Here is a 130310-nt window from a genome sequence, read left to right as displayed (position 1 = left end):
GGCCAATAAAAATGTCCTGAATGGTTCAAAATAGCCATCAGCTATGCTGATAAAGCCTGTAACTTCCCAAAGCAGGAGCTACAGGAGTCCCCAGATTTACCATGGGAATTATAATCAATGTTCATGCTTGGTAACAATATTAATTGATTAATATCATTGTTTCTTATTCATATGTTAATGTAGCAACTATGAGACCCAGCCACACACTGTGCTCCAGGGGAGCAGGCTGCTACCCCGAACCCTTACCCTTCCTGACTCTCTGTGGAGTTAATCCTTCTGTTTCAGCAGAAGTCTTCCAAGCTTCACTTACAGTGTGCGTTACTGTCCATAGTGTCCTGTAAAATGGAGAGGCTGTGGTACAAGGCAGACAAAGGTGCTGTTGGACTCTTAACCAGCCTCTCTGGGGACACTGGTGTGCTGTCCCTGTGCAGTCTCAGCATGACATCAGTGATGCTCTGTTGCACCTAAACACAGCGGAACTCACACTCATCGTTTTTCTTCTTTAAGCCCCAGCAGAAGCTCCTCTATACTCCCCACACTGTCCCATATTGTAGCATTCGGCTGCAGCTGTCCCACACTACACTGGCTGTGTAGGGCCAGCAAGAACTATTTATTCAAATCTTTATTATACAATAGTCAGGTGACTGTACTGAACCCCATAGTTACAGGAAAATAACATTTTTCAGTTCTAGCATACTGCATTATTGCTTATGCTGCAGCTTGCTGCATCACCTCCCATCTGACCAGGGGAACTGCCCAGACTCATCATTTGTCTTGGAAAAGGACCAAGGCAGTTGTGAGTGCAGAGCCAGGGGACATCCCAGGCTAAGGCACATGTGAGGAGAGCTGCTTGCTGGGCCCGGGTGCCACAGGCTGGTGACTGTGAGCCCCATTGGGTGCCTGTGCACTGTGACCACGGTCAGTCACTGACGCCTGAGCTCAGACCTGACCTGGTCCACTTCCCATGAGAATTGGTACCATGCAGGGGAGGCCTCAGCTCCATAAGACAGTGCCAGCAGAGGGCAATGGTCCTGCTACGAGTAGCAGACAGGAGCAGTGCACCATGCCTTCTGCGGGACCATTTGGGTTTGAACGTGCAGGCCTCTGCCTCCTGTGCCGCCCCAGGGCCTCTGGATGCTGCCAGCAGTCTGATTTCCCAGCATCACACAAATGCACTTCAAAAGTACTTGAATTTTCTTTTTGCTTTAAACATTTATAAGCAAATATCAGATAGAAGGTCCTGCATTAGAAACCCACAGCTTCTCGTTCCCCACCAGTCAGCTTTTTGCATTGCTGCTTTGAGAGTTTGTCGTACTGGACCGGGAACTGTGCTGCCTGCGCAACTGCAGGTTTGCTCTGAAAAGAGCTCCAGTGCCGCAGACCTCTGCCAGTGAATGACATGGCAGCTTTGCAACTAAAATGCTTGCTAAGAGGCACGCATAGCTGTATGTTAGACCAGTGGCTCCTAAGTGGTAAGTCAGTGAGACATTGGTCGGCACAGAGAAGTCCATAGCCACTCAACTGTCTGGATTTTTAGCCTGCGCTGCCATGCAGAAGGCGCTGCAAGGGCCAGTGCTGGGCCCGGGCTCAATTCGCTGCTCCTCAGCTGCAGCGGGCACTGCAGAACTGAGGCAGCAGCAGCGGTGGTGCCCCAGTGCTATATCCCTCTTGCATCATTTCCGTAGCAATGGTGCTGCCTCTCCATCGCGGGCCCAAGGAACGGGGCACCTTTCCCCCCAGCGGCTGTGCTGTGTCTCACCTCCCTCCAGTGCAGCGCTTCTCCTTGCAGCTGCCCTGTTCTGGGGGGACTGGCAGGTGTCATTATCTGTGCTCCTCGCCGTGCCACAGCTGGGCTCGATGCACATTGCCAGCTGGGATCTGCTGTCCTCCTCCATGAGAGATAAAGAGTGGGTCGCTGCTCATCCAGATAAGAGTTAGTTTCTCTACCTAATGGGCTCCTGTGTGCTAGCAGTAATTTCTGCAGTGAATGGAGGTATGGACTCTACCCTCCAGCTCACGCCTGAAACTGCTGATATGCCACATGCTGGCATCTGGAACTATGGTCACGTAGTGCAGATACATACATTCCACTATCAACTTTTGACTTCTTAGTTACATTTTAATTTGGACCCAATCACATTATGTTTTTAGAAACAATTTTTCAATGATGGCAGTCTATGAGGGAAAGCCTAAGTACACCCATACAGTGCTCAGTACTTTCAGTCTTACCCTTTTTGCCATTGGTTTCCACATAGCAAACATCACAGCAGATGAACTTAGAAGTGCCAGATTTACAAAGGCTTGGGAAATTTGTATTTATTGCACAAGTACAAAAAGAAATACAGAACTGGAAATTACCTCCTGGGCTACAGATTCCAGGCCGCAGATTCCAGTTTCCAGCTACCACATTATATAATCTAATAAATTTATCAAGGCCCCCCCTTAAAAACATCTCTGAGACAGCCTTGCTCCCTATTATACCTTTTGAAAGACTGTTGCAGAGCCACACTAAGCTAAAAGCGTGATTCCTGATTTCCAGGAAAGTTCTTTCCCCTGTTTGCAAGGAAAATAGGATGTCTCATATCCTCTCTCAACATTCTTCACCTGTTCTAAGATGAATTAACCTTTTAGAAATACAAGCAGCCACCTCTGCATGTAGTGCTCCAGACTTCTACAGTGGCATCTATACTTCCCTGTAGAAATGCATCACTGGACACAGAGCGGGGCACCTGCCACATCTACAGACGCATGGCACTGCGTATAGTCATTCTGTGAACAACTGCTATGGACAGTAGTTTCCCTTGATGCTCCCCACTGATAAACTCTTAGTGAATAGCAGGAGTTCTGGCTACTATTCAAGTACCAGCACTTTGTACTGATTGACTCCAGCCCTCAAAGGAATCCAATTTTCCTGTATGCTTTTCCAAACTTTCTCAGTACTGAGGAAGCCTCTCAACTTTGTGGCATGAAAAAAATCAATTAGAACAGTCTTACTTTTATACCAAAGTCATTACAATAGGAAGAATATTAGTGGTCCCTAGATTAATCAGAGGGAAACTCTTGCATCTCAGTTCTGCTGGCAGCACTAATCATTTTCTCTTTAGCTACATTTTGTCTTAAATAGGTACTAAACCTCTCCTTGCACAGCTGAAATACTAATTTCCTATGTGGTACTGCCTAAGTGATTGCTGAAGTCCATCAAAAGTAACTGTACGGTAGGGGTTTTGTTTGTTTTTGGTTTTATTCATTTATGACAAGGGATCTTACAAATAGCGTTACCATTTTAACCTGGTTAAGACCTCTCTTGGAAGTACGTGTTCAAAAATTAGGCCATGATTCAAATTTCAGGTCCTGATTTTCAGTTGCCTATGTGTTGCACAGCCATTTACACAAGTGCAGGTAAACACAAAGTAGGTGTTAAGAATTACTGCTGCTTGTACAGGTGACTACTCCGGCTGCAGTGCATTACTGTGTAAATCTTTTAGCGCAACTGTCTTTGTACTTTCTCACCCAAAGCAATGATCTCACTCTCTTTCAAGCCTCAGCCACCAGTTCCCGATTCCTCCCTCCTCCCGTTCTCCTCTCAGTAAAAACAAAGGGGATTCGGTATGTTCACTGAGGGGGGTGTGTTCACAAATGATTACAAGATTAGAAATATGTTGGTTCTTGTCTCATGTTCTTTACTTCTTATGTTCCAAATGTTTCCTGTTTTAAGACTGGCCAGACAGTCTGATCAAACCAAACATTTACCTCATTAGAATAATGGCCTTTGCTGTAAAAATAGATGCCTTTCTGTATCTTAAAATACAATGCCCCAGGCTACCTGACAAATCACGATCCTCAAGCTGAACGCACTGGGTGGGTGTGGGTGAGAATCTCTGTACTTAGACCTCATATTACAACCTTTTCATGAGAGAAACAATGACAAAACAAACTGCAAGGGGAACAGAGAAGTCTAATTATTATAAAATGTCAATACCACCCTCAGCCCTTTCCCAGACACAAGTGATCATAAGGAAAACCCATCCAAATGAGCAGCATATACAACTTTACAAAGACATATGAACGGTTCTCTGATCAGCCCTTATAAATAGCATTTTACATATTAAAATAAATATGTCCATATTGCCAAAGTAGCAAGAGGTTTCTTCGTTATTAAAAAAAATATGTTACAAAACAATATCATTTATTTTATATTTCTTGCTTAGTTTAAAAAAGTAATAAAAAGTCATTTTATAAAATAATACAAAAGTAAATTGAGTACAAGAGTGTCCACCCCTAGCACGTGTCCTTGGTTTGTACATTACGACACATCATGAGACACTGACCTCCAGAAAGTCATGTAATCATTCCTTCACTTCTAGTTGGTCAAAAGAAATCCAGTGCTTGCTTTTTTCACCACTTGTATCAAGTCTATGATGTAAAAAATTCATGGCAAGGGAAGAAGTCCTAGATCTGCGGAAGGTTCCACTGCTGCTATTTATGGCTTTGCTACTCCCTGCATCAGATTGCTCTGTGTAACACAGGAAAAGGGCGTGAACGGCCAAAACTGAGCCCTGGAGTTTGGAGGTAACGAGTTCCAGACAAATGGTGTAAGCAAGAAATTGCTCTTTTCTTGACACGTCCTAAGTGTGCAAGATTGTGGGAGCATGTGGGCGTGTACGGGTTTGAGCCTGCACGGGTGTGGGCGTGCACCTGCCTGTATGAGTATGAGGAAGAAGATTAGAGAGTCTGAGAGAAGGGCTTAGATTCTCCTCCGCCTGATCTAATCTCTCTGCCCCTCAGAAGATCCCTTCCTAGTTACCACTGCTGAGCATCCCCAGAAGTTTACTGGGCTCCAGGCCCTGTTGCTGTGCCATCTTCTGAACATCAAAACCCATGTGCATGAGGAACTGGATCACATTCATCTCCTGCCCTGTGAATTGGTCCCTGATGGTTGGGCATGAGGGGTTGCAGTGGGGCCATGGACAACTGTCAATCAGATGAATTGGGCAACCTTTTAGAGGAGCTTTCCCATTTTTGTTGCTCTCATGCAGGCTCCGATCCCAACAGTGCAGGGCACGGGGTAATGAAGTCCCCTTCACCTGGATGTCTGTCCAGTGACTGAAAAGACAAACCACACAGACTGTATCAGAGGGGTCAGGCTGTCAGAATGGCCAATTCCCCTGCCGTTCCCCTGTTGGCCTTTCATAGAATCTGCAAAAGCACTCACTTGCGTGTGATGATCTCATGAGACAAACAAGCAGGAGCAAAGCTAGCACTAAAGGAAAAAAAGAAACATGGATGAGGTCTTGGAAGGACAAAGTAACTCCTGTTAAATAAAACCTTCCTAATTAGCTAGAGCGTGGAAGTTTTGCTGCCCCTGGCAAGACGTTTAGAAACAGCAGTGGCTGTCACAGTGTAAAACGCAACTGGACTGGAAAGTACCTGAAGGAAAAAGGAGTTCCATCCTGCCTAACAGGGCACATGTGCAACAGGGACTTATGCATACCTGCTCTTGCATGAAGCAAGTAAGGCACATTAACAGTTCCTCCTCTGTTATCTCATCAACTATCTGGATGTTTTATGATCAATACCTTTCAAAACACCCCATCAGGTTCACAGCCATGCAATAAATGGCAAGGAGTCTCAGACCTCACCTCGGAGGCAGGAAATGAAAAAAACACGTTCTTATGGATAGTAACAGATTATTGACAATTGCAAACCTGGAACTTATTTTCCACTTATTCAGAAATGAAAAGGGCAAGATGCTTGATGCAGGCTAAATATGGTTACCAAATTTATGCCACTGGTTTCTGCAGAGCTCTGAGAAATGTTACTAGAATACTGGATAAAGGACTTCTCTTGGAAATAAAGACACCAGCTTTTCTCAGTGAGAGACTTACGTTACATCCTTCAAGGTGTTTCTCAGCTCCCTACCCAGGTTCTGGATGTAGAGCCACTGCCCCTCCTGAACAGGCTGGCCAGTTAGGTGTACATTGTCTACAGTAAGCTGGGCCTCATCAAAGAGCCATTGGACAATGAAGACGGGACCTAGAAAGACAAAAGAATTGGAAGAGGAATACCTGTAGTTAGTTGCAAATATAGAGAAAATCCTAGGATCCATTTTAAATCTCTTCTCTCATACTTACACCGAAGTGTGGGGTAAATCTTGTATCCAAAAAAGCAATTCCATTCCTCTCCTTCTTTAAACTGCAGTTTACAGCGCTCAGGAACAATACCATTCCAATACCTATAAGACAAAACAATAATAGGATGAAGGTCGTAATGCCATCTTAACAACTGTCCTTCCACATACTAGTTTATTTCTGATCTGGTTATAGTTCCAACTTATTAACAGTAGAATTTTTCCTTGGCTGCCAATGTCTTATCAATGCATTTTAGGGCATCTGCAATTATACACATGCTTTTGCAGGTCTATATTTTAAACAATTTTCTTTTCCAATAAATCATCCAAGAAGCCACTAACGTAGATGATGTGAACTCTTTTAAGTGCCAAAAGGGAGGAAGAAAGAGAGAGAGGGCATCTCCTCTTCACTCTAATGTCTTACAAAAGGGTAGTGTAGAGTAGCTGATTGTACCTTATTCCTCTCTTGATGGCTTCTGTTGGAGCACATGTTATGGTGTCTATACAGTCAGTTCTGCGATACTGTTTATTATCCAGGAACCAGCCAGAGTCTGCCAAGCCTCGAACCTGAATCCCATGATAACCCATCTCCTCCAGCTGCTCTGCCACTCGATCCACATTCAGGAGCACTCCTGTCCCTCCAGCGCTGCAACAGCAATGTTAATACTGCAGTTATGAAGCAGACACCGCTATTACGTGGCTGGCTAGTGCACAGGGCCTCTCACAGCAACAACACTCTAAGCAACTCCATCCATCCACAGGACAATACAGTCGGTAGTCGCCAAGTTATTTCCTTGCTTTGCAAAATACTGAGGAACAAGTCAATGCTGAGTAACAAGCTGATACCTCTGTAACCAAATCCTGTTCTTGCTCTTTCTTCTGGACAACATATCTGCAAGAATTTTGGGTGCTCAAAAATCAAAAGAATATGAAGTGAGACCAATTCACCCTCTCTAACCTCTGCATTACACCTTTATGCAACACACACTGAGTGCGCCACAGCTTTGTACAACACAACATGATTAAGAGCACCTGCATCAGGCAAGTCTGAGCTTTTAATACAAATACCCTGAATCTGCTCATAAGAGGCCCACGTTTCCCAGTGTAGAACCACAGGAGCCAATATTCTTAATGCAGGGCAGAATGAACTTCCCTCTCCAGCAAAGCTTTTACTCTATTGTTATTTTCTCTTAAATGTATTTGAACCGAAAGCTGAGGAACTGCTCTTATATCATCCCCTATTGTATCACCCATAGGAGGAAAATGAGAACAAATACAGGGTTTGCTGTTAGTGTCACTACACTCCTAGAAGAAAGTTTTCAGGATTGAATTAGACCTTCTCCCTAAGAACTGCTTTCTACTGTGGAAGCCTCCTGTGCTCATCACAGGAAATCTTGTAGATACCTACCTGCTTCCTGCTAGCAGCAACACTTTTGCAGTGCTAAGACCTTTTCCCACCAGCTCCTTTATAACCTCCTGAATGATCAGTGCTCCCATGAAGGCATATTCATCTGGAAGAGAAAGCTCAGCGTCAACAAGCTGTTTGCTGTGCAGGCTAAGTCTTTGCTCCTCTCCGCAAATGCTTAAGAACCTTTTGAATGGATCACAAGCTTAAAGGCAGGCCCATTTTCCGCACCCGTATCAAGCAGGTCTAATAAAACATGTTCCCCCTAATACAAAACTTGCTTCCTTGAAAGGGACTGTTCGTAGGGAAAAAAAACTACCCCCAATATACAGTAACACAAGCACACCTTCCTACAACAGTGCTTAGGAACTGATAAACTTAGAGAAGGAAAATAAGAGCATACCAGGAAGGTGCTGGAACCCTTTCTCTATATATGAGGAATATTCATGCCTATAAATTGGAACCTCAGTTCCAACTTACTACATCCCTCTTTGTTCCAGTCCATAAAGCCAATTCAATCATGCAATACTTCAAAACGTTACATTTATACGGACCACTACTTCCTTTGCACCACCAAAAAGTAACCATCTTTGCTGAAGCATAACTGCTTCATAGCAACAATCATAAGAAGTTATGAAATGGAAAGGCCCCTTACTGTGACAAAAAGTATATTTTTGGCATCCACAAGTGGTCAGTTTCTCAATTTAAGAGTTCAGTGGAAAGAGACATTGAGTAATAAAGTGGTTGGCTCTAAGGCCATAGTTCAAAGACCTACTCGGAGAAAAGCATTCGACCTTCTGACTTTTCAGTGCCACGTCACAAAGCACCTTAGGCCTACTTCTTTCATTCATGTCAGTGTACATCAGGAGTAATTCCATTCTGGTCAAAGAAAACTCATCATGAACAAATGAGGGGAGAACTAAGCCACTGGTGATTCTCTAGAACCTCTGCATCCAAATACCAGTCCTGCTTAACTTGGGAAACCCAATGAACTAAATGAGGTAGAACAATTCATTTGCACGAAATTTAGCTTAATTCAGGAGAGGACTCCTTTAAGCAGACTCCCAGAGATATGTTATTGTCAAAATGACAGCTGATGCAAAACAAACATGTATTATGATGAACTATTCTTTGTCTTCCAAGGCAATCTGCAGACAGCTTTAGCCCAACACATGACGGCTCTCTTCAAAGGCCAAATAGCTTCCTGATACAAGCTTGGAACTGAATTCACTTCACTCGCCTCCCAGATCAGCAAAGCCAAAGTCACATGCAACAAACCATGGCTCCTCAGCTACAACAATTATTTTGCTGCGTGCTGGATCCTGGAGAGTCATCTCAAAGGAATCTCGTATCTCTAATCCTTGCATACTGCATCACTGTAACATCTCTGCAAGCAGTGGCTCTGAACTATGTCAAAACAGGCTGGGCTAAAGAGATCAGGATGTTTTATCTGGAAGTTGCTTGATATTCTTTCCTGCCCTTCAGCAAGAAAAAGCCCATTCTTCATTCATGTAATTTCACAGAAGTCTGGCCACATCCTGTAATGTGTGATGTCTGTGGCAGCAACAGCCCATCAGCAACACTCACTTTTCTCAGACTTGGAAGAGGCACCACTCCAAACATCACTTGAGCAATACGGGATGAATCTGCAAAAGAGAAGTGTGTGAGAACTGATGTTCCTTTGACATCCAAGGAGGGGTGAGGACAGGGTCAAGTAACTGGAAGAAAATTAAGCCCTGGCTGGAGGGAAGAGTTTGTTCTCCAGTTAGACACTTACATACCTACCTGTGCAACAAGGTGACAATTATAACCGCCTTGGGTTTTCTTCTCAACACTAGTAGTCTTACTGAGTTAAATCAACAAATGTGCCTTTTCTTGATCTAACTGAAGTACCAAGCTCAGGGGATAGAAGAGAAGGTCCAGATTTTGCTCTTGGCTGTCCCACTGATATGGTAGGTGGCCTGTCACAAGGTAACTCTCTGCACTTCGGTTTTCCACATGTGAAATGAGGAAACTTTGTACATGCAGTGTAAACGATGAGTGCTACTACTGGAGGTCTATGTAGGAATACAGTTATCTTCCCATTTTTCTCTCCAGCTTGTGGGATGTAAATTAACATCCATGTCTGCTGCTATTCCCTGCTATACAGATACTTTCCCATTTCTCTTCTCTCAGCTGGAAGAGCTTCTCCATGTTCCTTTCAAATTGGCAAACGTATGACACACTATCAGCCCAGCACCCACAACAGTATTTGCCACTTCACTTATTTGAGAAGACTCTCTAAGCTGTCCCCAGTTTTTCATTAGATCACTCCATCACTCCAGGCAGACTAGACTTAGATTTCTCCAGACCGTGCCATTACAACTTGTTAGACAGCTAAACTAGAACAAAATGAGGAAATGCACGATCTCCCCTTGCAGGCGTTAGTCATATCTTTCTCTGAAGCACTTTTGTTGCCTAAAGGACAGAAATTGCTGCTTGAGTATAAAGCTATTCCCCTTAGTTGTCTGTCCTTACACCATGTTTGCGTTCCACCAATGGGGATTTTCTTCTGGCTGTGATGAGAGGATCCCAGTTCCTGCAGATGGACACAAAGAAACAAGAAATGCACACCTGCTGCTCTGTGGTTTTAAAGCAACCGTGTGAGCCTAATGCAGGATCTCTGACCATACAGAAAACAAATATCCGTGATGAAAACCATTGGTAAGCAAGAGGAAGAGCAAGGAACATTTCTAAATTTGCCCTTTGAGAGTTGTGACTTTCAGTTTTTAATTCATGCTAGAGATGAAGGCTGTCAAGAAGCCCTTCGTAGTATAGAAAAGAAGACGTGACACCTGCTGAGAAGTGCACACTTCCCCAAACACCAAATACTAGCAGGTGAACTCTAGAACATGCAATTACAGGATTTGTGTACACGACAGAGGTCAAGATTTACAGCAAGCCCTGAGCATAAGCAGCAAGAGAGAAAAGAGAGGCTCCACATTTCTGTGCTGACTCAGGAGCTCTACAGTCCAGAGTATCCAGGTTAATGCCACCTTATGCATTACATTAAAAGAAACTAAAAATATTTTTACATATATACCAAATACATGCTTTCACATAGGAAGTCTCTGCAGTTGCTTAAGCAACATTATGCAGTTGTGAATGGGGAGATCAGGGAACAACATAACTCCAGATAAAAGGCCCGGACAATTCATCTCATTTTTCCCCTATGTCCACAGGGCCAGTCCTGTTGTAGGCAAACAAAGAAATTCAGTGCATTCTGCAAGTAGGTCTATGTGTCCTCACAAACAGACAAAAGAGGTCCAAGAACACGTCTTCTTACAGGATTGAGAACTACAAACTTTCTTTAAAAAAACAAAAACCCAACTCTGTGAAGCTCCCAACAGGCTTTTCTGTATGTGCATACATCTAAAATAAATACAGTATACTGGCCATGGGTCAAAAAAGCAGTATCATCTTACCAACCATAACCATACGTCCAAGCACACATGTACATCTGTGCTTTTATGCCCTTCCAAGAGAGTGGAGAAGCATATCTATTTGTACCTATTCATGCAGGAATGACAGTCTGTCTGTGCCTAGACACAGCTAGTTTCTGAGCAGGAGCAGGTATATGGCCACAACCACATGCTTGCGAGGACACCAATGACAGATGCCTCTGGCAGGGCTCTGGTGTGCTTGTGCCCAGCAGCAGAGCAGGAACTCACCAACTCTGGTTACCGGCCACTCCTTGGAGCTCATGAGCCTCCGCATGGTGTCGAAGCGGGTGTCGCAGTTCTCCCGGTTGAAGCAGTACCACCCTCCTGGCAAGAAGAAGAGATGGATCAGCCACTGCACTGCGCCACCTTGCCTGGAGTGGGCAGCCAGGGACCACGGGCAGGGTCTGGTGGTGGGGATGGTACCTGGGGCAAGGTGGGAGGGGGATGGCACCGGGGCGAGGTGGGAAGGGGACGGCGCCCGGGGCGAGGCGGGGGACGGCACCGGGGCGAGGCGGGAAGGGGACGGCGCCCGGGGCGAGTCGGGAAGGGGACGGCACCGAGGCGAGGAGGGGGACGGCACCCGGGGCGAGGCGGGAAGGGGACGGCACCGAGGCGAGGCGGGAAGGGGACGGCGCCCGGGGCGAGGCGGGAAGGGGACGGCACCGGGGCGAGGCGGGGGACGGCACCGGGGCGAGGCGGGAAGGGGACGGCACCGGGGCGAGGCGGGGGACGGCGCCCGGGGCGAGGCGGGAAGGGGACGGCACCTGGGGCGAGGCAGGAGGGGGACGGCACCGAGGCGAGGCGGGAAGGGGACGGCACCTGGGGCGAGGAGGGGGACGGCACCGGGGCGAGGCGGGAAGGGGACGGCGCCCGGGGCGAGGCGGGAAGGGGACGGCACCCGGGGCGAGTCGGGAAGGGGACGGCGCCCGGGGCGAGGCGGGAAGGGGACGGCGCCCGGGGCGAGGCGGGAAGGGGACGGCGCCCGGGGCGAGGAGGGGGACGGCACCGGGGCGAGGCGGGAAGGGGACGGCACCTGGGGCGAGGCGGGAAGGGGACGGCACCGAGGCGAGGCAGGAGGGGGACGGCACCGGGGCGAGGCGGGAAGGGGACGGCGCCCGGGGCGAGGCGGGAAGGGGACGGCACCCGGGGCGAGGCGGGAAGGGGACGGCGCCCGGGGCGAGGCGGGAAGGGGACGGCGCCCGGGGCGAGGAGGGGGACGGCACCGGGGCGAGGCGGGAAGGGGACGGCACCGGGGCGAGGCGGGGGACGGCACCCGGGGCGAGGCGGGGGACGGCACCGGGGCGAGGCGGGAAGGGGACGGCACCGGGGCGAGGCGGGGGACGGCGCCCGGGGCGAGTCGGGAAGGGGACGGCACCTGGGGCGAGGCAGGAGGGGGACGGCACCGGGGCGAGGCGGGAAGGGGACGGCACCTGGGGCGAGGCGGGAAGGGGACGGCACCTGGGGCGAGGAGGGGGACGGCACCGGGGCGAGGCGGGAAGGGGACGGCGCCCGGGGCGAGGCGGGAAGGGGACGGCACCCGGGGCGAGGAGGGGGACGGCACCGGGGCGAGGCGGGAAGGGGACGGCACCGAGGCGAGGAGGGGGACGGCACCTGGGGCGAGGCGGGAAGGGGACGGCACCGAGGCGAGTCGGGAAGGGGACGGCACCGAGGCGAGTCGGGAAGGGGACGGCACCGAGGCGAGGCGGGGGACGGCACCTGGGGCGAGGCGGGAAGGGGACGGCGCCCGGGGCGAGGCGGGAAGGGGACGGCGCCCGGGGCGAGGAGGGGGACGGCGCCCGGGGCGAGGTGGGAAGGGGACGGCACCGGGGCGAGGCGGGAAGGGGACGGCGCCCGGGGCGAGGCGGGAAGGGGACGGCGCCCGGGGCGAGGCAGGGAAGGGGACGGCGCCCGGGGCGAGGAGGGGGACGGCGCCGGGGCGAGGCGGGAAGGGGACGGCGCCCGGGGCGAGGCGGGGAAGGGGACGGCACCGGGGCGAGGCGGGGATGGCACCTGGAGCGAGGCAGGGATGGGGACGGCGCCCGGGGCACGGCAAGATGGAGACAGTGCCCGGGGCAGGAGGGGACGAGGACGGCGCCCGGGGCGAGGCGGGACGAGGACGAGGACGGCGCCGGCGCCCGGCCGGAGGCCGCGGCAGGCCAGGAGCGCGGCTCGGTCCCCGGGCGCGAGGCGGGAGAGACGCCGCCGCCGCGGGCGGGCGGCCAGCGCAGGCGCCAGCGCCTCTGAGGGGAGCCGCGGGGGAACCGGCCCCCCGCCCGGCCCCCCGCCCACCCGCGGGATAAAAGGCTTGGCCGGCGCTGGAGCAGGGCGGCGGCCGGGGCTCACCTTCCAGGAAGAGCAGCCACCGCCGGCTGCCCTTGGACTCTTTGAGGTAGTAGCTGAGGACAAGCAAACAGGAGGCGGCGCGGCGTGAGCGGGAGCCGGGCCCGACCGCAGCGCTTTGATGCCGCCGCGCCGCGGGCTCCGCAGAACGTTCGCTCCAAGCGGCGGGGCCGGCGGGGCGAGGCGGGCGGGCGCCGACAGCAGCGCCTCAGGCCGCGCCGCCCGCCAGGCGCTCGCTGCACCTGTCGCGGCTGCGCCGCGGGCCGCCGCGCGGTGGCGCCGCCGCGCCGGGCCCGCGGGAGCGCACGGCGGGCCGGGCCGCGCCGCGCCGCGCCGGGCTGGGGCCGGTCTCGCCGGCGGCGGCGGCGCGCGGCCGGGGCGCGGCGAGGCGGCGGCGGGAGCGCGGCGCGGGGCGCGGACTCACCCGGCCGGGCTGCCGTCGTTGCAGGTGACCGAGGCGTTGTGCAGCAGCTGGAGGCGCAGGTCGTGGGGCAGCGCCTGGGCCGAGCAGGGGTAGAGCGACTGCGCCAGGCTCTTGACCTGCGCCATGAAGCTGTCCATGTTGCCCTCCACGGCGGTGAAGTCCAGCGGGAAGCTCTCGGCCGGCGGCGCCGCCGCCTCGCCGCGCTCGCGGGCCGCCGGGCCGCGCCGCCGCCAGCCCTTCCTGCCCTCGCCGCCCGGGCCGGCGTGCAGCAGCCCCAGCAGCAGCAGCAGCTGCGCGGCCGCCGCCGCGCCCATCGCCGCCCGCCGCCGCGCCCCGCCGCGCCGCCCGGGCCGGGGGTCGGCGGCGGGCAGCGACGGGGGCGCGGGCGGGGGCTCGGCGGGCGCGGGCGGGGGCTCGGCGGCGCGGCCCGGCGGCGCGGCGCGGCTCCCGGCGCAGCAGCCCGCCGCCCGCTCCCAGGCGGCGAGCATGACAGAGGGGCGCGGAGTGCGCGGGGAGCGCGCCGGGGGCGCCGCCAGCCCGGGCGCCGCGTGGGGCAGCAGCCGGCCAGCCCCCGCCCTGCCCTGCCCTCCGCCCCCTCGGCGCGAGGCGGAGGGAGCGGGGGGTCTGCGCCGCGCCGCGCCGCGCCCGGGCACCGCCGCGCTGCCGGGGCCGGGACGGGGCGAGCGGCGGCGGCGGCAGCGGCGCACGTGGCGGCCGTCCCGCTCCGCTCGGCGCCGCCCCGGCCCCGGCCCCGGCCCGGGCCCGCCTGCGGCCCCGACGGCGCCGCCCGGCCGCGAGGCCCCGCACGTGCCGGCCCCGACGGCGGCGCCCCTGGGCCCGCGGGCCCCGCGCCCCCCGGCTCCTCCCCGGCTCCTGCGGGCGGTGACCCCGGCGGTGCTCCCCCTCCCGCTGCTCCCCCCGGCCCCCTTCCGGGCGCGGCCCCCTCCCGGCTCCCCCGACGGCGCTCCTCCCCGGCACCGCCGCTGCCCCGCTCCCGCCCGGCCCCGGCTGCCAGCGGCCGCCAAGGGCCGGGAGCGGCGGCAGCGAGGCGGCAGGATGCTCCAGGCCGGGAGACGCATACTGCTACCCTGGGAACAAAACGGCCATGACTGAATTTAGAGTGGAAATTAGGAAAGGGCTTTCCACCGAGCAGTTGTGCAGGAGCCGGAGCGCTGCGGGAGGGACCCGGCGGGGTCGCTCCCCGCTAGATCCCCGCTAGATCCGTCTGAAGTTCACGTTTTCAGGGAGTTCTTATTGGTGCTGTTCTCAAACCATTAGGCTTATCCTCCAGTAGCTTCCCCGGTTATTCTCTAGTGTTATGACATCTTCCAGTAGTGAAAAACAGTAACAAAAAATCCTGGAAAAAAGCTACGTTAAGGATCTGTTACTAGAATGCCCATCATCTGCAAGCCCACGGGATGCTACCGACGTTGCAGTTATCTCAGAACTCAGCATTACAAACTCGGGAAATTCAGAGAAAATGTTACACTTAAAATAATTCCAACTGCGTTTAAATACCGAAACGGACAGCCAATGCACCTAAACAGCCCTTGAGAGGAACAGGGAAACAGTCTGTATATGTAACAGGCAATTTAAGCTATCTGGGATCAAAAAGGTGAAAATACTAGAACCTCAAAATAGTATGTGGTTTTTCTGTAGGGCAAAAGTTAAGGCTATTTGGCTGCTGTAACTACATTTTTTACCTTACCTTGTTTAGACTTTAAGAGTATCCTCAACTCTGAATTTCCTACTTACACAGCATATGGTTTTGCAATATGCTTGTCATGTGTTTTAATCTTGCAGTCACTCTACCGCACTCTCAGTCTTAGCTCTGTCCTCAGAGTTTTGCCTCCAAATGTTTTATTTTGCTTTTATTTAAATACTGATAGTACTGATAGTATCATTAAGGCAGGAAAAGCCTAACATACCACACACGTACAAAAGCCACCCACTGATATTTGGGGGGGGGGGGGGGCACATGATATCTTTTCCTACATCGCCTTTAACATCCCTTCCTCACTGCCCATGATAGGTATAAGCAATTGATCACTAGGACTAGTTACAGCAATTAAAGAGCTCACCTGATTGCCTGAGCAGAGGTGCAGCTGGAAGCTGGTTAGTTTGTACAAAGTCCAAACAGATGAACCTGTAAGTCCTCAAGAACACTTGAGGATCACTGGAGTAGCTGGCATTTGCAGCTCCAGGGGCTCATATACCACAAGATACCTCCAGAGAATTGGGCTGAAGGGACTGCTAAACTTCATCCTCATTCTTCTGAAGAAAGGCTGCCATTCCTAACACCGATAGGCTTGTGTTCTTCTTGGTTTTCATGCACCTTCTCTTTGGGGAGGTCTGGCATTACTGGAGTCTGTAACTGCCTTGTGCCACCCAGTGCATAAGGGGTAACTGAATGTGAAGAAGAACCACCTTAGTGTGAAGAGGAATGCATGCTAATGCTGCAGCTCTTTGGGCTTTTGTCGAAAGAGGTGAAGCAATTAAGCTTAAATTGTGCCTATCTTGGCTTTGCCGAGCTCCTTTCAGCTTTCACATTTCTCTTAATTCGGATATGTCAGAAAGGTTTATTTCAGAGCACTCTTACTTGTCCTCCTTCCAAAGCCCAGGAAAACATTTGTATTACCTCTGTCAGGAAGGAGTGAGGGGGCTATTAGAAAAGTTTAAGGCTATGTAAGGGTATGGCATGGGAGACTGCTTTCTTCTGGAGGTTTAAATTTGCTTCAGTTCAACTCTTTGATATACTGAATTCTGAGAGAACAGAGCGCACAGAAGTTTCAGAGCATTTTGAAATAGCGCCCTTCAGCATGAAAGTTTCACGAGGTTTTAATGTTTTCATAAGAGGCACCCTACACTGAACCAAATGGAGCCAGTACGGAAGGAAGCCCAGAGAAAGCTGTGAAAGAATTGGCCTCCTGGTCCAGATATTGAAGATTTGGCATTTTTATTTCAGTAGAAGTAAGGCATGTAGGAGGCCAGCTAGACATTTTTAATCTTTGGGAGTAGTGTGAAGGGAGATGCTGTTTCAGTTTAATACCTATCAAAATGAATTAAGCTATACATTATGTTCCAGTATGTCCTAATGTAATTCAGTATGATAAAGTATATTAGAATATGTTGTACAATAGCAAATGAGCCAGTTCTGAAATTGCCTTGTACTCTGCGAAGACCAAGGTAGCTCCAAGACTTGCCTTCTTGGTGTTTCCATGTCAGAAGCAGAGAGGATCCCACCTGGAGTCCTGTGCATGGACTCATGTCACAGGCACATTTCCCCTTGGCAGCCAGTTCTCACACCTGGTTTAGGCAGCTCTGCAGTCCTGGCTTTTAAGTTTCCTGGCACAGTTTTGCTGACTTTGTATTCATCAAAAGCTGGGATGTGTGTAAGTTACTCATAGAAGGCCACTCACCAATGGATAAAGTCTTGGTTTTGCATGGTCATACTACTTTCCCACCATCTCTTCCAATGTCATGCGGGGGGGGGGGGGGAAGGTCAAATAGATAGTATAAATGGGCCATGGTGCCCTCTTGTCATGAACGTGAAGTGCTGCATGATGCTATACTAGGAACCACCCTCCTGGATGGTCCCAGGACTCAGCATAATCAGTAGGACATACCATTGGTACAAGTACACAGGAAGAAATACTTTTCAGAATTGTCATTATTGTGATAAATAATTATTTTCCTGTGTGATATTTTGAAATTGGTTGCAGCACATTTAGAAACGTTCACAATCATTTTCCTATCCATTTGAAAAAAAGGTGGTCTTTTCCATGCTTTTTCAAGAAGCAAATGTATGCGTTATTCTGTGTGGATGTCTAACTGAATGCAAGCATGCATAATGCCAGGAATATTTATCTAATGCAAAGCGCCGCTAGCTGCTAAAAGGTGTTTTAAGGGAAAGGTCATTCTATAGTTTCATCACTGTAATCACAAAGAAAATGCAAAGGGTCCCTTGCGTTTCCAAAAACAGTTTTGATGGTATGATAGGCATTGTTTTGCTGAGACTCACCCAGTAGATTTGTAGGCATCCTCTTGATCCTGACAGTGACAAAAATCTGAATTGTTAAAGAAATTTTCAGCTATTCCCTAATGAGTTCCTCTTTGTCTGTAGTATTTTAACGAGCTCCAGGTTGTAGTTCCCTCCCCCTTCCTTCTTTCCTGATGCTTCTAATTTCAGATAAATATTTGAGATTAGAAGTGGCTCTGGATATGAAATGTGACCCTTAACCTCCATGCAACTTTTTGATTATGACATGCCATTAAAAACTAGATTCATCTCTCTACTCCCGCAACTTGGAAATGTTGAGCTCAAATTACATCGGTGTCTTTTTAACAGGAGCAACATTTCTTTGAAGGATATGTCACTTTCAAATGCAAAATAGGAAACAGCTGCATGCTTCAGACATCAAATAGGAGCCACCCCCCTATACAGAAACGAGACCAAGCTTTTGGGTTCCATCAAAACCAAAATGTACCTTTTAAAATTGAATGACTGCTCCACCTCAGCAGCTAAGTAATCACCAACATTAACATTTTAATCCTTTTGATTCTATTTCTTCTTTTGCTTCCTTCTATTAAGATATTAATTGGTGGAAAGATGGGAGATCTTCACTCTGTGTTAGATACCTGCCGAGTTTTGGGTCTCTCACCCTCTCTATTTTAAAGACTGAAGTGAATTTGCAAGCCATAGATATTTGTTGCACCTTTTGTGGGCACGTGGAAACTTTCAGAACAATCTTACCGTTAAGTCCTCATGCCGCTTCATATCATATGCTACAGCAGAAGGCAATTTAAAATGGTAGAGATTGATAGGAAATATGTCCATAGCCCTGTGAATGTTACAGAGATGGTAACAGAGAATGACTACTCATTGTAATTATTCTTATATTATGTGATTATGCATGGATTATTCTCAGTAAGAGCTAGGGGGATACTGAATGAATTATCCAAGATATTTGAGGAGGAAGTTCTAAAACAAACACATTTAAGTACATTTGTCTTAGAACATAACTAAACTGCGGTACCCATTGCCCAGCATCTTGTGTGTGCCAAAAGCTTAGATGGGTTCAAAACACAGTCGGGTAAATTCATGTAATAAAAATCCATCAGCTATTATTAGATGTAAAGATGCAACCTCCGACTCCAGAAGCCCGGAAGCTGACAACCAGAATTTATACTAGGGGAACTATAATCGCATATCCTCCTGTTCTGCTGCTGTTCCCAGTCACTGTCAGATGTAGCGTACTGACCAGATAGAACTGTTAGGAGCCATTCTTGTTAAGACACAGTTCTAAGATGTGGGCCTCTCTCCTGGAAAAGGGGATCCTTGAAAGGACCGCAGTTCATAACCGCCTTATGCAGTACTATACTTCAGAGTACAGACAAAGTTCTTTGGTGTATAAGCTGAGAAATTATAAAAGAAGGATGGTAGTAATACCTCCATACATAGCTATAGTCACTACACTCAGGAAGTTCCATAGTTGCTTAGTTAAAACAGTAAACAAAAAATGCACACAGAAAACTTGCAGAATATTGACATATTACTGAAAGTCATTCAGCTGATGTGGACTAGCCAGTTACTAATCAGCTTTTCTGTGATAGCTGGCCGTGTCCATCCCAGCTCTGAAGTGAAATATATCAGCTTAAACCTTTGTGATGTGTCTAGGAATCACAGACAGAGAGCCAGATTCCAGGATGCTGAACTCTGTTGCTGTATAAGCAATATGTTAGTGACTCTTCACAATAGAAAAGAACAAATCCAAAACAATGACCGTAAAGACATTTTTAAGCACCGTTTTAAAGCAACGTATTGTACACTAAGATGTCCTAGATTAGCATTAGTGCCTCTTACTGAGCAGTAATAACGTTGTGCGGACTTACAAGGCTGCATGCATAAGCAAGGGGATGTCTCTCCATCATCCAATTTCCCATTCTCTTTTTCTCCCTTCTCTCACACTGCTGATGTAGTGAAAAAGAAAAAGCGTTATCTATAACAAAAGTCTCTTTCCTTAAAAGGATTTTTTTTCCTTTATAAGCCAAGCAAAGCAGACATTTTTGTGGGAGCGGGTGGGTGGTGGTGGGGACTTAAGCTTAACATATATGATAAATATAGAAAAAGCAGAGGAAATATTTGGAATGCGGTAACAACTTAAGCTAAATAAATTCCAGTGGTTACCAGAACTAAAAGTTCTTTATGATAGGAGCAAACAAAACAGACTGTAGCTGAATCTCTTGAGAACGCCTTCAATGCCAAAAAGGTGGTGCTAAGAGTAAGGGGAAAGGCTCCAAAAGAAATAGCCCAGAGAATTTCTGGAGAAATTGTCTTCCGTAGACAGTGGCAAGCTCCCATGTGTCCTACCAGCAGTGTCCTGCTTGTGACACTGCTCAGAGACTCATCTGGCAATGGCAGCGTAGTCAGACGCTCTCCTTTTCTCTCTGAAACGTGGCTGCCACGATAGCTTTTGTGTTTTGCCAAGGAGCATCTTCGTTGCACATACAGGTATTTTCGGTCCTTAGTCACTCTGCCATCACCACTTACTAAAGGGTCAAGAGCTGAAATCTGCGAAGGAGATTTCTTGCCATTCGCTTAGCATGTGGCTGTGGCATCCCCAAGTGACCGTCCAGCTTGGGGCAAAGCACCGTGACCCTGGCGCTCCCGGGGGGCCGCTGCGCGGGGGCACCGGGGCCTTCCCGGGACCCACCTGCCCAAGCCCGCGTCCGCAGGCAGAGGTCACGCCGCACGGAGGGGTCCCTCCTAGTGCAGCGAAGCTCAGCTGACTGGTTATAACACCGGAAACAGAAAGGAAAGGCGGGCATGCTATCAACAGCTGCTGGAAACGTTAATTAAAGAAAAAGGATGACTGCTGCAGGTGTGGCTCTGGAGCCCGTCGGCGGAGTGGGGTGGCGAGCGCATCGCCGGCCGGGCCTGGGCGCCGACACGCTCGGGGCCAGCGAGAGCACAGCACGGCCCGGCCCGGCCCGGCCCGGCCCGCGGCTCCCCGCGCAGGGCAGGGCAGCGCGGCGCGGCACCCCGGCCCGCGGCGGCGGCGCCCTGACTCGGCCCGGCCCGGCCCGGCCGGTGGCGGAGGGCGGGGCGGCGGCAGGGGGCGGCCGCGGTCGCGCTCCGCCCCGCGCCGCGGCGGCAGGCGGTGAGGGCGGGCGCGCGGGAAGATGGCGGCGGCGGCGGGCGGGGGGGGCTCCGCGGTGTCGGTGCTGGCCCCCAGCGGGCGGCGGGTCACGGTGCGGGTGGGGCCCGGCACGGCGCTGCTGCAGGTGGGTGCGGGGCCGGGGCCGGGGCCGGGGCCGGGGCCGGGGCGGGCGGCAGGGCCGCGCTGCACCGCGGCGGCCGCTGACGGCTCGGTCCTCTCGGCAGGTCCTCGAGGAGGTCTGCAGGAAGCAGGGCGTCAGCCCCGACGAGTTCGGCCTCAAGTGAGTCGCGCTGCTGGGGTCGCTCTGGCGGGCGCCGGTGCCGCGCCGCACCACACCGCACCGCACCGCACCGCGGCGGGCGGGACCCGGCGCTGGGAGCCGCCGGCCGCCTGTCAGGGCCGCGCGCGCCCGGTGCCCGCGGCCTGGTCCCCTGCCCCGCTCCCGGGGGGGCCCTGGCGCCCTCCCCCCCCCCAGGGACCTTGGCGCCCTCCCGGGGGGGCCCTGGCGCCCTCCCGCTCCCGGGGGGTCTTGGCGCCCTCCCGGGGGGGCCCTGGCGCCCTCCCTCCCTCCCCCCCCAGGGACCTTGGCGCCCTCCCGGGGGGGCCCTGGCGCCCCCCCGCCCGGCGCCGTCCAGTCTCCCGGCTCCGCCGCGGGCCTCAGGCCCTTCCCGCCCCGCCGCCGCGGGAGCCGGTTCCGGCCTTTCCTCGCGGCCCCCCCTGCTCCTGGTGTGTCCCGGGGGGCCCCCTCGGGAAACCCCTCCGTGGCGGGAGTCGCCTGGCACCAGCCTGCTTTGACCTGGAGGAACCTAAACGGTCCTCGAGCTATTGGCTGAGGTTGGTCTTTGCTTTCACCTTTGCCGTAGCTGTGTGGGTGTTAGGTATATGTGAGGAAATTGTATGATTTTCACTAGGGAGAGAGAGCCCTATGGCATGGTTCAGACTAGTTTTGTTTAAATTACTCCATGCAGATTTTCCCCCTGAAAATTCCCTTCGCTTTTGGGATAGGTACTGAGATCCTGTGTAACTTCCGTGAAAGTGCCCCTCCACACACACATCTGCTAGTTCGCACTTTGATAAGACTCTTTTCCTCTCTTACCTGGTGTTTTGACTGTTACAGTACAGTAATCAAGAAGTTTCTCATTTGACTGACAGAAAATAATATCTTTTATTTTAGCATAGAACCCAAAGCATGAATATGTATTGAGTTGTTATTTATCTCTTAAAGTCTGTGGAGAGAGATATATATGACCATTTGTACAATCTGCAACCTCCACAAACTGCAGGTTTTTGGAACGCAGGATCATTTTTGTGATGACTGTTTCCTGAATTACCAGTTGTACATTGGAGACTCCTGCTCCGTGACGTCTAGTCACCCTGTGGGAGAATTCTCTAGCTCCAGACCTGGACTTCGCACCACTGCTCATCCCTCAAGTGTTCTGAAGGTGGCATGTGATGGTTCTTGGTGTCTTCATTGGGTTTGTTCTTCTTTCAGGTTTCAGAGGAGTATGTTGGATCTCTCTCTGCAGTGGAGATTTGCCAGACTGCCCAACAACGCCAAGCTGGAGATGGTGCCAGTCTCGTGTAACAGAGTGGGAACGGGAAATGTGGTATGTCCGTCTCACAACAAAACCTGATGTATTCACTCTTCAGTCATGCTAGATATGATCTTGTGAGATCTAATGATCAGAGCATGATTAGGCTTGGCCAGTGCTTGAATGGAAAACCACACAAAGAATAGTTGGAGGTGTAGTGGAAAATAGTTTGGAGTAATTAAGTAGCTGAAGTCCTTGCTTACAGTCCATACAATGGTGGAGTTGCAGCTTTGAGCTATAGGAGGCGAGGATCTTTTGGGGAGGTGAAAAACTAAGGTCTTACATATTTATCATTTATTAAAGATCACTGATGACTTTGCTCAGCAGCTGAGTTATTAATTTAGTTCTCTCTCCTAATTTTTATTTCAGTTGCAATAGTCTGCCTCTGTAAGGTTTAACTAAAATATCAAACTGTTACAGGCTTTTCTTTTGTTTCTTTCCCAGCATTGCTGTTCACAGTGTGTTCATATAGCTTTAGAGTTTTTTTTCCTGAGGTATGCTGTGTTTAGCAGTGGTTGAATATGCCTTTTCAAAGTGCATAATTTGCAAAGTGTTCTGTAAGAATTTTTGTCGCACTTATTCATGAGATTTTTAAATCTTCTTGTGCATGTCCAGCAGCTGGAGGCATAACTTTTAAAATAATGCGTAGTTGTTAATGAGCTTTAACACATCATTTTGTGTGATAAAAATGATATATGATCTTGTTTAAGCAATCTGGAAATGAAGATTTATCCATAACCAACAGCAATCCCTCTTCTTACTGACTTGCCTAATGAAAGTTTCTCAAGTTTTGTGAAAGTTTTCAGATCTGTTAACACTAATCCCTTATGCCCCCCTTCTGAATTGTTAGTCTTGTTTTGTTACAAGCAGTTGCCTTAGCACAAGCATTAACTTGCACACATTCTTAAATGTGAACTTCTTCACGCTGTAGGAAGGTTTTGGAACCTCTGCTCTTGTTCATTATAGGTGTGCTGTGTAGTTCTTAGGATCCTTGCTGTCCGCGTTTCTCTCTGTAAAACCTCCTTGTGCTTTGTTTTGTGCACTAATGTTTTCTTTTTGACTTTTGTGTCCGAAGGAAGTTTGTGCTCCAAATGATGTATTTAATTAAAAACAAGCAAACAAAAACAAAAAACACAGACTGGTAGCATCTGCTATGATTTTTAGCTACAAAGGGTTGGGATGGCATTGAGTTTCTGTTCCAGAGGGAAGCAGTTCTGTCCAAATGGTAAAGTGATGACTTTATCTGACGTTTACATACAGTTTGAGGGATGTCCTACCGCAGGAAAACAATGATTTTGTTTCAAGAAGATATACCCAGTGTATCAGAAAGTGTGAGAAGGACTGCATATATGAGAGAGGTGGTAATTTGGAATCACTACTTAGCTTGCAAAAGAGAAGAGCTCGTGGAAGTTTAAGCTGTTACTGTTTTGTTGTGTTTCAGCAGAAGAGTCTATAGGAACGAGGCCTCCCTTGAACTGTTTGTGGCTATTTTAAAGAGTTTTAAAAAAAAAAAAAAAAGAAAAAAGCAGATAGGCTTGTCAAGGGTGCTGTCTGAACGGAGTTGCTGCCCCATAAACTCAGAACAGAGATCTTTCTTGGAAGAATTTTAAGGCCAATGCAAGAAAATACTTTGTAGAAAATAGAGCTGACTGAAAGAATTCCTTGCCACAGGAATCGGTGTCAAATACTGCAGGAAGTTTAAAACAACTGGATAACTCCATGACTAGAATTGACACTAGTGTTATGCCCTAATGTAAGGGCAGTCAAGCTGTGAACTCAATTGTACAGGCTGGTTGCAGTAGTGTGGGGATGAACATGCTTCTGTGCCTTTTGTTATCGGCTCCTTTGTTGAGATAAGGTGCATGGAAATAGATATGCTTTCCTGTGGAGCATTTGGTAGTAGTTAGCCCTAGAGATAGAATACAGATTTTGATAAATTATTGATTTGTTCAGCAGATTTGATATTTTAAAATGTTTTTAGATTTGCCTCTGCTTGTAAAAATCCTTGATTCCTGTAAGAGATGTCTTTAGTGAAAAGTTGAACAAATTCCCCTTGCGATGGCAGGTGATCTAGGAGCACCATCAGTACAGTTCTAGTGATAAAGCTGTTAGCCTTTTGCTTATATGTTTGTAAACTTAGAAAATAATTGGCTCTGGTCTCTGTAATATTTTATATAGAGCCTGGGATTTTTAAAAAGACTTTTATTTTCTAATTGACTGAATATGATTTTCGTGACAAGTTTAGCTTTGAACTGTTGCCCAAAAACTGATGCAACTGGCAGTCTGAATTTCTGGGCTGGATTCTAATAGAATGGTGATGTCAGCTGTCATCACTCTGCTGTAGCTGAGAGTAATCTAAGGCTTGTCTTTAGCATAGAAGAAACAGGAGGTCATGTTAGTGATGGGATGAAACTACTTAGTTCTGTTGGCTAGTTGCTGATGATGCCGCTATTTCCTTCATGCAGAAAAATTGCTGGCTCCAGCAGATCAGTTTCTAGTACTGTGAGTGCAGGAGCTGAGGTAGATGACAAACACAGTCCACCAAAGGCAATCACTGTAGATTGCTGGAGTGTGTGGTGTCTATTTTTTCATATCTATCTCTTTAAAAAAAAAAAAAAAGAGAGAGAAAAAAAAAGTAGATTTTTGCACTGATGTTGTTGGCAGTGTCATATGAAAACTCCAATTGGAAGAAAACTCCTGTTGGTGTCCTAGGCTTATGTCCTTCCCAGTCTCCTGAATAAGGCTGATTTTGGGGACTTCAGAAAATGGTAGTTGACTAGAAACACTAGATACTGCCCAATAGGTACTCTTGTTTACTTTTTTTAGCCAGGTCAGCTAATTTGGCATACTTAAAGGGGTAGTTCTTTTGAGAAAGAAGGCTGAATGTTCTCTGAAAGGTAAGCATTACAGCTTGAAGGATTACAATTTGAAGTGCTTTGCCATTCTCCCTTGCATGGTCAGGTGCTAAATTTTTCCTTTAGAGTCATTAGGAGTTTAAAGTTCTTCAGGGCTGTCCTCAGTGTATTTGTTTTTGTTTTTTTTTATCTTCCCCCCCAATTCTCAGAAGATTATGTAGACGCTGCATGAGCATCTGCTCACAAATGTGAATCTTCACTCTCCAGATTGGGAAAAGCCTGTTAGAACAGGCAGCTGGTCCCTTGCTTTCTATTCTAATGCCATCTGCAGGTGTTTAAGAACTTGGTAATTGAAAGCTGGGAATTATTTTTGAGATTTTGATTTACTCTTAAATTGTGTGTTAAAATTTGGTAGTGAGGAAGCATTAGCGTTGCAAGTTGCATGTGTAGTCATTTTGGACTCAATAATAGTTGGTTAGATCTTCAAAATCTTAGCTCAAATTTATCCTTTTTATTTATGTTCGTTATTTCTCTGTGTAGATGTGCAAGTATGCTGTTTGTTCTGCCTTGGGGAAGTTCTTTACCAAATCAGTACTTAGTCTGCAGACCTCTGTTGGTATTTTAGTTTATGCAGCTGCATCAGTGAGTTCATGACCTCCTCTCTGGGTTATTGGAATTCATTTTATATAGCTGTGAAATCCCTTGCTGTAAAGTTTCAGCTAGTGTAAAACAGAACATCTCAATTGCTTGTGAGGACCCAAGGTATGAACCTGTTATTTGGGATTCTTGCATTAGTCTTTCTGTGAATATAGTTCAGTTCAGGATCTGTCTTTTTAATCAGCATCCTCTGAAACTGAGATATGTTAGGTGAGATTTTTATTCTCTTCCTCAGAGAGCTTGACTACCTTTGGCACATCCTCTTAGAACAGTGCATAAGCTGAACGGTGCTGAAAGAGTGAGTGAAGAATGTTCAGAAGAGAGATCTCGCGTTGTGGAACTGACTCCTAGAGCAAAGATAATGATTCTAGCGTTCATTTTATCCTGAACTGAATGCAAAACTACTGTGGTGATTAAGCTTTCTCCCTGCTTCTTTGTTTTGCCATGTTGACAAATGAGCAACTAGCAGAAAATTGGGGTAAAAAGCCCAGAGAAGTCTTAGAAAATCTACTTGTGTTGCCATTTGTCCCCTCCAGCTCTTTCTTAAGTTTACCAAATATGCTTTCTACAGTCATTATCTGTAGTCTTCAAATTTTGCCTTGGACTTTTTTGCAGGGCGAATCTGACGCTTGCACTGAAACTGTTCTCTTCAGAGTTCTCAATAACTTTTTTTTTTTTTATAGCTGAGACTCAGAACGAGTAGTGTAGCCTTATTCCCCGAGTAGTGTAGCCTTATTCCCCTTCAGTCTGTCGGCTGCTTTCAATACTTTTGACCACCTTTCTGTGAATGGGTCTCCTTTTGAATTAATGAGTGTGTCCTCTCTTGTTCTCATTTGATCTTCTCCAATTGCTTGTTCAAAAGGTCTTCTGTACTCCTGTTTACTTTCTTTAGAAGCTCCATAGGCTTTGGTCTGAGTCCTTTCTCTTCTTTCTCTACATCTTCTGACTCAATAATTGGCAGATATACTTGCTTCCAGTCTGTCTAGAGACTCGGAAATGTGCTCTTCCCTTCTAGTGTCTCTCCTTTCTTTTGAAGCTAGAACTTAGACTCTGCAGGCCTTTTGAGGCTATTTAGCCACACCTCCTCCTCAACATTTCTGTGAACTTGTGATTTCTCTTTGACTGTGAATTGATATGATTATGGAAATGAGGATCAATGTTATTGAGCTTGCAGAGATGCTTTTTGATCTCCACAAACATTATATTATTTGGAAAACATAGTGTGATTCTTCTTACCTCTCTTGATTCAGAAGACAGAAGTTTTTTTTTTTTTTTAATAAGAGCCCCTTTTTTCTTGTCACTTATGATTACTTGGAAGCCAGGAATATACTTTGTCTTAAAAAATTTTTGTAGTCAAATGGATATCCTCCAGAGTTCTTCGAGATAATTCACAGGGAAATGGAGTCTAGAGTGTGGAGAAGTCTTTGAAGAGCTATACTAGGCAGGCTGGTGGATGTCTGAGTTACAGTGAAACTTGTTTGGCCTGCTGTTTCTGTAGACAGAGTTAGTAACAACAATAAGCCATTCCAGTAATTTGTCTCAATTTCTGCACCTAATTTACTCAAAAAGTAAACTCTTAGAACAGATATGGTACATTTGTATGGTATGAGGCACAGCAGTGTTCAAAGTTAAATCTTGAGACATTAGTTTTACACAAAATACTGCTAAAGTTGCAGAGGAAATAGTTTTGAACTACAATATCGCTCAGGATTGGGTCAGATGTGACCATGATTAATCTATAGACTACTTTCCTAGTTTGACCTCTTAAATATTTCCCCAAATACATGCTCTGTTGTGAAAGTAGAATTAACAGTGCATTGGATTGTACATATATTTTTAGTTCACTGATAAGTATGGAGAAGAGTCTTTATTTTCAAGGTCTAAGAACTCAACTGTGGTTTTTCTGTTTTGTTTTGTTTTTTTTTTCCTTGTGGACTGATTTAATCTAGAGATTAGGCTCCGTATTTTGTGGTACAATCTGCATTGTACTTCAGTACAAATATGAGCAGGAGACTGGAGTTAGGAGAATTGAGTTCTAATCCTCATATTATATTTATTTAGCTCTGTAACTTTAGGCCTGGCCATATAAAAGTTTTAAAAATGTTGTCTGATATGCCCATAAATATTTCTAGCCAGTATCATTCAATGCATTCCTACTGCCTGAGAATATATTATAGGTTGTCCAGATGAGAGGAATATGCCTCATGTGAGATTGCTGAAGTGATAATTTTTTGCAGTGCTGAATGGGTTCTGTGGACTTGGACTCTGAAAGCAACTTCCTAAGCCTTACTAACTCAAGTCATACAGCTATATTACGTTTTCAGTGATGTGAGAGAAGACTGAAATACCAATGAACTTCCCAAATGAAGCTCTTTACTAGAGAGTTAAAAACTTTAACATTTATATTCATGTTACAATAGAATTATTCTAAATACCAATTTCTAAAACAATATATTGAATACCCTTCAGCATTTTTTAACTAATGTAATCATTTGCAGCAAGTGCTGAGAAGAAGTCGCATCTTGATGGATAACAGGTTCTAGAGATAGTTGAAATGCTTGAAGAAAAGGTTGTTATGAGAAACGAAGTTTCCTTCAATTTTCAGGTTAATTCAGTGTATTTTCCCTATAGGTTCGGATTGCATTACATTTAGATGATGGCTCCCGTTTACAGGACACCTTTCTTTGTCAACAGACTTTGTGGGAGCTTCTCAACCATTTTGCAAAGACCAGGTGAGCAATTCAAGGAAAAAGTACTTTTTTGTATGTATTCCTGCGTGACAGCAGCTGGTTGTCATTAGCGTGATCCAGTTAAAACCTACAGATTTGTAGAATTTGCCTTTATTTGACTATGTTTTTCCCTTTACAACGCACACTTATCTTTCCCTTGCTCTTTCAAATTTGACAATCCATAGTTTCATTATTTTTTTTTTTTAATCCTGGAGTAGCACTTTTGCTTCAGGGCATAAAGTGCTAAGGAACTGCTAAGGCTAGGAATAAACTATACCCAGATATGTTTTTTATATTTTACACAAACTTCTTTGAAGTGCTAGGTATTGCCAGAGATGAGAAACTAGTCTAGATCAACTTAGTCATCTGCCCAGCATTTCAGCTCTGCAGTTCCTTGTGATGGAGGGGGTTATTTTTTAATCAAGGTACTATGGCCTTGGGGGCGGGGATATGTCTAGGTTCTTCAAGGAAACCTGAAGTTCTCATCTGGTTAATGTGGCATCTTCAAATGGCTGATTAGATCCTATTTAAATGGAAGAACTCCTAGTCTATTCTTGGTCTCATGTTCTACCTGGGTTTACATTTATTTAATATCTATATGGGTTAGAAGTTGTCTTATTTGAGTGCAGTCTACGTTCAGTGCTTCCTTCTGTCTTTAGTTTTGACTTAAAATTGCTGTATTGTTTTGAAACGTCAAACTAATAAACTCTTCTCCAAAGACTTTATTTTTACGTGTGTGTGTGGCTTGAAAGATAGTCTTGAAGTTGTGACGGCCATTCCATTCTGAACAAAATTTCAACTTTTTCCTATTGTATTTGCATTTACCTACCTCGTGATAAAAATGTCTTTTCAATCCTGTCTTTCTAGCTTGTTCTTTCTCTTACATTCCTCACCTTCTGCCAGTTGCTCTAGGCTGTTTCTGACTTGACAAAGGAACTTTTTACTTCTTTTGCGTTTGAAGCTCTTGCTTCACTGCACAGATGCTGTGCAACAGTGTTGTGTAACTAGGAACTATTTTTGTTAATTTCTGAAACCGCTTAAATACTCATCTGAAGAGACAGTAGCCTTCTCTGTCAAAACTTCCAAAGTCTCCAAGACTGTGGTACTGAAAAAGCTATGAAATGAATGATCACAAGGAAGAGGTGATGGTACAATAGTGTTCGGATAAGCCCGACCTTTTAGGATACAGTTACAAGATGCAAAATGATGCATCGTCACCTGTCAGCTGAGTCATAGTAACTGACAGGTATGTTTTAGCCCATACTGCAGACTAACGTGCACTAGCATAATCGCTGAAGTTTAAAGTTGCTTATTCTACACTGCAATTGAATTAGCCCAAGAAGTACAGGTGGCCAGGTAATGGGGGCGAGGGGGTTGAATTGGCTAAAGGTAGCTCCTTAAATCAGGGTAACACAGTCGGGTGGAGTGCCTGGAGCTGTTCTGCAGCTGTTTCCAGGGCAGAGGAGCTACATCTTCCAACCTTCCAATGATGGGGTATTAGTTTTCTGCCAGCTTAGCCTATTGACTGGCTCATAATAAGATCCAAGGAGTGCCTAGTGCTGGCCGAAGGGAGGGATTTGGGATCCTGGGGTGGGGGGCAGGTCAGAAGCAACTTCAGGTGGCAGCAGTGGATTGAGCAGTTACTGCTTGCTTCCAGCCTTCCTTTCTAACTCTCCTCACCTCCCTTCTCTGTGCTGGTGACAGTATTTGTGTAGCTTTGTGAGGGAATTGACTCAAGTAGTTGATTCAACTGAAAAGTAGTATTTTTCCTCTATGTTATCTCTCAGGTAGATCAGTTTTCTCATCCAGTTCACAGTTGTCTCTCATAGACAGTTGTGAGAAGTGTAGCGTATCTGAAACAATACAAAAGAGGGAAGCAGCATGATGGGTAGAAATGGCTTATGTCAGTATTGCTACTCAATGTTTTTGTGTTATCGAACCATAGTCTGAGGAAATGCTTGAGGTAGTCTAGTGACCCTAGAACTATATAAATGTATCTCTTATTCTCCTCTTTTCTTCTTTTTCTTAATGGGTGGGGGACCAGGTCCATTCTGTAGAATTTACTTTAAAGTCAAAAAGGACAGCCTTCATGTAAACGCTAGAGAGTAAGGTGTGGGTTGGGTTTTTTTTTTTTTTTTTTTGAGGTGGGAAAGAGGAAGGGAGTAGGTAAGAGGGGAATGGAGAGGCGAAAGCCAAGTACAGTTTTTCTGGATGTTTTTAAGGCCCCTGTTGTACCTTGCAACATACTTTGCCCTATGGGAGAAGTGGTGCCTATTCCAGTTGGGGAACTGCTCGCCTGGTAGGGGTAAATTGCAGAGAATGATAAATAGCCCTTATGTGGCTTTCTTAGACATTAGTTTTTCCTTAGTTTAAGATTTGAGTTTTCTTATATAATTTTATTCCTTTGGAGTGTTTTTATTTGTTATAGGTTATTGTAACACTACTAGTTAAAGTACATACCGCTCTTTGAAGAATTTAACTGCCACAGGGTGCTAAGTATTATTAGCTTCAGTTCATAAGACACAGCTGTTCTTTTCTGCCCTCTGGAAGCTGGATTCAGATATTTGGATGATATTTGCAGACTTATTAAATTCAATGAGTGGCAAAGATGCTGGGGGCGACTTAATGACAGCGAGCTGGATCTGTATAGCCATCCATATAGATTTCATGAGCAGTGCCGCTTTTCAGCGTGTAGCGACTTAGTGGACTAACTAGTCAACTAGCTGTTGACTTTTGCTGAATCCTTCCTTGGACTTTCCAATTGGAGACATTTTCCTGGAATGCTCAGCTGCTGTAAGTGCGTGAGGGGAAGTATTCTAAATCCACTGGAATTTCCCCTGGGTCTCCAGCGTCCATCTAGGCTAATTGGGTCTGAAGAAGGTCTGGAAGCTATTCCAGGCTGCTCCTCCTCTCAGCGTGCGGCAGTCCTTGCACAAGATGTTTACAGGCCCTGTCAGATCACTACATGAAGGAATCTAATCTGCCTGCCGTTCCCCTTCTGAAGAACAGCACATCAAAGAAGTGACATTGTGTTTGATGTGTGTGCTTGCCTCAGTGAATGCATGTAATGGATTAGCAGCAGCTGGAGGAGGAGCCTGCTGACTTCCAAGAGTTATACAAAAATAAGTCTCTGGGGAATCTTTGCTTTGAGTGTGTTCTACAGAGACTGGTTGAGGGCCCAAGCAGCGTACACCCTTTTAGCATCAGGCATGGGAGCATTGTTGCTTTTCTGTCTCACACTCTTGCCTGTCGGGCAGCTTCAGCTGCTTTGTAGGCTGCTTCACATAGGCAGTGATTGCAGTCTGGACAGATGAGGACGATTTTGACAATGACTGTGACCTTTGCTTTTTTTCTGGTATTGTTCGCTATGTTCAGGTATTTTCCACACGTTTTTAGCAGGGTCTTCAATCTGTATTGTTCCTTGGATTGAAGTAGAAAGAAACTTTGGAAAGATGAATGAAGTGAGGTTATGTAAGTCAAATTAGTGTGCCCTCCTATGGGTCTGTTTGAGGATGCGTATTCCATTGTGCTTCAGCTTCTCTCCTCCGAAATGGTGATCATTCACCTTTCATGATAGGCAACTCGAGGTTCAAGCTTTTGTTCCTCTGGTTGTTTTTGCCCCTTTCTGTGATTCCAGGGAAGAACTGCAAGCTATAAACAGTCTACTGTTTCCTCCTTGTCTCAGCAGTCCTTTGTTTTGTGCACTTTTATCTAGTTTTGTTTTTAGGACGTATCAAATGTTCCTTTTCCAGACTCTGAAGGATTCCTGTAGGGATATAGCTAGTCCTGCTTTGAAGCATCAAGGCTAGCAATAAGGTAGGGATGACTAGCTGTCCTGGATTGTCTGAAGAAGTCCAAGCTTACACAGACTGCTATGGTATGCTAATGGTAGTCTTTTAGGTGCTGTTTTGTTCCAAGCTTCCAGTCGGGAGGCAAGATTTTTTTCCGCCTTTCCTCAAGCGTGAGCCTTTAGAACTTACTGAGTTACTGCTGCAAAATGACTGTGGGAGGTAGGAGCCTCGGACTGGAGTCACAAGATCCAGCACAAAGATCTCAGTGTGGGCTTGCATAATCCAGCACAGGAGTGTGTTCCGTGCTGCATGACGCTTTGTATAAAACAAAAATTTCAGATCATTTTTGTGTAAGGTTGGCTAGTTGTTGGTTCTGGGTTCCTAACCCAGAAACTCTAAAATAATGAGGATTCATTGCATAGTTTGGATTTCAAGGGGGTGTCTTCTGTGCTATTTGTCTCAGAGTCCTCCTTTGCTTTTTCTTCCAAGTACTTTGCAGTAACTTGTTCCCAGTAGGAAACTCCCTAACTTTGAGTGAACTTTTCCAGCTTACCACAACAAAATCCTGGAACCCTGTAAATAGAAAGCTTTCTCCTACCTGCAAGTGTCTTGATTTCCTTCCTTTATATTTTGTCATACTTGCCTAACAGTTGTCTGATTTCACTCCTATTCTACAGGGGTCTGTTTCTGGTTCAATCGTGTCCTTTTTGAAAGGGACTGCAAGTTTTGAATGCTTATTTTTAAAGGGCAAAGAACTGTAATGTATGCCGCAGATGGGATGGCTAGGAGGGATCATACTATGCATGGGACACTGTGTGAGAACACAGCATATTGAGAATCTTAACATGTAGATGGGCAAGGTAGAAGAATAAGCAGAGTAGAAGGGGCAGAAAATGTGTCATATTTGACTAAGGATGAATTAGGGGAGAAGGATTTTGGAGAATTTTGGAGGTGATGACAAGCTTCAACTTGAAGATAGTGAATGGAATTGAAAGTAAGTTCCGTGATTGAACCAAATAAGCACAATAAATGTAGTAATGAAACGCTAAATTGGGTGGACAAGGCAGAGGGGAGATAATGTTTTGAGGAGAGTGGAATGTATGTGGGAATCTAGAGGAGATACTAGAGTCAAGCTGCGATGAGGATGAATGCATGATATGCCTGTAGATATAGAGGGAAAAGCATGAATTTTGGAAAAAATGAAGAGTGGGTTGGAAATGTAAAGGGGAAGGGAGTGAGAAATAAAAAGCAAATCTTATGAAACATTTTTTTTTTTTTGGTGGTTAATCATTTGGAATGAATTAGAAACTTAATTATTTTTCGTAAATAATGAAGCTTTGAATGTAATAATGATAAAGGAGGAGAGGGTTTGGGTGAGGCTAGATATCATGAATTTACTCATACTCAGTTTCAGATGAAGAAGAGGCAGCCAAGAGGAGATGTCAGAGCAGCCAAAATACAAAAGTAGTTGGAAGGGGACAGTTTTAATGGATGAGAGAGAAAATACGCATGTTAGCATTGGACTGATTGCTACAACTTCTCCAGGAGGTACTGTCATTTAGAGATTTTAGTATAAAGTGAGGAGCCAAAGACTGATTGTGAGGGGGCACATTCAGCTCCTGCGAGTGGAAGAGAGGAAAAAGATAACTCTCTGAAAGTGGCGAAGTAAACAACAAGATTAGGAAAATTGGGAAAGGCCAGCGACTGAAAGCTCAGAGACAAAGATAACTGCTTAGAGGGAAGGGTTACCTGTGATGAGAATTGATTGAAGAATTCTGTTATGTATCTTTACTCTTGGACCCTTCCTTGGAGTAGAAAACATCTAGACCTTTGCTGGAGCGTAAGCAAAGCCCACTCATTATTGAACTTCTGCTTCTGTTTTGTTTGATCTCCTGATCACCTCGTCCTGAAAGCATATGAGAGTAGTACTGCAGTTGAGTCTTTTAGGAGTCTAAGACTTTTCTAATCCCATGAGGGGAAAAAAAAAAAAAACCAGGCTAAGTGACAGCTGTTAAGTGCTTCTTGAGACCCAAGTCACTCAGGTTTGTGTTAACCAGAGACTTGTCCTATACGCTGATATTTTGCTGGCATTGCATTGAATAGGCTAGCAGCTGTGGGATTTATAAACACAACTGCAAGTAGGGTCTTCCTGATATGTGGGAGAATAGCTGGGAAAATGGAACCAGCTTTCCCTCTGGTTTTGGCAGCATTTTCAGCTACTTCAGTGTCTTAACTGAGTAACAGCAGACAAGGGGTCGTATAAGAACAGCCACACTGGTATAGATAGCTGTTCATCTGCTCCAGTATCTTGCAGATGATACCTTTGGCAGATGTTGTCATACCAATGACAGTTTTTCATATCTGCCTGTCAGTCAGATCCTTTCACAGATCTCAGTTTTGATGGTAACTAACACAGCTCTCCCACTTCCATTCCTGTTTAGTTTGTATTCCTCACCTTCTCTCACTTATCTGTTGTTATTTATGCTGCTCTATCTTCTGCCACTAGATTTGCATTTCCAGTATTTTCTTTCCAACTCTCCCTTGTTTGCCCAGCAGTCTTTCATCAAACTCCATTCTATACTAGGAACTTGATCTCTGGATTCCTGCAGTGTTGTATACAGCTTTCTTTCTGTCCTTGACGGTGAATAACTGATTGCAGAGCCCCAAGTCACGGCAGACCTATTTTAGTTCTTTTTTTGGTTGTTGGTGTTGAGTTAGGAAGTTAATTGTTTTTCATAATCTGAAACTTGAATGTATGAATTAGGATGCTGTGGGTGTGTCTGTCACTTATGTTCTGTAGGAGGGAATTTGGTATGTTGGTTGGAAGAAGTGTGTTCCAAAAACTGGTACCTGCGTATAATCCAGTTGTGTGACCTGTTGTAGCTAGTCTGGAATTAGTTCTCGGCCCCTGACTTTGCTAAATCAGACCCATCCCTCAGGACTGGTTTTACATGTTGCTCTATTTGGATTTGCTATCTCTGTGGAAGTACAGCAACAGGAGCTTGTCGGTTTTGTTCCTACTCGCCTTGTCCCATATCACTGTGCTATTGCATGCTTTATTTAGAAAAGCTAAAGTTTTAACTTTTAGATCAGGAATAAAGATAGACTGTTGCAATTCAAACAAATAGGGATCTAAATTCTAGTCTGTGCTTACAAGGTTTGCTCTCCCACTTCCCTCCATCTGGAACTCTTTGTGTTCTTACTCTTAAGGATTACTCAAGGATTTGAGTATCATAGTTTTCCAGGTGTCTGCCCCAGTTCTGAATGACTTCTGGTTCCACCTACCACACGTTTCTTTGAAGTGAGTTTTGAGTCTAAATGTAAATGTCCTTGATGAATTTTCCTGGAACTTCATGGCTATTTCCTTTCTGTTTCTGTTCTGTAGGCTGGTTGACTCCTTCCCTGCTCAGTTGGTTTTGTCACTTTCTATTGAATTAAATAGACGCATGTTAAATGTTATGTAAGACACTGATTGTATATAAATGTGTGTGTGTGTGTGTATATATATATATATATACATATATATAGTGTTCTAAACTGCTAATCTGTGATATGATGCAAATCGCATTATAGGAAGACTATGTAAGATGATATTGACACATGTATACAATGTCAAGTAGCTTTGAACGTTATGATGATACGTAAGATTATTGGAGCTACTGCACTAAAAGTAGTACAGTGCACTCGGTTATGCAGACTTTTATCTACTACTGTGCAAGCAGATTGCCATAGTGCTGAGGATTATTTTCTTTCATTTCTACCTGGACAGAAGTGTTTATCCCTGTCTTAGATGGTCTTTCCATAATGGTTGTTACAATAATCGCCTGCGGGTTGGGTTCATTGCATGACTGTGGACTTACCTGCTATGAAATAGAAACCTTGCTAATAGGAGTAGTCAGTGTGGCCACAGCACAGCTATGCTATATGATGTGTATGGTCACTTCAGAATCAGACACTCACTTGACTGAATGGATTTTGGCTACTACATAAGGGATTCTCCCATAAACCCCAGACATAACTTTGTACCTGGGAATATTGTACCTGAGAACACTTATGTTTAAATTACATGATACTGAAAGGAGAGTGTTTTAAGTAATGGGACTCCATTCATTAAACTCCTTTCCAGGAAGAGTCAGAATGAACCCAGCCTTGATCACTATCATTAATTCATTTTCTTATAATCTTCCCATGTTCCCTCCACAGGTATGAGACGCACAAATTAAAAGGTAGAGAATGAGTCACTGAAAGTACAGTTTATAGGTACAAGGAATACATTAGATGTAAGATGTTGTGATACTTGGACACCAAGTTGAGAAATGTTTTACAAATGTATTTAGGGGAATGTGTGTCTATGACCTGCTTCTGCAGAATTAAGAACAAAGCAGAGGAAAAATATTTCTACTTCAACTGTTCTATAGCAAATTTTGTATGAAACTTTCTCATTTCCAGAGAAAAATACTGCAGTATTTTTTTTTTTTTCAAGCTGCCAGGGTCCTGAAGGTTTTGCTTTTTCCTATAAAGTTCCCTGCAAAGACTAGAATCAAATAACTGAAGAGACTGTCAAGTGTCAATGTTTACATAACCCTTTAAGTACGCCACTTGCAAAGCTCTACTTCAGTTTAGTAGCCGACACAGGAGTAGTAGAGCATAAAATGGCAAGTTGACTTCAGGGACTGGCTTCTGCCTCTCTTGTTGGAGGCCTCAGGAGCAGAGCAAGGATGTATCACTTTACTAGCTTGTCAGGTGGATTTCATTAGCTGATTTGCAGCGAGCAGTTTCTGTTATAGTAGCAGGTGATGGGTGATTGTTTCCTGCTGGGGCGAGGCATAGGGGAAAGCCAGTCTTTTCAGAGGCTGGACTACAGAGAGTACTAAGATCAAGGGATTTTACAATGAGGAAGAACTTCAGCTGTTTAGCTTTTGATGATAGAACAGCTGTTGCAGTGCAGATGGTATATGCTAGCTCATTACTAGGGGATGTTGTAGTGGTAACTGACATGACAGAGAGCTCTGCATAGAATGTGTTAGCAATAACTGCTGAGCACCACAGTGTTATGAAGTAGGATAAGTCTCATGAGTTCTGACTGTGTGAATGGGAAGTATCCTTGGGCGACTTTTTCACCTTTTGTTTTGTAGTTTCCCCTGCTGAGTTAGGCTGACAGTCTGAATCTAAAGGTTTTGAAAAAGGATTTTGAGAATTCAGCTAGTCATCTTTCCTAACCGCAACTATCCTGCGGATGGGCAGTGTTCTCCTGGTCACCTTTTGGCATTCATGTGCTTGAGGGGGGGAAGCAACCTATACTCTCCTTGATCTCCTCATGTTTCGCCACATTCTCAGCTGATTTTAATTTGAGTCTCACTCTGATCATTGAAAGGGAAACCAACATGAAAGAGATTCTTTCTTCTGTTGTTGAATCTACTTCTCTCACTGATTTCAGTGATTCAGTGTGAGGTACTACTTAATTCTTCAAGACTTTTTACCTTTCTACAAACATTTTGAGGTTTCCTATTACTAAAAGTGTTGCTTTTTTTTCCCCTCATTAAGAACATTATATTGCAGAGTTTTCCACATTTGCTCCTTTTTGAAATTACATTTGTCATATCCTTTTCATTCTCCATTAAGTTCTAACTATATTATATATCTGTCCTTAGAGCCTTACTCTGTTTGCACAGGCACATGGTGTGTGTCCAGAATATTTTGATTTGCGACATTTGGTGGGGATAAGTGTGTGCCCTTTTATCATACTTTTCTTTCTGATGGTACTCAGGACAGAATGATCCTGCTTGCTGCTCGGTTTTCTCTTGCTGTCTTTGTCAGCAGAGCGGAGTTTGGTCTCCATCCGTAGCAATCCACTGTTCACAGAAGCAGATAATAAAGAATTTACTTTTAACACTTGGTATTTTCTTATTTTATCCCATTTAATTTTAATTACTTCAGTTCACTGTAGTGCTTTTTTTGCCTTTCTGATTGCCAGTTGCACCAAATGTCCAGGTTTCAAGCTGTATGCAGGTTTTTGTGGTGGTGGTGTGTGTGTTTAGCCTTAGATGGAGGGATATAGTTGTTGCCTTCGTTTGTTTGATCCAGTACAGGATACTCATCCACTACTTGGTGTGCTGATTTTTCCCCCACAGAGCAATCCACTATCAACACTTGTTATTGTTTGTTTGCTCACTCTTGAAGGAGAGAATCAGATTCAGAAGAATGCTGATTCCAAAAGGAAACATTTTTGCTAATCCTATATGCCAACCAGTAAGTGGGCACAGCTTTTTGGTTGGTAATTAAAAAAAAAAAAAAAAAAAAAGAACTTGCGTATCTTTGATCTGTCGGTTCTGTAAATGTTCTCTGCGCAAATTGGATCCTCTTCACTAACGTTGGGAGATACCTCAAGGTAGGGCAGATTGGAGCATCATCTCAGAAGTGAATTGCAGCATCAAACTATCCTTCCCTGGGTGGAGAGAAAGATTCATAAACTAATCCTGGACTCCAAAACCTGATTGCTTGGCACAAAACAGAGTGGCAGACCATACCTCCTTAAGTGCATACTGAGGCCAAGCCAACTCCACTACTAAAGGTTAGCATCTGCAGTGATCCTTTCTTAACTTGAATACTGAGACTGTTGGAACTGGACTTTGTGCCAATTCCAGAGTTAGATACTAAGAGACTATTACTAGCTCTCTGACCAACGTTCTGGTCTGTAACTTATCAATGTTACCAGTACTGGCTTTTTTGGTAATGAGAGATGCAGAAAATGTGGGGCAGCTATCTGATTAGAATTTAGAAAGGCTTTTTAAATATACAGAATAACTGATTTCTGGGAGAGTTCTGAATTACTGAGGGAACTGAAAATAAGCCTGTACTGTTCTCCCATATATGCCCTCACAGTAGAGGGAGAATGCAAGAACACATATGGTTCTGCACAGAGTGGGCATTACCGAATGAGTGAATAATCTTGGATGGATGAGAACTGAACCTTGCAGTGACACAGTGATTGTTTTTTTCCTGTCCGTCTTCTGTTTGATCAAGTGAATATGTGATGAAGTTTCTTCAGTGCTTCAGAATTTATTATCTTGAGAAAAATAGGAAGAGTAGCATCTTTTAAAGCTTTTTCTTCTTAGTCTCAAGCCATTTTTCCCCTTCCCTATGCTATGAATCCTTCACTTTAAGTCTTCCTCTGCAGATGGTCTGTCATCAGCTTGCATCATTGCTGATATGTGTCCTACCTCACTGAAACCCGTGGTTGTGGGTTTATCTTCACTTGTCTACTGCAGCAGCCTTTTCTTTGCTGCTGTTTTGTCCCTGATCTCCAGAATCTAAAAGCATTTACTGTTTTCTTTTTTTTTTTAATCAGTTTGTTGGTAAGACAGGCAAATTCCTTGTCCTCATTATTTGCTTTAAAGCAGTACTTCATTCTATTAGATACTCTGTATACACAGAAAGAAACTGGCCCTTGCCCAAAGAAAATATAGTCTAAACTATAATAAACTAATTAACTTAGATAAGAGGTTAAAAAATCAAGTAGTACTATGTCATATTAGATATTGGGTACTGAGGCACAATGACAATGATATTCTCAGATTTATCTAAAGATCAGTTTATTTCAGAATTTGACTTGAGGAATTATTTCTCCTTTGTTTTTTAAACTTTTTAAGGGACTGTGTTTAAGAAACAGTAGAGGTGTTAGAGCAAATTCTTTACTGTAATGTCCAATATTGATTTTGTGAACTGTCTAAGGATCGTTGCTGGAGTAACAGGGTGGAGAGTGGTGCTGGCTAATTTTACTATTTCTTTACAGTGGTTTTGGGGGGGATGGATTGCTCTACAGATGCTGCAGATTATTTTGCTTTTTATTGCAGGGAGCTTATGGAACAACACAGTGAATTCTCTCCAGTCTGTATTTACATGCGAGATGAGGTAAGTCACCAAGCTCTTCTTAGCTGTCTCTTCTCCTTCTGTTCCCCTCCTCCTCCTCAAAAAAAAAAAAACCAAAAAAAAAAACCCACTTTGCTCCATTTTCCAACCTGGAAAATGTTTCCTCTGAGCTTTCTTGAGAGGGGAAATAGAAAAACTTTGGTCTTTTCAAAGCCTGACATGTCTGTATGGAAAAAAGCTCTCTTGGAACGTAACCCTGGGCCATTTAGACCTCTGAGCCCATAAAATGAGCTCAATGACCTGTTTGTGTTTTTCTTTCCAACTTCTTTAAAAGCTCAAGAGTCAAAACAGTGGTTTCATTTTAATAAATATTTGCTTTTCTCTGTGTTTTGATCTTTTGCTATTAATGTTTTTAATATTTTGTATGCGCATATTATGGAATTTGCTCTCCCTAGCTGTCCCCTTCACTTCCTACTGCCCACCTCTGTGGACAGGTCATCTTTATTCTGGAACAGGTCATGGCAAGCAAATGGGAGGTGTATGTAATAAAATCAGCTGTCTTTCGGCTTAGAAATATTGCCTGTGATTTAACTTCTGATATAGAAACAATCTTTTGCTGAGCTTGGATCAGACTTGGATGTATGTATGGAACGGAAATATATGTGGGTTGTCGTCTGTCAGAATCTTTTAATAAGCAGTGAATTTGGTAAAGCAGTACAGGTGAATACGAATGGATTCCAGTCTCATTTCCAAGTGCAGAAAGAGTGCCTTTGAGCTCTTTCTGATGTTGCGTGGTGCTTGTTTTGATGCAGGCCTCTTTCTAGAAAGAGCTCTTTAACTACTCCCTTAGATAGGCAGTTGTCATAAAAGTGTTTCCTCTGTTTTTTTGCAGATATCAGGAAAAGATGCCCTAGGGAAGACGACCCTGAAGTCACTTGGCCTGACTGGGGGCAGTGCCATCATCAGGTTGGGAGGAGCAAAGTTTGGGCACTTTGTTTTTCCTTTGCTTTTCACTCTGGAGGTGAATTTGTTTTGTTTGAAGTACCCAAAAATGCATTAAAGTTCAAAAAGACAAACATCGCGACATTCAGTAATTATTATATTTGCCTGTTTATCTGAAACTGCTGCCCAGATGTGCTTCCCACAGCTGCAGATGCTGGCACTGACCAGTCGTATGCAGATTAAAGGGGCTTGTTTAGTTTGTTTTCTTTCCTGCGAGTGAAACAGACAATTCAAAGTTAATCTCTCTGACTGAGAGTAAGACAGAATCTACTGCTTCATTCTTTTCGGCTTTGAATTTCAGGCATTGAATTCCCAATCCCTGCAGTGCCTCCTGCTGACTGATTGGGATGATGGGGTGGGGGACAATGACAGCCTTTCTGTGATCTTCTAGTGAGTCCTTTGCAATATATACAGGAGGTGAGGGTGATTAGAATGTGTGCTTTACACCTGACTGCTGTTTCTTTCTGGAAGGCAATTTGTCTCCTGTGGAGAGGATAGTTCCTATTTTGTTTTTTGGGGTCCCTTTTTCTCCCCTTCAGAAACTTCAGAGCAACTAGAACTTGTTCTTTGTGAATAACTGGAAGAAGCAGATTAAATTTAGGGATATATTTGAGTCCTTTGTTTCATGGTCATGTTGGGAAAGGGGAGGGCAGTGTTCTTAGGATGAATTATGTTGATTTTTATCTCTTCTTGTATCTCCTTTAAGGGTTGTCATGAAGAAGTGCAGTTCATCTGGTCAGGAGGCGGCTGTGGATGCCATGGCTCAATGTAATGAGCTGACAGTGAGAGCGAGCTCCACCGAGGAAGCAGGGGATGTGTCCCTAACTCAAGCACACGCATTCCCAGAGGACTCGGACCACAGTGACGTGGCCTTGTCTTTACACAGCTGCAGAGACGGGCAAGACTTGATTAGAGAATCCCATGCCAGCTTGGAGGAGCTGTGGCCTCCCTCAGAGCACGAGTCTACCCCATTTGTCCCTTTTTCTGGAGACGGACAGCGTCTGGGGGACTCTCCTGTGGCTGCAGCATCTCCTGGGTTAGGCATGCCATCTTCAAAGCTGTCAATATCTTCCTCCAGCCCTGGAGGCCCTTCTAAGCCAAAGAAGTCTAAGAACAGCCAAGAATCGCTAAAGGAGCAAGAGCAGGTAAAGGAAAATTAATTTGCAATGAGAGCTCTTTTCATCCTGCCTTGCCCTAGGCTGAGCACCTAAGAGGAGAAAGATGTTTTGGCATTTAAGATCTCCCCCCCCCCCCCCCCCCCCCCACACACACACACACTTAATTTAGAGTTAGATGCTTTGGTGGCATACAGTTCTGAAGAGTTGAGCAAGAAAGTATTGCATTTTGGGCTCTTTACTCTAGAAAAGATGTGGGATGGGAATTTAGGAATTCACGTGCTGTCCAGAGGCAAGCAAAGCTTTGAAACTTGAGGTATTTTTGAATGGTTCAGCTGGAGGCAACACAACTGCATTAAAAGTGCAATCCAGAAGAGCCTCAAATTCTGTGCCTCAAAGTCCATGAAGAGCTAAATTTCATTACCAAATGCCTCTTGTCACCTGGATACTTAGCCTTTTCTAATTGCTATTTACTGTGTAGTTTTGCTAAAGATGAGCAGAATTTGGCCAGACTTGTATTTTCTAATACTCTGAACGTGCTTACTGCTTGTTGTGACTTACCTTCTGCGTGATCTGGGAGATAAAAGCTTGGTAGAGTTTTATATGCAGAAAGGGAAAGCCTTTCTAGCTGGATGTACGATTATGTCATAGGAGCAAAAGTGGTCTTAACAGGTTTTGTTGCAACTTGATCCCATGCCTACCGCATACTTCTAAGACAATAGGATCTGAGCAGAAGATGGTCACAGTTTCTAACTCTGAGGTTGCAGGGTGTGCTCAGATTTCTTGTCTGAGCCTTTCTGTGGAACACAGAGCTCCATAGTTAAGCTATCCTAAAAGCGGTGTCCCATGCTGATGATTAGTTAACGTTTGTTTCCCCAGAGTTCCTTCTGACTGTCATCGCTTTGACTTCTAGTTTAATTCTTTTGGAGACAGTGTGGTAGAATATAAGGGGTACAGACATAGAAAAGGAATTTTTCAGCTACAGTTGCATCACTCTTGCCAAGTACCAGAGAGTTAAGTCTTTGAAAGAAGAGGTCTGAACCTTTTTTCCCTTTGGCCTAGTCCTGGCCTCTCTCTGAGCCTTATTTGTCTTAGTATTACAGATTATGCAGAAATCCTCTCTTTTCCCTCTCCATCTATTTCATCTTGCATCTAAGAGGGTTTTCTGTCCTACTCTAAATACCCTATTCCTTAAATAAAGTCTACCTCCCTTTAATCCTGCTCCCAGAAAGAGAAACTGTGTATTTACCAGCGTTGTTAGTGTCTCTGAATTCAAGATGTATTCATTCAAGTTAAAAATGGTTTAGCCTATGTAGAGATACCAGACCTGATAGCTCAAAAGTGCCGTGATGCCATCACGGGATGGTCTTTGAATGACGTCAAGCATGCTTTCTGCAAGGCAGCTATATGGAATTCGGTGACTTGAGCAAGGTTGGATATGTCAGTGCAAGTAACCTAAAATGAAGTACAAGAGACATTGAATTCGTGTTTTAATGTGGACACATTACTGTTTGCCAGAGGTTTTGTCCCAGGTTCTCCCGGATCAACTTTTCTCCTTTCCCCCTCGCTCACTGCGCACATCATCACTAGGGCTGGCTTTAATCTTGAGAGATCTCCTTCATCGTTTCTCACTCCTTAATACCTTCTGGAGTTGGGAGTTCTGTGCTTAACTTTGGTTCTGATTCAGCCAAGGGATTAAACAATGGAAAGCCATAAGTAGGAAGAGAGGATGTCTGGGCTTCAAAGGGAGCTTGATCCAGTAGGAATTTAACAAGGGTGTGCGTATGCTCTCACACAGATGCAGAGACTCTACCTTGGTTAACTGCTCCGTAGCCGCGGTCTGTTTTTGGTGGATTTCTGAATTGTTTAGGAACAGAAGCCAGACTTTGGAAGGACTCTGGAGTGGTTACAAATAGAGCAGAAAGAGGCCTTGCCAGCCCAGTGGTGAATATTTGAGTGTGTTTAAGACATATTGGGATCCATCTAATCAATGTTTTCTAACCTTTTAGAAAAGACTCTGAGTATAGAGAGAGCTAAACAGAAAGCTGGGCGATGTGTCCAGCCTAATGTTTTGTTCACTTCAGTCATGTTCTCACCTGTGAGGGATTTGGAAAGAAGGAGCTCAACTGTGTCTGAAAAGAAAGGAAAGGAGAGTGAGAGGGTTTGATGTTGCTCTTCATCAGTCCTGTTGTCCTCACTTCTGTTGAACTACTCTTATTGTTCTACTGGCTACAGCTTTATGTGAAGCTGTGCCGATGAGCACAGAGCTGAACAGTGGTGGCCTAGGGACTCTTAGGATCCAACGTCTTTCTCAGAATTGCAGTCCAGTTCAAACCACTTAGAGGCACTTCTGAAGCCAGCCTCCCTTCCAGTTTGAGAGCAGCTTTGGAAGCAGCTGCAGATTCTGTTGAGGGGGTTCTGCCCTTGTGTTAAACAGCATGTGATTTTTGACTGCTGCTTTCAAGCCCTTTGATCTCTGGTGCTTTTGCTGCTGATTGATTGCATTTTGTTTCCTCCTCTATTCCTGTCATCCTCTGCTCTCCTTGCTCTCAGCAGCAACATAAGAGCAGGGCTAGCCACATGGCATCTGCTTTTTGTCCCTCTTCAGTCCTGAGGAAAAAACCCAAAACAAAACAAATTATTTTTAAACATCAAAGGTTCATTTTTGTAAAAGAATCTTCCCATTAATGCTTTGCCTGTGTGTGGTTTTTGGAATTGAAGAGAGGCTGGATAAAATCTGTGCCGGCGTCCCTTCGTTTCTTGGGCTGAAGATGGTTTACAGACGGCTGCATGCTGACTTTGATGTCAGAACACTAATTATTAGAAGGTAACTTTACACCAGAATCCCCTGGAGATCAGAGCTCCCTGAGGTGGTGGGGAGGAGGTGGGTCTCCAGGGAGAGCTTACTGCTATGGAAAGCACAGTAGCCACTGCTTTGCTTAAAGATAAAGACAGGTTTTCCTCAACTTACCTGCTTACGTAGGGCCGCAGTGGTGACCTTAGAGTGAATTGCATTCTTCCTGACACCTAGCATTATTGTGGGAACTGGAGTTCTATAGACCACCTAGAAGACACTGCTGTGAATAGGTGGCTTCAGCCTGCTGGTGAGAAGTGCTTAACCTCTCAACTTTGGAAGAGGGTAGAGACTTTGAAGAATTGATGTTTTGGGAAGGTGACAAACCATAATGCAGTGTCTTTGGCTCCTGAAAGACGTTATTGCCAAGAGTACGTTACAACAAAGCGTATAGCTTTCTTCTCTCCTGAGTTATATAATGGAAGGTAGGAACTGCCTTATGGTGGCCACTTAGTATTAATAGAGATTTTTGTCACAATTGCAGAAAATACCAGATGTGCCATCTCTTTGCCAGTCCACATCTAGCGGATGTGGACTGTATTGACAGTGCTCAGATTGGGAGAAGCCCTATCATAATACCTAAGTGAGTAAATGGTAATGGATAAAGAAACAGCAAGAGAGTGATTGCTGGGCTTTGAGGAAATAGAGAATTGGTGGAGCAACAGAAATGGATACCTCTTTCTGTCTTAAGAGTGTTCCTTATGCCTGTAAGGAGGGGTAAGCAGCAGGCTTGATTCCACTGGGTGTGAGGTACGTGCCTGAAGAGGTAGTCTTTGTACTCTCTGAGGCAAAATTTACTACGTCTTTTCGGTAGCTAAGCAATGCCTGTGTAGGCACCTTCTGCTGCTCTTCTCAGATCAGAACCTTTGGTGCAATTCTGGAGTTGAGTTGCAGAAACTCTGAGAAACGAGCTTAAAACCCTTGAATTATGTTCCATAAACTCATCATTACGGCTCTCTCCAGAGTGCTAAATCTCTTATTGGGGGCTAGCTGAAAATTTAATGTTAGGGAATTCTTACTCTGTTTCTCTGTTTCTTTGGGGGTGTTTTTTGTGGTTCCATCAGACAAGCTCAGATCTGCTGCCCTTTCTTCTGTACAGAAAAGTATGGCTTTTCATTTTAAGTAGCAGCTAAGTAATGTGTTTTAGTTGACTTCTAAACATATATAACTAATATAAGATATTCAGCATTCAGTGCTGGCTGAGGAAAGAGAGAGATAAAAGTATAGACTTAGATGCCAGAGGGTAGCTGTGTGCCTGTGCAGGGCCAGTACAGGTATGTACTGGAGAATTAAGTGGAGACATCTTGGCTGGATAGAAGATAGATGTCAAGAACTGGGCATTTATGCCTGGGAAGTAGTAGGTTTTGTTTCACAGCACTTACATAGTTCTGTGGAGTCTCCTTCACTGGAGATATTCAAAACCTGCCTGGACACGACCCTGGGAAATGTGCTCTAGAGGACCCTGCTTGAGCAGGGGGGTTGGACTAGATGATTTCCGGAGGTCCCTTCCATCCTCAACCATTCTGTGATTCTGATAGGCTGGAGAATGGCTTTAGAGGGGGAAGTTCTTGATTGCCAGTTTGCAATATATTATTTGCAGTGAAGACCCATTTGTCTTCAATGGAGACATCTGGAAAGCAACACTTACATAACAGTTCTAACATACAATAGTGCAGACAGTCAACAGGCAGCGGGGAAGAGAGGTGAATGCTTAGGACTGGGGTATATGGCTGCCTTCCAGTATCCTGTGATTTCTGATGTCTCGGCTGAAGTCTTTAGCCACTACCCTGGTTTGGCCAGTGACTGACTGTTTTCCTGTGGAATCCTGCTACTGTTATGATTAGCTAAAGTGCTTGCTAGAGCCAGTAACTAAGTGATAAATTTAGGATTTGCTAATGCGGACGTTGGAATTCTCTTCGTTGTATTCCAGCACCTTTCTTAACATGCTGTAGGGCATATCTGCTCAGTCTTTTTCCCTGGAAGGAGAAATCTGTCTTCAGTATTCAGCGGTATTCAACGAAGGTGGGTTCAGAGTGAAATGGAACTTCCACGTTATTGTGGAGGGCCGACCGATTCTCTGGCCTCTGACGTGGTTCTGGCCTTGTCAGACCAGCTGACCGCAGCAGTTAAGACTGTTGTGCAACAGGCTCTTTCCCAGACGGTGGCTCTGCATGCTCAGGATCACTTCTTTACACACGCAGCTCAGGGAGTTCTGCAGCTCTGGGCATTCCTTCCCCATGAGGCCAGGGAAAGCTGCAATCAGGCTCCTTCACCCTCTAGTTAGAGCTGATTCCACTCAACTTTCTAAATGTAGCCAAGGGTCCCACCCACACAACCTCGCTCTTTTAATTTCTCAAATTGCCCTTCAGTGCCCACAAATAGAGTGAGCATTGCCTTGTAATTTGTGTTGTCTCTTTTGACAATTGAGGGAGACTCCTGTTCCCAGGAGGCCTGTGCCTGGGGGAAGGGAGAATGGATGGAACATATGGAGGAAGGAGAGAGGACATTCAGGCATTCGTTTGGATTGGAAGGGGTGTATGAGGCAATGAGGGGAGAAGAAATGGATAATGCCAGTAGATGTAGTAAGTACCTTTATTTCAGCTAATGTGTACAGTGAACTGCTCTTCTGGCAGCTGCCTGCTTTGAATCACAGAATAATTTAGGTTGGAAGGGACCTCTGGAGATCATCTGGTCCAACCTTTCTGAAGCTCAAAGCAGAGTCAGCTAGAAAAGGCTGCCTAGGACCATGCCCAGTCAGGTTTTGAATATCTGCAAGGATGGAGACTCCACAACCTCTCTGGACCACCTGTTCTAGTGTTTGGCCACCTCATAGTGAAGTATTTTCTTATGTTTAGATAGAATCTCCTGAGTTTCTATTTGTTTAGGTGTTCCCTAACATAATTTCCTTCACCAAGGGTAAATCTTCTTTGCTCCGAACTTCCCCTTTAATCTCGGAGATTCCTGCAGGCTGGTCTTGCCAGTAAAGACTGAAGCAAAGGTGGCATTCAGGATCCCTGCCTTTTCTGTGTCCTCTGTCACCAGGGCCCCTGCCCCATTTAGCAGCTAGCCTACATTTTCCCTAGCCTTTCTTCTGCTGCTTATGTACTTGTAGAAGCCTTTTTTTGTTGTCCTTCACATCCCTTGCCGGATTCAACTCCAGATGGGCTTTAGCTTTCCTAACCCCAACCCTATACTCTTGGACAGTGTCTCTGTATTCCTCCTGGGTTCACCTATCCCTGTTTCCACCTCTTGTGTGCTTCCTTTTTATGTTTGAATTTAGTCAGGAGCTCCTTGTTAATCTATGCAGGCCTCCTGCTGCCTTTGCTTGATTTCCTGCTTGTTGAGATGGACCATTATTGAGCTTGGAGGAATATCAAAGAGCTCTCTTGGGCCCCTCTTCTCTCCAGAGCCAGATCCCATGAGATTCTTCCAAGCAGGTTCCTGAACTCTGCCTGCAGCTAAGGCTGACTTCAGTGCTAAGTAGTTTATAAGTGCAAAACAAAAGAGTTTTCACTGTTCAAGGGAGCTTTCTTTACTGGATGAAAGATGATGCATACCAGAAGCCAGGTTAAAAAATCTAAATGCGTACAATGAGACCCTACAGTAAGCAAGTTCCAAGCGCTCAACAGACCAAAAATTAATTTGCCAAAATAAAGGATTAATCTCTAGAGTATGAAGAATCCTCTCCAGTAAGAAGCAATGGAATGAGCCCGGGTTGGGAACTACTGCAGCTAGTTCTGTGGCAAGAGAACGTGAAGCAAGGAGTATGGGGTATGTGGCAGATGAACAGCTTAAAAGGGCAGTTTATAGGCTATAGCACATACAGTAGTACCTGTATTAGGTTTGTGCTGTCTGAATGATAAGGAAGTGCTTGTATATGGAGAGGTTTGGAGTAGGGTAGAGAGAAGCAGATGATGACTTTGGGATAGGAGTTGCTTCTGAGTGCTTGTAACAAGCGTCTAACTAGCTAGAAGTATGGTTCAACTACAAAATATCTTTGTAATGTAAGTGAAGAGATCCCATAGGTACTGCCTGGAAAGGAGTCATCTCTCCTTACATTAGATGACTGCTGAGCTTTTTATTCTGGCCTTCCTGTATAAACAGTTGAGAGCAGCTAACTCCGTTAGCTGTGTGACTCATCTGACAGAATATAGGCTCCTGCTGCTTGTTGGGAGGAATTGTGCCCCAAGCTCCATCAACTATAAAGAGTGACTAGTTTCAACATTGAGAACTTCCATATCGTCTGTATCTGTTCTTAGTGAGATGAATTCCATGCATGTGACTGTATTTCTGTTGGCAAATACTGTCCTTCTACTTTTTGTCCGGAACCTTCTAGCATTAGCAAAGCAACATATTAAAGACTAACCTGAGCTCACTTTTATTCTGTAGCTTTTAGAACGAGAGCCGCTTGTATGTCATCTAGACCTACTAGAACCGCTTCCTGCTGGCCCAGAAGACCTTCCTGATGAGTTTTTTGAAGTCACAGTGGATGATATACGAAAACGTTTGGCACAGCTGCAGAGCGAGAGGCAAGTTTCCTTTCTGATAGCAACTGAGATTGCTCCATATCCTTTTGTTGAGGAGAGTTGCACTATGCCCCTATAGCTGGCTGTGATTTCTAGGGGAAAGGTTGTAGATAAATTAGTGGGTGTGGGATTATTGACTAGACCTGGAAATCTCTACCTTTTATGCCAGTTGAGCACAAGGGCCAAGTCATGCTTCTGTACCAGGACCTATGTTTTTGTGTGAATCAGTTGACTATTTGTGTCATGGGATAATGGGTTCACTTGGATATTGAAAATTTCATCAGGAAGCATTTGTGATGCTTGTGTGGTGATAAGTTTTTATGAGAAGCTCAAACTAATTGGGCTCTCCCTAAGAAAGGAATAAAAGAAAGATTTATGCCCATCTTCTGCATTTCAGGGAGTTATTCATAGCCACTTAAAACCCTACCTCTCTTTCTTTCCTTCTTTCCTTCTCCCTTCCTCTGAAAGAGAGGCCACTAACTTTATAATTCATGTACCCTTATTTGCTAGAGGCCCAAAGCAGCGGTGAGCTCCTGCTCTCTGCATTTTGATCTGACTTGATGTTGATTGTTAGAAATTAAATGGCTAGAATTTGTAACTTATGATGGACAAATATATGAGCACAATGATCCAATTCCAGAGGAATAACTCCCACTGACTTTAGTAGTAGCTAGTAGCATTTCCAGCCAGTAAGAAAAGCCTTGTATTTTAAGTAATGGAATTGCCTTTTATTTGACCTAATCATAAAAGACCAACTTTGAGACGTTATCCAAACAGAAATAATGCAAAATCAAACTTAATCAGAAATCAAGACACGAGGATGTTTGGGATGCTCCCAAATGGGAGAAAGAAGTATAGGAAACTGGGCTAACTGCACATTCCGCTGTTCAAGCGGTTTGCTATCAAATACTCATGACTTTATTGTACTCTTATTCCTGTTCTGGATAAAAACACAGGTTAAGGTGTCGCTATCGCAACAGCATTTTGCCATCTATATGTTCCTTAATGAATTAATTTTGTGAATGTATTTAGTTTCAAGTAGGTCATAATATTCCTTTAAACGTACAAATATTCTGTGAAACTGTGGGACAGCCTTTATTATACTATAGCCAAGTCTGAGTAGAACTTTCTCCTGGGAGTTATTTTCCCCACCCCCCTTCCCAGGCCTCTGAAATCCACATGAGTACACAGATTGGCTTGAAAATTGCTCGGCCACTTGTGGGTCTGGAGTAGTTAGTGGTACAAACGTATGGTCGTTTGGTCGGGGGTTACTGGAATATAGCCCCCTCAAAAAGGACCTCACTTCCAAATTTGCTGATGCTTGTAACCCTTTTCCCCCCATGGACAGGGATAAAAATAAAGGCAAGTTCCACATGAAACTGGTATCAGTTGGCTGCTGATCTCAGCTGGTGAATCTTACCGAGAACTAGCTGCACACAATGCAATGTTTTAAATGCAGTTAGAATTTAATTCCAGTTTCATGAAGAGCAAAGAATTGATATGAATCAGAAACTTGGTACACAAAGAAGGAGCGGAGTATGTTAGTTTGCTGTTCACTTTTCCAATTTTTAATCGACACTTTTAGATTATCTTGAAATGTGGTGTGCCAGCTGAGTGTTCTGGGTACAGTTGGTGAAGAAAGCCTGGAGTTGTTTTGTTCAGTGCCTGTTCCTGAGATACCTTGATGATTCTCAAAAATAAAAAGAGGTCCTTCAAACTGCACAGACACAAGAAGATTAACTTGCAAATAGTAGTACAAAATCGTAATTATTCAATCAGATATTTCACCAAAATCTAGCCTGGTAAATAAGTTACTCAGAATTAAGAATTATTCAGAATGCTGAAATAAGGGAAAGGGACTGAAACTGAGCATGGAATTGAAAGGTATCTGCTGGAATTAAGCTTAGTTCTTTATTTACAGGAAAATACATAATTATTTTTCTGAATTTACTGGATCATCTTAAATACAGTTAGGTTTTTTTGCACCTACTACTCCCTTTAAAAGACCAGTCCACAACCTTGCTTCATTCATTGTCTGAAATGTCTCATTTCTATTTTTTGTTTCCTTTGTGCTAATTAATATCCATTAGTTCTTTTATGCCAACATTGTTTTTCAGCCTCAGTAGCACTTTTCCCTCCCTGGAGTAATCATGTCCCACTTCAGTCTCTGTTTTATAGGATTAACAAATTCAGCTCTTCACATAGAATCTCAGAAAACATTCCCCTAATCATCTTAGAAGCAATCTTGGCACCTACTTCAGTAAACGTGCTTTTCTTGAACAGGGTAAAAATAATGTTTACGGGATCATTCACATTCTAAGTAAAATATTGATTTTTCTCTATCTTGTAAGTGCCTCTTAAATTTGTATCATAAGCAAAGTTCATTAGAACACGGTAAGTTTTTCTACAAAGTTTATTAAATGTTGGTCCCAACAGGGATTTTAAAGGAGCTGCACTTCCAACTTTGCTCCAATCCTCATGGCTCTCCTTTTAGCACAGTTGCTTTTTCTTCACTTTATTGTATTTTCTCCTTGCCTTAAAAATCTTTAAACAATCCCTGTCTTCTCTAGCTAAATTGATGATTTTTCCGTGTGGATAAAAAACGCTTTCTGATTTTTACATAGATGAGAGCTTCTGTGTTACCTTTGCTTGGAAAATGAATTACCTTATAAAGAAATGTCCTAGATTAGTGGGGTACCTTCAGTAACCCCTCAGTTGCATTTTATCCATTGTCTATTTTCTTTTTCTTTTAAAATATGATTTGTTCTAAAGCCTGCATACTTTAGAGAATTTGAGTGTATAGAGCAGGTACCAGGCTGGGGAAACTGCCAACAGAGGGGAGGGTAGGATTTGGGGGTAAGGAAAGCATCTGAAAGAACAGGAGTCTGAACTTACAGGTGATTGCATGCATGTGTATACGCTGGTTGTATACAGGCCTGTGGTTTGTGATCCTTAGCTGTTAAAGGAGAACATGACCTGGGAGGAGAGTAGTGGAAGGTCTGAGATTTTGGGTAGGAAGCACAGCAGGTGTGTGGAACCTGCAGTAAAGGATATATGGAACTGTTGAGCAGTTGTCATCTGCCCGGCTTGAGCCTTTCATTTTCTTGATAAAAATATATCTTAAAGTGGCAGAAGTGACAGCTTGTCGTCTTCCCATGTATCTAGGAAACGCCTGGAAGAAGCTCCACTGATGACAAAATCTTTGAGGGAGGCTCAGCTGAAGGAAAAGTTAGAACGTTACCCAAAGGTAGCCTTTTTTCTTTCTCCAGTCCTTCTGGCTAGTCTAAACTTGGGGCTTAAGTAGCTTTGGGAACCAAATATGACCAACAGGATCTTGAGCTGCTTATAGGAAGGCTTTTCATGTTCCTGTCATTGTTAATTGTTGGTAGGACCCACATAACAGTTATACCATGTAAAATCAGCTGGCCTGTAATGATGTGGTTGGGCAGCAGGCAGAATAGCCCCTTTTATTTCCTTCCAGATGATTCAAAACCCTTATGTTATGCGCATGTCAGTCTATATGACTGAGGTTTCCTATCTACTTCTCTATGGACTCTTAGTTTCAGTAGAATCTCATTATATGTTAAATAAGATATTACAGAGTGGAGAGATCTTACTCTGTAAATGTAATCCTAATGCAATTCTTTTTGATGCTTTACTGCAAAGAAACAAGAGATGAAGTTTCCAAGTTGGGTGCTAACTGACCACTACTGGAAATAGGCTGAAACAGGTAGTATCATTCTATATACAGCATAAGGACTGTGTGACTGGGAGGCTTCCTTCCACTGTGGACACTCCAAGATGCTGATTTATTGTCTGTACTTGTCCATGTTTGAAACCTAGGATGACTTTCTTCATCATCTGAGTGTTGCATAGCACAGGGAGCTTCTACTCTCTGAATATGTGCTGCTGCATTGTACATGATACTGTTTTTGTAGGTCAGCTCTCAGTCTTTAGAAGTCAGACAGCCCATGTTCTCTGAGGAGCTGCACAGTAATGGAAACCTGTAGCCTGTAGAGTAGGATAGCTCAAACCACCCCATTTGTAAGAAACTTGCTATAAATTCTAAACCAAGGGCAAGCCTCACAGAACAGCTGTACACAATTGACCTAATGTGCTTTGCTTCTGACTAGGTGGTGTTGAGAGTACATTTCCCAGACCGTCATGTTCTACAGGGGTTCTTCCGTCCTAGTGAAACTGGTAAGAGTAATCTCTACTTTAGTCTCTGTGGCTGCAGCTAACATCTCTCATCATTGGTTAGTGGCATGCCAAAAGAGTGGCTAGGACAGATCTTTCTGCTGCCAGGGGAGTAATGCTGCCCTGAAGAAGCAGCAGTACCTAGCTATGACATCCTTATAAGGCCTCTGAACTAGATGAGAAAAAGAATCTGAGGTAATACCGTAGTAAAGGGGAATTTCTTTCCAAGACTACTTGATGGAGGCTACGTCAGGCTGCTTGACAACAAAATATTTGTGCTCAGGAAACTGTCCCACTTGATATCTGATATTTGTGTTCAAATGGCATATTACTGAGTTGTAGCTTGTTTCAGGCAGACTCCATAAGAGAAGGCTTGGTGAGGCAAGGAGGGTAGCCTTCCCTAATATAATCACAGTAGCAAGAGTTGGACCATTCTGCAGTCATCAGTTCACAGAAGTCTGACCGTATATCAAGTAGCTCTCACTGTTGCTAATTTAGATCCTCTCCTTCTGAGCTGGCAATATGGTTACCCACATGTTTTTTTGATACTTGTATATGGAACAGGAACTGATAACTAGTGACCAGAGTCTCACATAGTTCATCTCTGCAGATCTTGCAGCTGCTATTGGATTTGCTAGGAAAAATTTCACTGGGATCCTTATGTTTTGCCAAGGGGCCAGAATATGTATGTTTATTTTCTGCAAGATATTTGTAATAGTGATAGCTGTAGTGTTCTTTCAAGGAAAGGGCAACCTGCACAGATTGCAAAGGACAGTTCTATAGGTTCAGGCTAGCCGTGTTGCCCAGTATCTGAAGAAACAAATGTCATCCAGCAAACCTTTCTCTCCTCCTTTTTTTTTTTTTTTTTTCCCCCCCCACAGTTGGCATTTTGAGAGACTTTGTAAGGAGCCACCTTGCAGATGCAGATTTGCCATTCTACTTGTGTGAGTGTACTGTTGGTAATATTTGTCCCTACTTTACAAAGCCTGTTCCTAGCTGTGATGGCTCTGATGCATATGGGATCTTGTGATGCCATGAGAATATGACATGGGGAGGGATTTCTTCTTCGAATATGGCCTCAGAGTGGAAAGAAGGTGTAACCCTGGTCACTTAGCCATGTTATGCTTCTGCCTAATACGAAGCACTTGTGGACAGTAAGAACGTGTCCCTCTTTTGAAGGGCAGCAATCCCTCCCATACATGCTGTATAGTTTCGGTTGCTGGGTGGTCCTGTTTTGTAACTTGTTTTTTAACTTCAGTTATTGCACCTCCCAGAATCATCTTGAATGATGAAAGTTTGACGCTCTTTGAGGTAAGTACTCACACATGTGCTCTGTCATTCTCTCTCTGACATGCTGCTTCTTCCACCCACACCAACGTGCCTTCGTTGCTTTTAAAAGAAGCTATATAATGTCATGATCCCTGTAGATGTCTGCTTAGCCAAGACTAATGGAATCAGGTGTTTCAGAGCACAAGCTCTTCACCAGAAGAGGTCCACCTTGTGCAGCAATATGCAGTTTCATGATGGGGGGGTGGGGGGTTCATATTATTGTATACATAGACTCTGTGCCCTACGGAGCCTGCATTGTATGTAACCTTAAAGGTTATTGCATGAGCTGTGTAAATGAGTTTGCTGTATTTATAGTTGGCCTAATATAGTAGGAGACACGATACTGGTTTTGGATAGGTAACTCTTTTTAACTTCTATAGCAGAAGCTAGATGGCATATTAGACAAAAATCTGTCCTTTTTGGTAATCACTGTACAAGGGTTTATTTTAAGCTAGCTTATACATTGTAGAACATGTACTTTCTATGTTGTAATTTTTCTCAAAGGCTGAAATTTAATTCCTGGAGTTTATTTGCAAATGTCAAATAAAGTGATGTTGAAGTCTCTGATGAGAGACTGTTGGATGCGGAATTCACACATATGCTAAGAAGAGACTGGCTGAGTGATTTTGCAAGTAACTGCCCCAAACTCACCGTATTTAATACGGGAAGTCATTCAGAATTTCGTGGACGTTTGTAGAGAGATACGGTGAAGATCACTTGCAGGGTGAGGGGTCAGACAGGTTGTAGTGAGAGTTTTTGCTTGATGCCTCTGAGGGAGGAGAAGGGGCAGAGTGGAGAAATAGAGAGAGAAAGAGATCTTTCAGACAGCATACTGAATTAGGAAGGGATTAGAGTGCCTCTGAAGTTGTTTGTAATGGAGCTTTCCAAATTCCACAACTTCTTGGCCAAGCCATGTGGAAGAGAGACAAGTGCAGCTGCTCCTAGGCTATTACGTGTTCAGGGAATCAAATAACGTGGGTCCCCATGTTCACATTCAGAAGTCTGTCCCCCTCCTAATACCCTGTTAAGAATTCTTTGCCAAAATTTGAGGCTTTTGGCATGATTTTATTGATGTCCAAGTTCTTACCATCACTGTGCCTGTGACAGGTATGGCTTCCTAGAGAATCCTGAGCATCTCGGAGATCACAGCCCTGTTTTGGTTTTGTGGTTCAGGAATTGCTATGCAGTAGCTTTTGGACTCTACCCAGCTGCACAGCCTGAGGACTACTGTTTCTGTCAGCCCTTCTGCTCTCTACTTGAGCGTTGCCTCTGTTTGCATGTGCAGCAGGCATGGTAGCCTTTCTTCCATCAGGCTGGAAAGGGACACTGTGTGTGTTGGTAAGACTTAATGCCTTTCTGGGTGGGGGGGGCATGGGGGGGGAAGAGCCAGACCAGTGATTTTTCTCTTTAAAGCCTTTTTATGTATTTTAATTGATAGCCAAAATACCAGTATCTTTGAACCAGGAGATTTTGCCACTTGAGCATGAAGGCAGGTCTTCCCAGCTTCCTCTGATTTGTGCCATCTCTCCCACATCTGCTGCCCAAAACAGTCTCATGTGGTAACCATGAGGGGAAATGCAAAAGACAAAATTTTTCTTCAGTTTTCTGGGAAATCCCAGGGAAAGGAAGCTGGCTAGGACTGCATTGCTATTGATAACATTTGTTAACGTTCATAGGATGGTCAGATAATAAGAAATGTTCTGCACTTGTTAGTTGTTCTGAGGCCAGGGAGCAGCCTTTTATCTGACTAGTACAAACTGATCTGACATGTCACATGCCCTCTACTCTCTACTTTTCTCTTTTTCTCCTAAGCCCTCATGTCTGATCACGTCCCTCACCTACAGCTCCTTGATGCATGCTTCCAAACATGTTTATTGGAAACCTCTTTTCACCCTTCCAAAGTGTGATTTCTCTACTGTTCTCACCCACCGCTGTCTCCTGGATAAGAAGGATGTTTTTCTATCTTTTTTTAAGATCCAGCTGGGATGCTTTCCCAGATTTCTTGTCCCAGCCTTCTGATTTCTCTTGTGTCCTTACAAAATATACTGCTCCTTTTCAGTGTCTCTATGGGAAGTGATTTTTCTTTTTCTTTTTCTTTTTTTTTTCCATGCCACATCTCCCTCCAGCATCCCATGGGCTTCCTGTTTTGGCATCATTTAGGTCTTTTTAAAGATAGACTTTTGTTTTGTTTTTGTTAAACACCTCTTAGATGCTGAAGGCTCAAAATCCATCTCTGTTACTAACTTTTTTTTTCTCATTTGCAGTTCATTTTCTCTTGGATATTTTGTTACTCCTTTGAGCTCTCAGTGCTTATCTTTCTGACACTGGTTTCTTCCATCATTTTCTGTCACTGCTCAGGTGCATGTCCTTATCATGTGGAAATCTCCTTTGACCGTTCTTTTCCTCTTTTTTAGTTAGCTTCTAAACCTTTGCATACCATACTCATTCCACAAAAACAGGAAGGTCGTGTGCCTTTTCAGCAACCTTGAAGGCTGCAGCATCCTAATGTCTGGCCCATATCTGCCTCCTATTCATCCAGCTTCTTTTGCTGTCTCTGTTGTTAGCTTTGGTCCATCTTCTGAATACATTTCAAAATCCCTTGTCTGTCTTCTCTTTCCCACCTTCCAACAACACTGTTCCTTTATTTTCTCGTTTTCAACACGCATCCATTGCTTCTCTGGATCTCTTCCAAAACATTACTCGTTCAGTGAAACACCACAGAAATAATGGCTTCTTCCCTGTCTTTGGATCGGAAACTTTGTGGCAGGAATTTTGTTTAATTTGCGCCGTTAAATCTTTTGTTCAGTACTAGGCATGTTACCTGTGCTTGTTACATGGATAGCAATTTCCCAGTTTCCCAGTTGTGACATTTAATTTGGAATTCATTCCTTACATCAGCTTTTTGAAACATTGTTGCACAAAATTTAGTGCTCTGTAAAGACTTTGAGGTGTCTTAGAGCCCAGTCTCTTTTAGACTGTTTTAGAAATCACAACTTAATAAAGAACCTGGTCTTTTTAATGTCAAGCGTCTTCAATTTGTAATGATTTCCCTGAGATTTCCTTGTTACATCACATGACAAAGATGCAAAACCGTGACAGAGCACAAAACTGAGACTATTAAAGATATGGCATTCTAAAGCTGAAAATTTTTCTGCAAAATGATTATTTAAACGAATGATCTTTTGAATTTCTCACTTTCTCTGTGTCAACATAAAAGCAGAAGAACATCTGATTAAGGAAAAAAGTGGCAAATCCAAAGCTGATTTAAGAAAATATTTTTTTTGCGCAACATGAAATTAGACAGCGTAGTCTAATTAAGGTGTACTTAGAAGATTATTATGCTGAGAATTTGGGCATAGTTGAAGAAAAAATGGTTCTTCAGGGTAATCTGAGCATACAGAATCATTACTTGCTTTCCATGCTTCCAAATAATTGTAAAACCTCAAGCATAAGTTGAAAAACCTTCTTAGGGACTAGAACATGACCTTTATGAAAAGATTATTACTGCAACTAACACCATCTAACAACTGCACGCCTTTTGGCGTTGTCTTAAGCAACTGGCTCATTGTAGATAAACATAGAGTGATGCTTCTGCTGGGGAAAAATAATTTGAACTTCACATGCATCTCGATGGGTTTTGAGTTGGTTGTTACTACTGTGGAAGAAAGTTTTAAGATGATAAAATCATCAGCTCAATACTGAATAGCAGTCAAAACCACTTCTCTCCCAAAACCCAAATAAAATATTTGGAAAGAAATAGATAACAAAACAAAGAACATCACTGTGTCACTGTACAAATCCAAGGTTTGCTCGAATCTTGAATGCTGGATGCCTTTCTGGTCCAAAGAACAGCTGGTAAAGGTTCAGAGAAGGAGAATTAGAATTTGAAAGGTCTGGAATGGCTCCTGCATAAAGAATGACTAAATAGGCTAGGACTTTTCAGTCTGGAAAAGACATGACTGGGAAAGAAACAATATATCAGGAAGAAGCTGGAAGGAGCGGATTTCTTACTCTCTCCTGTACAAGAGTGAGTGGCATCAACTGAATCTAGATCCTGCTGGCTTCACGACAGATGGAAGAAGGTAGTTCTTCGTGCAGCAGAAAACTGAAGTACGGAATTCATTGCCACAGGATGCTGTGGATTCTAAAAGTATACATTAGTTCACGGGGGAATTGGACAAGTTCATGGAAGACAAATCCACTGAGGGTGTCTCTTAGTATTTTGAAACCATTTCAGGAAATTTTTTAACTGAAAATGATTGGCAGCTGACAGTATTAGGGGAAATTATTACATATGAGCACAGGGCAAGGATACTCTGTGCCTCCATTTTTGCTCACTATTAGAGGGAGGATACTGGCTGGGCTGAATGGGCTTTTGGTCTGAATACAGTTGTTCTTACTTTTTTTGTATTGCTGGAATAGGACTGACAAATTACCTTGGCAACTTCTTTGACCCAACAGCAATTCCTGTTTTGACTCAGCTACCCTATAGTTTGAATGACAACGAGCAATGCCTAAAACATCCTATATAGCAGAGAATTTAAATTGGTAGATTTTTTTTTTGAACATTTTGGAAGAATTAAACCTTTGGAATTTCCTACCTGTTAGGTGTTGGGGTGGATTTTTTGTTTTGTTTTGTTTTTTCCAGCTTTATGATTCTGTCAGTAAAAATATTTTGTATATGATTTTCCCAATTTTAGAGGAAAAGGGAAAACATGGAGGCTACTTGAGCCTTAAAATTCTGGAGAAAACAGCTGGTAACATTATTGGAAACTGTTAGTTTTTCTTTTATTATGTGATGTCCTATGCTGCATTTCACACCTGTGAAAAGTTAATGCAAAGTATAAGCACCCAGAAATTGCCACTTGTCCATGACTTTTTTCTTCTTTTCCCTGCTACACAGTAGAAGTGATGATGTGATGCTGGTACAGGCAATGGAAGAGTATGTCAAGCAACAAGGCATTGCAAACTCCTTATAACCAGGTGTCCCTTAGAAGCCTTTGCTTGCATGTTAATGTCTGTCAGACATATTAATGTCTGTCTCTCTGCTGAGAGCCCTAATGTGGACATGTTTGTCATTTTCAGGGAACTTTCACCTGAGTAATTTAGGCAGTGGTCATGTGTCTTCCAGTTACAGCTGAGCCAGCTGAAGAGGCTGCTGCCCCACCTAGTCTCAATCTGTCATGTGGGCTGCTGTCTGTTTCAGGTTAAATGAGTTAGATTAATATAAATAATTTAAATAGCAGTCATTTGCAGGCTTGGATCTCTTAACTGAAGTGGATTAGGTAATGATGATGCATGCCAGTACTTGGTAATATCTTGCAAAGGGCAGTAGTGATGGGCTGAAGAAAGTAAGTTTCTCAGTGGTACACTTAGCTGGAAGAGGATGTGCATCTGCAACATCATGAAAATGTGTTTTTGCTCATGGCATTGTCACCCACACCTTAGAAGTCTGCTGGTATGGTTATACCAATAGGCCTGAGCAAACTTTTTCTGCTGGATGTTGCTAAAGTTTATGATGAGTTTAGAGGCTGACAGACCCTTGCTGCAAGTTTTGTAATCTTTCTGCTTCAGCAGTTGAATATATAAATTGTGCCAAGTTTATATTTGTAGTGTAGCTTGTCCTCTTAGACCATTTGGTGCAGCAGCCTCAGGTGGTGGGAAATGTATATGCAGCTATAGATATTTAACTTTCTAGAATTTTTTTTTATCATGCATGTTCAGTGTGACATTTCAGAATGCCTCTAGCTCTTGTTTTCAAAAGTTTATCCCCTGAATTAGGAAAGCCTGTCTGGTTCATCACAGCTTATTTGCAAAAATGAATTGCTGGTGAAAGGAGCAGGCCAGAACTTTTTCTAGTGAAGGTTTTTTCTGTTTAAACAAATTTGTTTTGAGTCAAATTCTACTCAGGGAGGCTTCAGCCTCAACTACAACCACCCTAGGGAATTGGAAATGAGTGCATAGTTTGACCTGAATGGTTTGGGCTAGCAACACTACTCGAATGAGGTGAGAGGGGTAGAGGTTTAGCAATAAGGAAAGTGATGTGGCACTGGATTGGTGCAAAACAGCAGTGGAATTGATTTCTTTGAAGAGGAAAGAAATTCATGCATGTTCGTGGTGAGGTATGAGAAGGGAGAAGGCTGTGAGGGGCTGAGGTGACTTGGAAGGATTAACATGAGGTGAAAAGAGGGAGCATGATGAGATGTGTGCCTGAATGGGATTTGGATTCCTCTGTCTTTAAAGTGATTTTGAGGCAACAGTTTCTGCACTGCCAGGAATGTGAATTGGAGGAGGGGCACCCTGGCATGTACATTAAAGCCTTGAAGCTGTTTAATGCAGCTGTATGTAAAGTGGCCCTTACGTAAAATGGATTTGCAGGATTGGAAGAGCTGGTTTTGATGCCAGTGACCGTGTCGCCTGTGTCCCATGCCTGGGGCTCTTCAGCCCTTTCAGGCCACAGTCTGGTTGTGGCAGGAATGATTCTATGTGTTTATAAACATTTTATTTGGATGAAGCATCAAACGGGGGGAAAAAAACGATTCCTGCTGAGAACTTGTCATACCATTTCAATTACCCATACTGCTTGCTGGAGACCACAGCGCTCTAACTTACTAGGCTGGTGCCTTGTCCCAATTTAAGTTGGCTGATTCTGGGTGATGCTTTGCTCCCTGTTACCAGTGTAAATCTTCTTTCATCTGTAACTCTTGCCTTGAGTCAGCGAAGGCTCCATGCCGTAACGTCTTCTGCTTGGACAGACTTTCACGGCTGCTGGAGATCTGAGTGCTTGGCAGGGGCTGAAGGGGGCTTTCTTCTCCGGAGAGAAACGGGTGCGGAAGTTACTCTGGCTTTCATGTCCCTGGCAACTCTGTTATTGTTGGATGCCCCTTTTATAGGCAGCTGTTACTAATCAGACTGCTTTGCCTAAGCTTCAGTGCTCTTGGTAAAAGTGAAACTGGCACAGAAAAGGAGCAACAGAGGTGTTATTTCTGGTATTGGGCCAGGTGAGGCAGCGCTGGGGGCAGGATTTGCTCTCCACTTCTCACTAGCTCTCATTCTCTAGTATTGTCTTCCAGACAGTTAAATCTTTAGTCTGGGAAGATGTTTGTGCTGGTCAGTATCCACACTTGCTGCAGGGGTGAGGGCTGAAGAGAAGACTACAGTGCCTGGTCCTGCACTAGATAGGACTTGGCTCTGTGTGGTGGGTTGGTTGAAGCCTTGGCCTCTTTCAGGCATCATGTGGTCTGTGAAAGGGAAGCCTTTTGTACTGGAGTCAGAGCCACTCTTCCTTTTCCAGTATTTGGAAAGAAAGAGATGAAAAGGCAGAGCTGCTTTCTGGAGATGGAAGGTTAGGGTAACTTGAAAATGTGTGGCTTTTGGACCTAGAGAAGAGGAGCTTTTATGCTTAGGGGACCTTGCAGTTTTTTTACTTAGCATCTCCTTAGTATGAGAGATTTTTCTGGAATTAGACAGTGTTTTGGTGCACTGGAATGCATACATTAATGAAGTAGCATAGAGTGTGGGGTTCTTCTAGACTTTATAGGGAAAGGGAGCTTTGGTAGAGTAATTGGACAGCTAACTTTTTAGGTTTTATAGCATCTATTTCTTGGAGACTTTGTGAAAGAATGAGGAGAGGAGGTTGTCTTGATCAGTAGTACTGCTCTTTAAATTTTTCGGGTTGTATCCTGTAACCTCCAAATTTCACAGCTTTCTCTCCAGGTGTTCTGTGTCAGTGATGTTAGCAATAGCCTCTTAGAATGCTTTGCACCTAATGTGACTCCCTAGCAAAGATGCATGCATGTAATCTGACACTTCATTTTAATGGGGCATTTCTTAGATGACTTTTGAAATCTGCGTTTTTGTTCAAAACGGATCTTCCAAAACATGTGTACTGCCTTGGATTTTTTTTAAACGTTTAACTGTCATGTTATCTGGCTGTTCACTCTTTCATGTGCATCTTATCTGATCAGACAATAACATACCAAAGTAGAATTATTTCTTGGAACACCTCTGGAGCGTATGTTCATATCGGGAGTAATGTGACTTTCAGAGGAAGCAAAGAAATCATGAGGAAAACTGCACTGAAATCTGGTTATCTAAGTGATAGCTGAGAGCTGTAACTGAAGTTATCACAGCCGTAGGGTTCCTTATTTTCAAACGTGAGATTTTGTCCAATTAGCCTGTTCCATAAATACTTTTACATTTTTTTAAAATTGTGCTTTATTCTCCTTTTGCTTTCAGGGACATCTTAGATGGATGTTTCCCCGTCATAGTGCTCAAACGCTTGAGAAATAGAAAATAAGAAATAGTTAAGACGACCAAAGAATGAAGGAGCAGAGGCTGGCTTATGGCTTCTCCATAGCCCATTTTTAATTTTCTAGGTTGCCTTATGTCTTCCCAAAATACTTGATGCTATCATGTCTAAGCATAAATGGATTATTATTATTATTACTTTTAAGTAGAACTGCAGCAGAGAAGCATCCAATTACTTATTCCCTTAGGTTTAGTTGTGGACTACTTAAGTGCTTTCTGTTTTCTCCTTTTCTTTGAGAAATGCATTGGTACACAGGGAACCCTAACAGCATCCTCTGAGGATATGGGAATTTTCTTGATGAACTTTAGAATGGGTTTCTAGAAACTTAAGGTAGTTGTTGAGACTATCGGAGGCAGAGCCTGCTTGAACCCAAACACAGTGTTCTAGACGTTGACTACTGTCAGCCTGTATGTTTTAGGAGCTCATTGTCAAGAAGACTGCATAATATCTGAATGTATCACAACCCCACCCTCTAGGGTAGAGGATAGAGTTCCTTTTTTGTTACCTGACTGGGACCTGGGTGGTGGGAATCGCTTGTCCAAGGTCAAGCATGAATCATGGAGTTGCACTTAGGTTACTGTGGCATGTGGCTGTCTGACAGTTTCCCAGGTATTATGCTAGCAGTAGGTTGCCCTTCCACTCCTCAGACTGCCTTAGTGCTGTATATGAGGAAAAGTAGATGGTGTCTGAAGTAATGTGAGCGTATTTCAGTGTTCGGATATTTATAAATGACTGAAATTTGTGCTGAAGCCAGTAATGGGAGTCATTGCAGATGGTGGAGTACCATATTGTCAACACTTCTACTGTCTCTCTACCCTCTCCCTCCAGCCAAGCTAAGATTATTGGAACCACATTTGTTAAATCTGATCGCTTACAGTGAAGGAGGAACCTTTACGTTGCAAGCAAAACCAGGAAAAAAGACAAATATTGTCAACTTGTTGGCCAAGAAGCAGAGGCTGAAAGAACTGTGTCTGAAGAGAATTGTCCTGAAATATGTATGTATTTACAGTATAGCGAGCACACAGATTGGCAGCAACATGGGGTTTTTGGAATCCATCAAGACTTCAAGGCATTGCTTTGATATTTTGTTATTGCTATTTTTGCTGGCTGTCTTAGCCTCGTGTCCCTTAAATTGTTTTATAATGTTCTGCTCTCCAGAACTGATCAAATGAAGGCTTCCCTGTTGTAGCACTTGGCCTAGGGTTCCTTATAGCTTTAGTACCTCATTTGTGCTTTTCTGGGCTAGCTGAGCTTCTTAGAGATGCTTTTCCCCTTTCTTTTCTCAGAAACAAGCACTCATGTAGTTCAGATCTGAGGCTTTAGTGAAGACAGTCATTGATTGCTGAGTTAATGCTAGGAAATAGTTAGGCTAAGAGTACCAGCCACTGGGAAAGTCAGTGCAGCAAAGGGGGCAGGAGGCCATCATTTGTCTTCAGAGAAGCTAAAGGAATCCACACACTTCCACATAAATATTTAGATTTTCTAATCAGATCTTAGAATGCACCGAGTGTTTCCTCTGGCATCTACTGTGGGGCAGGAATCCAGAGGAGCTGTTTGTTCCTTTCTTTGCCTTCTGTTCTGTTTCCATATCCTCTTTGTTAATGCCATTTTGGGCAATGCATCTGGCATTTTTGTTTAGTGAAGCAGACTATAACTTGGGCAGTATGAAGCCATCTCTGCTCTTGGCAAGACTTTGAATGCAATTTCAGAAAAAATTACTTCATCAGAATCAGTCCATCAGAGGTATTTCCAGTGGCAGGCCTTGTAATTATTCCACTCACTAACAAAGAAAATTACAGTTAATAGTGGAATTCATCCTCGTTCATCCAGCCCAGAGCATGGCATTCAGCTTCCTGTATTAAGTCTTAGCCCTTTACTTTATCTGTTCAGGGTTTTCTTATCTGACTGGGTTTTGGTAAGAATTTTACGTCCTATTTGTCTTGCCAATTCTGTTAACCGTGCTCATAAAGGTTGTAAGCACTTGCTGCTTATGCTGACTTTTAAGTAAGGCCAGGCATTTTGACTAGGATGAGGGCCTTCCTTGTATGACTGAATTTAGAGTAGAAATTCTGCCAAAAATGTTTTCTCTCTTCTGCTGTTAATTTTGGGGGCCAAATCTTTCTGATCTCAGCTCAAGGAGTCAATGAATGTTGTTCATACCTGAATTCCTTCTTAAGGAACCTTCTCAAAATAGTGCTTTCAAATCTTACCTTTGCCTTATGAGTCTTTTAAAGGTCCCCTGTTCTAGCTGGATCAGATTTCCTCTGTATTGGCTACAGAATATCCATCTTTTTCAGCAGTTGCAGTCCACATTGGGAAGCTTTGTTCTCAGGTTGTAAACAAGAACCACTCAGTCAGTTTGCTCCCTTTCACTATGACTGTAGTGTTTGTTTCTGTTTCAGAGATGCTTTACAGTCTCATTGCAGAAGCTTTTGATCCACCGGCTTTCCGGTTGAATTTTCCAAGTGCTAGTTTATGTGTTTGGGGTGTGTGTACTGTGCAGTATTTCATGTTGGTAGCTTGAGTTTCTCCATCCATGCGCGTGTTCCTTTGAAGTGCTTATTTTCTTATTTGTCTTTTAACATCAAACTAACATCAGACCTGTGGCACTCTAATCTTTTCAGATCATGTAACGGAAAGAATGCTTCTCATTCTGGCAGCTGCAAGTTCCCCCTTAGACAGCAGTCTCTGACTGATCTAAAAGCATCATTCTGTCAGTGAACAGAGTAACTGCATGGTAATAATGTACATATTTTGCAATATTCTGTTCTAGGGTTTTTTTGATACGTATATCTGGAGATGCCTAGTGAAGGAGGATGTATTGTGACATTATTTGGGGAGGGTACTGCTTGAAATCTTTTCTGCACTCTGGAGAACGAGTTACTAAAACATGCAATAAAACAAAGCAGAAATGTTTCTCTTGTGAGTCACAGCTGGAGTCACAGGAAAATGTTGTTCTAATATAGGTATTTTTATCATGGAATGCAAGATCCAGTAGGCCCAATGTACCACTCTACAACCAGGATGCCCTGCTGTCATAAACCACGCTCACCACGATGGTGTCTGAGTAACTTCATTCTGAGTGTCTGAAATAAAACCTTAGAGTTACATAGCTATGCAGTTTCAAACTAAATGCGGCTTTATGAGTAACAGGCAGGTCTTCAGACTGGGGGCCCAAAATGGGAAGCTTTCATTTAAACTGGTTTAGCTGTAACCAAAGTGATGAAGCTGTGTTATGGAAATCTTTTTAAAACTTGTGGAATTGGTTGCTTGGAATGGTATCCCTTGAATGGGGAAGACAGTAAGCAGGGCATTGGCTTCCTCCACATCTTGCCTCATCAGCAACTTTCTCTTCAGAAGAAAACTATCCTGTGATTAAGGCCTGGGATGGAACCCTAGAAACTTCTATTTATTTCTCATTTCTGCTACTGTCTTCCTGCATGACCTTGAGTAAGTTATTTCTCTATTTATTTCTTTATTTCTCTCTATTTCTTGAGTAAGTATATTTCTCATTTCTGCTACTGTCTTCCTGTATGACCTTGAGTAAGTTTATTTTTAGGTCTCACTTTTTCATCTGTAAAACAAAACAAAATCATATTTTTTCACATTTGTCATTAATTTTATTTATACTGTGGGTTGCTTCTCATTACATACACATAATTGCACAATGCGACACCATTTTCTTTTGGATTTCTAGATGCTGTTGCAATAAAAATAATCTGACTGTATATTGGAAATATACCTTGTACAGTGTGATTTGAACATTATAATTTCATGAGTTACTAGTATCCATTTTCCCAGTCAGAATGGCATTATACTTACAGCTGGAAATCAAAGCAGCAAGGAAGAGAGATGCTCGATATTTGAGTATAGTAACTAGCAGTTAACTCATTCATACTGTAGTAATTCTTTGCATATAGCTGATTGGAGTTTTTTGAACATATGTTTCAAACAGTTTGCAATTCTTTGGCTGGTCTGGCAGGCTCAATGTGACTGTAAGAGGTTTCCAAATCTCTTTTGATTCACGGATACTCTTATCCTATAAGAATCCTATGTAGCAAGTAATCAGAACTTCACGATTCTCCTTCTAGGGACAGCGATACATGCATTAGAACGATTGCAAATGAAGAAGTAGCAGCTGACTTGAAAATACAGTTTTCAGATAATATTCTTCCCAATATTTGGTCCTTGCATGCTTTGCACTGTTAGAGAATACCAAAAGCCTCCAGCTTTGGAGTTGTATGTTTTCCTGGACTGAGCAGATACTAAAGCCTTCTCATCTTTATGCCAAGACATTCTTTGGCCAGTGGGGTTATTCCACTTGATTTTCTCTTTCATGTGAAGTTGATGTTGATTTAAATATTTTTATATTACAAAAAAAACTCTCAGACAGTGCGTGTCCTGCCAGTGGTTGGATGGATCAGCTGGGGTGTATCTATCTTCTGTACTGAACCCTCCATAAATGCTGGAATTGGGATGATAACCTAAGAATCCTACAGAAAGGAAATGAGACAACAGATTGCACAAGTGAGCCAATATTCAATCCGAACTGAGAAAAGAAGCTTATTGGATGTAAACTTTGGAAGAAGGGTCTATGCATTGGCTGAGCCTTAGGAAAGGATAGGGGTGGAGGGAAATGAGCCATGGGAGGGAGGTTTACATTCTGTATACTTGTGAGCTGCTCTCTAGTTCCTTTAAATTTCTTTCAATTAAAAGATCGTGGACTGAAGCATTTGGACTGATGTTTTGCCAGTAGTGGGAAGTGGTTGTGGAGGTGGAGTCTGAAATGTGGAACTATGGCTATTAGTCAACTTGTGAGTAAATAGGGTAGAGTTTTATATCGGGGCACATTCTGTCTATGTGTTTGTGTGGTTGAGTGTATCTGTCTCGCTCTTGGTCTGTGTGTTTCTCCCTCTTTTTCTCTTTGAGCCTCACACAGGCCCTGCCATGAATTTTCTCTGACCCCTTGGGGCCATTACCACATGAAGCTTTGATGTGTGTGCCCAGACCTTGATTGACAAGGAAGTTTTAACAGCGGCAATGGGGAAACGGAGAGAAAAGGGCAGGGCTTTGTACTAAAAGGGCTTTGAGCTCTGAGATACTGTGCTTAGTTATCTCCTTCAGAATGTTAATTATTTACCAAGATAATTGGGCAGGAGGGGAAAAAGAGAGGGGAGGTTATTAAAAAATTCCAACACTAACACGCTACAAAAACCTCATTTTCCAAGTTGCAGCTGGCATGAAAAGGATGTTGTGTGTAAAGGGGCCTGAGCGTGTATGTGTTTGGGGAGGGGGTGTGTGGGGGGGCTCCTTTTTAAGCCACCCATTTCCTAAACAGAGGGATCCCTTCAGACAAATGCAGCGGAAACATCAAAGGTCTTGCAAGAGTTTTCACTGGGGTTTCTAAACCGTGTCTGGTACTTTTTAATTAAAAAAGTTTATGGAGAGCTGTCTTTGTGACTGGAGCAGGCAACCTTAGGCCCTGTTGCTTGGGGAAGGAAATGTTAAAAGACTTGATAATGATTGCTGCTGCTAAGATGTCAGTTCAAGGACGTGAAAATTGCTGGCCAGTTAGGCAGGAACTGAGACTTGGAGTAGACTGATGGATGTCTCTCCTGCTTCAGTGTAGTATGATGTAGGCTGTTCTATATGTGGAAGTCTCCTACACCCTTTGAATTAGTGTCCAAAAATTTGTAATACCGCATACTTGTTTGAAGTGCATAGTCAGAAAGATAGCTGAAGCTGTTTCGTTTTGCTACCAGTTAATACAGTTTTTTAGTCTCTGTACTAGGTACCAATCCACAGACTTCCCAGTGGAGATCAGGGTTCCTTTGAGTTTAGTAGCGCTCTACTGTTCTGGTAATTGCTTTGCTGGATCAGGTTCAAAGCCCATCTGCTCCAGTATCTTGACTGTGCTGATGGTGGCAACAAAGGTTCAAGAAACTCAAGAGCAGGCAGCCTTCCCTGCTGAAAAGGGGCAGGGTTTTTTTGTTTGTTCAAGAAGAAAAATCTAGTATTATTGTTTTGACAGGATAAATACAGACCATTAAACAACATTTTCTATCTCCCTTAACGTTTTCTGAGCTATGACAATACTTACCTTTAACACCATGATGATTTTGGTTCCTTATTAATCTCTTTGTATAAGGTCCTCTGAAAAAAAAAAAAAAAAAGTTTCAGCTAGTTCTGCTTTATGCAGTATTATACTGGCATGTTAAAAGAATTCCAGTAATAAGATTGATATTGTTTTTCTTTCAGAATCCATGCTGATTAGACCATGTCATCTTAATCTTCTGCCTATCACCTTCAAACTGTTTTTAAAATACAAGCCTGTGCTTGCAGCACTGTCTGTTTTTTATGAGAAGCTTAGTAATTTTGAATCTCTTACTCTGCAGTTCCTTGAGAACACGTGGATGTACCATCTGGGCTTGGTGATGTAGTGCTTTTTAATTTATCACTTAGCTCCAGCACCAGTTTTTCCACTGCTTCAGTTTCTTTGAAGGTGTGGTGCCATACTATGATCATCGCTACAGTGGCAGAGCAGGTTTTATAGGTACTGACCCTCCTGACTTATCTGCAGTTGCTTTTACCATTCCTCAGTTAAACTACTGCAGCTGTGAGTGATGCAGTTTTACATTACGGTTTCTCTGGTATCCAGTGAAGGGCCAAATATGGTTAAGGGATTGGTGCATCTAATACACGGGGAGAGAGTGAGAGAGCTGGGATTGTTTAGCCTGGAGAAGAGAAGGTTCGGGGGGATCTTATCAATGTGTATAAATACTTGATGGGAAGGAGAAGAGAAGACAGACCTAGTCTCTTCTCAGTGGTGTGCATTGACAGGATGGGAGGAAATGGACACATTGAAATGCAGGAAAATCCATTTAAATATAAGAAAAAGCTTGCTTTTTTTTTCTTTTTCTTTTTTCTTTTTCTTTTTTTTCTTTTTTTTTTTTTTTTACCATGAGGGTGGTCAAACAGTGGAACAGGTTGCACAAGCAGGTTTTGGAGTCTCCATCCTTGGAGGTATTCAAAACCTGACTGGACGTGGTCTTGAGCAACCAGCTCTAGCTGACCCTGTTCTGAATGAGTTTTGGACTAGATAGCCTCCAGAGGACCTTTCCAACCTCAACCAGCCTGTGGTTCTGTAGTGGCAATAGTATTATAAGATCTTCTTGCCTTTTTAGCCATTCAATCTTACCCCCCGCTATAGTTTGTTGCAGCTGAGATGAAACAGTTGCTTATCAGGCCAAGTTATAAAATAAACAAATGTAATAATCCATCCTTACCAGAAAAAGAGCTCCCCTTTGAAGAAGAAGAAAAAAAAAGGTGGGAGGAAGGGAACCAGTTCTATTTAGTGTATAGCTCCACAAAAAAAATACATCTGCACAATTTGGTGGGCTTTGCAGTGTGGGATAGAAGTGAGTGGAGTATGGTAACCTATGAAACCGTCTTTACTGACAAGGCTACTTGACATGAAACTGTGCCCTCAAACTACTGCATCTCTCGAAAGAAAAGATCAAGAACAAAGTTACTCTTTTCCCAGTCGTCTTAATGATAAAAGTGATCCAAATAAGCCATTTAAATTCTCTTTTTTAATTGGATTCCTTAATCTCTGTCTAATGGACCAACCAATTATTTTAGGGACTTCCTTTATCTGAACTTCTTATTGTAACTTTCTGCTGTTTTAATCTTTGAAATGTGTTTTAGCTCTCTGAATTCTCTCCCTACAACATCCTCAGCAGTAGCTTTTGTTGCTTACTATTGGCTTCACAAACGTTAGTTATCAAAGTCTGAAAGATCTTTGTTATATTTGAATTACAGCTAAATGACAGTATTTACCAGTTTCCTTTAATGCTTGCCTTCCTGCTTTCTTTTTTTATTTAGGGCTGTGTAGCATTTCTGAGACTCCATTTTTCCTTAAATAATATTTATTCAACAGCTGAGGATTTTACTTCATTTCCTCTGACTTCAAGGTCTTTAACCAGCATGCTTGATTTAGTTAACTCTCTCTTTTTAAAATACAGAATTTGTGTTGTTTCCTACCTTTTCATTCCCTGTGATGCTGAATTTTACTACATTGTGATCACTGTTATTTATTGGCTTATTTTCCGTTACAACTTTAATCTGATCCCGAATGTTACTTAGGAATAGGTTTTCTTGTATGCTTACAATTATTCGTGCAGGAATTCATCATTTGAGCTGCTGACAAATTACTTCTCAACAGTACAATTCCATTTAATCAGTTGGTATGTTGAACATCAAGTATAAGTTGTATTTTGTATTAATTTTATTCACAGAGAGGTAGTGAATAAAACCATTTAGCAGTGACATAACTATAATGATGGGAATAAAGCAGTGAAAGGTGATGGTGAGATGACCACTGTCAGTATAAGTTGTTTGGCTATATAGTTCAGATGCTTCATTGTTTTGAGTTGTTGCTTTTTAAATAATTAGAGAAAAACAAGCGACCTGCAACAGGCAGTTGCCTCTGGTGCCTTACATCTGAGGAACCTGAGAGACATCGGTTGTCTTCTTATTCCTCCTATGGGATGTGTATGCATTTAAATATTGGGGAAACTAAAGCATAAAGCAGTATGGTAAATTCCAAACAGCTGGATTTAGAAACCAGGCCTCCTGACTAGAATTATACTTTAATCACTAGACAGTGTTTGTGTTTCCACTCCCCCCCCCCCCCCTGTTTTGCAGCAGGCATCTTGTCTCTGTGGAGAGGTAGTAAATTGTAGAGGGGCAAAAGCTGATTCTGGCTTTATTGCACTTCTAGGTTGCAGAAGGAAGAGTTTGTTCTCTTAGATTATGAGCTCATGGGAACTCTGAAGGTTTGTGTGTGTGTGTGTTTGACCACAAATTGCTTGTTGTTGTGAAGCAGGGAGGAAGTAGGGAGGAAGATAAGAGGTACAAGGTACTGTGGTGTGTTACTTTCTGGGGCCATTCTCGGTGAGATAGGCAGTGTCTTGCACCTTTCCACTGATGTGGTCAGCTGGGGCACTTTGGCACTGTGCTTTTATCCTGGGTCTTTCTAGATGGTGTCAGTACTTATGAGATCAGAGTCGAAGAAATCCAGTTGCCTGTAACATACTTCAATTTGATTCAGTGCTTCTTGAGCTATACGTATCTATTTATTTATTTATAAGTGTGCTACACAATGTAATTAAAGCACCCACTAAATGAATTAAGATTCAGCTAATTGACATCTCAAATAAGTCAATGAAGAATTGTCAAAAAACAAGCAGCTAGTGTTCTACTGGGATTAATTCTGGGCACACACTGTTCACTATTTTTATCTGACTTGAAGGTAAATATATAAAATCATAATTGATAACATTGCAGATGAAATAAAGATCATCAGAATGATGAATACTGGCCTCAAAAAGGCAGTCCTACGGTTACCTAGATCACATGATGAACTGAAAAATATATTTGAATATAGCAATTATTCAGACAAGTAGGAACTAGGAATTCAGACTAGACTTTTGAAAGGATAGACTGCCTCCTGGAAAGCTGTTGAAACCAGACAAATTCCAATTACAAACAGGATATAATTTTAACAGGATAATCTGGAATAGACTCCTGAGGGCATAGTGGGATTTTTCTTCTCTTACTATCATCCACTCTGGTTTTGGAAGATGCTTAATCATACCCATGTTATTTGCTTAGCACTGCGGAATGTGAGTGAAATAAAATGGCTTGAGCTACGGCGGGCAGAGGAGAACAGATGACAGGTCATCAGCACAGTGAGCACTTGTTGTACAGCTCTCATTAGCTGTGTAGTGGAATTGTGCATACAGTTGTGCCTCATCTTAATTGGCATGCCCTGCGCTCTAGAAAAGTTTAGACTTTTCTGCGTTATAGATGGTTCAGTGACCTGATCTTAAGCTCTGTAAATTTGTCCATAGCTGTCTAACTTGTCTCCAGTGTCCGCAGTTGACTGTGGAAGCATCTACGACCAGTGATCTCTTCTTTTTCCCCTTTGCTGCAGGCTAAACTCTTTCCAGCTGCTGTCGTTCATTTTGGATCTGAGGAGTGCAGGGGTGAGTGAGCTTCCTCTCTTCTGTAGCAGCTGTGTAGCCAGCTGAAGTAGACCCAGAAGAATTAAATTATTTTCTTCAAATTTCTTCTAACAAAAGTAAAGCAGACCCTGAGAATGCTGATAAGTATTTCCATTCTGAATTGCTGAAAGCAAGCCTGATCCCACTGAAACTGGATTTGATCACTGGTTAGCTTGATCACAAACATAAAGCTAGTACCTTTCTTGTGAGATTTGTTAGGCTATGAAATAGGCAGTATCTACTAAGGCAGTGGTAGAGGAATGACTCCCTAGAAGGAAATGCCGTTGTTCAAAATCTTAACAAGACAAGCGACTATGAAATGCCTTTACCGAACTCCTGTTGTAGTGGACTAACCAGAGATGGGAGAACAGATATGAATTTTTGATTTTCTGACACCTCTGGTTTATGCTTAGAATCACTGTTTCTCCCAAAGAGTAAAGAAAGCTTCACAGAATGGATTGAGATGCAGTGATCACTGAAAGAAAACGTCAAGATTTTGAGTTCTGAATTACGAACTAGGCACTTTGAGTTATGAAAGAAACTGGCATAATTTACAAGCATCTTGTTTGTCAGTTGGTGAAAGAAGATGCAGATTTATTGAAGTATATCGTAGGCATTTGCTGAGCCTAGAGCTACATGATTCTGTGGTGACTGATGTGTCTATCTTACCAAACAAGCCTTCAGATGTCATTGAGTTTCATTTTAAACAGATTGTTACCTGAAGTCGGACCTGCTGAGCTCTGCAGTTTCCCCTTCTGCAGCTGATGTATTAGTAGCCAGGTATGTGGGGACTGACTAGAGTTGCAAATGAGTGACTGCTTCAGGGAGGGAAAGCATGAAATGAGCCCGTCTTACTAGAAAGAAACATGATCTGAAGGTACTAGGACTTGAATTTCTCCTTCATGCAGTCGTGGTTCACAAACATGCTTGACTTTATAGCTTTGTGAGTCCCTCTTTGTAGAGCAGGATTTCAGTGACTAAATTCAGTAAATCCTAAGGCCTTTATCATGGGAAGGAAGAGCCTTTTCAATCCGACTTTGAAAGTGTAGAGGTGGTGGTATATGGGGCCTGTTAGGAAAAAATGAAGCTTAATTCTTGTTGCTTATTTTTTTCCCCAGATGTTTGTCCAAATCAGTAGTTCCTTCTGCTTTGTCATCTTTAAAATCAGCAGTTCCATCCCTAGCTGAACCAGAAGGGGGAAGTGACAAAAAGACTGATGAGCAACCAGAACCAGCAAGAGTACAGCAAGCTCCACAGCTGATGAGTAGGGCCCCTGGGAAGATACCCAAATGGCTGAAGCTGCCAGGTATCATATGAGATGAGAGGAGAGCTCTTCACCTAGTGAACTCCCCAGGAAGGCAGGCTCCTCTGTGCTAAACACGTTGGATGTTGTGACTGTTCTTAGATGTCACTGGGAGGCTTGCAGGGCATGGGCTTGAATGCTTGTCAGTCGCAAATCAGTTTGTGACTTGAAACTCCTCCTTAACTGGAAAAGTATCTGAATACTGGTTCTGTGCAGTGCTGAGTCTGTCTAATCCATATATTTGAAATCATTTTAAAGTTCTGGGATCTTAATTACGCCAGTGTAGTTCAAATACTAACAGGCATGATGTTCTACCTATGAAGGGCCCTTTTCATCTGTTAAACCTCTTGTCAGTTATTTTTCTTTTGCTGGTGTAATCCATGGTAGTATTTTCCTTTCTCTCAATTTTTGAGTTGATTTTTGTTCTTTTTAATCTTTACTGCAAAAAGTAGTAATTTTCCATAGTTAAGATTGCAACTAAGTTTCCATTATGAATTTGTTCTTGGTTTATCCTGATCAGAAAACTGTGGCCTTGTTTTCAGTCTCAAAACCAATAGTTGATGTGTGTTCTTACATGAGAACTTGCACAAAATATGAAGTAACTAGTAAAAGGATTCCTGAATTAAATGATTGTCAGTATTCACTTTTTGATGCAGTGGTAAAGAAGAAAAAAAGCTAAATCAATCCCCTAAACTGCAGTAAAAGTGGGAAGTATTATGTAGAATTTCATGGCTAACAATGACAAATGTTAACTTCTTGAATGAGAATTGTAATATTTGATTCTTGCAAGACACCGTGGGGTCATCAGTTCCAGCAGGCATAGCATAACGTATGAAATGATTGCTGGAATGCTGCAGCCAGTGGGTTGGTTTGCTTCCCTACTGTGACTGATCTGCTTTAGACCATCTCTGGGATACTGCTGCAGATCATGTGGGAAACGGTAAAGGCAGTATGTTTGAAGCATTGCACTTATGAGTAGAGAACTTTCTTTCCCCAGTATTAGTATTTAGTTAAAAAAAAAAAGCAAAAAAACAAACAAAAAAACCCTTACCTACCTATTTGGCTTACTCATGAACAGCTGATATGAAAGGTTAATAGCGTGCCTCTATATGATGAAGTTCCTGACTCTGAAAGTTGTGTTGCATTCACCATTCCATCTCAGAACTACTCCTAGATGCTACCTAACGGTTGCCTAACCACAGTGGTGTATAGGACCCTCAGCAAAGAGATTGTTATTTAGAAACTGTGCAGTGCAGATTACATGTTTTAAGTGTTTTAATGCTCTTATGTTTGTGTTGTAGGTGGGAAGAGATGAAACATTCTTGGCTACTGGATGAGTATAGCAGTCAGCTGTGCTTCTTTCCTGATGAAGTACTTCAGAATTTGTAAGAAATTGTTGGTGGCCCTGGAGAGACCTAATCTATATGAACATGGGTTATAAATAGAATATTGTTATTTCAACTGCCAATTTCACCTTTTGGAAGAGTGGAAGGCCTGATTTGTGGTTCTCCTGCCTACAGAAGTAGGGTCAGAGGTTCAAGTTAAGATTTCCTGCATGCAGATAATATGAATAGAGAATTGAGGGGAGATATTTCCTAGTTACTCTCTGTCAAGGACTTTACCTCTTTCCATATTTTGAAATTCAAATCTTCCCAGTACTACCTTCAGAGATACTAGCGATAGTCTAGCTGCCTGAATTCTAGCAACAAGATACGACTTGATTCAGTTTTACCTGTAGTTAAGCGCTGCCTAGAACAAGAGTTCTCTTTGCTTTTTGCTGGTTGGGGTTAATGCTCCTGTAATTCTGGGCATTAATGGCTGGAAAGCAGGTGAAGAAGGTGCATCTAGGTCATTCATAACAGTTTAAGTAGGCTTTTCCTGTGAACCTCTTGGTTTACTGCACTTACCTGTTTTCACTTGACAGAATCTTATTAACAAAGAACACAGGTACCTGTTGACAGAGTTTTTTCAGTGGCGTTTTTTCTGCCTCAAGCTCTGTGATTTGTTTTCATTACACATAATTAACGTCATTAATTGCTGTTCTAATGAGTTAAAAAAACACCCAGTGAAAGGGTCTCTTAACGTGTGATTTTTTCCACCTTACTGATTTCTTCTGTGGTCTGAGTGTTTCCACAGCAGAGTAGCAGTTTTCTGCAGTGCAATTAGCATAGGGAGGGGATCACTACTCCAGATCTTTGCCTTTTGAGATGTACGGAGATGAATGTTGTTGTTTAGAACTGTGTCTGCCCTGGAGATGAGCTCTGTAGTGCCACAGTGGCTGTGGTGCTGTATTTGATTTGAAGTCTCTTCCATGAATCAGTGATTCATTTTGGACAGTTAAGGTTCCAAGTTACAGTAATAAGATTTAGAATGTTTTCTGTTTTCCCTGTGTAGACACTTGTTCCCTAAACTATGTGTGCACCTGCACAATTTGCAGATGTAATAAAGCAGAGCGGCCATAGGAGGCCTTTTTGTCGGTCTCTTTGATAATGTTTCCTCCTCAACGCTATTTCTCTGCCAGTTCACAGGAACCTGCTCCCTCATTGGGCCTGTCATGCCTCATTCCCTCCTCCCATTTTTTTTCAACAAAGTAAAACAGAGCTTTGTACCATCTGAATGAACTTCAAAGTGGCTAGAAAGGGCACTCGGGGTTCCTGGCACTTGTCATTGTCTCCCAGCCTGGCCAGCATTTCCCTTCAGGTCTAATTACTTCCAAATGTTCCCAGATGCTTTGAAGAAACTCAGAGGGAGGGGGAGGCATGAAAGAATGGTGGAAGAAGAAAAAGGAAACTCAAAGTGGAGGGAGTAGAATGCTGTAGCAAAAAAGATGGTTGATTTCTTATATGACACCCAAACATGAACAGACAGGGAATGTGTGCAGGCACTGGCAGCGGGGAATGCACGAGCACTGTGTACAGCTGCTACTCTAAATAATCCTTTCTGTAGAAAGCAAGCCTTCCTGGAACGTGACAGGCTGTCTATGAAAGACATACTACAGCAAAATGAAAAAGATTAAAGTAATGCTTAAAGCTTATTACTTCAGTGGATTAAGCATGGGCTAAGCCTACCCTCCAGAGTACTATCTGTATCTTGGTTCAGGTGCTATGTCAGGCTTATTCATCTCAGGGAAGCCAGAGGTAGACTGTGGTTAGGGCTGCTTTGCTGAATTTATGCAGAATGTATTTGTGGCCAACAAATAGCCAGAGCTGATGACAGGTGATTATATATTCATGCTAGTGCTGCTTGATGTACTGGATTAGATTAAAAAGTAGTCTGGTTGGTAGAAAATTGCTCTGCACCTTCAGATATATTAGTTTTCTTCTTTGAAGACCACAGGCAACATCAAATACTACTGACTGGCTTAGCTATTTTGATTTTAACAGTTGTGTCAGAGAACTAGCACCACAACTACCACCCGCAAGGACCTGGTATGGGCAAACAGAAGGAAAAATTCAGGGACGCAAATAACGATAACATTATTACTGGAGCAATTTCATCACAGGGATGAGGACTAATGTATGCTCCATCAGGACCTAACTGCTGCTCACAGAAGCAGTTGGGTGCGATTTCACCCAGCAGAGAGGCTAATCAATTTTGGCCCAGATTCTTTTTAGCGATGGCTGGATATGAGCAGCAGCTGCAGGAACAACGTTGGGTTTAACTGGATCCCCAGACTGAACTTTAATGGTTTTAAAATCAAGATACAACTGGGTTTCTCCAATTATACTCTAATGGGCTGTGCCAGTGGGATGATGTTTCTGGTGAAGAGGTAACATTTTGTCTCTGACTCCTGCAGCCAACTTCATACTGCTGTGTGCTTTACTTAAGTCGGTTCTGCCCAGGCATGTCCCTTGTGTAACACAGTAAAGCATTGAACCCACTGTAAGGTACTCCTGTTTCAAGAAGATGGAAAATTGGTACCTTCAACAGCTAGACCAGAGGTCTTATTCCCCCTCCTCCCCTATGCAAAGAAGAGTTAGTTTTAGCTGCTGCTGTTAAAATAGCACTTTACCACTAACAGTTACATCTACAATCACCTTCAGGCAAGAAAGCTGGTGTATGGACCAAGTATGTCAGGGAAGTGAACTCATGCCTCTTTAGGGCAGCAGCTTTGACAGATCTGTGTGTCACTAGGAGACAGAACGGATGGGGAGGGTGAGAATTGGAAATCTGGATAAGGCAAGAAATGAGCATCAAGGTTCTTTGAGAAGGGCAAGATGTCCTGATATTTAAAACTGCAGGCTTCTCACTAAGGAAGCTGCTACAAGGATTCCTACCCTGCCACTGAACAATACACACACATAAGCTGGATTTGCTTCAATCTTACTTCTGCTATAGTAGCTGAATTCATCCCTTGGGTTGTAGTTGGGCATTCAAAGATAGTATTACCTATATATTTTTTGCTACTGCCTATTATACCAGTATAGTTGTTGGGCTGAATGCTGAACTAGGTCTAGTCTTTCATTGGTTTCATTGTACAGCTGCACAAATAGTTGTCTTGGCAAACAGGCTGCAGTGTAGAGGGACAGGGGGACTGCTTAAGCTGGTACTGTCACCAAAAAGAATGCGCATTAAATTGTGGTTTTAGTTGAAGTTTCCAAGCGGCTGGTACCCTGATTAAGGACCTTGATAGCTCTTGGCTGAAAGAGTACAGTGACCTACTAAGCCTTTGCTTTGCTACAGTTGTCGATTGGAAAAGGAAAAAAAAAATGCTATTAGTAACCATGAAGACTTCAAATAGCCAGCAACAAACGACGTGCAATCTTTAAGACACACTGGTGTCAGCTGCTTTTCCTGTAGCAAGTTGTGTGTATGTCCTGACAAAGCCAGTTCAGTTGTGTGGTTCCTGCCTACATGTGTAAGGTTTCTTATTTCACAGTTCCCCCACCCTGCTGGCTGAGGGGCCGGCCTGTACCATGATGTGGGATTCTCACACATGCTGTTTGTTATTCTGTCCTTTTTCCTTTCGTCCTACAAAGATTTAGAAAAGAGGGTGGGTGTGTGTATGTGGAAACTGTGCAAGTCTTTGAAGCAATTTGACTTTCAATGATTAATTGCAGCAAAGAGCCTGCACAAGGGAAGGAGACTTGGCTTTGATTTATTGATGTTTCTTTGTGAGAACAAATTTATAGCAGAGGGAAGCAGCTTCTGAGGAGAATATCAAATAGTTAAAAGGTTCCAAGCATTCTTTGATGTCTCAGCCCTGAAGAAATACTGGAAGGTATTGAGAAACACACACTGTTTATTTATAAAATAAAGATCAGATACCTGCTTTTGGCAAGAGCCTGTAACTGAGCTTCTGTTAACAAACCATTCATTAGACAGGCTTGGAGCTGGACCTAAAGTTTCTGCCACAGTTGCCTGCTGAGGCAATGAGAGCCTGCAGTTGGGATGACATTTCCAGCCATTATGTCTTGCCTTGCATCTTGGTGAAGCAGCACCTGTTTCTGACGTCAGCTGAAAAAGCAACACCATCTTACCCATGCTGTGGAGAACAGGCTACTGTTGCAGGAATAAGGCAGCAAGATGGAAACCTGTTACATACTTAAGTCTACCAAAGCAAATGTGGCAGCCTCCTCTCAAAAATAGCATCTGACAGTGTAGTGCCTCAGGCTTTGTCTTGCTTGGTAAAGGAGGGAGGAAACAGAAACAATATGGCAGAGAAAGAAGAAAGTGACGCTGTTCTTCCTAGAGCTAAACTCTGAGGATAACAATCCAGATGTTGACTGTCAGATCGAGATCTTCTGCTGACAGCTGGCACGTCACATTTGCTTCGTCAGGTCTCTAGAAGTCTAGAAGCTGTAAGGAGGGAGCAGAGGCTGCTTTAGTTTCCAAAGGGAGCAAGCCAGTCACCACATCTGCTGGGTCCCCAGCAGCCCCATAAGGATATTACTGACTAGCCAAACATCTCCCGAAAGGAAGGGGATTAAGCTGCTTCAGCCCACATCCTTATCCTGTTAACGGGAGGATCTGAACTGTATTTTACATACCAGCTGTGGCAGCACTTTCTCCACATGTTCGATATCCACTTTCTCCAGGTCCTCTGCCTGAGCCTGCCGTGCTGCTCGCGCAGCTGCTTCTGCAATGCAAGTGAAAGGAAAGCGTTACAGGCGGTCACGATGAGGTGTCGGTGTCTGGTTTCGGGGGGGCAGACGCGATCCCGTGAGATAAAAACGCCCAGCTCCCTGGAGCAGCGGCCGTTCACCAGCGCTGTGCCCAGCGTCGGCGTCCTCGGAGCGAAGGGGGCCGGTCCGGGCGGGGGCGGGCGGGCTCACCGCGGACAAACACCCTCAGCATCTCGGCCGTCAGCAGCAGCGCGTCGCCGTTCACTGCAACGACAGAGAGCTCATGGCGGGCGGGCGGGCGGGCGGGGGGGGGCCCGGCCCGCCGCCGCCGCCACCCCGGTACCTCGGGTCCGCCCGTCCCGGAAGTGGAGGCGGAGCAGCCGGTCCACGGTCTCCTGCAGGGAAAGGAGAGCGGGGGGGTGGGGGCGGGGGACCGGGGCCAGGCCCCGCCGCCCCGGCCCCGGCCCCGGCCCCGGCCCCGGCCCCGCCGCACCTTCCTGAAGCCGCCGGCGCGCCCGTCCCGCTCCTCCATGGCGCCTTCCCGCCGCGGGGCGCCGCGCTCCTCCCCCGCCGGAAGTGCGCGCCCGGCCTCGCCGCGGGGCGCGCCGGGAGCTGTAGTTCGAGGCCGGGGCGGCGCTGCGGCGGCAAGACGCTCCCCCGGGACCGGCCCTTGCGGCCGCCGCCATGGAGGAGTTCCGGCGGGCCTACGCGCGGCTGTGCGAGGCGGGCGGCGCGGCGCCGCAGGAGGCCGTGCTGCGGCGGCTGCGGGAGCCCGGCGCGGCGCCGGGGCGCGGCCGCCTGGACCTGGCGGCGCAGAGCCTCTCGCTGGAGACGTGCGGCGCCCTGGGGCGGCTGCTGCCCGGCGCCGCGCCCTTCGCCGAGGTGGCGCTCGGCGACTGCGGCCTCAGCGAGGAAGGTGGGCGCGCGGCGGGGCCTCGCGGGCGGCCGCGCTCGCTAGGCTGTTCGAGGCTCAGTCCTGCGCGCCCACCTTCGTCCCCGCTGGTCCTCCTCGCAGCTTCTCGCCCTGCTCGGGTGACCAGCGAGCACGAGGCAGAAAAGCTCCCCGCAGCGAACGCGGTAGGGAGCTGCTTTCGCCTCTGGAACCGCAGCGCGTTCGGTGGCTGCTGTCCGGCCCTCGGCCCGGACGGGCGCGTGCAGGCCCTCCGGCGGGCTTGAGCCACCGGGCAGAGTTCGACCACGAAGGTGCAATGGAGACCCGATCGCAGGCAGGCTGCAGGCAACAAGGGAACTGTATCACAGCCTTTGAGGTAGCAGGGGCCTGATAGCAACAAAAACCATAACTGTCCGTCTTCAGGAATCATCTGCTAGCAGAGAGGACAGACTAGAGAAGAAATGCTCCTCATTTCAACCAAACGAACGCGTCTGACCTGTGACTGGACAATAGGACACGTAGTTTGGAGCTGGTCGTGAACCCCTTTGCTGCCAGAGGTGTTTTCCCTCTGCCTTCAAGGCCATGGCTGTTTGTGCAGTTGTGACTAGAAGGCATTGGTGGTGGCTGCCGATACAGGCTGTGAAGATTAGAGTGATAATCTGCTAATTCTAATCACTAGATCAGTAATTCCAGCACACGTTGGATCAGGATTCTGTAGGATGTAGTAGGGTGATTCTCTATTCAGTCTCTGCTGTACGGACAGAGGTTAAGTAAGCCAGTGAGCATCTTGTCTATGTGGTCTATCTGGACCTGGGCTGTGTTAAGAAGGTACCTAGGGTAAGATGCAGTTCTCTGCCTAGGTGCCTCTATATAGGCACCTATATATAGGAATATATACTCTCCACCCCTGAGAGTTCAGACTTACATTTCCCATCAGCACTGGTTGTTCACTGAGCGAGATGCTTTGTCATAGCCATATCTCCTGAGCTGGCTGGTTGAAAAGACACTTTTCCCTCCAGCTCAGGGAGAAGGTTACGTATGTGAAGTAAACAGCTTTCTTTTTTTTTTTTTTTTTTCTGTCCAGGTGTCAAACTTCTGTTGCATGGGCTTTGCTCCAACACCACAGTCAAATCTTTGGATTTGAAGGTGAGTTAGAGTAAGCTTAAGACAAAACAAAGAAGAAGGGAAGGGAATAGGAGCACAAGTTTAATGGGAGTTAGGAATATAAAGTCCTGGTGCAGGATTGTTCTGCAACATGTACAGTCCTGTAAATTTCCAGTTCTTGAGTGACTTGGTCCTTTCCTCCTATCCACCATGTCACAGCTGCCCAAAAGTTACCTGATAACTTTTCTGTCTCTGGGTTTTGTTTTTTTTCAGCTCTGTTGTTTCGCTAGGCAGCTACTGCAGTGTATTTTATGTCAGTTGCTGCTTGGTCAGATAAGGCATATGTAGGCTTTTCTTTGAGTTTCTCTGTTAACCAGAGAAACTGATTGACTAGTTGACTGACCTGCTCCTCTGTAGAGTTCATTCAGTTAGTTCACCAGTCTCTTTCTGCTAGCCTGCGGCTTGGAACTAAGCATGCACTTCCATATGTGTTGATTACTTTGCTGTGAGAGGGTCTTTCTGATCTGTGTTCCTGCAGGACTTTGCATCTGTAGTAATAAACTGCATCAGACCTTTCTTTCACATCTGCGCTGGTGTTAGCCAAGGCCCTCTTAATGAAGCATGTTGAAATGGTTCTGCTCATCTAGAATCAGCATTTTCTGTCCTGTCGTGGGCCACGCTGATCCTTTGCTGTCCTGTGACTTTTGTGAGCCCAGTCAAATGTTCTTAGTCGTGATGCTTCATAAGACTAATGGTGTGTGTGTATCCACCGTTCCTCCAGAGGAGGGTTTGCTTTCTGGAAAGCTCATTGACGTGTGAGACAAATGCTGTTCAGGCCATCTTTGATAGACCAAAATCAACATTACAGCTGAACTGCACCTGGTGCTGTTTGCTGTGCTAGCTGGATTGGGACAGGGCATAACACGCTGATTGCCCAGGACTTTTGTTTCAGGGAAATAACCTGCGAATCGTAGGAGCAGAGGCTTTGGGAAAACTTCTTAGGCAGAACAAATCCATCAGAAGGTAAAAAAAATTGCACCTACCTCTTTTTATTGTTCCTGTTAGGTGGAGCACAAAATTGGAAAGGGGTGAGGGTTGAGGGTGTTTTTCCTTGGGCAGGAGGAATGTCAAGTGATGCCCTCTCTTGTGAGGGATGGGCCAGGTGAAGGAGTGAGAACTGGAGGTGCCCTTTCTGAGGATGCAGGGCCTTAGCAGCACCCTTCTCTCTGAAACTGAGTCTCTGTTGGGGGAGCTGGGTGTCTGAATAGGTACTGCGTCCCATCCAAATATTATTCAGTCTCTTAAAACTGCTAGGTTATAGAACAAACTCCAAAATCCTGTCTGATTTTTTTCTAGCTTAATCTTGGAATGGAACAGCCTGGGCATGTGGGAGGAGGGCTTTTCCTTTTTCTGCCAGGGACTGGGAGCAAACAGCTTTCTCCAGCGGCTAGATCTGCGCAATAACCAGATCAACCATCAAGGGGCAGGAGAGCTGGCCATGGCACTGAAACAAAATGCCAGCCTGCAGGAGCTAGGTAAGAGTGACTAATTTTGTCCACCCACAAACACGCACAAAAACGTACATGTACGTTCAAGTTGATTGCAGCCTGCCCTGATCTCTGCAAACTGCTCAGTGTTGCCATTCTCATTTCGTAGTCCAAAGTGCTTTGCAGACGTTGTGCAGGGAACAGAGGTCGGAGCCCCATGGCCTTTGAGGGATGGGAACTGTAACTGGAATCTCTAGAACCAAACCTGCAGGTGAAGAATATGTGCTTGGAGCAGAACAGTTCTTAGTGGAGGAGGGAATGGGTTCATTCCTGTTCCCGTGAATCCTGTTGGCATGCCTCATGCCAGGCTCTGAGACTTACTTTACACCTGCTTTGTTCTTAGTAAGGCATCTTGCCAGAATTTTCTCTGGGAAAATGTGGCTCTTGGTGCTGGTTCTTTGTGATCCGTGGGTTGTGATTTTAGTGCTTTGTGGAAGGAAGGTTCACAAGGTGAAGATGTGAGGGGCATGACTTGCTTGCCTGTCAAGTTGGGACGGCTTCCTGCACGTAACTGCACTTAAGATACATCCTCTCCATTTCTGCTTTGTCAGTCTTTTTTACCCTTCTCGTTCATCTTGAAAGGGGACACTGCTGAGCCCTTCTGGGATTAGTTAGCCGTGCCTGCAGATGTGTAAGAAGGACGGTTTCTACTGAGCCCTGTATCTTTCAGCAGATTTTGAGTGACTACCAGGATGAAAGTTTGCTTTCTGTATAGATTTACGCTGGAATAATATTGGACTTTTGGGTGGCCGAGCTTTGCTGAACTGCCTGCAGAGCAACAAGACCCTGAAGAGGCTGGAGCTGGCTGGGAACAATGTTCCCAGTGACATCCTGAAGGCTGTGGGTAAGCAGTACTTGTTGCACGGGAAAGAATCAGTAACTCCCCTCCCACCTCAGCATTAGAGGGACATTGGGCATTTACTGCTCCAAAAGGGAACCATCCCTCCCTCCCCCTCTCCCCTTCTCAACAGCATATACACAGTGCCCTGCATAGCTTCCTCTTGCCCTGTAATGAGGGCTAGTTAGGTAGGAGATGTCACTTTTACCAGAAAGAGGAAGAGAGAACTTGGATTGAATTAAAGACTGCTATGCTGTGTGAACATGGAAGAACTTGGGGCTCTAGTTTGCCTCTGAGTAGCCAATGGTCAGTTTAGATTAGCTTAATGTAGCATGTCCTTTGTCACTGCCCTACCTGCAGTGGAGTTGAGCTGTTCTCATGTAGCTGGGGTGTTGATTAATCAATATATACAGCTCTCTTTGGTTCCCCTCCATTATGTCCTTAAGGCAAGAGTGGTCTCTGTACACAGGCCAGTCAGAGAGGCTGCTGTCCTGGTGCTTCTGATAGCCCGGTGTCGTTCTGAGCACTGTCTCCTATAGCAATGCTTGCTATTCTGTTGCTATAGAAACATACATGCTCTCCTGCTCTCTCTGCATCAGAGCAAGCCTTGGATCACAACCAAGACCGTCAGACAATCCTCAGTGAGACCCGCAGTCGAACCCACGTGCTCAGCAAGGAGGTTCTGAGTCTGAAGAATGAGAAGGCCAAGCAGGTCAGCAATCTCCTCATGCTGGCAGTTCAAATTGTTCAGCTGGAATCCTCTGCTATCTGCTGGTGTCCTCATGAACCACTCAGTGATAGGAATGTTGTGCAACTGCATTTGCATGGCATCTTTTAGAAGGCACTCAGCATTATTTAGTAAATTGCGTCCTTCCTCTGAGCTAGTTTGCCCAAGAATCAAATCCATGACGCGTGTTATGGAGACATCTCCTGCCGAGCATGTTCACTCTGGATTCTGGAGGAGTTTGGTGATTTTTCACCCATGTTCATACTTCCAGTTCTTCTTTTGCAACTGTTCTGATGTTTTCCAAGTGAAAAAGCTATAAATTCAAGTTTGTTTTACTTCTGACACCTAATGGTGCAGAGTCCCTGTGGTTGATGACCTTAATCAGACCTGGTAGTGGACTTGTCCAGCCTCCAGTTTGGTTTCTTTCACAGGAGTGTCTTGACCTGCTTTCTGCTGTTGTTAGAAAGATAAAGATGAGAAATGTAAATGCTTCAAGCTGGTGCTGTTCATTTTCTCACCAATGTTTGTCCTGTTCACAGTTCTTGGATTTGATGGACACCATAGACAAACAGAGAGAAGAAATAACCAGGAGCAGCAGGTGAGTTGAATTTCTGGGCACTTTCTGCTCTTTGGTAGCAGGATTGGGCCTTCTCCGTCTACTTAGTCCCTTTTTTGTTTGTTCTGTCTTTCCCAAATGCAGGATGTCTGCAGCACGAGTCAGCCAGCTGCAGGAAGCACTGGATGAGCAGCACTCTATTATGAATTCACTGAAAGCCAAGTATGGAGGAGGAAAACTCTAGCCTTCTCACTGTTCTGTGCTGTAGGCAGTGCTGAGCTGAGCTATGAGAAAGGGAATAATCTTGTAGAGCGGCTGGCTTAGTATTCCACTTAGTTCTGCAGTAATGTCTAGAAGCTGTGGTCAGATCAGGCCTTTGGCTTTTCCACAGTAAACGTTTTGCCTGTTCTTAAATAAAAATCGAGTGCATTGGTGTAAGAGCGTGTGAATGATAGAGGATGAAGAGAGAAAAAGAATTGTGGGGGTGGGCTGCAGGCACGTTTCTTGCACAGTTTGCAACCTGGAAAGAGTCTGTTATGGTCCTGCTTCACCTGTCAGTTGGCAGTATCCTCTGAGGACCACTGCAGATATGAAAAAAACCTGACCAATAAGATTCTGTGTTTAGGAACAGTGAGCTGGAACTGCCCAAAAGTAGGGTTAGATTGTGTTGAACCACGTGCAAATGGCTGTGACTGGACTTCAAATGCTGGCAAGCCTGGTTAATTGAATTCTGCCAACTCAAAGTAGTTTCTTTGTGCCATGCTTCAGTGTGGACATATCCCTCATGTAGAGAGTAAGCAAGTCATTTCTGATACCTGTATTTAAAATTCTATCCCTAATTTTAAGTAACTTTGCAATGGTATAACATAACCAGCTTTGTTCTCCTGTGAGAGCGGGCAAATCCTAGAGGGCTCCAGGCAAAGAAAACAGCACAGGGAAAAGAGGATGAGACAGCAGGGCACCATGCTCTGAAAAGTCCCGAGTTATTGTTTGCAGAGGCTGCTGCGTGCAAAGGTTGTCGGGTTCCTTTTCCCAGAGGCAAAAAATACATCTTTTAGTCATCCTGATTTAATCCACTGCCAAATGTGTGTTAATGTCTTGTACCATGTGGTGTAGAGAGCTCATTGGAAGTGTCCCTCTGGAGAGAACTCTCTGGAAAGTGTTTGTCTCTGTAGGCTGCAGATGACTGAAGCTGCCCTGGCTCTGTCTGAGCAGAAGGTGCACAGCTTGGGAGAGCTGCTCAGTGCCATGAAACAGGAACAAACTAGCATGGCTGAGCGCCACCTTAAGGAGCTCCAGCAGCAAAAACAGGTGGGCTAGAAAAGTCCTGGTTAAGGTTTGAGAGTTGAGCGCCAGGTCATTATCATACCTGGGTTTTGTGGATTTGGGGGATGCCAGGTGGGAGAGGCAAGCGTGATTTTTACCACTAGTGGGTTAACCATGACGGGCATGACAAAAAGTCTTGTGTAAATTAGATAGGTGCGTTAGGTGGCTTAAGAGAAGCCATAGCGTTTGTGGCTTGGATTGGATTTAGTTGGGTGTGGTGTTGAATGGGGTAGGTTGGCAGTACAGGGACTCAGGTGAGTGAGTGACAGGTTCTTCTCAGTTTTGGTTCTGTTTGCAGGAAGGTGCTGATCGGGAAGGCAAGCTTTTCCGGGAGTTGTCTGCTGCCAGTGAGAAGAACCTGCTTCTAAGAAACCAGGTAGGAAAGCAAGCCCAAGGCCGAGAGGTGGGACTTGCACACTACTTGCCTCTGCTTTGTATATGTCCTCTGCTTTGACCCCTGTTTGTGTCTCTGCTGATTGTTCTGTACAGCCAACTTGTTCTGCTAATAGGAGGAGATAGGAGGAGAAACTCAAATTTTCTCTTTTATGGTGGTAACTTCCTTGTAGGTGGATGAGTTGGAGAAGAAGTGCAAAGTCCAACAGGATCAGCTCTTCCAGGTAAAACAGGACTTGACCAACACAACCGCAGAGTTGAAGCTTCGGGCTGTGCAGGCTGAGGGTGAGTGGAGGAGCAGAGACAGCTCTTGGGCACCTGTGGGGTGAAGTTACTGTGCCATGAGTCAACAGTGAGAGACAGCCAAAGAGAAAGAGGTGGAGAAGTTTGTGATCCAACATAGCCTATGTGACAGGAATGCCTAGGAAGACTAGTAGTGATCTGCTTGCCTTTAATCTGCAGAACGCTTAGAAGTGGAGAAGAGAAGATTTAAACAAAACCTTGAAGACATGGAATCCCTTCGATTAAAAGAGGTAAGAATGAAGTTTCTGCAGCCTCCTGAGATTAGCTTCTTTTTGGACCTGAGATATGGAAACCTCCATTCATTCACCGGAGGCCGTTCTTTGCTGTCAGATGCTCTTAAAAAGTTAAAATGGGTGGGCTTAGACAGTGTGGGAAGAAAAGTCCATTTTTACAAGCAGAGCCTAGCTGAAAAGAACACAAGACGTTCTGCCAGCTAGCAAGACTTTGTAGCTTGCAAGAGCATGGGCCAGAGCAGTGCGTGATCCCACAAAAGAGGCTTGTCCTTGTGTCACTCTTGTTACACATAGTGGTTAACTATGAATACACAATCGTGTTGTGCTCGCTGAAATAAAAAATGCATTGCTGGAGCAAATGGAGAGATGCATGATGTATATGCCCCCTGCAAGGGGGCTCAGCTTGCTAGTAGCTTCCCTGTGGTATATCAGGGGGGATTCTGTCCAAATGTGGATAGGGCAAGAGGTTGTGATCAACTTTGGAGTGTTTATTGGAAGTATGGAATCTCTCAAAATGTAACTCAATAGATTTCTCTGAAGGTTTGGAAATCTTGTAAGAAAAGACATTCACCGGGAAGATTTCAGCCACATTACAAATAGAAAATGAATCTCTTTCTGGTGTTTTGTGCCACTTGGAAGATAAGGGCTCAAACTCTATCTCTTTCCTCTTGGACTGGAAGGGATCTCTGTCTAAAGTTCCAGTTTCTAGAAGGCTGATTCTTCCTCTATTGCAGCTTCCTAGTGGAGCTCTGTGGAAGAGGTAAGAGGGTTTTTCTGGTGGTAGCTGGGTCAACAAGAGGATGCTCTTTCTCATGCTGAATGGCCATGTTATATTATGCCTAGAGATCCGTGGTTTTCTGGCGCTTGCAGAACATGGTTTCTGCTGTTTTGCAGGTGGATCATATGACACAGCACATTGAGGCCAGTGAACGTTCTATGCAAGAGAGGATCCAGAGGCTGGAGGCCATCAGGAGAGCTCTGGAGGAGGTGAGAGTGGATGCGCCAGGTGCCCTGGAATAGTCAGGTAGCAGTGGCAGAAGCAGGCTGTCAGTGTTTTAACAGGAGAGCTATATGGATTTTTCTAATGCCGACCTATGGAAAGACTTGTGTGTGTTGTGGAGAGGAACAGAAGACAGCAACTGGAGCATTCAGTTTCCCAGCTAAAAGTTGGACTTCTGTTTGAGCAAAAATTAAATTTCCGTTGACTGTAGTTAAACTCTTACCGTGATTTGACTCTGCAAATTTCCCATGTGGTCCATGTGGGTTGTGTAGCATGTTTCTCCTTATCTGTTCCCCCAGCTAGATCCAATGCTGCCCTTTCCCATTGTCCTGTCTTTGGAAGGCTTCACATATTACTTTTCTACCTGTAAATGAAACTTTCATTGAGTTTAGTTGGCAATTTCAAGGTGAGGAAACGATTCTTCTCATCTCACCCCTGCCCCTGAGTGAGAAACAGCTGTCACTTTGTAGCCTGCGATTGGAAACTGCTCCTGTTTTTCTGGTCGGTGTTGCAGTGATGCAGCTTCGCTATCCGGAATGATCTTTTACATATGTTTTGCAGGAGCTGAGCCAAGTCAAAGCAGCTGCACTTACTGAGCGAGGCCAGGCGGAGGAGGAGTTAATAAAAGTCCGTAATCAGGCACGGTTGGAGGAGGTAAGAAGACCCATCTGTGGGCCTTGCCTCTACAAGGAGGAGTGGATTTGGCTGTTTGGCTTACGCATTTGTCTAAGGAAACTGATGAGTAACTCCCTCCTCTGGATTTCACTGTCCTGCAAATAGCCTCATTTCTGAAGGAAGGAGCTCTGAAAAGCCTGCTCTGAATTGTCTCCAAAATCTAACCACTATCCTCACTTGCTCAGGGCTTTCCAGTAATAACAGAATTGACATGGATATTGTTGTAGCAGGTTTCATTTAAGCTGCCAACTTTTGAAGCTGGCAGTCAGGTGGATCCTTCTGTTTATCAGCAGCTTTCATGTCCTGCTTCTATTTCTCTGGACTCAGAATCTCCATTTCCCCAGATGGCTATTGCTACTGGGTAAGACGTGTCGCTGTGGAACTGAACTTCATGGGAATGGCAATAAGGTCAACACCCTGGGAAAGAGAGAAGGGGATGAGGAAAATACATCAAGCATTCTATTAGAATTTTTCCTAATACATGACATCACAAAAGAAAATGCTATACAGGGTTACAAATACATGCAAGCTGGTACATGTCTGTGGAGGGACACAGCAGCTGCTTAGCTGCATACAGCAGTGTTTCATAGCCGTTCATGACAGGGATGAAGTGAAGGTGTAGCGTTAAGTGTAAACACTACAGGTGCCATTAGTGCTTCTACCAGAGGAAGTACTTCTGTTTTTCAGTGGCTGAGCTGGGCTTTGCAGCATCTCCATCAGAATATTTTTCCTGGCAACCGAAAGCAGCTTAGATTCTCTCCTTGAACACAAGGGAGATGTGCCGTATCTCTTATGGCTAAGCCTTTGCTTGTTCTTTGCTGCCAGTTGACTCTACCAAGGGTGCACTGTGCTGCTGGTGACAAGAAGGGGAGAATGCTTTTGCAGGAGTGAGAGGGGACCGATCTCTTTTCTTTTTCCTTTGTGTCTTACAGCAACAACGACTAGAACACCTAGAAGAAAAGCTGCGGCTGATGACCGAGTCACGGGATGAAGCTCAGAACTGTTGCCTTAAGCAAAAACAAGTGGTTGGTGAGGCCCAAGCCAAGGCCAATCAGTTGAGCCTGCATGCTGATGGACTCAGAAGGCGGATAGAGGAACTTCAGCAGGTAATTTGGATTGGAGCAGAGGTGTGCTTATCACTGGAGCAGAGCAAATTGCTGATGTTTGGTTATTCATGGATTTGTGCTTGTGTGCCAGGACCTGAGCAGTAAGGAACAGGAGAAGGTGACAGAAGTGAATAAAGTAAGAGTGGAGTTACAGGAGCAGATTGGACACCTGCAGGCTGAACGCACAGCACAAGAAGGGCTGAGAGAGAAGATTGCAGCCCTGGAGAGACAGCTGAAAGGTGATGGATGTGGCAGGGCTATACGTGGTTATCCTTTCGTGCTTATCAAATGGGCGCTCTACAGTAGGCCTGGGGCTGACTTATGCTTATAGGTAGTGACAGCAGTGCTTCCTGCGTGTGCATACACCTGTGAATTAATCCTAATATGCTTGCAGAGATTCTTATCCTCTTTTTATAGAGGAGACCAAGACTCTGAATTTAACTGCCCCAATCTGTATAGCAAGTAAAATATCTAGATTTCCTGCACAGTGAAGTGTAACATTGTGTCTGTGTAAAACCTCTTCCATTGTCTCATGCAGCTAACGGCTCCTTGCGAATCGTCTCGTGTGCCTGTCACTCATCCTGATTCCATTGCCCTTGACTGTACTACAGCATGTGTTGTTCCTGTTTGTTGCGGGAATACCCTGATTTCCTGTAGTAATGCTGTTCTTCTTTCCTAGCCCTGTCAAGTAATCACCGAGAAGCACTACTGGACAAAGAAGGTGAAATCTCCATGCTGCTGGAGAAGCTGAGAATGAAAGAGGCTGAGATCTCCAGGATAAGGGAAGAAGAAGCGCAGCGAGCAAGCTTCTTGCAGAATGCCATCATGGCATATGTGCAGGGCTCCCCCTTGGGAACCCTCAGTCCTAGGAAATGAGAGTATGGTGTAAAGAATCTACATAGGGTAAGCAATTCAGGTACAGGCTCTTCTTAAGCAGCACAGTTTTGTCTGAGTGGGGTGGCATGAAGGATTGCAAACACAGGAAAATCTCTCCTGCTCTTGAGAAATCCTGCTGCTGACAGTATAAAGGACTGATGGAAGCCACCATCCAAGGCTGGAGTAGAGGCAGGTGGATCTGAGTTCATAATGTAGAGCCCTTCCCCTGCACTGCTACAGCATTTGAAGCAGTTTCAATGTCCTTTTGTACAGTGCCAGTCTGTCAGTGTATCTTGTCATTACTAGTGGTGCTGTGTGTTCCCTGGGAAGTGGTCATTCTGAAGCACTTTTTCAGATGCCAGGGCTGTTCACAATGAAATCTTGTGAACGACAAGCAGAAGTATTGTTTACAGCTCTCTGTAGATGGGAGCCATTTACTTTGCTCTAAGCCATGTACATGGGGTACGGAAGCTGCTGGAAACACTGGGTTTAGCCACCTGCACTTTGACACGCAGTGCTACAGATGCAAGCAGCTGCTGACCAGGCTCAGGCAGATTTGCCTCACCTTGGCTCTTCTTCTACCTAGCCTCTCTTTAGCTCTGGCAGTAGAGAGGGACCTGCTGAGAGGGACCATGCAGTGACTATCCATATCCTTTCGGAACAGCTGAGTTTTGGCCATGATTCAAGCCTTTACAGCATCAAGTGGCATTAAAACAGAGAGGGTCAGTTTCTGCTCTTTATCATTGTGAACTGCAGCCATTGGCTGGAATCCTTGTGGTCAAAGTACAGCAGCATTTTATTCCACTGTGACAAATGGTAAAACTGTCCTGCTGGCTTCTCAGGATCCTGGAACTGAGTGCTGTTTTCTGGGCCTTGGGCTGGAGAGGTACAGTAGTTCTGACTCACCACTGGGGGAGATGCTCCTCACAGCACAAAGGAAAAGGAAGCAACAGCCTTTCCTGGCAACCGAAGTCCATCGAGTGGCATGGAAAAGAGGGAGGGGATGTGAGGGGTCTGAACCAGAGAAAGAGGAGAACTTGAGTCCAATGTGAGAGCCTTCTCTTCCTTTCTCCACTGAGTCTGGTGGGAGGAAAAGAACTTTTAATGCATATTTCAAAAGGCAACTGAAAAATGAAGCTTTTCTTTCTGTGCGCGCTGGCTGCTTTGTGTTTGTGATCTATTTTAAATACTGAGTTTTGCACTGGTTTTTTTAATAAAGAGCTTTTGCATTTTGCCGTAACATTGGAAGCTGAGTTGTGCCTCCGTGACACTTGTCTGCAGTATCCTGCTGTCACCCAGTGCAATAGTGCCTTCTCAGTTTTTACTGATGGAGAGGAGAGAGCCTGCGCTGATAGCTAGGTAGTCTTTGGATCCTAGGCATCTCTGCAGACCAGATAAGAGAAAAGAAAAGCCTGTTATACAGAGATACTCATGTGGAGGGACTATCTCTCTTCTTTTGGCAGAGTATTTGGTAACATGGACAAATCCAAAGGTTATTTTTACGTAGGATTCGTACTGCTGCATCTTTGCAGCATGGTAGGATGAAACCTCTTTAGAGAGGTGGATGATGAAATCTGCACTGGGGCTGCATGATGCAAGTTGTAGTGCAGCTAGATTTTAAATCTTCGCCCTGGAGGGGAGTGGTCGTGTGGTATGTGGACCACCATCTTCAAGCTTCTAAGCAATCATTCTGTTTTAAAAGGCAGCATACAAGTAATTTCCCTTCACCGATGGTTTATTCCTCAGCTGCTAGGAGGAGGAAGTAATGGCTGGAGAAACGGAGAATTTGGAGGGAATGATGCACATGGGGCAGGATGCGAGCGCTCCGCGTTTCTCTTTTCACAGCCCTTTGCAAACGGGTCCGGCGTTCCCGGTCGAGCGGCTGGCGCCTGCCGCGGAGCAGAGCGGAGCGGCGCGGCCTCCGCGAGGGGGCGGGGCTCCGGGGGCTCGGCTCCGCCCCCCCTCCCCGCAGGGCTCGGCTCCGCCCCCCCCTCCCGCAGGGCTCGGCTCCGCCCCCCCCCCGCAGGGCTCGGCTCCGCCCCCCCCCCCCCGCAGGGCTCGGCTCCGCCCCCCCCTCCCGCAGGGCTCGGCTCCGCCCCTCTCCCGCAGGGCTCGGCTCCGCCCCCCCCTCCCCGCAGGGCTCGGCTCCGCCCCCCCCCTCCCCGCAGGGCTCGGCTCCGCCCCCCCCCTCCCCGCAGGGCTCGGCTCCGCCCCCCCCTCCCCGCAGGGCTCGGCTCCGCCCCCCCCCGCAGGGCTCGGCTCCGCCCCCCCTCCCCCCCGCAGGGCTCGGCTCCGCCCCCCCGCAGGGCTCGGCTCGGCTCGGCTCGGCTCGGCTCGGCTCGGCTCCGCCCCGCGCCGGGTCCGTCACTGCGGCGGAGTCGCGGAGGCGCCGCCATCGCGGGCAGATGCAGGCGATCAAGTGTGTGGTGGTGGGCGACGGGTGAGTGCGGCGGCGGCGCGGACAAAGGCGGCGCGGCCCGGCGGCGCTGAGGGGCGGCGGGGCCCGGCCCGGCCCGGCCCGGCCCCGCTCCGCCCCGCCCCGCCGCTCGGTTCGGCCCGGCCGAGTTGGCGGCGCGGCCTGCGGCGGGCGGGGGGCGCCAGGGCGGGCGGCCTGGCCGGAGCGCGGCGGGGGCCCGGGCGGGGCCGCCCTCGCCCTCCGCTCGGGGCCCGGCCGCGGGCCCAGCGCTCCGGCGCCGCCGGCAGCGGGGCGGCGAGGCCGGGCGGCGCCGCGGGGGCCGCGGCCGGCCGGAGCATCAGGTGCCCCTGAGCCCGCCCGGCCCCTCCGGTCTTCGGCTCTTAGCGCGAGTGACTCCCGAAGTCAAACGGCGTAGTGCGTGGAAAGCAAATTCCTTCTCTTCTTTGGCTGTAAATCCGTTCCCTTATTTTTCCTCATACAAGGATAACTTATCACAGTCACCCCCCTGAAAGTCACGATGTTCACAGGCTTCTTTCAAATCTCCTTTTGTTGTCTGTGTCCCGAGGTGAAGTGTTGTTGTTTCTAACCTCACCATGCGCCTCTTGACATCCTTCTTGCTCTTTTTTTCCAGGCTTTTTCTATGTGACTCTTTCTGAAAGCGCATCTATATTCAAGACGTGGGCATGCAGTAGACTTATTGTGCTTAGTAACTTTTCCTAGCTTGTCCTGTACATAATTCCTAATATTTCCTAATATTCCATTTGCTTTTCCAATCACCACAGCAAAGACAGAGCTGAGATGGAGAATAAATGTGAACTAGTCTTAGGCAGGGACTAGTCTATCTAGCTTCCCGTGTATGCCACCCCCTCAAATATGCATTTGGAGTGAGATCTTCTAGGTTCCAGCCCAAGCGGCTAAGGAGGGGAGTAGGAAGAAGAGCCACCCACCAAAACAGCACAGCCTCACTGGGGAGGGGAGAGCAGCAACTGGAAGCAGGATGTGTTGGAAATGGACTTCAGCTGAAGGTTTGCATACTGGTGTCATAGTTTAAGACCAAATTAACAGTGTGGAGACTAAATTAACTCAGGTACCAAAACACTTAAATCACAGATACATGCAACTTCTATGAATTACTTGACTTCCCTGTTCCACAGGAGAGAGCACATGGTCCAGGAGGCAAGTTGGGCAGATCAGCATAGTGGATCCTTACACGGTCACCCCTTTCCACAGGAGAGGGTACATAATCCGGGGGAAAATATGGCTGGATTAGTGTAGGGTTCCAGCTGTGCTATGCATAGTCCTGCTGCAGGTCCATGGGGTCCCCTAGGGTCTTTCTCTTACCCCTGGAGTCTCTCCCCATGTTACTTCAGTTACAAAATTAGGTAGAGAATACTCGACTCCCAACTGGCCCGTTCACATTCACTCAGGCACCTAACAGCCAGCTGTCCCTGTTGCTGGAGCTCTCAGTCTGCTCCTCTGGAAAGTTCTCCACAGTTCACAACTTTCACAGTGATAAATAGGTTTGTTTATACACATGGTACTCCTCTATTTTTATAACTAAGCTGCTCTCTTATCCTATAGGGTTAACTAAAGTTCATATGTTAACTCTGTTGTCAACCAGGTCCAAACCCATGCCAGCTGCCACCACTGGGTCCTCCGATCCCACCTATCTTCAGCAAAGTCTTGGGCTGATATTTTTAGTGATCTACATTGATGCCAACATCTCTTTCCAAAGTGATAGTAGTCAATTTAAAGTTCATTTTTGTTTATATGTACCTGGTTTTTTCCCCTTTGTGTTTATTGTCATTGAATTCCTATATCTGAGGAGCTTGAATAATTATGAATTATTCCTAATTTGTTTACCTCACTGTTTACCTATTTTGCTAGATTATTTTGGGTACGTTGAGCAACAGCAAGCTCTGCACAGAACTCCAATTTATTCCCTCTCTTTTGGTTCCTGGAACAAATACATTTTGCCTGGTTCATTGCTGGGGCTGAAGGGGTGGGGAAAAGGAGTGGAAGAGCAGGGTCAGATGCGTGCTCAGGCAGGGCGCATATGGTGAGTTCAGACCTGGTCCCTGACAGCTAGAGAACTCCAGCCTGCTACAGAACTGTTTCCTCACATGTTAACTTTTTGCCTAATCCCTTTTTGGGGTAAGGCAAAGGGTAAATTTTCCTGCCTTGTTGCTTCCTGCTGTACCCTTCTTTATGCTTGTCACTCTCATCCTCTGCAGAGCTGTAGGGAAGACCTGCTTGCTGATCAGTTACACCACGAATGCCTTTCCTGGAGAATACATCCCCACTGTGTGAGTAGTGGCCCTCGGCTTAAGTTGTTCTTTGCTCAGTATACATATATGTGTAAAAGTTGACTTTATAGGTGGAGAGAAGTCTGTCCCCGCTCAGGCTATGAATGGCACGTGTGAGGACGATGCCAGTAGTACAGCTGTGTGTGTGGAGGGCAGAGTATCCCCCCACTGGAACTGTGTTCCACAGTGTCCCCTCCTGATTGACCACCCACGTGGATTTTGTCTAAGTCACATGTGGGTCATAACAAGATTGTCACTGATGAGGCTTCTTCCCTGGCAGGTTTGATAACTATTCTGCCAATGTCATGGTAGATGGAAAGCCAGTGAACCTAGGCCTCTGGGATACAGCAGGGCAAGAGGACTATGACCGACTGCGGCCTCTTTCTTATCCACAGACGGTGAGTGCTGGGCGTAGACTGACTTGTAACTGTTCCCTGTTGTGGACGGGGCAGCTCCCAAGGATAGCCAGATTGCAAGCAGGCTTCCTTCCTTTAAGGAAAGTTTTAAGTTCCTGCAGCTGCAGCCAAAATTCTGATTGTTTAAGGAGGATCACAGCTGAAATTCTCCCAACAGATCATCCCATTCTAGGCTCTAAATTGTAATGGCGTTTGAACAGTGACACATGCTATTGGCAGGGTCTGGTGCAAGGAATATAGTGGGGCTGCTGTGCAGTCAACCAATGTTCCATGTTCCTATTCTCTCTCAATAGCACAGCTCGCTATTGGGCTGTGCCAGTAGTGTTTCCCTGCCTGTAGTGATTGCTACTCTCGCCACCAGGTGTGAAGACAGTACCGCAGTTAAGGTATTTGTGGCCACAAGCTCTTAACATGTAGAGCCCGGTATTGTGCATCAGGATGAAGTCATACACCCAAAGTCCAACTCTTCCCTCTGTGAATTATTTTCATCCCCTTAATGGGGAACAGTTTATTTACAGCCACAGTCCTTGCTCGTGAGAGGAAGTTGTCCTCTCTAAGGCTCCCTCTCCACCCTCCCTCCATTATCTCTAGCTGTTCCTTTCCACGTGACTGACCCTCTTGTTTCCACACAGGATGTTTTCTTGATCTGCTTCTCCCTTGTGAGTCCAGCATCCTTTGAGAATGTCAGAGCCAAGGTAATGCGTTCTCCTGACAGGGGAAGCAGTGGAAGGGAGGAACCAGTGAAGTCCCGTATCCCCACCCAGCATCACGCTTACAACGCCATAATCTCTAGCACTCATTATTTGAGAGGGAAGGTCACAGTCTGTAGGGTTTAAGTGGGGCCTGCTTTGTATTAATGAGTTCTTTGGCCAAGTCTTTGCCTCTTGGAATCGGAGTCTTAAAGAAGACAAGGGTTGGGATGTCCTAGAAGCTAAAATGGAGTTAAGGGAATCTGTGTGTGCTGAGCTGGCTGATACTGTCTGTCATGATTCCTTGTCTCTGTGCCTTCATTATTACATCTACACCAGTCTCTTTCTGCAGAGCATCTTTAGAACTACAGGCAGAAGTATCTTGTTCAGGTGTTGCCAGCATGTCAGATATTACTAAAAATCTTGCTCCTAATAGTAGAAGCATCCGCGTGGCTGCATCTCCTGCCGTAGCTACTGTTCTCATCTGGCCTCTCTGTTTCAGTGGTACCCTGAGGTCCGACATCATTGCCCGAATACACCTATCATTCTGGTGGGCACCAAACTGGACTTGAGGGATGATAAGGACACCATTGAAAGGCTACGTGATAAGAAACTGGCCCCTATCACCTACCCCCAAGGTTTGGCCATGGCTCGGGAGATTGGTGAGTTGAATGTGCTGGCAAAATCCCCATGGGACTGAGCTTTTTATTTTGAACTGGGTGAGGGACAATATTACCTGGTAGGACTGGAGTGGCTGAGCTGGAGCTCTCTTTCCCCAGGGTCGGTAAAGTACCTCGAATGCTCTGCCCTGACGCAGCGGGGCTTGAAGACGGTGTTTGATGAAGCCATCCGGGCTGTGCTCTGCCCACCGCCTGTGAAGAAGCCTGGCAAAAAGTGCACCGTGTTCTGAGGGCTGTGGCCTAGGTGCTGGCTCAGCATGTTGTCGTCCTCCGACAGATTGCGTATTAGCTGAGTGTTTCTGGAGGGGGCTGGGATGTGTAGGGCCCTTCATCATGTACGAAGTCAGTGTTTTTTAAATGTCTCTTTGATTTAACGTCAGTGTTGATGTGAAGGGGCAGTGGGGGCAGGAGACTAGCTAGGGGGCTGTGGAGCCCCCAGGGGAGGTACAGTGGGGAAGGCAAGGTAGCTCCTTGGGGCAACAGGCTGTTGTGACTCTCCTGAACTCCAAGCTGAAAGAGCTGAGACATCCATCCTGTGTTGGAAACACCTGTTTTGTACCTGCAGGGTGAAACAGGTGGTGAAGATCCTTGTGGGAACGGGGAAGGAGCTGATATAAATGGTGTTGAATGACAAGAGCAGCTAGGAGAGTAGTAGGGTCTCCTTGCCCAGCCTGCTGTGGCTAACAAATCGGTGCTCATGCAGATATGTGCCTGAGACTGTTACAGGAATCCTAACCAGCTCCTGAAGGGGTCAAAATAAATGAGAGATGCAAGGCTGAAGAACTAATCATTAGGTGCTTTTTTGGGTACTAGCCAAACTCAGTGAGTGAAACAGCCCTGTGCAGTTGCTGTATTTGCCTTTTAATGTGTGCGCACCATAGGACAGCATGGTGCTGCTCCCTCCTCATCAGTCTTTAGCAGGGCCTCCCCCCCGCAATCCAGTCTCTGCAGAGCAGGGCTGAGGTTGTTGCCTCTGTTTTGTTTTTTTCTACTAAAGACAGTGAAGGAAGCAATGAGGAGACTGCTAGCTTCTCCCTTCCCTTCCCACTGAAAGTGAAGGTGGACTCTATGGATTTGGATGGAACAGGGAGAGCTTCCAAAGGGTTGTGGGGGGGAGAGGGTTGGAACAAAGACAGGTCCAGTTTCTAATCATCATGTAGAGTGAAAAGATAAAACCTTATTTGGTGCAATAAACATTCTCCATGACGGCGTATGTGAGCTTTATTATATAGAAGCCTCCTAAGGGTAATTTTTTGCCTCACTTCTCATACAGGTTCCAGCCCTGCTGCCCCCTCTTCTCCTGCATCATTGGGTCTGTGCCACTTACTGTTTTACATCCAGTTTACATCTATGCACTATTAGTATGAAAATTAAGGCCAGGTGTGAAATGCAGGTGTCATCTTAGGAGACAAGAAATCCCCCATCAACCATCAATGAGCTGCCAGTTGTCATAGCACTCTTGTCACTGAGCAGGAAGAGAATGCCGTTCACGACATCATCCACCTCTGGAATCAAACACACAGAGAACATCCGATGCACCCTTGAAACGGTACTAGAAAAAGCAAGCATCTAAAAGGTATGTTTTGGCCTCTAAACGTAATTGAAGCAGGGAAGAATTTCCCCCCTTTGGCTGTATTTGGTTTGATACACAGGGCAGCCCAGATGAGAGCTGAGCAGCCTGAATAAGAGCTGGACATCCTTGTTGCAGTCACACAATAGATATTTAGTTCACAGCAAGCCCCCACATACTTTCCCCCTGCCACTCAATCATATTTATGAATAGTAGAGTAAGTGCATTCCACTTGTCCTAAACTGAGAGGGTTCTAGAAGAGGAGAGAGAGAAGGTTGTCTTTCCTGTCCTCATCAAGTGATTCATGAATTCAACTACAGCCACTCAGCAGAGTTGTGACTTTGTCCACAAAATAAGCCAGATACCTATGGCTGTGATGTCACTTAGGGGGAAAGCTTGGCTATCGCAAAGAAGCCTAGCCTGGTAACAAATCTACACCACTGACCTGCAAACTTTCCCAGTGGAATCCGATTAATCATGGCAGCAGATTTCTGAGGGTCACTCCAGTTAATTCTCCCCATGTCAGTCATAACCACTGTGGGATTCACAGTGTTCACCCTAATCTGGGGCCAAGAACAACAAACACACTGTGTAACCAAATTGCTCTCAGAGGAACTACTCATGCTTGTTCCGTTTTCAAACCGTTCTTCCTCTCAGAAAGAATCGTACCTTGTGGGGTCCCAGCTCCATTGCCATTACCTTGCTCAGCATATCCAAAGCACTTTTTGTAGAACCTTCAGTAGAAAGGAAAACCGAGGCATTTAAGTGTAGCACTTGGTGTGGAACACACAGAGGTATTTCACTCTGCCCAAAATTGGCAGCCAGCTCTTGGGTGGCTGTGAGTCCCCAGCGAGTCAAAGATGAGAGAGGCAATGTTAAAGCTACACACACTTACAGTAGACAGCATGATCCCGCAGAGCACGCTGAGAGGCCTGGCTAGAGACATTTACAATTGCACCTGGCACCCCTTGTGCAATCATCTGCCGAGCAACAATCTGAAAGAAAAAGGGATGCCAGAATCAGAGAGGGAGAAATCACCATTCCATTCAGTGGGAATCTTTCTGGGATATTGCAGTAGATAAGAGAGCCAAAAATATCAAGAGGAAATAAGTCCTAGTGGCCTCACGCTTTCTAAAATAAGAGAGAGCATCAAAGCAAGAGAGCAAAGGGACAATAGGCACAAATAGTCAGGTTTAACTTTGGTTTTGCCTCCAGTAGAGACTTATCATCTCCACTCTGCTGAACAACTTAGCACTGTTGCTCACTGACACAACTGTAGTCACAATTCCTCCTCACCTGGGAGACATGAAGCACAGACCGAAGATTCACATCAAGAGACCTACAAATAAATCAAATCAAATAGTTACAGAGCAGGTGCAGCCCAGGCCAGAGAGGACTCGTTTGGGGAGGCGAGAGAGGACAAGTGCTGCTAGCACCTTGGAAACGCTGGGTGAAACTCTAGAACATAGATAGAAATGCCAGGCTGACCGGCTAGCAAGAATGGTTACGCTTACTTTCAGCAATAACCATTCATCTGAAGTAAGCTATTTAGTGGCCTCTTCCCCTGTGTAGAGGGAGAGGTGCAGTCTGCCTCCTCACATTATTTCTAGCGGGACTCTCCTTCAGCAGACTAATCTAGTACCTTCATTAAAGTTTAAACAGAGGCCTGGGCCTGAGCCAGTGCCTCCTCTTAGGCCAGTCAAACCTTCACGAGGCTTTAAAGCAACAAATACATCTCCTATACAATATGTAGAAACAGCATTTCTTGTATTTGCCTTGTAAGTCTTCCTTAGTCAGGTTGTCACCAGCCCATTCTAAGCAATGATCTAAATAGACCTGTGCGTTTTATAATCTAGCTACAAATCAATCAATTCTTTAGCATAGCCCCACATTTGCCATTTTTTTTAAATGAAGGGATAAAGCATGATCTAGCTGCTCAGAGTCACCATATCCCATAACATAAAGCTCACATCCAACTGGAACTAGAGATCTTTTTAGAAATGATACTTTGTTGTTGAAGAAAATAAGTGATTTTTAATTTTCCACACTGATTTATACTCCTTTACCTAGCTGTGTCTTCTCTAGTGGAATTGTTTACTCAACCATTGTGTTTCAATAGAGGAGGGACCGGGTCAGTGCTAGCCCTGAAGACCTGGGTAAATAGCTTGCCTAACAGCAAAGGGCACTCCTCTTCTGCCCAGGTTGGCTGGAGGGGCCTTGCCATGTTAAGAGCTGAAGCTGCAAGGGTCTGGCTGCACAGTAGCAGCCTGAAATAGCCACAGTGCTTCCTTAGCTTCTTTCTGACGTTTAGAAACAGGGTGAAAGGTGATTACATAAAGAAAAGCAGTCAAAACCAGTAACAACCAATAAACCACTGAGAAAGTGAGTATTATAGGCATTCCAAAAGTGTGTGTGAGAGAGACACACCGGTGCCTACTCACCAGGTACCCTCCCTCATGACAGATCCCAATTTCTGGAAAGCTTTGCCACAAATTCTGTGCTCACTGTTCTGTAAAGAGCAGCACAGCGCACCTTCCACCGCCGGGGCGCCGCTCTGGGCGGCGTGGGAGCGGTGGCACTCACCGGTCCAGGGCCTCGCGGGTCACCTCCAGGAAGGGCTGCAGCAGCGCCACGGCCGCGTTGTTCACCAGCAGCTCGAAGGGTCCCGCCGCGCCCAGCGCCGCCTCCGTGGCCTCCCAGTCGGCCAGGTCCAGGCACAGGGGCTCGATGCCAGGGCACTGCGGGAGGGCGGCTCAGCAGGGCGGCAGCCGGCGGGGGGGGCTGCCCCGGGGCAGGGACTAACCGGGGAGGGGGCCGGGGGGGGCTGCCCCGAGGACTGACCGGGGGGGCGCGGGGGAGGTTCCCCCCGACCGGGACTCGGGGGGACAGGAGGGGGCCCAGACTGGTCGGGGGGGTGCTACCCCGGGGACTGACCGGGGGGGTGCGGGGGGGGTTCCCCCGACCGGGACTCGGGGGAGCAGGGGGGGGGCTACCCCGGGGACTGACCGGGGGGGCCCGCGGGGGGGGGGTTCCCCCGACCGGGACTCGGGGGGGGGGGAGGGGGGCTGCCCCGGGGACTGACCGGGGGGGTGCGGGGGGGGGGTTCCCCCGACCGGGACTCGGGGGGGGGGGGCTGCCCCGGGGACTGACCGGGGGGGTGCGGGGGGGGTTCCCCCGACCGGGACTCGGGGGAGCAGGGGGGGGGCTGTTCCAGGGCCCAGACTGGTCGGGGGGGGTGCTACCCCGGGGACTGACCGGGGGGGCCCGCGGGGGGGGGGGGTTCCCCCGACCGGGACTCGGGGGGGGGGAGGGGGGCTGCCCCGGGGACTGACCGGGGGGGGTGCGGGGGGGGGTTCCCCCGACCGGGACTCGGGGGGGGGGGAGGGGGGCTGCCCCGGGGACTGACCGGGGGGGTGCGGGGGGGGGTTCCCCCGACCGGGACTCGGGGGGGGGAGGGGGGCTGCCCCGGGGACTGACCGGGGGGGCCCGCGGGGGGGGGGTTCCCCCGACCGGGACTCGGGGGGGGGGGGGGAGGGGGGCTGCCCCGGGGACTGACCGGGGGGGCCGGGGGGGGGGTCCCCCGACCGGGACTCGGGGGGGGGAGGGGGGCTGCCCCGGGGACTGACCGGGGGGGTGCGGGGGGGGGGTTCCCCCGACCGGGACTCGGGGGGGGGGAGGGGGGCTGCCCCGGGGACTGACCGGGGGGCCCGCGGGGGGGGTTCCCCCGACCGGGACTCGGGGGGGGGAGGGGGGCTGCCCCGGGGACTGACCGGGGGGGTGCGGGGGGGGGTTCCCCCGACCGGGACTCGGGGGGACCGGGGGGCTGCTCGGGGGCCGAGCTGGCCGGGGGGCGGGCGGGGGGGCCGGTGCCGTCGGTACCTCTCGCGCGAGGCTCTCCAGGTCGGCCGCGGTGCGGCTCAGCGCGGTCACGCGAGCACCGGCCCTGCTCAGCGCCGCGGCCACGGCGCGCCCGATGCCTGCGGGGAGACGGCGTCAGCCCGGCCCGGCCCGGCCCCCCGGCCCCCCCGGCCCCCCGGCCCGCTCACCTTTGCCGGCCCCGGTCACCAGGGCCCGGCGGCCGCGGAAGCCGAGCTGCGGCTCCATGCTGCGGGCGGGCCGCGGGCTGGGCGCGTCCGGACCGGGGCGGGGGCGGCGCCGGGGCCCGGCGGGACCTGCCCCGCCGCCGCCCGCCTCCGGGCTCGCCCCGCAAGCGGCAGGCCCGCGGAGCGCCCTTGTGTTGGCTCTGCAGCGCCCTAGCGAGAGGCCATAGGAAAAACAGGATTTTATGAGACAGTGGCAGGATCTGCCCCATCTGAGAGCTGGCAGTTGCTGATGAAGTTTGCAAACAGCCCTAAACTAATTGTCAGTGCCTAGGAAATCAGCTGCACGGACCCAGGATCCCTTCGCCTGAGGCATTCAGTGCACGGGATTGCTCGTGCAGCACCAACAGCAGTGTGCTCCAAGGTACAACAGAAGCAAACAGACTAGAAATAGGTAAGAGCTCAAAAATGAAAATCTGCTGCATCATGGCTTAGTTCTGATGATAGTGAGGGGTGGCAGCTCCAGCTCTCTCCTGCTTTGCAGTGCTGGCACCGTGCAACAGTAGAGCAGCAAGGACAATTACATAGCGTATTAATGTGCTCCAGTGATAGATGCAGAGGTCTGTTTGAAATACTAGATGATTCAGCTATTGCGCAACTGCTGTAGCATGTTTAGTATGTGCTAAGAAAGATTTACAACAGTTAATTTATTCCTTATTCCGCTTACTTCACTCTAGTATTATAATCAGCAGCAAGGCTTCTTCTCACCCATATTCCTTCTTATGCACACCCAAGTATACTTGTCACAAAGTCTGACAGAGGCTGCAGTTTTCTGCAGTACAGGTCTTATGGTCTGTTTATGGTAAAGAAACACAACAAAACACAGCCTTTTATATATGTAGATATTTATTTTATAGAATCATTTTGTGTATGAGACATTAGTTTAATTGAAAAGCTCCATCCTGATATATCCATAAAGCCTGCTGTATTGTCAACACTTAGTAGAAGTCTTAAAAGAAGCTTGAACACATTGAACAGCTCTGTATTGCCATGCCAAAGAACGTGGTCCTTTTTCAGCTTAATAAACACCCTATCAGCATATCAGCATATTGGCATAGCATATTAGCTATGCCAAACAGGCAGCATATTCCATTTAGGGTGACTAATGAGTACACCGTGTGAAACTTCTACAATTCAATTTTGATGCCATCAGTATGAGGTGGTGTCGGTTTTGAACTGCAGTTTGCAGCCTGATCACTACCTGTTCCACACAGTCTGTGGTATCTGACAAGAGGCTGCTCTCAGTGGAAGAGGAAGAAAAGCACCAGCAGAAAGAGTTCACAAATCAGTGTCTGGGGATAAAGTTAAGAGCTCATGAAGGTTCAAACTTTCTGCTACAGGAGGTTGAAAACAAGAACCTAAAAAAATGTTTTAAAAAGCAATGGTATTTATATGGATAGCAGGAATCTCCACAGCTATTAATGACAAATTATTAAACCACAGGACACCTCAGTTCCAGTGAGCAGAAGACCTAATGGAGAGGTAGAACATCCCACAGCCAACTATTCCGCAAGTCTTGCTCTATCCTCTGTAACAGGCTGTCAGTGTTACACATGTACCTGTTATGAAACAGTCACTGTGCTAGCTGGACTTTGACAGGGGAATGAGAGCACTGCAGAGAATCAGATCATTCTCAGGGTCAAAGAATGGTGTGTCCACTGCCCTACTAGGGATGAGGGAGAGAAGAAATGCAAGTGTTGGCTGCAGAACTGTAGCAAGTAGGAGTCAGCTTGTTTACTCCTCAGTGGAATTAACTAAAAACCACACAAAGGAGAATGTGCCCAGTTAAAAGCTAAAAGGTTCATGTTAACGAAGGTAAAAACACTGAGTGCAGGGAACAGTATCTTCTAGGAGGCTGACACCTCTGCTGAGCTTCACACTTTAATACGCTGCAGGTATGTACCTATATTATCCCACTTTTCAAGTGGCAGGAAGTTAAGCAACTAGCAGAAGCCCACAGTACAGCTAGCCACAGCAGTTTAGAAACCTGAAACCTGCTAGGTCAACATTTTAGCCGTACAACCTGGAACTGTGATTAACAGTATCATGCTGTTGTTCTTCCCTTAATTCTGCCTCAGACCTTAACGCTAGTAACCAGCAACTATTTTCTGAAAAGTCTGTGAGAATAAACAGTGGTTTAGCAAATTAATTTTTATGCAGTTCTTCACCATGTCAGGTAGGGAACGCACTTGGCCAAGGTCAAGCCAACAGAAAAGTAAACATATGGAACCCCCTTTCTTCCACTTTCAAAACAAAACTTTCTTTATTTTAAAGCAGCAGCATTGAACTTCTGCTTTTGTGTAAGCATGCAGAATCCTTTTATGGACTGCGTGAACTATTTATTGAAACATTAACATGTAGAGTAAAGTAAACACGGACCTAGACCTCAAGAGAGTCACTTGAGAAGCTGAAGTGGGGGAACCACAGTCATGTGATTTGAGGATCTCAAATCACACATCATTAAAGACTTCCTCAGGGCATTACAGCTATCTAGTGTTCCTCTTCCCTCACAGACAGCAAGGGATACAGCAGGACTTTAAAAACAGGGATTGTTTAATCAACCCATGAGCATGCTCTAGCTCTGATAACCTGCTGCGGGCAAAGCAGAAGAAATGATTACCATCGAGTCTGGCAAATATTTCTTCAGTATCAAAATATCAAAGGAATAGTGTAAGCCACCTTTGGACCTGGCAGACCACCATCATAATCAACAACCACTACCATTCACCTGGTAAGAGAGCCAAGTCTGACATCACCTCCATGGGAGGTACATTCACGGACTACTGGGGAGAACATGCACTGTAAGCAATTCCTATGTGGTCCTGAGCCAGCTTACTCTTACATAAGGTTTCTCCACAGCAAAGGCTTTCAGCCTTGTTTACCCCAGCAATTCTAGGATTCCTGGTGTTTACAAACAGACCCTGTTCTGGCCCACAGGCAGAGACAATTTAATGTCAGGCCACAGAAGCTCTTAAAGAATTCTGTTCCCAAGGAAGACGAGTGAAAATTCCTCCCCCACACCTCTCGTCACCATGGGGACTACAGTCTGCTATAGCACTCCAGCTTTAAGACAAATGCATCTAAAAGCCCATAACAGTAGTAACAATGCTGTCATTCTAAGTATGTGCATCTGTGCACAGATTCACATGATAGACACAGGGACCAAAGAGCAAGGAGTAGAAAATTTTTTTCTCCAGAACGTCCCAGGCAGCAGCTGAACAAACCACATCTTCTTGCCATAATTATCTGATCAAAGTCTTGCTTTTGTAAATACAGTCTGTCTCTCTCCTTTGTAGGTAATTTCTGTTTGTTTTCCTCCCAGGAAAAATAAAAAAAAAAAAATCAAAACTCCTGTCTTAAGTAAAGTAGATAAGGTGCCAACAATTGGTCAAAGATTAAGATATCTTCTTAGTGGGGCACCAAATAGTGTCAGGATAGAGAAGACAGTGGACAGATTTAAATCTGTGAAGAAAAAAAAGAAGCAACATGAGACTGGAATTCTCCAGACTAGGAACATGTTAGCATTGAATGTGCAGCTGTCTAAAACAGAGCTGAGAAAGTGGCCCTACCTGTCTTTGGCACACTGATAAGAGCTAGCATGAGAAAATAATCCCATTACTGGATTTGATCATCTTGCAGTTGATAAGCACGAACAGGGCAGGGAGATCTTGTTTTGGAAGCGGACACTTACCGTGTTGGATCTTGCTGCAGGCCAAACACTCCTCCCACGCTCACAACATTGTGTTTGTTCTCAGGGTCCCCATAACTTAGGGTTACCTGGAAAAGCAAATAAATGTTCAGAAACTGAAACACAAACAGAATAACTGAGGGGGGATGGCAGGATTATTACTGAGGTATGAAGAAAGACTCCCAAGAGATCCTGCCCGATTCAAATGGTAGATTACTTTTGAAAGATAGTGGGTTGTTTTGACATAAGCAATATTAGTATGGAATGGTAGCGACCAAGTAAACCGCTGCTCATCCAAAGGAGATCTGGGAGAATAAACGGAAGAGCTGAAAGTTGCATTACTCTGAAGGACAAGGGCAGTTACATTTGTAAGCTTTGCAGTAGCACCAATCCTGCAAGTATCTGTACCTTAACTAAACAAAAACCCATATGTTCATCCTTACCAGGCATTGTCTGAAGTCTGCAAGTAGCAGTGTCTTAGCATAGAGGGAAAACAGAAACACTTGGATGTTAAATGGCATGCTAATGACTACCGCATGACAAACCTGGCCACAAAATTTAGAATTCTGGAATTCCAATTCAGAGCTATTCTTCCAAAGAAACACTGTATTAAGAAGTCTGCAGGTGCAAGGTATAAGACTGATATATAAAACTGATACAGTTTTCTGTTGAATTGTAGATCTCTCGGATTTTGGATGAGCTATTACAGTTTCAAGGAAAAAACGATCATCGACAAAAAGCCAGATTTGGCCTACAGTAACTTCACTAACATGAGTGAGGAGGTTACATCATGCAGGAATTTGGCCCCAGACGTACATTTCTGCTGTGTAATAAAATTTCCAGGAAAACATAAGCACACAGGGACGACCTCGCTCTTGTTTGTTCATGATGCCAATAGCTAGCCATCAGACAAACCTTCTGGATAGCCTTACAGCTCCATCTACAGTCTGTTAGTGAAAAGGTATCTGAGCAATGAAAAAAGTGTTTTATTTTCCCCAAGGAACTCTGATTAAGTTTCTTGAGAAGCTTATTTTCTTGAGATCTAGACAAGTCATTCCAAATATGATCAAACACTGAAATATATCTTGGTTATTGAGGTGGTTATGTGCTACAGATGCAATATTAACATTGTTAAATGGCATGAATCAAGACTGAGGCTTTGTTAGGTGAAGATGCAAGTACTTTCTCATGTAACAGGCAAACTGTAAGTGTTGCCTCTTTCTACACCTGCTGCTGTTGCAGCTCACGAGAAGTAAAGATTAGAAGGAGACAGGGAAAACTGTGTTTAGGCTAGATGTCGCAGAAACGACCGAAGGAGGGGACAGCTGTATGACCTAATTGGCTAGGTAGGAAGTGTGCTGGTTACCTGAATGACAGGACACAGCTCTGAGCAACTATGTAGATATCCTTCTTTGCTGAAAAGTGCTATGTCTATAGAGAGTGGTCCTTCTGATCAGGCTGAGGTATAACTATAAGGACAGGACATGAAGCTTAACCCTACCTGTTGCAGCACAGACTCGCCTTGTAGCCTCTGCAGGTTTTCCAGATGTGAATGGAACAACGGGCTGTGCAGCAGCTTCACCTCCAGGAGCCCTTCAATGATGTAGCCAATAGTGCAGTCATCAGGAAGACGCACTCTTTCTGCGGTACTGATGAAATTACCTAGGCTGTAAGAGAGAGTATAGGAGACATGATCAAATACACTTTAACTCATATGAAACATGTGACAGTGGAGCTCAACTATGAGCAGCCTTTACCTGGCCCAGGGACTCATCTTCAGGGCAAGACCTCTGCTGATACAGAACCCTGCTCCACCCGTGGCAAACCAGAATTTCACAGTTGTCTTCCAAAGAGCAGCAAGAAAAACAAACACATATGAGTTACTGATAATCAGCTTTTCCCATTTGGCTGGACAGGGAGACCGTCTACATGACTACATATTAACCCTATTTTTTTTAGGTTGCTGGAAGCCCAGCTGGCTGTTCTCTCAAAGGAAACTCCATTCTGGAACTGACACCAGGTGAACTATTGAGTTAGCACAACTGATGGAGCAGATATTAAAATGGGAAACTGTAGTCCCACTCCCACCCAACTCCAGCTGTCCCCTGGTCATTCTAGCCAAAGGTCACTGCCAGCTCAGTCTTCCTGAGGAAATCAAAGGCAATCAAATTAAATCCTGTTAATTGCTTAGCTCCAAGTCCAAGGAGACTATTTTGTTGTGCAAAGCTTTCCCTAACAAGCTGCTTTATAACTGACTTTCTGGACAGTGGATTTATCTTTAGGCCTGTCAGTATAGGGGACCTGGTAAGAACTTGTCCTTCAGCTTCTCACTGAGATGTGCTTGCTTCCACTGCCTGGAAACCCAGTGACCACTCAGTATTGGAAATGCCTTAAAATGAGCAGGGTGCCTTTGTCACCCATCTGAGGTTGGTTCAAGATGATGTCAATGTGATACTGCTCTCTCTCAAAAAAAAAAAAAAAAAAAAAAATCGCTTAAGGAAAAGAAAGAGTCAAAGCAAGGGGGTGGGGGCCTCCTCACCTCAATGTGAGGGAGAACACCAGCATACACAAATAAAGAAAGAGAAAGAGACATCTACCCAGGAGACAACTCTACTGTACATGTGAGCAGTACATGTGAGAGCAGAGCAAAGGTCCGTTTAACCCAGGACACTGTCTCCGACAATGACCAGTACCGGATTCATTGCTAGCCGATTAAGTCAGTTGTTTTTATGGGGGAACCTATGAACTGTCAAGGTTTTTAAAAGCTTGAAAAGTCAAGATGTCTCTCAGCATAATTGCAAAGCTTGCTTACTGATCCATCACTTTGAATGTGGTCAGCTGCTTCAATGGGGTGGTCCAGACTTGGTCGCCCCACATAAACATCCTGGCTGTGCGAGAAGGCAGATAAAAGACGCAGGAGAGTCCGTGGATTCACGTAGTTATCATCGTCCACGTGGCAAAACCATCTTCAAACAAAACAAAGATGAAAGTTACTACGGAGCAGTGTCAAAGAGCTGAGTCTTAAGTCTTTCAGGCCTGGAGCAGAAAGGATTTCCCACTGTCCTGGGTAACAGAGTTTGAGAACACCAATCGATCCCAATTCTGAAAAGAAGCTGAAACAAATAACACCCTCTAGGTTATCATCCTTGTTGCCTTTCAGATGACACTTGTTTATGAACACTGCTTCCTGCTGTGCTCCTTTCCCTATGCTCATCCCCGTGTTTTAGCTAATGCTACCTCCCTTACCGGAGCAGAGAAGGATTCTGAAGTTTCCAGTGAACACAGAACTGTAAGAAATAAAGTTACAAACAGAACAAAGTGTTTCACCTACTTTTGCCCAGATTCTAGGAATTTATCATATTCCACAGACATCTTGCAGCAGAGAGCTTGCCGGGTGTGGACAGCAGAGCAGTTGGTGTTGATCATGTGATCCCCTAGGAAATAAAGGTCAGCCTGTCAGGTTTGGGATGCACGTGTCATCCAAAAAAGACAAAGGGCACATTTGGCGCTAGAAGTCTACATCTGAAGTGCGTATGGCGCACACGCGCAGAGTAAACTGTGGGTCAGGCAGGGCTCATGGGTTGTGCATATGGCATGCAACTGCCAAGCGCATGGAAGTGTGTTTAGGGTGCAGGGCATATAACTAGTACCATGAGACAGTATGCAAAGAAAACGCCTAATACATCTTTTGACCAGACAGACTGAAGCTTACTAACATGAAGGAAGCAGGTACAAAGGTGGATCCGGTGAACACTATTCAGGAAGTTCCAGGGATCTCATCCAGGTGGTAAATAAGAACAGCGTTTTCTCCTGCGAAAGCTTCCACCTTAACTTCCCTAATTGCTTGCACAGCATGAAATAAGGCCATCTAGTGAACGCGTGACAGAAACAAAACTCAGCTATAAAAGACAGCATGCATCTAAGCGACACAACTCACCTGCTTTTAGGCGTAGCTCCCGATCCTCCCAGTCTGTGAATATAAATGTCTACGGAAGACAAAAAACAGGTAGGGGGTAAATGTATTTTCCTTTCTGAGGATTTCAAAAGCTAATTTCAACTTTGATCAGTTCAAGCCAGAATTCTAAGTATTTTATCTCATTGACTTGCTCCATAGTAGCCATGAGGGGAAAAAAACCAAAAAAACACAGAAACTTTAGCTTTCGCCTTATGTGACAAGATTCCGCACTGCAAATCGGAACAAAGAAAGCAAGGCATCCAAGAGTTTACCCTCCTTATCTCAGGGCACAGATAACCATTTTCCGATAGGAAGATGGTTGTTTGTGGCAATATCTCCCTCTGCAACTTCATCTCCTTTCCCTTACTAGGGGTCATTCCACAACTATTAAGCAAGCTAAAGGAAGAGAAAGCCAGGGTGGAAAGCGTCACGGGGGGGAATAGTATCCTGCCCCAACTGCTGGGCAAGAGTGCGCTAAGATGCTTAAATGCAATGAAAGCCCCTAAAGAATCACCGGGATCAGCACCGGGGATCTTTCGTTATCGTTTAGCGTCTTCCCCTCTCACACAAAATTCAGCGAACGGTTTCCGATAGGACCAGTGATCCCGAAGAGCAAGGAACGGGTTTGCCTCAGGCAGCAGCAGCCCGTTCCGGAGTCGCCTTCAGGCGAATCTCACCCTCCCGAGGAAGCGCCCGGCCTCCGGCGGGGCCTCACCTGCCCCTGGGCCCGCGAGATCCACGTCTGGAAGAGCAGGTCCAGCCGCGTCCTGTGGTACTTCCTCGTCGTCTTCACCGCGATGAAGATGTCCTCCAGCTCCAGGCGCTCTGCGGCCGGGCCGCCGGCAGGCCCCGGGCGGCCCCGAGGCGGCGGCGGGGAGCGGGCGAGGCCCCCGCGCCCCCGCCCGCCGGAGCCCGCGGCCGCCGGGCTGCCGCCGCCCCGCTCCCCCGCGGCGGGTTGCGCCGGCGGCGGCGGCGGCGCGGGGCTGCGGCGGGCGGCGGCGGGCGGCGGGCGGCGGCGGGGCGCGGCGGGGCGCTGCCCCCGCGGCAGCGGCAGCAGCAGCAGCAGGAGGGCGGCGGCGCTCACGGCCAGCAGCACGCAGCCCCGGCGCAGCCCCAGGCAGGGGCCGCTCATGCTGCGGCGCCGCCGGCCCCCGCCGCGCCCCGCCGCCGCCGCATGGCTCGGCGGGCAGCAGCACCGGCGGGCAGCCCCCGCCGCCCCGCCTCGCCTCGCTCCGGGCCGGGCCGCGGGGAAGCGGGGGGCGCGGCCGGGCCCGCGGGCGGCGATGCGGCTGCAGAGCGGAGCGGAGCGGAACGAGCCCCGCGCCCGCGCGGTCCCGGCCCGGCCGCCCCGAGCGCCGGCAGCCGCGGCGGGGGGGGGGCGCGAGCGGGCCGCGGGCCCTTTAAGGGCTTCACCTGTCGGATGCGGTCTGGCGGCGGCGCGGCCGGAAGCGGAAGTCGGGCCGGGCGCTCGGGGTCAGCCGGAAGCGGCGGTGTGAGGGAAGGATGCCGCTGCCCGTCCAGGTCTTTAACTTGCAGGTACGGGGCCGCCGCCGCCCTCCCTCCCGCCCGCTCGGCGCCGCCGCCGCCGCCGCCTTCCGCCCGCCCGGCGCCCCCGCGAGCGGCGGCCGACGGCCCGGCCCGGCCTCGGCGCGGCCTCGCCGTGCCCGGCGGCGGGGCGGGGAGCCGCTCGCCGCCGGCCCCGCTGCCCCCGCAGCGGCGGCGCCGTCGCCGGCCCCTCGGGGCCCCTCTGTGCCGCCGCCGCCGCCCGAGGCGAGCGCGGCAGCCGCGGGGCCCGGCCGCGGCCGCGGCGGTTGTCGTTCGCTCCGCGCGCTGCGGAGGGCGCCTGGGGCGGAGGAGGAACCGCAGCAGAGAGGCCCAAGCGGCCGGAGCCCGAGGGGGGGTCGCTGTGCCGAACCTGAATCTTGTGCAGCCACGCAGCTGGTCCCTTTGCGAGTTAACTGTCTTTCTTCCCTTTAGCAGCCAGCAAGTTCTGTGTCAGGGCGAGGGGGTGCAGAAAGTCAGGACAGGATGAGGGATAGTTCAGCACCCACCTCAGCTTCTTCATCAGTGACAGATCTGTACCGCACCCCCTGCGGCAGTAGGTCAGATCTCTTCCTCCCGAGTACGGCAGGAGACTTCAGCTTGAGTGCCAGCTTGTCAGCTTGTACGATGCTTTATGAGGTACCTTCAAACAGGGCACTCTTCTGGGCTCAGAAAGTCTTGGGGAGTGAGCGTTATGTTATTTGCTTTGTGAGTAGTTATTAAGTAAACCTTTTACCTTCCTTCCAAAGTAAATAGCTTTAAAATGTCTCAATTGGTATCTCCTGGTGAGTCTTCTAACCCACTCGTGCTTTTCCTCATCTGGGAGGTTAGGAAGAAATGCAGAGTGCAGCCTACCAGGAAGGCAGGACACAAATCATTTTGTTTCACCAGCTGGAGTTACTGTTAGCTTCTGTAACAGTGGATCCTAAGGAGTCATAGATCAGATTTTCAGTTATAGGCAAACAGAGCCCTAAAAAAGCAACCCCAACACTTAAAAAAAGAAATAAATTGGATAAAGATGTGAAAAGCAGTGGTCTTGGTACATGGCAACCTAAACAGTATTATGGGGTGCTGTTTTCCTGAGTGGTGATCTGGACAATTAGATCTCCTTTCACCCTCCATCCCTCTTCCTCATACAGAAAATGGCAAATTTTGACACCAACTTGTATATGCTTTCTTTACTTCAAAATTTGGGAGATTTCACTTAAATCTTGGTCACCCAGGTCAAATCAGCATGTAAATTGACAGTGGGTGAAACCCCAGCTCCCACTCAAGAAATTGAATATCTTTTGGAATTTAGCATGTGCCTTGAGATACTATGTAGTGCCAGGCATCCTGACCCCTTCACTTGGATGCCTTATCGCTTGCTCAGTAAGCTTCTGAAAGAAGGAAACTGCTCTGTATGAAAGGTGAGAGTTAGTGCTGCTTTTCTTAGAGGAAGCTTCATCCTGAGCAACAGCATTGCTAGAGAAAAATCTTGAATATGTCTAAAAGCTGAAGGGTGTTCTTTCATTTTTATAATTTCATGTGTATTTAAGCAAGTCCTTAACAGATTGAGTCACATAGTTGTTTCCCGTTCAAATGTAATAAGCTACTTTTGACCACGTTTTGCTATTCTAGGGTGCAGTCGAGCCCATGCAGATTGACGTAGATCCACAAGAAGATCAGCAGAATGCGCCTGATATCAACTATGTGGTGGAAAACCCCACTCTGGTATGTGCTGGTTGAGGGCAGAAGGGTTACATTTCTTGGGCCTGGCCTCTTCTTTTCAGGTTTTTGGAAGACACCCTCATTTTACTCCTTGTCAAATTGTTATTTAGAAATTAATAGACTCTTGTAAGCAAGGCGTGATAAGAAAAACATTGACTTCTTCTGTAGCTCTGTGGCATGTGCTATCCTCTACTGCACCTTCTGATGAAGGAGGAAGTGCTGTGCTGTCGTTTGCAGTGTGCTGCTTGTTTGATACAGTTTGCATTCTGAAATAGTTTAGTGCATCTCTGATTACTTATAGAGACATCTTTCCTTTATTTAAAGACATGTCCTTTTCTCTGCAGAGCTAAGTTCAGGTGCTTTAAAGTATATAATTAGGATAGAATTCTTTCCTTGTGTCTTGATCCTCTGGAGACTGGCTAAAACTCATAGAACCGTCGAGTTGTTAAGGGCTTCATTTGCTTGTATCAATTTCTTCAATTTTTTAATTCATGGTTTGAGATTTTTGGCCAACTTCTGTATATCAGTTCTATAATAGTGGGAGATGAATGCCACAGAAGAGAACAAAAATATCAATTAAAAAAAGGTTAAAGCAATATTAAAATTGCAAAATAAAGCACTCAGTTGGGAAGGTCTGGATCTCACAAAACCCCGAAGCTTTAATTTGCCCCTCTTGTCCCAGTGCCTTGTAATACAGTTGTCATATGGTCGTTCGCTATTTTCTGCACGGCCCTCGTTATTTTTTTGTTCAGTGTATGGGCTCATACCTTGTTTGATTCTGTTGCATTTAAATTCTGTTCTGAAGATAGAATGGTGATGTAATTATGTTTTAGCCTATTTAGCCTTTTTATCTTGCTTGTTAATATAGCATCTAAATGTTCCATAAATATTGGGGATCATATTTTCACCATAATTATATGATGTGAAGCAACATAATCCCCCTTTGACATTCAAAGGGCCAATGAGTAAAATTGACATTGCTCAAAGATGTCAGGAGTATTGTGCAGCCTCAAACATGAAAACTCAGAAGAAGGAATGCTCCTGCCTTTGTATTTCTCAGATTCTACAGCAAATAAAGCAGGTCTTCAATGCACACAATCCTGTTTCAGTCTCAGAGTAAGTTCATTCTTTCACTAAATCACAGAAGAATCGTGTTAGAAAATGGGATCATGACTTCTATAACTGTATCTTAATTTTGGCACACAGGAGGGATCCAATTAAGTGTGGACAGGCAACCTGAGATCTCGTGTTTCCTGAATCTAGCGTGTTTCCAGACGCTAGACTTGGCCCTGAACGCTGTTATATTTGTTTACATTTGTATTTCTTTTTTCTGGGAAATCTACCAGCAAGGCTTTAGCATATCTTTACTGGCCACATGTAAGGTGATTTTTTTTTTTTTTTTTTTTGCTCTTCCTCTTCCCCCAAAGGCTTAAAATTCATTAAATATTCAGAATTATAAATCTAAAATCCTTCCTCAGAAGTAAGTGATTCTAGTAGTTCTCTAAGGAGATGTTTTAAGAGATTAATATGAGTAAAAGAGTGCAAGTTCTCATTTCGAAACTGTTTTTGGGGGAAAAACTGTCAAGGATGGGTGTCTGGTCTAGGAAACTTCAGCTCAAATGATGAAATCTGGACAAAGTCACAGTGGGAGTTAGTGTTGCCATCTTTGCCTTCTGAGACGAGATCTTGTTTGCAGGATTTGGAGCAGTATGCATCGAGTTACAGCGGTCTGATGCGAATTGAGCGGCTGCAATTTATTGCTGATCACTGCCCACAGCTGCGGGTGGAGGCTCTCAAGATGGCACTGTCATTTGTCCAGAGGACTTTCAATGTTGATGTGTACGAGGAAATCCACAGAAAATTGTCTGAGGCCACCAGGTACTGAGAAAGATCATGGGAACATGAGGAGCTTCTTTGACTGTATTAAGGCAGATGTGCCACAGGAGGAAACTTTGCGCATAATGGTGGAATGTTGCTTATACCAATTATCTTGGCCCTTAGAATATGATAGCAATGACCTATATGTTTCTAGGCCTAAGATTTGATGCTTTTTTGAAGACTAAACACAGAAAACTTATTATCTCATTCTGAAGCCTTGATGTTTTAAAGGGCTACAGGTAGGTGAGGAGGAGAAATCAGTCCTTGTAACTGCTTCAAATATTAATGAACACACTTGCCTCTCCTAAGGAAAACTATGGAGATTGAGCTTCTTCTAGATGCTCTTGCATTTATAAATTAACACTTTATTTAAATGTTTGCATTATTGCCTTGTTTTTTCCTAATGATAGCTTTACTGTTAAGGGTATCCTGTTGATGATTGCCTTTGATACTTCACTTATCCATCCCTACTTCCTCTCTTTGCATTTTTTTTTCTGATATGCACATTTACTGATTTTTTTTTTCTATTTTGCTCTGGGAGCCTTTTATCATATGCCTATGTGACAGTACGCTCATTATTCTCTTATATGTGGAAAGGACTGTAGGTTTAAAAAAAAAAAAGTATTTTTATGGTTAAAATGTTGGAAAGGGTGTTTACTGCAAGTAAAAATGTTGATTTGAGCTTGATGGAGTTATATTATTCTCCAGGATTAGGTTTTCTTTGACTTGCACTCCATTGTAGATACATCATTAAAAGAAGTAATATAGCATCTGTATGCTGTAGCTTTGCTATCAAGCCCTCACAACATAGTTGGGGAGAGAACTCAGAAACACGTGCACGCTGTGTCCCATATAGAGATGTTTGATTGGATTTTATGACTCTTTAGAAGTTGATAGAATGTAATAATTACTTGCAGCACTGTTACTAACTTGCTTGATTTAGAGATAATGATTTATTGATTTATAGAGTAGGTTGGCTTTTTCTTCAAAATTAACAGGAACTTATTTGTTAATAAAATATCTGCAAGAGATCGTTAGGGTTATTTTGAGAAGAATTTGTAAACCTCTGATGCTCCTGTTGCTATTTCACTGCAAATCGTAGCAGTTGTTTTTCCTTTTTTTCTCCTCCCCACCTTGTTTTCTTTTTGGTTTGTTTGATGTATGTGGTACCATTTGTTAGGGCAATGATGCCATGTACTTATCAGACCTCTCTCTAGAAAAGCTTGCAGCATAATAGCCCAGTTCAAACTCTTTCCTTTCAGAGAACTGCAGAACACACCTGATGCTGTCCCTGATAGCGGCATTGAACCCCCTCCTCTTGACACAGCTTGGGTCGAAGCTACACGCAAAAAAGCTCTTCTTAAACTGGAGAAACTGGACACAGATCTGAAAAATTACAAAGGGAACTCCATCAAGGAGAGTATCAGGTGAGATGTAGAAGGCTCTGCTGAAGCAAGGGAGAGCATTTTGCCCTTCCAGGCACCTAACACAGGATGTCAACTGCATTCAGTGGCTTAGGTCAGTGTGCTGAGTTACTTGTTTCGAGCAAACTGACTTTATGTTCCTTTTCTTTTCTGCACTTTCTGAGTTCACAATTCATTGGTATTTTAATTCCTGTGCTCCAGGAGAGGCCATGATGACTTAGGTGATCATTATCTTGACTGTGGGGACCTCAGCAACGCTCTCAAATGTTACTCGCGAGCCCGTGATTACTGCACCAGTGCTAAACACGTTATCAACATGTGTCTCAATGTCATTAAGGTAGGAAGATCTGCAGGGAATGGTAATTGGAGTCTTTCAGACACCTATTGGGCAGTCCATCGGTGCCCGGTTACACCTCTTGCATCTGTAATGACAGAGCTTATCCAGGTAACACTGTAAATTCATGCCGTGATCTGTGCTGTGTTTTTGGCTCTCTACAGGTCAGTGTCTACCTCCAGAACTGGTCTCATGTTCTGAGCTATGTAAGCAAGGCTGAGTCTACACCAGAAATTGCAGAGGTAAGGGTCTGCTTTTTAACTTGCATTTTCCCTTTGTTTTCTGTCTCCAAAATTTGTAACAGGATTTCCCCTCTTCCCCCTTTAGGACTAGCTCCCTCTAAGACTCCCTTGATCTCACAGTCTGCTCTTGCTCTAATCCGTCCACTCCCTGACTGGTACACTGTTCCTTTTAAGGTTCATTGCTGCTTATCCCCACACAATATGTGCCTAGGAAATCTAACTCACGGTAAATGCAGAGAGATTTCCCATCCTCAGTATCCATTTCAGTTCTTGCCCTATTTCCCAGGACAGATAAAATGAAGTTTTCTTGATGTTGAGATCTGTAAGTTAACTGTTAGGATGAAATATCCCAAGGACAGCTGTAGTCAAAAAGGTTTTCACGCTACTTTCTCATTACTGCTTTTTTCCATCCTCTAGCAAAGAGGAGAAAGAGACAGTCAGACACAAGCAATTCTCACCAAACTGAAATGTGCAGCAGGTGAGTGAATCCCTCAGCTTCCTGGATGTTGTCTGCCCATCTTTCTGCATATTAGCTGTCCATAGGGCTCTTTGACAGCAGGGTGTGCTTGATTTGTTCTCTTATAATTGCCCTGTGTCTTATTTTCTCACCAGAAATGCAGAAATATTAAAGCTGATGAGATGAGATAGAAGCGCTGACTAGGTTTTGAATTTTCTTTCCTCTCCCTAAGCTTCTTCAGAGAGGATGCCAGTGTGAGTCGTTGTAGTCTACAAGGTGCCAGATACTGGCCAAGAGTCTGTTTCACTTCAGTAGTGAAGGCACAAGCAACCATATGGTGCCCGTTCTACTCCACAGATTTTGCAATTTCCCCTACTTTGTGTCATAAACAGAGGACTAACCTTTTTCTGGTTCCCAGGCTTGGCTGAACTAGCTGCTCGGAAGTACAAGCAGGCGGCAAAGTGCTTCTTGTTGGCATCGTTTGATCACTGCGATTTCCCCGAGGTGAGGACCAAGAGGGGGCTGGATGCAGGTCTTGGAAGGGATGTAATTCTTCTAAGTATTAGACTGTAAATTTCAGATGCTGTAGTTATCCTCACAGCGTTCCTGTATGGTTTGATGCTGTTGTGAATCATGTTTTACAAAAATTTTCTGTTCTTGAGTTCTCTCAATGATCTACTGTAGGTCACATACGTATTCTGTGTGGGATATGTGCACCTGTGTAGTCCAGTCAAAAGACTGGTCGCTGGCATTGGTTTGTGCTACACTGCTGTTAGCAGTGGGCATTCACTCCTCAGGCTGGGTGAATGCCTGAGAGCACCTTGAGTGCTTCCATTGTATTTGGCAAGGGCTAGTCTTGTCACTGGATGAAGGAAGTGCCTGGGGTAGGATACCTAATTCCAGTCTTCTGCCATTTTGGTAGTCGGTGATAGTGCTCCATTTCAGACCTCTCTCCCTCTCTAGCTGTTATCTCCTAGCAATGTGGCTGTGTATGGTGGTCTCTGTGCCCTCGCTACCTTTGACCGTCAGGAACTACAGCGAAATGTTATCTCCAGCAGGTGAGTGATGCCTTGAGAGGAGTTTGTACAGTACAGGACATCTTTTGGGACATGGGCCCTAGTTTGAGAATGGATTCTGACAGGAGAAGTAGTCTCTTACAGAAGAGAAAGAACCACTGAGCCTTAGTTAGACATTAGTGTTAGGTGAGAGTTCACTGTCCCAGTGGTTAATCACAGCTGAAATTTTCGTAATATAACAGAAGTTTCCAACCCAGGTCGTATCTAACAACAGCATAGCCCGCTTTTCTGTATCTAGCAGTTGCTGATGTCAGATCTTAAATCAGAGTAAGACAGCCTTATAGAAGGCAGCTGTAAGATAATTTACCTTCACGTTATGATTTTTCTGGTGTATGTTAATCATATTAATAAAACTTAATAATTGTTAATGCAACTTTGATTAATACAGTAATCTGACTGCAAAATATGCAAAGTTATGAGAATTACAGATTTTGGAAGAATATGGACATTTGTGCATCATAGATTAAATGAATCTGATGCTAAATTCCTGACAGCTAAGGGTACGGAAGCAGTAATTTTAAACTAATGTGGAAAAAGTGGCATTACCCTGACATTTTTTATTTGGCTCATAGGGTGAGGTCCCAGAGTTCAGAAATCTGGGGTGGAGAATTAGGAGAGCACTGAGAAAGGATGTGCATCCCAAAGATCTCCCCCCACTTAAAACATGTTATTTTCCTGAGACATGTTATATTCCTGGTTGCATGCTGAACCTACCTATGGCATGCTGTACTTAGAGAAGGCTGTGCTTTTGAAAGGGAACACAAAGCTGGCTAGCTGAGAGCACAGCACGCACCAGTGTCGTTTATGTCTTCCAGTGGTGCATCTTGATTCTGACCTGTCCCACCTGTTTTCTTGCCTTGTGTGGACAAGCATTTCTACTGCTTGTTTTGGCAAAGTCTCTTACCTTCCTTTGCCACAGCTCCAATGCTACGCTGCACCTATCTTTCTTCCAGACTCCCTGCCCTGCTGCAAATTGTGTCTCTGGTCTGTTAGTAAATTCTTGGAGTCTTTAGATGATAGTGGGAGTTCATAACTTTGTAATTTGGAGTGATGAGGTTCTGGAGGTATCTCGGTGGGGGGTTCCAAGGTCTGATCATGCCTGTTTATCTGTAGCTCCTTCAAATTGTTTTTGGAGTTGGAGCCACAGGTTCGTGACATCATCTTCAAGTTTTATGAATCCAAGTATGCTTCATGCCTGAAGATGCTGGATGAGATGAAGGTGAGTTGCAGGGGAGCAGTGCAGGAACAGACCCTAAGAGTTCTCTTCCTCTGCTTAAGAACATAAGAATAATATATATTTCCAGGCTGCTTCTCAGCTTCTGATTTTTTTTTTTTTTTTTTTTTTTTTTTTTTGCATAGGACAACCTGCTGCTGGATATGTATCTTGCACCTCATGTCAGGACACTTTATACCCAAATTCGAAATCGTGCCCTAATCCAGGTAATTGTTCCTGTAATCTTGAGAGATAGATGAACAGTGAAATAGGGAATCTCTTCCTAATTGCTTTTCTTATGCTGTTTCAGAGAGTGGGGAGTACAATTAGCAACTGAGTATTTCTTTGTTCCTAGTACTTCAGCCCTTATGTGTCAGCAGACATGCGCAAGATGGCCACTGCTTTTAATACCACAGTGGCTGCTCTGGAAGATGAACTTACTCAGCTGATCCTGGAGGGACTGATCAATGCCAGAATAGACTCGCACAGTAAGGTCAGTGCATCTGAGCCACAGGTTGTGGACTTGAGTGAGCAGCTATACTAGTATTTAGAAAATCTCTGTTCCTGGGAGACTTTGAAGTTGCATTCATCTGTAGTGACTGGTATTTTCAGTAGGGTTGATCTGCAGGTACACTCAGACTCCATGATACCTCATCCTTGTTCCCTCGTGCAGGAAGGGCTTCCTGCTGTGGAACCCTGTCATAGCTCCTGCATGCAGTTCTCTGTATTGGTTACAGATTCTTTATGCTCGAGACGTGGACCAGCGCAGCACTACTTTTGAGAAGTCTTTACTAATGGGCAAAGAGTTTCAGCGACGTGCCAAAGCTATGATCCTGCGGGCAGCAGTCCTGCGCAACCAGATTCATGTCAAGGTATGGGCACATTAAATGTGGAATCTGAAGCAGTGTTACTACTTTTTTACAGAAAATGCAAACTTTGGTGAATTTAAGATTCTGGAGGGGAGTGGATTTATTGTGCTCATGAATGGACGCGTTCTTACTATATTAAGTAATACATACAGAGGGTACAAAAATTTCTAGCCAATACACTGGCAACCTACTTGCACAGTGTACTCTGAAGTTTGTATGCTTGAGTTGATTCTGACTAATTGCTTCTCGCTAATTCTTGGTACGCATATCTTTTTATCTTACCAAAATAAAGAAAAATCGTTTTAAATAACTATTTTTCAATAGAGGATATAAAAATGCATTTTTGTTTGAAGTATTTCTTCTAGGATGCAATCCCAAAAGAAAGCCCTGGGGGAGGATAGGCCACCTGCAGCATAAAGTGTTATTTTCTGTAGTATATTCATCTCCCTGATAATTAAGTGCCAGAAAAGATTCAACTGCCAGCAGGTTTTTGATTCAACTTGTGGGGCCAACTTCACCTGGTAAATAGTAAACAAAAGTGGTTAGAAACGGCTGATTTGACTTAATTATCAACAGTTCTTGTGAACAGTAGCTGTAAAAGTTATAAACAGAAAGCTTTTCCAAAGCCTTCATTATTTATGAGTTGGGGGTAGGCTCTCCTCCTGCTGCTATCCTGCTGTGCTTCACCTCTGCTTCGTTTGGTCTCTCTGGAAGCACTGTGTAGAAAATGTACGCGTCACTAACTAGGATGTGTTTTGGTCTTGTTGCAGTCTCCTCCAAGAGAAGGTAGCCAAGGGGAGCTTACTCCAGCTAACAGCCAATCCCGAATGAGCACCAACATGTGAAAAGCTTCGAGCACTACCAAAAGAAACGGTCCCTCCAGGACTGTATCCAGTGTCTCACCCACAAACTGCTGAGCTTCACAAACTGTCCCTGGCTCCCTCACTTCTTGCTTGGGTTGAGAGGGTCAGGGCCGATGGTGGATAATATGAATATTCCAGTAACTTTAATTCTCAGAGAAAAGAAATTCTTTCTAAAAATAGCATCCCTGTAATGGGTTATCATTTCAGTGCTAGTAGGACATCTCCCTCCATTCTCCCTCATCCACCACTCCGTGAACAGTTGTTAGGTTATTCATACAGATGCTCATTAGAGGGTTTTCAGCTGCTATTAATTTTCTTGGTTCAACACTGCAAAAATAAATAGTGTTAAGTTGAATGGACAGGTGTGATCAAAGATGAATTTTGCTGGCCTGAAAGTGTTGTCTTGATTTTGAGCAGTGCTCTGCTTTCTCTTTATTTCAGATACACTCTAAGTGCATTGCTCTCAATTATGGAGCTAGAGTTCTGGATGGGAGAAGAGATTCTTTCAAGAAACTCTTAAGGATTTGTTACCTGTACCTGAACACATGGCACCGCTTCCATGCGTTCAGTCACAGACCTGTATTTTAGGTTGTTGTGTTCACCTGGATCCAGGTTCTTTCTGTCTGCCCTCTGTTTTCAAAAACCTATTTTCTGATTTGTTTCCCACCTGCGCATGACCTGGCTTTGGGGTCCAGTGTTACAATAGCAGTAAATCCCTACCTTATGCAAATACTGCTGTTTGTCCAGTCTTCCTGCCACAGTTTCCTAACATGTGCAACAGTTGCTTCTGGCAGCATGGATAAATGCCATAAAATACCACGCAAGTCCTGAGGCAGAACTGAAAGCAGCCAGTCTAGGTGCCTGCTCTCCATGTGCATTTATTCTGCTTTCCCTTTTATAAAGGGATTAAAGGTGACAGCCTAGGTGTGTGCGTGCATGTTCTGTGTTAATGAAAGGAGATATGCACTGAATGTTCTGAAGTCACTGCCACCTTGCATTTGTCTAATCCATAAGGGCAAGCTAAGAATTTTGATCCAGCTGGATCTGGCTGGACTGGTAGTCGACTACAGATGTTATTATTAATGCTTTTTTTTGTTTTTTTTTTGAATAAGCTTTTATTTCTAGGGCATTAAACTGCAGGATTAAAAAGCTTTGTAGTGTTAGGAGCTTTGTGTTAAAGTTGTTTTTTAGGTGTTTCTTTATCTCAAGTCATTGGTTTTCTGCTAAGCTTGATGATGTTTGGCAGGCCACTTCTTACCTGGTTGAAGATGTAGCTTGGACGGACTGTGGAGAAAGGGCGGTTTGAGGAAATGTTTTAACAGCAAAATCCTGCACTGCATATGTACAGCTGCTAAACTGCAGCAGTGCTCTCTTCCTCTGGTCCTCTGTGCTTTTTGCGAGTTAGGTGCCAAAAATGGAAGCAATAGTTTCTGTGAGGTCTTAGGTTGAACATCTTCCGTTTGGCATGGAGAAAGTATCCCATTTTAGAGGAGAGAAAGGAAGGAACTAGTTAATCAAGAACTTTGAGTCATGCGTCACTGATAGCCAGCCAGTTTTGGGAGAAAGGCAAGTTGAGTCCTCAGGTAAATTAATGTAGGTCCTTGTAGAAATGTTGGGAAAGTAATTTTAATGCTTTCTGTTCATGCTGTAGTAAAGCTATCAAATCCTGCTGTAGTATTTAAGCCTTCTTGCTTTCAGATGCTTTCTTCCTAGTTCAAATGGGCCAGTGATACCATTTCTAAGGAAAAGATCTTGCACCCTATTCTTGAAAAGAAGGTTTTGCAACCCAATTCAGTGCATTGTGTCAATTGGCTACCTTTTCTGATGCACATCTAAAGTTGTCTTGATTTTATTTGGCTACTTCTGTCCCTTCCTGTAGGCTTTCTACTGGAGGAATCTTTATTTGTAAACAGAAGTCTTCTGCCTCTTCAGCCCGCTCTCTTGAGAATCTTTGGTCTTTCAACCTCTGACAGTTGTCCGCTCTTCTGAGAGCTTCATTTCCCTCTTTGGGAGGTGACTAGAAGTGAGTATTCTTTAGCAGTCAGCATTAAGCCCACTAGATGGCAACAGCAGTTTCTTACTTATCAGAATAGGAATTATTCTGTATCCCAAGCAGTTCTGTAGCTAAGGCAGAGATTATCAGTTTCTTATCTCCAGATAAAAATGCTTACAAACTCTTTTGGACAGACAGAACATTCCTCTCTTACCGTTCAGTTCACTGAGCGTATGATTTTGTGTAGAGTTATCAGCATATACCTCTTTTGGGTAGCCTGTGAAGGGAGCTGCTGTTGTGCTAGAGACTTCTAGATGTGAGTCAGGGCTGTCCAGGCATATTTCCTCTAGACTTGGCTCAACTCCCACTTCAGTCCTAACAACCTGCCAGTCCAAAAATTAGGAAATACAAAATAGCAAGGATATAGTTCTGTATAACTCCCATTCATAAACTATTTTCCCCAAATTACAGAGATTAAAATAATCTTAAATTTCCAAGGGGAAAAAGTAATACACAATAAGATAATGACTCCCGTAAGATGAGTTTCCAGTGATTTCCTGTGACCACCCAACTAAGTCAGGGGATGAAGTTTTGTGCTAGCTGCAGCATGTTGATATGACTAGGATATGTCCGGAGAAACTTCATTTAAATGTATTTCATTAACTTGTTCAGCACCTTTGGTTGAAAGGGAAGGAGTTGCCAATGGTAGGCCATAATTTATGGTGTGCTCGTGCAGTGTAAATTCTGCCCTGGCTAGGGATAAAGGAAGAACAATTTGGTGAAGGCATTTCACTTTTAATTAGCACAGAAATGGCAGAAACTGCCATTATGAGTGTGTTGTGTTGGAGCATTTGGGGATGACTGGTAATTGTCTAGCCAGAACCTGACCAGCACAGTGGTCTATGTTGCTCAAATTTGCACAGGGAAGCCTGTAAGAGAGGGAGATTATTTCTTGGTGCTTATAAAGTGGCAGGGTGCACGTTCATCTCTAAGTTATCGTCCTCTGAGAGACTTAGTGGATGAGGGAAAAAGTAATACAGTTCTGCCTCTGCCCCCTGCTATGCACGTATGATCTATACTTTGGTATATGGGATGCTACTGTAACCCTCTTAGCATTACTTCCTGATTTAGTTTCATTATCTGGACAGCTCCCAGAACTGAATGCAGTTAATAATGATGCATTATTTCTGATTTAAAAAAAAAAAAACACACATAGCATAAGCTTTGAGAAAAATAAATTAGGAAATTTTAATAATAGCAACAGTAGTACTTCTGATAAAGATTCCACTATGCAAAGGGAGAAAGTGCTGTTGAAGTGCAGATCTTTTCGAAAAAAATAAAAAGCTAAACCAACTTAGTTTGGCTATTCAAGGTTCTTTTGGGTTTTTCTTCATTACTTTATATAGGAAGATAAATAGGTGAGAATGGGGGAGCAGTGTGCTACACCCAGCAGTACTCTTATCCTTGTGCCACCTGTTGTGAGAGCCGAGACTAATACAGGTGAGCTTTTATTTTATTTTTTATTCTTTTTTTAGTCCATTAAGTGTTAGTTTGCAGTAGATTTAAAAACATTGTATGGAATTGACGTCCACTTATCTTTGATACTGTTAGAGAATAGAGATGGATTACTCTGTGCTCTGCACATGAGCTTTGCTCTTCAACTGCTATTATTTTGGCTACTGCATTCCCATCTACTTGATCTATAAATTCAATTCAAGGGTTTGTAGGTTCTAATAGAGCAACCCACCTTTAGATTATCTTATAGGATAACTTGATCGGTCTACATTAATTGTCTGGGGAACAGAAACAGAAATATGGATATATCAACTCCTAGGAGAAAAGTATGAGATTCAGTGGTTAGAAGTTAGGTAAATTCCCAATGCAAGTAAGACAATTTCTTGACAGCAAAGCATGGTTCAAAACTGGGATTTGGTATACTTATTAAAACCCATAGAGACCAGGGTAGATGCATGAGCAAGAGATGGTCTAATTCAAACAATTCAAGTGGCAAGACCTGGGGACTTGTCTTATGTGGGAGATCAGACTAGGTAATCTTGTTGTCCTTTAGCCCAAAGATATCAGTTTTCTAGTACTTTTGCAGCAATAGCTTTGACTATCATACCACCCTCTTGGAATTTATGTCACTGTGAAGTCTGTATGTACATCAAGTTTGTGCCCTGTAAATGTATGCTGAAATTCAGCATTTTCTGTCTTCATTTGATTTACTACTCTCCCCCCCACCACCACCCCCAGTGCATTGTCTGAGAAGCTGGTTGCCAGATAAAGGCAGTTGGCTTTCTTTTTGTTAGGTTAACTACTACTTCTTTCTTGTGTGTATGTTAAAATGGATTAAGTGCAGGAATCTCATTTCCGTCCAGCTCAAATAAATGTAAGTGGGTATTTTTTAAAGATCAATTTCGGCACGCTTCTACGTGCAGAATGCTGCTCTCCCCTACTCCCATTAAAATTGAAGACTTTATTTCTTCTTGAGGGCCTGTGACACAGGAGCAAAATAGGACATAATCTTGCTGAGTTTGCAGGCTGCAATTTTTTGATTAGAGATAAACAGGATAATTAGTGTATTGCCTAGCCTGAAAGCAATCCCTGGTTAATGTAGGTGCAGGTGTGCCCAGTTTAAATGGCAAATGGCTCAGCTTTACTTATGTTGTAATAGTGCCTCCTAATTCACAAGCACTGGTTATTAAGAAATTGATACAGTGGTCCTTTACCTCATTAATTATGAAGTTAGTTGTAATCTTCTACACTGGCTGTTGAAAGTTAAGGTTGCAGCTTTTTTTCATTAATGTAGTGGTTTGTAGTTAGATGCACAAAGGGAGCTTTGTGTTGCAGTGTCTAACTGCACAGTATTCCAGTCCCACGAGTTTTCTGCCATGCAGCAGGACAGGAGCCAGCAAGCTAAGTGTGCTTCTAGCTGCATTGCCTATTAAGAAATGCCTTGGAAAAGGGGTGGGGAAGAACATCCCTTAAATACTAATTTTGTGACGATGTGTGTCTATTCAGGATTCTCAAGTGTAAAGGCCTTTCCTGAATTCAGGTGCCTACAGCTGGTTTTGTCTGTTGCCCTGGTAAGCGATTCTGTGATGAGACTGTGTACTCGAGAGACACCTGTTCTAAAAATCCCACCCTTTAGTTGAGGATATAATCCCTCTCTCTCAAATAGCAAAAGTGCCTGTACTTCCATGTTATAATAGTGCACGCTGCTCTTGCAAAAGCTGTGTCTGACTTTGTACATTTTCTCTGGCACAGTGAGTAGGACAGTGAGAGGACTGAGCTTTCTAATGTTTTGGGGAAACTCCATAACGTTTGGGGGGGGGGGGGGTAAACGGGCAGTTTGAAACTCGCTGACAATGACTATTTAGCTCTTTATTAGAAGAGAGACTTTTCTAACAGGCGAGGGAATTCTGTTCAGAATACTTCACAGCTTTCAGGTGTATGTCTCTGTGAGGAAAGGGGTGGAATATTTCCATAGGTTGTGGGAGCTATGGTTTCAAGTTTCCATCTTTAAATGAGGCAAAGAGGCATTTTTAAACCTGGTTCTCCCACACTAATCACTGGACTGTTGGGTAAATGCCACACCCTTTCCCTCTCCCTGGGTTTCTGTGCTGGTTCCAATTCACAAGGCAAGCTAGCAGAACATCTACCCACTTAGTGTCTAAACTTAGTTTGAATACGAGGGTAGACAGAAATCCTGAAAACTGCTGAAAGACTTGGTTAACAAAATGACTAAGGTTGAAAGATGCTATTCCCAGAACATAATAGAAAATATTTTGTTCTAATAATGACTGAATGTAATGGGAAGACTCAGTACCAGAGTTCAAGCTTCCTTTATCATCATAATCTGTAGAAAGCTGAAAATAAATGTTAGGCAGCCTTTAATCCAGCCTCCAAATTAATATGAAATTCTTGCCTGTGGTGGACCCTCTAAAGGAACTGAAATGGGAATGAATGGGACCAGCTAGGTAAAAGATAGCCAGATACAGACAGATACCTAGAGAGGTAAAGATGCATGTGACCATGTGATGGGGGAAGATCCCTGGAAAAACAGCTAGGAAAATTGGAACACAGAAGAGAAGGTTGCTGGTGAGCAGTATG

At 45.3% G+C, this 130310-nt stretch overlaps 8 protein-coding genes and 1 long non-coding RNA gene across 18 annotated transcripts; 5 read left to right on the top strand and 4 right to left on the bottom strand.

Annotated features, from left to right (window-relative positions):
- Positions 1-4165: 4165 nt before the first annotated feature.
- On the bottom strand, positions 4166-14092 carry NOTUM (notum, palmitoleoyl-protein carboxylesterase). The gene is made up of 11 exons (XM_068913988.1): positions 13779-14092; positions 13358-13410; positions 11243-11338; positions 10050-10110; positions 9120-9178; positions 7536-7638; positions 6582-6773; positions 6132-6232; positions 5886-6033; positions 5213-5260; positions 4166-5103 (listed from the first exon to the last, which is right to left on the bottom strand). Exons 1-11 carry the CDS (start codon positions 14090-14092, stop codon positions 4797-4799), a joined length of 1482 nt encoding a protein of 493 aa, XP_068770089.1. The 3' UTR covers positions 4166-4796.
- A 6454-nt stretch (positions 14093-20546) lies between these two features.
- Positions 20547-80418, top strand: ASPSCR1 (ASPSCR1 tether for SLC2A4, UBX domain containing). Of its 5 annotated transcripts, none has more exons than XM_068913985.1 (16): positions 20547-20659; positions 21163-21218; positions 22431-22545; positions 28674-28774; positions 40416-40473; positions 41324-41397; positions 42140-42578; positions 49792-49931; positions 53094-53175; positions 54062-54128; positions 55007-55069; positions 55384-55436; positions 73763-73814; positions 74543-74612; positions 74951-75138; positions 76437-80418. In XM_068913985.1, the coding sequence occupies exons 3-16, from the start codon at positions 22444-22446 to the stop codon at positions 76448-76450; spliced, it is 1503 nt and encodes a 500-aa protein (XP_068770086.1). In that variant the 5' UTR covers positions 20547-20659; positions 21163-21218; positions 22431-22443; the 3' UTR covers positions 76451-80418. The 5 variants fall into 5 exon arrangements, with proteins under 5 accessions (XP_068770086.1, XP_068770085.1, XP_068770084.1 ...); XM_068913984.1 differs by lacking the exon at positions 20547-20659 and adding an exon at positions 20877-20938; XM_068913983.1 differs by lacking the exon at positions 20547-20659 and adding an exon at positions 20954-21062.
- Positions 80360-81827, bottom strand: CENPX (centromere protein X). 2 transcript variants are annotated; one of them, XR_011135548.1, is made up of 6 exons: positions 81694-81827; positions 81544-81595; positions 81411-81464; positions 81126-81214; positions 80681-80934; positions 80360-80592 (listed from the first exon to the last, which is right to left on the bottom strand). XR_011135548.1 is itself a non-coding variant. In XM_068913989.1 (5 exons), the coding sequence occupies exons 1-5, from the start codon at positions 81730-81732 to the stop codon at positions 80920-80922; spliced, it is 249 nt and encodes an 82-aa protein (XP_068770090.1). In that variant the 5' UTR covers positions 81733-81827; the 3' UTR covers positions 80360-80919. The 2 variants fall into 2 exon arrangements, 1 of the variants encoding a protein (XP_068770090.1); XM_068913989.1 differs by having other exon boundaries at positions 80360-80934.
- Positions 81828-81869: 42 nt separating this feature from the next.
- LRRC45 (leucine rich repeat containing 45) lies at positions 81870-94016 on the top strand. 2 transcript variants are annotated; one of them, XM_068913981.1, is made up of 17 exons: positions 81870-82116; positions 83177-83238; positions 84149-84219; positions 84553-84731; positions 85459-85587; positions 86181-86293; positions 86848-86906; positions 87009-87086; positions 88040-88175; positions 88489-88566; positions 88757-88868; positions 89046-89116; positions 90014-90106; positions 90681-90773; positions 91727-91900; positions 91992-92139; positions 92580-94016. In XM_068913981.1, exons 1-17 carry the CDS (start codon positions 81885-81887, stop codon positions 92774-92776), a joined length of 2025 nt encoding a protein of 674 aa, XP_068770082.1. In that variant the 5' UTR covers positions 81870-81884; the 3' UTR covers positions 92777-94016. The 2 variants fall into 2 exon arrangements, with proteins under 2 accessions (XP_068770082.1, XP_068770083.1); XM_068913982.1 differs by lacking the exons at positions 81870-82116; positions 84149-84219 and having other exon boundaries at positions 83222-83238.
- Positions 94017-95054: 1038 nt separating this feature from the next.
- Positions 95055-100494, top strand: RAC3 (Rac family small GTPase 3). Its single transcript, XM_068913699.1, has 6 exons — positions 95055-95216; positions 97427-97498; positions 97779-97896; positions 98547-98609; positions 99106-99265; positions 99383-100494. Exons 1-6 carry the CDS (start codon positions 95182-95184, stop codon positions 99511-99513), a joined length of 579 nt encoding a protein of 192 aa, XP_068769800.1. The 5' UTR covers positions 95055-95181; the 3' UTR covers positions 99514-100494.
- DCXR (dicarbonyl and L-xylulose reductase) lies at positions 100487-105014 on the bottom strand. The gene is made up of 8 exons (XM_068913698.1): positions 104900-105014; positions 104733-104830; positions 103437-103591; positions 102150-102192; positions 101749-101848; positions 101523-101587; positions 101299-101416; positions 100487-100788 (listed from the first exon to the last, which is right to left on the bottom strand). The coding sequence occupies exons 1-8, from the start codon at positions 104955-104957 to the stop codon at positions 100685-100687; spliced, it is 741 nt and encodes a 246-aa protein (XP_068769799.1). The 5' UTR covers positions 104958-105014; the 3' UTR covers positions 100487-100684.
- A 70-nt stretch (positions 105015-105084) lies between these two features.
- On the top strand, positions 105085-109494 carry LOC138061610 (uncharacterized). Its single transcript, XR_011135494.1, has 2 exons — positions 105085-105347; positions 109321-109494. It is a non-coding gene; the product is annotated as an uncharacterized lncRNA (long non-coding RNA).
- On the bottom strand, positions 105782-113728 carry RFNG (RFNG O-fucosylpeptide 3-beta-N-acetylglucosaminyltransferase). Its single transcript, XM_009668818.2, has 8 exons — positions 113312-113728; positions 112579-112627; positions 111973-112075; positions 111454-111607; positions 110399-110484; positions 110143-110308; positions 108645-108730; positions 105782-108415 (listed from the first exon to the last, which is right to left on the bottom strand). Exons 1-8 carry the CDS (start codon positions 113726-113728, stop codon positions 108349-108351), a joined length of 1128 nt encoding a protein of 375 aa, XP_009667113.2. The 3' UTR covers positions 105782-108348.
- GPS1 (G protein pathway suppressor 1) lies at positions 112565-127550 on the top strand. 4 transcript variants are annotated; one of them, XM_068913695.1, is made up of 15 exons: positions 113167-113368; positions 114574-114777; positions 115759-115851; positions 117545-117726; positions 118989-119153; positions 119352-119487; positions 119649-119726; positions 120144-120204; positions 120602-120687; positions 121147-121241; positions 122373-122478; positions 122619-122699; positions 122828-122965; positions 123210-123344; positions 124112-127550. In XM_068913695.1, the coding sequence occupies exons 2-15, from the start codon at positions 114625-114627 to the stop codon at positions 124184-124186; spliced, it is 1584 nt and encodes a 527-aa protein (XP_068769796.1). In that variant the 5' UTR covers positions 113167-113368; positions 114574-114624; the 3' UTR covers positions 124187-127550. The 4 variants fall into 4 exon arrangements, with proteins under 4 accessions (XP_068769795.1, XP_068769796.1, XP_068769794.1 ...); XM_068913692.1 differs by lacking the exon at positions 113167-113368 and adding an exon at positions 114045-114132; XM_068913694.1 differs by lacking the exons at positions 113167-113368; positions 114574-114777 and adding an exon at positions 112565-112647 and having other exon boundaries at positions 124112-124934.
- The last annotated feature ends 2760 nt before the right edge of the window (positions 127551-130310 follow it).

This window comes from Struthio camelus, chromosome 19 (genome assembly GCF_040807025.1).
Source record: "Struthio camelus isolate bStrCam1 chromosome 19, bStrCam1.hap1, whole genome shotgun sequence".
NCBI lineage: Eukaryota > Metazoa > Chordata > Aves > Struthioniformes > Struthionidae > Struthio > Struthio camelus.
This window is presented reverse-complemented; position numbering and strand designations above follow the sequence as displayed.

Coding starts and splice junctions, on each gene's coding strand:
- NOTUM (XM_068913988.1), bottom strand. CDS start 14,092: ATGGGCGCGGCGGCGGCCGCGCAGCTGCTGCTGCTGCTGGGGCTGCTG. Junction 10,111..11,242: donor GTGGCCGGTAACCAGAGTTG/GTGAGTTCCTGC, acceptor GTCCATCTGCAG/GAACTGGGATCCTCTCATCA. Junction 9,179..10,049: donor TGGTGGAACGCAAACATGGT/GTAAGGACAGAC, acceptor TCTCTTTTGCAG/ATTCATCCCGTATTGCTCAA.
- ASPSCR1 (XM_068913983.1), top strand. CDS start 20,961: ATGGCGGCGGCGGCGGGCGGGGGGGGCTCCGCGGTGTCGGTGCTGGCC. Junction 28,775..40,415: donor AACCATTTTGCAAAGACCAG/GTGAGCAATTCA, acceptor TTTTTATTGCAG/GGAGCTTATGGAACAACACA. Junction 55,437..73,762: donor AAAGTTTGACGCTCTTTGAG/GTAAGTACTCAC, acceptor CCTTTGCTGCAG/GCTAAACTCTTTCCAGCTGC.
- CENPX (XM_068913989.1), bottom strand. CDS start 81,732: ATGGAGGAGCGGGACGGGCGCGCCGGCGGCTTCAGGAAG. Junction 81,596..81,693: donor GCGCCGGCGGCTTCAGGAAG/GTGCGGCGGGGC, acceptor CTTTCCCTGCAG/GAGACCGTGGACCGGCTGCT. Junction 81,215..81,410: donor GCTGAGGGTGTTTGTCCGCG/GTGAGCCCGCCC, acceptor CTTGCATTGCAG/AAGCAGCTGCGCGAGCAGCA.
- LRRC45 (XM_068913981.1), top strand. CDS start 81,885: ATGGAGGAGTTCCGGCGGGCCTACGCGCGGCTGTGCGAGGCGGGCGGC. Junction 85,588..86,180: donor TGACATCCTGAAGGCTGTGG/GTAAGCAGTACT, acceptor TCTCTGCATCAG/AGCAAGCCTTGGATCACAAC. Junction 86,294..86,847: donor AGAATGAGAAGGCCAAGCAG/GTCAGCAATCTC, acceptor TCCTGTTCACAG/TTCTTGGATTTGATGGACAC.
- RAC3 (XM_068913699.1), top strand. CDS start 95,182: ATGCAGGCGATCAAGTGTGTGGTGGTGGGCGACGG. Junction 95,217..97,426: donor TGTGTGGTGGTGGGCGACGG/GTGAGTGCGGCG, acceptor CATCCTCTGCAG/AGCTGTAGGGAAGACCTGCT. Junction 98,610..99,105: donor TTGAGAATGTCAGAGCCAAG/GTAATGCGTTCT, acceptor TCTCTGTTTCAG/TGGTACCCTGAGGTCCGACA.
- DCXR (XM_068913698.1), bottom strand. CDS start 104,957: ATGGAGCCGCAGCTCGGCTTCCGCGGCCGCCGGGCCCTGGTGACCGGG. Junction 104,831..104,899: donor GGTGACCGGGGCCGGCAAAG/GTGAGCGGGCCG, acceptor GTCTCCCCGCAG/GCATCGGGCGCGCCGTGGCC. Junction 103,592..104,732: donor TGGAGAGCCTCGCGCGAGAG/GTACCGACGGCA, acceptor GCCCTCCCGCAG/TGCCCTGGCATCGAGCCCCT.
- RFNG (XM_009668818.2), bottom strand. CDS start 113,728: ATGAGCGGCCCCTGCCTGGGGCTGCGCCGGGGCTGCGTGCTGCTGGCC. Junction 112,076..112,578: donor GGAGCTACGCCTAAAAGCAG/GTGAGTTGTGTC, acceptor TTTATTTCCTAG/GGGATCACATGATCAACACC. Junction 108,731..110,142: donor GCGAGTCTGTGCTGCAACAG/GTAGGGTTAAGC, acceptor TTGCTTTTCCAG/GTAACCCTAAGTTATGGGGA.
- GPS1 (XM_068913692.1), top strand. CDS start 114,100: ATGCCGCTGCCCGTCCAGGTCTTTAACTTGCAG. Junction 114,778..115,758: donor CTTGTACGATGCTTTATGAG/GTACCTTCAAAC, acceptor TTGCTATTCTAG/GGTGCAGTCGAGCCCATGCA. Junction 120,205..120,601: donor CAAACTGAAATGTGCAGCAG/GTGAGTGAATCC, acceptor TCTGGTTCCCAG/GCTTGGCTGAACTAGCTGCT.